At 34.9% G+C, this 144179-nt stretch overlaps 11 protein-coding genes across 11 annotated transcripts in view; 1 reads left to right on the top strand and 10 right to left on the bottom strand.

Annotated features, from left to right (window-relative positions):
• LOC123640673 (olfactory receptor 4K14-like) overlaps positions 1-275 on the bottom strand; it is a 939-nt gene extending 664 nt beyond the window's left edge. Inside the window, exon 1 of the mRNA XM_045555251.1 lies at positions 1-275. This exon is cut by the window's left edge and continues 664 nt beyond it. Within this exon, the coding sequence (XP_045411207.1) occupies positions 1-275 (275 nt within the window).
• A 15943-nt stretch (positions 276-16218) lies between these two features.
• Positions 16219-17154, bottom strand: LOC123640663 (olfactory receptor 4N5). Its single transcript, XM_045555244.1, has one exon. It carries the CDS (start codon positions 17152-17154, stop codon positions 16219-16221), a length of 936 nt encoding a protein of 311 aa, XP_045411200.1.
• Positions 17155-23807: 6653 nt separating this feature from the next.
• On the bottom strand, positions 23808-24746 carry LOC123632334 (olfactory receptor 4K14-like). Its single transcript, XM_045542525.1, has one exon. The coding sequence runs from the start codon at positions 24744-24746 to the stop codon at positions 23808-23810; it is 939 nt and encodes a 312-aa protein (XP_045398481.1).
• A 17116-nt stretch (positions 24747-41862) lies between these two features.
• On the bottom strand, positions 41863-42813 carry LOC123632276 (olfactory receptor 4K13-like). Its single transcript, XM_045542394.1, has one exon. It carries the CDS (start codon positions 42811-42813, stop codon positions 41863-41865), a length of 951 nt encoding a protein of 316 aa, XP_045398350.1.
• A 9780-nt stretch (positions 42814-52593) lies between these two features.
• On the bottom strand, positions 52594-53532 carry LOC123640651 (olfactory receptor 4L1). The gene has a single exon (XM_045555236.1). The coding sequence runs from the start codon at positions 53530-53532 to the stop codon at positions 52594-52596; it is 939 nt and encodes a 312-aa protein (XP_045411192.1).
• A 19861-nt stretch (positions 53533-73393) lies between these two features.
• LOC123632179 (olfactory receptor 4K13-like) lies at positions 73394-74344 on the bottom strand. The gene has a single exon (XM_045542290.1). The coding sequence runs from the start codon at positions 74342-74344 to the stop codon at positions 73394-73396; it is 951 nt and encodes a 316-aa protein (XP_045398246.1).
• Positions 74345-83871: 9527 nt separating this feature from the next.
• On the bottom strand, positions 83872-84810 carry LOC123640644 (olfactory receptor 4L1-like). The gene has a single exon (XM_045555227.1). It carries the CDS (start codon positions 84808-84810, stop codon positions 83872-83874), a length of 939 nt encoding a protein of 312 aa, XP_045411183.1.
• A 12751-nt stretch (positions 84811-97561) lies between these two features.
• Positions 97562-100884, bottom strand: LOC123632079 (olfactory receptor 4K13-like). Its single transcript, XM_045542230.1, has 2 exons — positions 100307-100884; positions 97562-97922 (listed from the first exon to the last, which is right to left on the bottom strand). The coding sequence occupies exons 1-2, from the start codon at positions 100882-100884 to the stop codon at positions 97562-97564; spliced, it is 939 nt and encodes a 312-aa protein (XP_045398186.1).
• Positions 100885-113174: 12290 nt separating this feature from the next.
• On the top strand, positions 113175-118349 carry LOC123640631 (olfactory receptor 4K14). The gene is made up of 3 exons (XM_045555220.1): positions 113175-113344; positions 116738-116739; positions 117278-118349. The coding sequence occupies exon 3, from the start codon at positions 117301-117303 to the stop codon at positions 118231-118233; it is 933 nt and encodes a 310-aa protein (XP_045411176.1). The 5' UTR covers positions 113175-113344; positions 116738-116739; positions 117278-117300; the 3' UTR covers positions 118234-118349.
• Positions 118350-123465: 5116 nt separating this feature from the next.
• LOC123640620 (olfactory receptor 4Q2) lies at positions 123466-124593 on the bottom strand. Its single transcript, XM_045555212.1, has one exon. The coding sequence runs from the start codon at positions 124537-124539 to the stop codon at positions 123553-123555; it is 987 nt and encodes a 328-aa protein (XP_045411168.1). The 5' UTR covers positions 124540-124593; the 3' UTR covers positions 123466-123552.
• A 13852-nt stretch (positions 124594-138445) lies between these two features.
• On the bottom strand, positions 138446-139641 carry LOC123640609 (olfactory receptor 4K15). Its single transcript, XM_045555203.1, has one exon. It carries the CDS (start codon positions 139624-139626, stop codon positions 138532-138534), a length of 1095 nt encoding a protein of 364 aa, XP_045411159.1. The 5' UTR covers positions 139627-139641; the 3' UTR covers positions 138446-138531.
• Between the last annotated feature and the right edge of the window lie 4538 nt (positions 139642-144179).

The raw sequence follows: 144179 nt of genomic DNA, 5'->3' as shown, positions 1-144179 counted from the left end.
ATGGTCTTTTTCTCCCTGAGAAGGTCTGTGATCATTTTCGGAGTGGTAACTGATGAAAGCAACATATCAACAAAGGACAGGTTGGCCAAAAAGAAGTACATGGGAGAATGGAGATTGGAATCAGTGATGATTAAGATCACAATGACGATATTTCCAGATACAATCATCAGGTAAAGCATACAGAATATTATGAAGAGTAAGATTTGAATATTCCAAGAGTGGCAAAGTCCCAGAAGCACAAATTCAGACAGTACAGACTGATTTCCTCCATCCATTTTTATTCAGTGTGTCCTCTAAAATAACCTAGAGAGATTAGATTATTAGTTACCGGGATGAGGAAGGATACCTAAGTTTTAGAATTTTGTGTTCATATTCAAATTTAGCATTTATATTTGAGAGTAAAATGTATAATAGTGAAGAAAAATCTTGGCTCTATATACATGATACTATGCCCAATAGACAGGCTAACTGCCTATTTAGCTTGAAGGAGAGCCTGAGATGGGATTGTTATGAAAATGATTTGTTAACAGGGTACTCTCACAAGAAGGGAGTGAGGAAAACAGTACGGCAAGGAGTAAGATTAATAACGATTGTGGTATCACTTGGAAAGTAGGTGCAGTTCACTAATCCTGTAAAAAGACTTTGAGTGGGGCACCACCACCAGCCATTATACTAAATAACTATAATTACGCCATCTACTTAGGAAGGTGAATGTGAACTGATATTAAAATCCAGTATAAATTATAGGGTATACAATACAGTTTCTCTGTCCAGACATACCTCCTTTTATTGCAGCTGGCTTTATTGTGCTCACAGATACTGCATTTTTCACAAATGGAACGTTAGTGGCAAACTTGTGTTAATTCAACAGGCACCAGTTTTCCAACAGCATGGTTTCACTTCATGGCACTGTGCCACATTTTGGTAATTCTCACAAAATTTCAAACTTATTAATTATCATTATATTTGTTGTGGTGATCTGTAATCAATGATCTTTGATGTTACTATTGTAATTGTTTCAGGGCACCATAATCCATGCCCATATAAGACTTAATAGAGAAGTGCTGTGTGTTCTGACTGCTCATCTGACTGGCCGATCCAGGTCTCTCTCACTCCCCTCAGACTTCCCTATTCCCTAAGACACTACAATATTTAAATTAGGCCAATTAATAATCCTAAAATGGCCTCTAAGCATTCAAGTGAAAGAAAGAGTCATGTCTCTCCCTTTAAATCTAAAGCTAGAAATGATTAAGCTTATTGAAAAAGAAATGGTGAGAGCCAAGACAGGCCAAAAGCTGGGCCTCTGGCACCAGTTAGCCAAGTGGCAAATGCAAAGGAAAAGTTCTTGAAGGAAATTAAAACGTACCACTCCAGTGAACACACAAATGATAAAAAGCAAAACTGCATTATTGCTGATGTGGGGAAAGTTTTAGTGGTCCAGGTAGAAGATCAGTCCACTCACAACATTCCCTAAGTGAAACCCTCATCCAGAGAAGGGCCCTAACTCTCTTCAATTCTATGAAGAATGAGAAAGCGGATGAAACTGCAGAAGAAAAGTTTTGCAGCTAGCTGAGGCTGGCTCATGAGGGTTACGGAAAGAAGCCATCTCTGTAACATGTAAGTGCAATGTGAAGCATCAAGTGCTAGTGTAGAAGCTACAGCAAGTTATCCAGAAGATCTAGCTAAGATAATTAATGGAGACTGCTACAGCAAAAACCAGATTTTCAATGTAGACAAAACTGCCTTCTGTTGGAAGTAGATGTCATCTAGGACTTTCATAGCTAAAGAGAAGTCAATGCCTGGCTTCAAATCATCAAAAGACAGGCTGATACTCGTGGCTGTTGTAGCTGGTGACTTTGAGGCAAATGTTTATGTGCCATTCCAGAAATCCTAGGGTTTATAAGCATCATACTAAATCTCCACTTCCTGTGCTCTATATATGGAACAACAAAGCCTGGATAACAGCACATCTGTTTTTAGCATAGTTCACTGACTACTTTAAGCCCACTGTTAATGTGTACTGCTCAGAAAAAAACATTCCTTTAAAAATTTTACTGCTCATTGGCAATGCACCAAGAGCTCTCATGAAGATGAGCAAGATTAATGTTATTTTCGTGTCTGCTGACACAACATCTGTTCTGCAGCCTGTGAATCCAGGAGTAATTTTGACTTTCAAGTCTAATTATTTAAGAAATATATTTTGTAAGTCTATAGGTAATCCCTACCATTCATAGTTATTCCTCTGATGGATCTGGGCAAAGTAAAACTTTCTGGAAAGGATCCACCATTCTAAATGCCATTAACAACATTTGTGATTCATGGGAGAAGGTCGAAATATCAACATTAATGGGAGTTTGGATGTATTTGATTCCAACTCTCATGAATGATTTTTAGTGGTCCAAGACTTCATTGGAAGAAGTTCCTGCAGATATGGTAGAAAGAGCAAGAGAGCTAGAATTAGAAGTGGAGCCTGAAGATGTTACTGAATTGCTGTAATCTGATGATAAAACTAATGGATGAGGAGTTGCTTCTTGTGGACGAGCAAAGTAAATGTCTTCTTGAGATGGAATTGTCTCCTGTGGAGGTGCTGTGAATGTTGACATGACAACAAAGGATTTGGAATATTACATAAACTTAGTTTATAAAGCAGTAACAGGGTTTGAGAGGATTGATTCCAATTTTGAAAGAAGTTTTCCTATAGGTAAAATGCTATCAAACAGCACTGCATGCTACAGAAAAATCTTTTGTGAAAGAAAGAGTCAATTAATGTGGCAAAATTCATTGTTGTCTTCTTTTAAGAAATTGCCACAGTCACCTCAGCCTTCTGCAACCGCCACCCTGATCAGTCAGCAGCCACCAACATGGAGGGAAGAACCTCCACCAGCAACAAGCTTGTGACTCTCTGGAGGCTCAGATGATGGTTAGCATTTTTAGCAATAAAGTCTTTTTAAATTAATGTATATACATTTTTTAGACATAATGTTATTGCACACATACTAGACTACAGTATAGTCTAAGCATAACTTTTATATGCACTGGGAAACCAAAAGATTCATGTGACTTGGTTTATTGAGATATTTGCTGTCTATGGCCATACTAACTTGAACACGCCTGATCCCATCTGATCTCTGGTCAGGCCTGGTTAGTACTTGGATGGGAGATATTTGCTTAATTACAGTGGTCTGGAATTGAACCCACAACATCTCAGAGGTTTGCCTGTACTATGTGTAATGATTTCTTAAATCCTCAGTTGAACCTCTTCTATAAGAGGTCATAAAAGTAATTTTTAGCTACTCTCTCTAAAGTATAATCTCTTTAGAAGAGAAGCTATAAAGAAGACCATGTAATAAATACCTTGGCTTAATAATTTGCATGCAAAACCGGGCACAAAATTTATTCTTAATTTTAAGCTACAATATAATGGAATTCATTTAGTAAACTAAATGGATTTTTAAAAACCTCAGTACAGTGCCATGTAGAAAGAGATAAACCAAACTGGAAGACAACTCTGCCTCAGATTCTTACTTGATGAACTCTGTCTGGAACCCCCTTATAACTCAAGTCTGTCAGTAGAAAATATATGCCTTCAGTTATATGAATGGATGCCGGGCAATCCCTAGGCTTTGAAATATTAACATTTCCTGACTACTAAAAATGCAAATATTATCTACGCATCATCTATCTATAGCTTGTAAGAGGAGAATAAATTGCATGCATGTGTAAACAAAGTACATCTTTCAGTGTTAGTGCTGAGAGCACAAGAGTTTAAACTTCAGTGATCACTGATTATTTATTCTTAATTTTAATAATAATATTGGTTACATTGGACTGTAAGGAAATTGCTAATATTTCTCACATTATACAGTGGAAAGATAATTGCCCATTTTCCTTCTTCCTTTATTATTTCTCTCTCTTGGGATTATTTCAGTTTTTGTGTGTCTCATCTTCTTTTATCCTTTGAAATCTCCAGGGTGGTTCCAATGAGCACAGATGAACAATGAAAACCATTACTGCATCATGTGCACTAGTTTTCCCTTCCCTTTTGGAAAGGATGCAAAAGCATGAATTAAGACTAGGAGGAAAGAAAATTCTCCTAAAGGAGAATCACATACGTTTGCTGTGGATAAGGGGACATATGATAATAATCTCACTGTTTACAGATAAACACATTTCCATAACAGAGGAGATTTCCCTAACGTATAAATAAAATATCCTGATATTACTCCTAACAGATACATGCCACCTAAGAAACTTGAACAATGTGACCTTTTATTGAAACTGCTTTCCTTATCAACAAAGTTTTTCACAATAAATTTTCAATAACTAGTTCTGTACCCGTTGAACAGGTGACAGAGAAGATAGCCAATAGCAAAACCAGGACTACCACTGTGTTCAAGAGAGGAGTTTGTTAAAAGGAGAACATGTACATTCCAAAGGAACAACAATTCATCGATAAGAAATCATAGTGCTTTCTTTATCAGTTTTGAAATTGTTAATATTTTATATTAGTGAACTAATTATATTGCTCTGTTAATATTAACCAAAATTTAGTAGAATCCATTGAATAACCACAGACTTTTTAGTCACACCTAATCTGAAATCATACTCTATACTTGTTGATTTTGTGACCTCAAGTTAAATCTGTTTCTGTTTCCATTTCCTCACATAGGAAAAGAGGACACTCCAAATAACAGATTATTGTGAAGATGAATCAGAAAATAAACAAAATATTAGAACTCTTTTAGTACTCAGTGATTTTTAGTAAATATTATTTCTCTTATCCATTAAAGTTGATCGTAAAGGAATACAGTTTACAAAGCTTATTAGCAATAATTTTATTGTGCAGATGAGCACTTTCCGTAAGCAAAATATACATGATACACTTTCTTTAAAATATCTACTACTTACACTCTCTCTAAATTAACACGGACATACTCAGCAACGCTATAAGAGGTACAGATACAAAGGCCATATCGGACATTGCTCTTGCTTTCCAAAAATGTAACAATGTTTTCACCCTTCATCTCCCCATCCAAGGAGGGGTTATTAATAGTATCAAAGGACCTAAAAGAGGCCAAAGGATATTCTATTAAAGCACCTTTGGAATTCTTACCGATAACAGAGGGTGAATGCTCATAAAAGGGTAATGTTAATTCTGAGATTGATGAAATTGAAAAATTAGGGAAAGGAGACAAATTGAGTTGCTATTTTAGGAGTACGAGAATAAAGAACACTTTTTTATCACCTTAAAGATGCAATGTCCTTCCATAAATATTTTTTCTGTGATAATCTTAAAACTCTGTGAGATTCTCAATATTTATATTTTTACAAAGAGAAACGTGTCCTCAGAGACATGAATAGATTGCCTGAAACATACTGGTGAGGTACACAGTGAAAAAGTCCAGTACCTTCCACTAGCTCATGCTGCCTTCTTCTCCCTCAGGTATGAGTTTTAATCCTTTGTCTGTAGTAATATCCCTTCTCACTCAATATGTAACCCTTTTTATTTCTCTCTGCTAAAAGTTAACTTATTTACATACGATGCTGTTTCTGTTAAGACAGAACATTATCTTTTTAAATGGGATAAACCACTTGAACAAGGATAGCTGGAAGCTGACCATGTTGAGTAACTAACAAAGAACTGTGATCTCCCAAACAGACCTGAGTGCGTCTCTGAGGTAGTGCGTTATAGTGGTGTGTGCATTGTTATTAAAGAAACCATAGAAATTCTAGCTAGGATGTGATAGGAGGAGAAAAACTGTGAATTATTTCTGAATATGTCAAAAGCTAAAAAAGCCATTCCCAACTCCAAGCATAGTGGCATGCATTAAGCAAAGACATAGAAATATTTTAAGAATTATCTTGAAGAAGAGAATGATAAAAATGACAGGACTTACTGAACAAAATTTTTTGTATTAGATCAGATTCTCTTTTAATCTTCTCTTCAGGTGTGTGTTTGAGATAACATCCATTGTATCTGTGGAAGTTCTTTCCTTCAGCCTACAATATATTTACCAACTGAAGTGGTCCCTTGGGTGTAGTTTTCCTATGCTACATTTAAACAGAGCAAGAATCTTAGAAACAATTTACTTTGGACATCTCTTGGGAATTTCTTTTTTAAGAGTGATAGGAACTGCTGCATACTCTGCAGATCAGAACAGGGAGACAAGAAAATCCTTATAAATCAGCCAAGCATTAAAAATTAGTTATCACTTGACTATAAGTACTAAGGAGATATTTTCTGCAATTTGTTTTTTATTTATTATTTTTTATTTTTTTATTTAAGGATATTATGGGGGTACAAACATTTTGGTTGCGTGTTATTTTTGCCATACCCAAACCATGATTTGAGGTGTGCCCATTTCCCCCTACATGCTCACCACATCCCTTAGTTGTGAGTTTACCCACACCCCACCCCACAACCCCTAAAGAATATTACTACCATGTGAGCACCTTAGTGTTGATCAGTTAGTACCAATTTAATGGCAAGTACATGTGGTGCTTATTCTTCAATTCTTGTGATACCTAACTTTGGAGGATGGGCTCAAGCTTTATCCATGAAAATATGAGGTGCTAGATCACCGTCGTTTTTTGTAATTGAGTACCTGCTGTCCCCCGCCCCCTAGCAGTCACCTCCTTTGCAATGTTGATTGGTAAATTGACATTGATCTACATAATCAGATTCAACTGATGTTTTAATTCTGGTTGCAAGAGAAATCATATCTTGTTTGGTGTGATATATGATCACCAACAAACACCCCTGATATGGATGGAGTATCCTAACTCATATCAATGTTGTCCACATAGGCAGGTAATCTTGGTCAGCTGACTGATTTGTTTCAATGTTCGCAATTAATTGAGGTCCTGAGCGGTTATTCATTGAATGTTAGATTATTGAGATATCCTTAGAATTTTTCATAAGGCCATTGATGTTAGTTTAAGAGACATTTATTTTGACCTCTTATATTTTAAAATGATTTATTATGGTCAAATGAATATGTGATAAACTGCCCACATCAGGTGTACAATTTGATATATGAAAACATCATTACAGTCAAGATCATGAACATATGTCTCAGCCCCCAAGTTCACTTGTCCCTTAATAATCACTCTTTCCCTTCTCTCCACACATCTACCATCCCCAGAAAATGAGAAATCTGTGACTATTATCATTTATCAGATGGAATTTTCTAGAGTTTTATATAGATGGAATAAATTCATATGTATTCTTTTCTTTGGTGGCTTTCTTTCACTCATCATGCTTACATTCATATTTATTATGGTGCTATGTATCAATAGTGCATTTGTATTTATTGCTGAGTGGTATTCCATTGTATGTCTATACCATAATTAGGTTATCAGTTCATCTGTTGAGGGTCATTTGAGTTGTTTTCAGTTTTTAGCTAGTATAAAGCTGATATGTGCATTTGTGTACAAATCTTTGTGTGACTTGAATAGTATTAAATTCATGGAGAATTGTTTTGTGATTACAAATATGGTCCATTTTGGTAAATGTGCAGTGGAAAATAAAAAGTAATTTGATATTTTGGTCAAAGTGTTCTACAAATGTCAATCACATCAAATTGGTTCATAGCATTCTTCAGCTGTCCTACATCTCTGGCGAATCTTTGAATATTGAGAGAGAATTACGGAAGTCTTTGATTAGAATTTTGTTTGGTCTTTTTCTCCTTGTAGTTATATTGGTTTTTGTTTTACCTATTTTAAGGCTTTGTTATTAGAGAAACACATAATTAAAATTATTATATCCTCCTGATTAATCAACCACTCTCTTATTATGAAATACCTTTCAAAAATCTCTGGTAGTATTCTTGTCTTTGAATCACATTTTGCTTGTTATTAAAATAGCTACTAATATTTTCTTTTGATTTGCGTCAGCATCATTAACCTATTTGATTTTAGCTTTTTATCCACTGAAATATAAATATCAGGTATAGCTTATTTGAAAAATTCTTATCTAAAGGTTTCTCTGTGAAGGACATTTAACCTCATTTTATAAGTAGTGTTTTCCTTCTTGAGCATTACGTTTTATTTACTCTAGGTGCCTATTGTACTTTTTGATCCCAAGTCCTCGTATCGCTTGGTCACCTCTTTTGGCTTATCCTTCCCTAAAAGTATCTGAGGCTCTGAAATGTTTATCCATTGTCTGTGTTTCAAAAACTTTTAAATGTGCAGAATCTGTGAGACAGATCTTCCACTTCTCACAATTATCATGAGGAAATTATTACATATGTGCTATAAAATCTTCATGGTAACATTACTGTGTATGTAAAAATGGATAAAGAAAATGTTGTGTATATATACAATGGAATATTATGCAGCCACAAAAGGAATGAAATCCTGTCATTTCCAGCCACATGGATGAAACTGGAGGTCATCGTGTTAAGTGATATAAGCCAGGCACAAAAAGAAATATATCACGTGTTCTCACTTATATGTGGGAGCTAAAACAGCTGATCTCATGGAGGTAGAGAGTGGAATGGTGGTTACCAGAGGTTGGAAATGGTGGGGCTGGGGAGTATGAAGAGATGTTAGTTAATGGGTACAGAAATAAAGTTAGACAGAAGGAATAAGTTCTAGAGTTCGAAGGCACAATAGGGCGACTATAATTAACAAGGATTTATAGTGCATTTCAAAATAGCTATAAGAGAAGATTTGGGATATTCCTAACACTAAGAAATAACTGTTTGAGGTGAAGGATATCACAACTGCCCTGATTTAATCATTACACATTGCGTGCATATATCAAAATATCATGTTTATCCCATAAGTGTGTACTATTATGTATCAAAAAAATTTTTAAAACTAAAAGGTAAAAGAGTTTTTAAAATGCAAGCAGCTTAAATATCCTGCAATCTGGGGTTACTTTCTTAAAGGGATTATAGGAAATTATAGGGGGGAATATTGCACCTTCAATGAAATGATGTTTGAGAAAACTATTTAGGAACATGGAAAATATTCATATTCTTTTGAGTGAAAAAAGATAACTTACAGTACACTTTGCACAATATGATTTCATAAGACTACGATGTAGTGAAATTGATCACTGTAGTCTTTTCAAGTTTTCTGCCTCGAAGAGGAGTAAGGAATGAGTTGAATCATTAAACTTTGCTAACCTAAACTAAAAAACAGACAGAGAAAAATGTATGATGTATTGTTTGATCAGTGTAGGGTAGTGTTTCATCAGTGTAATGTTAGTTACTTGTCCTCTTTAAACCTAGTCCTTGAAATAATTTTATTTAATGTTAGTTAACTTTAACATTTTCCAGGACTGATATAATTAAAAATATTGTGCTATTGACTGAGGTGGACTCAGTTAAGCTAAATAAAATTTAAAAAAATATGGATGCTTACATATCAAGGGAATAGGTCAGTTCATGATCTACATAAATGTACTTTGAATCGTCCAGGGTGTCTGGTATAGAAAGATATAACAGGTGGTTCGTAGTTTTAATCTTCAGTATAGCAGTTGATGTTGACTTAGAAAAGTATATAGTAAAAAGTATATTATGTTTGAAATGTTTATTCTTAAGTATGGTTTTACATTTTACTAAAGATGATTAACCTACTGAGTCCATACAGTAAAAACAATATTCTTCAAATCCAAATTCCATTCCCAAATACTCAATGAAGTTGTCATAAGTTTGACATATATTGATGCTTTTAGCATCCCATTTGTCATAGCATGGTAGAACAGCACCCTAAAAGTTATGGGTAAATATTACACCTTGTATCTCAATCAATAAACAGGTAAGCAGAATGCATAACATCTGGTGATGCTCCTCCATTTCTGGAAGCATTATATTTCACATTTGGAAATATTGTTTTGCCTCATTTTTTGATTGGTATGTAGGTTTCTAGCTTTTAGTGGGCCCAATGCAAGAAAGTATTCTCAGCAGATCTAGCATGCAGCAAAAGTGGCCATACCAATTGGGCTATATACTCAAATAAAATTTATGCTTATCTGTGATGGGAAAATACATCGTTTGTAAATTTTGACAAATTCTAATAGGAAAATCACAATGTAGATCCACAGGATTAGTAGCATGACAATGTCATCTACAGCAGAGAACTATACTTGAGTTGGTAATCAGCTGCTTGATTTCTATCATGCCCTATTAGGGATGGACCATCTGACTATGACATTTTAGTTAACTATATGAAAAAAGATGTCCACCATGAACTTCATTATGGGATATTAACACTCACTAAAGAGCATCACAACAGAAGTACTAAACAACCAAGAAGACATAATGGCTTAGCCAGTTGATATAAGCTACCCCCTATCATTGGTGTAGCCATAGTGGCAGAAAGGGAGGCTGTGCATGGCCCCACTACAAGGCCTCCTACTCACCATGGCTGATCTGGCTATGGTGCAATAAATGTCCAACCTGTCACCAATTAAATCAGCTTGAACCCCCAATCTAGTATCATCTCTTTAGGAGATTAATGAGCCTCTCATAGCAAGTTGGTTATATTGACCCATTCCATTCTCAGAGAGACCATGATTTGTTGTTACAGGAATCAAAATATGTGATAGGTATAGGTTTCCTTTCCATGTCCACAGGATGTTGACCATTACCACTATGTAAGGGCATATAAATTGTTTAATCAAAGAAGAGTTTGTCATAACTTAGTCAAATAACCCTACTTTTCAGCAAAAGAGATGTAAGAGTTGATTAATTATGGATCTTCTGGCTCTATCACTTACTGCATAACAGAAAAAACAGAGAAGCTGCTGTGCTAATAGAACATTGGAACAGTCATTTGAAATGATAGCTGAAACATCAATTTTTAGATAATATATAATGGATAATATCCTGATATTATATAAGTAAATTATACTAATATTGGGATGGCTTCTTCCAGGATGTAGCAAATATTTAAATAAATTAATATTATATTCTATTTTGTCCATAATATAAATAGTCTTTAAGGTTGGGAACAAGGATATTTCCCATGCGTCATCACACCCTGTAACCCACTTTAGAATTTGTGCTTTTTATTCTCACAACTTTAGGTATTGCAGTTCTAGTAGTTCTGGAACACGCTTTCACCAGGAGATGCAATAAGATATCTATTAACTTCAAGCATTTTTGCTACCATTCAGTCACTTTACATTTTTTTTCCCAGTAAATTTGATGGTATGGAAGGGCACCACCATTCTGGATAATGTAATTTACCTTGATCATTATGAAAAGCTGAACTATTAGTATACAATGGTTAAGTAGAGTCATGGATGATATAAACAACATCCAAGTTGAAATATGGAATTGGACAATTCTATTGGAGAAGTGAAAAATGTATTGGATGGTATTCATGAAAGAGATGACATTTTAGCAGAAAAGATTAGTGACCTTGAAGATAGCAATAGAATTGTACAATGAAACATGAAGAGAAAAAAAACAATTTTTATCAGCATATAAATATTTCTAAAAGGTAAATGATAGTGCAAAGCAAAAGTAATAACAATATATTCTGGTATATATTATCTCAATAGACATTACATATAAAACAAATAAACACAAAGGCTGAGATGAAGGAAATAGAAGTATACTTGCTTTATTTTTTTTATGTGATACCTGGAAAGATATAATGTTGCTTGAAGTTAGACTGTGATAATTTAAAATGTATAGTAGAAAAACTAAAGCAACCACTAAAAACTATAAGAAAAAGAGATATCTAAGAAGCAAATATTATAAATATGAATAAATTTAAGTAATAATAAATGTAAATAAATAATTATATAAAATAAAACTTAAGTATCCAAAAGAAGGCAAAAGAATATTAGAAAAAATTCAAATGTTCTAAAATATAAAGTCTATTAAAACAACAAAGCACCCAATTATGTGCTGTCAGAAACATACTGAAAGACATAGATAAAAGTACTAATCAAAAGAAAGTTGAGTGGTAATATTTACATTAGAACTATTAAAATTACTAGGGCTAACAAAGGGACATTACACAACAGGGGTCAATTCTCTGTAAGATATAACAACACTGCACATATTTGTTCCTAATAGCAGCTTCAAAATACATAAAATAAAACCTGATAGAACTAAAAGAAGAAATAAAAAAATCCCAAAGTATAGCTGGGACTTCAACACTCTACTCTCTATAGAGAGAAAATTAGTAAAAGTATAAACAAGTTGAACAACATGATCAACCAATATTCCTAACTGATAGTTATAAAATACTCTATACAACAGAATAATATATATTCTTCTTAAATGCAAATGTAACTTTTAATAAATAGTATTTTGGGTCATAAAACACACTTTAACATATTTAAGAGAATAGAAATCATATAAAGCATGTTTCCTAACCATAATGAAATTAAACTGAAAGATATAACTGAAATATATCTGTAAAATTGGAAATAATCAGAAACTTTAAAACTTAGTGCTAAATAACTTATTTTTCAAAGAGAAAGTCTGAAAAAAGGTTTTTAAAAAATATTTTTGAGCAGAAAAAAATGGAAATATGACTTCTGTAGTTTGGGTAGATGTATCTAAATAAGTGCTTACAGGAAATGTTATAGGATTGAATTGAAACATTAGAAATAAAGGGGTCAAACCATTAATCTAGGCATCTGTCTTAAGGAAAAAAAACTGGAAAAAAAGAGCAAATTAAATTGAAAATAAGCAGAGTGAAGGAAATAATACAGATGAGAGCAGAAATAATAAAATTAAAGAGAGAAAAATAGACAAAATAAATGAAATCAAAAGCTCATTCTTTGAGAAGATCAACAAAAATCCATAAACTTCTTAGTAGATTGACCAAATAAGACATACACATGTAAAACACAGACACACACTCACACACACACACACACACACACACACACACACACACACGGGGTGAGGGGAGAGCGAGAGATCGAATAAACCAAATTATCAGAATCAGGAATGAAAGAAGATTATTAACAACCTCACAGATAAGATAAAGGTTGGTAGGGTGGGGACTTACAGCAGGGGCTGAGAATTCTGACACAAAAATAAGGATAGATTAAAGAAAGAAATTTATTTTACTTTCCAAGAGAGAAAAATGCACTGCACGTAAGAGAGAAAGAATTGCTGTCCGAGGATAAGGGGTTTGGGTTTTATTGGGGTTGTAAAGGGTTAAAATAAAGCTGCAAACTGCTAACAGCTGTGTTTGTTTCTTTTCTCTGCTAGGCTGGCTTTATCAGTCCTTGTATGTATTCTGGTGGATGTGGGGGAGGGACTCTCCCCTGCTGTCTGCTCAGTTCTCTTTAAGTGCTGTTAAAACAAACTCCTTTTTTTTTTTTTTTTTTTTTACGAAAATTAATTTATGTGTTTATTTTTGCTGGGATTTGTTTTGGGAGAAATAAGAGACATCAAACATTGTTACTAATTTTTCAGAATATCTAAATCTAGAAATTAGAAATACTGAAATTTTATATAAGTAAATGTCTCATACTAATATACCATAAATATCAGAAATAAGCCATGGGTGGTTAAACAAATAAAGGAGCAATTATGTGCTGTGATTTTCTCCCTTTTTCTCTGTTAGATAGTTTATCAACAAGGTCGTCCTTTCATACCCCGCTTTCTTTGGTTAGAATTGATATTCTTAATAATGGACTCAGAAACTGGGGTGTTTGCATGATAGTCTGTTCTGTAACTGCTTCCTGCTGACTTAGGGTCATAGAGTTGTCCCTCTCTGAGAGTCCAGTTGAGGGCTGTGGTTGTTAGGGAAGAACAGCCGAAAATGGACAGTCTTAAAAGTTAAAGTAGAGGTGGGAGAGGAATCATGTTGGAAAGAAACAGTAAGGGCTCAAATTTGGTTTTGTATGAATGTTATTAAATAGTGGAGAATGTAGGATCTGAAAGTGAGTGTTAAAAGCAGAGTCATTAGGGGTCCTAAGAGAGGTGTTAACCAAGAGAACCATGGCCACACATGGAGTTTAAATCCCACCAGTATTTTCATTGTATCTCACATATCTTTAATATTCTTTCCTGCGTCTTCCTTTTTTCTTGTTTGCATTTTTAGTATTTTCTATTGATTCAATTTCCAATTCATTCTATAGTATTTTTCTGTGTTTAATCTGATTTTAAACTCATCTAACAAATTTTTAATTTCAGAATCGTTTAAATCTAAATTTTTCATTTAGTTCTTGTTATGGATTTCAGTTGTCTGGTGAAATTCACTATCATTTTTATCTATTTACTTTTTCTTTTTCTACCTGGAACATACTAGACATTGTTATTGTAATGCTATTGCTATTTACTTTCATACTCTGGATAATCTCTGTTCATATTTCAGTTATCTTTTTTCTTTCATATTTGTATAATATCTTTCAGTCTTCTGATGTTTCTAATGATTTCTTAAATTTAATTTGGATATTTATTGTTTAAAATTATAAGTTATATAGGCTCCAGTTCATGTTACCTTCCCTAAAGAAAGTTCACCATTTCACTGTAAGATCAATGTAGTGGAAATAAATGCCGTTAATGCTGTTTCTCACTGGGGAAAATTTGCCCTTTAGAGTACATTTGACAATATGTAGAGATATTTTTGGTTGTTACAACTGAGGAGATACTACTGGCACCTAGTGTGTAGAATGAGAAACGCTACTGAACAACCCACAATGCATAGGACAGCTCTCCACAACAAAGAATTAGGTGGTCCAAAATGCCAGTAGTGCCAAAGTTGAGTAACCGTGTCTTAAGATAATCTTAACTGGAATTTTGTAGAACTGAAGCTGATTTGCAGCCTTCATAAGACTCAGTTTATCTCTGGCTCATCCATAGACCTCAACGATAGTTTAAAATAGTTTAAAATCAGATCTTGACATATTCTCAGAACTTCTGACTCACTTATGTAAGATTTAAATTTAGAAATGAGGGAAGTAGGCACAGAAAATGTAAGGTTTCCATTTTGTGTGGGGATTTATCTAAGAGCACTAGAACAACTATGGAGTATTTTCTTGATCATTGGTCATGGTTCAAATGCTGTGATCCTGCAGTTGGCAGTAAAAAATTGATTTCTATATCTGCCACATTCATAATTGCTATATTAACATTATCTCCTTATACAGACCAATTTATTACTAATGTTTTAAGACTTATTTTAGGATGCCAAGTCTACAGCCTGGTCTTAAAGCACTTCCAATAATTTATAAGCATCTAATGCCTTATATATTTATTTAAAAAATAACCAATGTGGTTTAGTTATCTGCACCCAAATAATGATTGATACCTTATAGCTATCATCATTGCATTCAAGGTGAAGTCATTTGTAAATGATTTCCTTACAAATTCCTCTGTATAATTTTTTAAAAAGGAATATTCTATTAGTAATAACCACAAAACTTAGGTTAATTTTTTTCATGACAGTTTTTGATAAAACATGAAAGTTTTCTTTTCCTCTTCCTAACAAATTATACAAAAACAACTAGGTCTTTAAGTGTCCACAAAATAAAATATTTAAGAGCATGATAGTTTCCACTTAATGATATTTTACTACTCATAGTCCTTCATCCAGAATCTTGAGGATCTTGCTTTAAGTCAAATAGAAAACATTAGATAGTTACTCTCCTGCTTAATGTCTTTTAGTGGTCTCTTTTTGAAATTTGAATAAATTGAACTTTTTATCATTGCCTAAGATATTTTATATGATTTTGTCCCTGCCAACATCTCTAACTTTAATTCTTACCATTCTCACACTCACTAATTACACTACAGCTATTCTATTCCTCTTTATGGTCTTCAGATGTACTAAGCTCATAATATTTGTAGATCCTTGTACTAGTCATCCTCTCTGCCTAGAATTTTTGTCCCCAGAAAATTGCATGGTTGTTTCTTTCAAATCATCTTGGTATCAGCTACATACCATTCAACAAGACCTTACTTGACAACAAAAAAATAACGTAATTAACACTTCCCCAGATAATCTCTAGCATAGTACTATTTTTTACTTGCTACAGAACACTATCTCTTTCTGGTACTATGATTTTTATAAAATTTAATAGCTCAACTCCTCTTTATTCACTTGAATGTAACCCTAGAAGACTTGGAATCTTACCGGTCTCATTCATATGCCTAGAATAGTGCCTGAAAATGGGAAGTACTTAATAAATGAAGTATTTGCTACGTGACTGACTGAATCAATGCATGAATGAAGAAAATATTTAACTAATTTCAACTGGATTTTTCCTTTCTTGTTTTTCTAATTCTTCTATTCCATTTGGCAAACCATATGCTGACTTAACAACTTCCTCATGGAAGCTTTCACTTCCTGATTGCGAAGTGTATAAATCACAGGGTTCATCAAAGGAAAGATGACTGTATGGAAGAGAGAAACCACTTTGTCAGCTGGGAAAGCCTGGAAGGGGCGAGTGTAGATGAAAATAGCAGGTCCAAACATGAGAAACACAATGATAATGTGGGTGGTGCATGTGGAGATAGCCTTGTTCTTCCCTTCAGAGGAGCGCCCCCTTACACGGCAGAGGATGACTGCATAGGAGGCCAGAAGCCCCAGGAAACACAGGAGGCTGAGTAAGCCACTGTTGGAGACCATCAGGAGCTCCACCACGAAGATGTCAGTGCAGGCCAGCTTGATGACCTGTGGGACATCACAAAAGAAGTTATCCAGCTGGTTTGGGCCACAGAAAGGCAAGTGCAGGATAAGGGCCACTTGCACAATGGAATGGGCAAAGCCTCCAAGCCAAAGAGTCAACAATAATGCATAGCAGGTTCTAGGGTTCATGAGGGTTGAATAGTGTAAAGGCCGACAGATAGCAATATAGCGGTCAAAGGCCATCACGGCAAGAAGGAACATCTCCCCTGCTCCAAGAAAATGCAAGAAAAAGAGCTGCGTGATGCAGCCTCTGTAGGAGATTACCTTCTTCTCAGAGAGAAAGTCCACCAGCATCCTGGGAACCACAATGAAGGAGTAGGATGCATCCAGGAAGGCCAAGTTGCCCAGGAAGAAGTAGAGGGGAGCTGTGAGGCTGGGGTCTGATCTTATGGTGAGGATGATGAGAAAATTTCCAGGGAGGATGATGAGATAGAAAATCAAGACTAGCACAAAGACCAGGAGTTGAGCATCTTGAGACTGTGTCAGACCAAGGAGGATGAATTCTGTCACCACTGTGCCATTTTCTGTCTCCATCACTTCTTACTCTGCAGAATAAAGTAGAGGAAAATGTTAATGTTACAAGCAACTTTTCCTCTGTTTCATAGTTCCTCGTCAGATAAAAACATTATTTGCCACAACCAACATGCTATAGTTGAAAACAACTTATGTTCCATAACTTCTGTACCCTATTTAATCCCTCTGTCCTTCATTCTCCTGATTTTTCACTAAGACACTGTTCTACCCACACTCTCCACTCCCATTTAACCACGCACTTCTAAGTAACTGCACTTCTGTGAGATTTTGGGCGACATTGCTTGAGGTATATTACAAATCTCCTGGTTAAAGCAGAACTTAACATTCTCCATTTTGTTTGTTTGTTTGATTGCCATTAGTGGTGATTTACCTTCTCTAATTTACATTAGTTGCTGAGTTATAGTCCCTTCTCTTCATTGTCACAGAACAAATTGCTTTTGTGGTTGCTTCCCTCCTTCAGTTCCTATAGAATCCCTAGTTCCTGATTGTTACCTATCTGCCTGGTTTCTGAATTTGTGCCTTGCTAGTTCCATCACATTGTTCTGCTTTGGTGCCCTTGTGCATTCTTGCTCCAATCTCATTACCAGGCTCTCATACTAGATCTATACATTTCTCCTAACTTAAAGGAATTCCCCTAGTTACACCCTGGGCTGGGTACCAACTTTGCATCTTCTTCACATCCTGTTGTTAAACTCTAATATTAATTCAGGCTCATTTTCTCACCATATATCCATAATCTACTTCTTCCTCAGATCCCAGAATGATAGCCAAATGATATCCTTCCCACAAATATTTCTGCATCATAAAAAACTTATCAGAACATATGAAAATATTTTGACTATCTCAACCAATAAAATTAAAATACAGTAGCTCTGAAATTGGCTGTATAGAACATATAATCTAATATATTCATTTGAGAGATGAGACTAATAATGCAATTGCAGTTAAGTTTTAAATTTGCAATGAGTTTTCTTATTTTCTCTCACTAGCAGGTGATAGGAAAAAAAGGTGTGTATTCATGGTTTAAACTTTTTAGGAAATTGTTAATTAGTGTCTCATCAATTGGTGATATTTTTCTTAGGCCCTAAATAGTATAACTATGATGTTGCTTGTCTAAATATTTCCTCTTTTCTGGCTGTAACATTGTCTAAATAAGAATTCTATTCATGTTGGAGATATCCAGAATTAAGATTTAGGATGTATACTAATCTCCAAAATAAGATGTGCTCACCCCAGGAGGTGCACAAGATAATCCATTGGGATGCATAAAAATAATGATACTTCTCTCCATTTTATTGTAAGGTATATTTTAAAACAATTTATATTTGTGATTATTTTCTAATTTTTATGTTAATGTAGTTATACAAACATTTAATACATAAATGCTCATACTATGATACTGCACATGTTTACTGTTGAAATAAATGATTCGAAAGATGAAATATTGTTAATTATAACAAATGCTATAATGTGACATATAAATGCTACTATTGATTTTTGATTACATGCAGTACTTATTTTTCAGAAGTGCTATGGATACAGCAGAATGCAATTTGGTAATAAAAAGGAATGATGTATTGATACATGCTGCAATGTAGATGAACCTCAGAAACACTATATTATATGAAAGGAGCCAGTTGGAAAAGACTGCATATTGTTTGATTCAATTTATGAAAATATCCAGAAAGATAAATCTACAGAGGCAGAAAGCAGAATAATGGCTGCGTAGGCCTAGAGGTGGGATGGAGATTGACAGAATGAGTATGAGGTATCTTTTTGGTGTGATGAAATATTCTAGAATTATATAATGTTGATGCTTCCACAATTCTAAATACACTTAAAACCAGTAAACTGTACACTTTAAATGGTGAATTTTATGATGTGCTGATTATATTTCAACATATCATTAAAAAACAGTGCTATTGAATGTGGTGGGGGGAGAATGGATGGGGATAAATTCCTAACTGAAATTTGACAGACATTATTAATGGCATCTCCAGAAAGAGGAGCTAGAAAGAGGGATAGGAGGGAAAGAACAAAGAAAAACCAGCCTTAAAAGTCTGGAGGGAGAACTCATGGAAAATTTACTCAATACGTTGGCATTTTACAGCATAGCTATTAGGAAATATCAGAACATTTGTTTTATGTGATTAGTAGCATTTGTAATTAGCAGCCAAATGCTGTGGAACAAGTACTTACAACACCTGGGCACATACTTTACAAATACATATTCACATCTGTATAAACACACACATAGTGAGTCTGTGCAAATTGAAATAGGAAAAAAATCTTTGGTGCCCTTCAAATTAGCTTAGGAACTCCCTTTTGTCTTTTATCCACTTAGACACCTGTTGGCCTCCACATTCCTACCTCACTCTGCCTACAGAAACCTGTGCTTAGAACAGTAAAGCAAAAACTTTCTCTCCTATTTTCACATTTTGTGTGCTCCAGGTACTTGCTTATGGTTGTCTCATGCTTCTTCAGTTTGACAATTCCAAGACACAGGAAGCACCTGAGAGTTACAGTGTTTCCCAATCTTCCTTTGCTTTTATTTTCTACTATCTACTTCTCTTCCCTGTTACCTAACATGGGTAAGCTTCTTATTCCAGTCAGATAAGGCAAAGAAGCATGGTCATTGTAGGCTGACATAGAAAACTAAATGATTTTCACTATCTCTAACCTTCCTTGTTATCTCACCTGATACAAAAACTCATCTGGTGCTGAAGATGCATGGGTTGAGAGGGCGCCCATACCTCTCCCTGCTTTCTCAGAGTGCAGACAGGCACGCATCTGTAGGTAACACTGTGCATGTGTAGACTGAAGACTGCTCTCAGACCAGCTCCCAAAGCCAAGTGTTTGGGAGCCTGATCACCATCGTAACAGCTCACTCTCTTATCTTTCTCCATTCATTTCCTCTTGCTTCTTTCTTATTTCTCATCTTTCCTTATTCTCTTCTTACTAATTCTATCTTCATGCACTCATTTTTAAATCTTATTCTTTTACATTTGCTTTTAGCTTTTTTGTTTCCTGTGACTTTCTTTTTTCTTGCATTTTTCTCTTCCTTATCCCTTACATTTCCTCTCTCTTTTCTCTCTTCCCTCTCATTCTCTTTCTTTTTTCTCTCATTTTCCCACATTCTTTCAGTCTCAAGTATGTTTCACTTAGTTCTCTACCTATGCCCTATTCAATATATTCAATGCTTATCTTTCCATTGGTTATGAGATGGTGGATTGCTTTACCCACTCCAAGGTACAGTGAGCATAGTAGGTAGGTGCTTCCCATGTAATCCATTTCAATGCCTTTTTCTACAGGTTGAAAATACTTTCCTCTTTCTCTCATGCTAAATTTTTCTTCCTAAATATTATCCTTTTTGAAATGTACTCAATCTGAATCACTCATCAATTACATCACATTTTCTCACATACCTTTTCTGTTTTTAACTCATCTTGATAAAAACGAAGTGATTTATCTTTGTGCTCTAAAGTAGATCTCTGGTTTGGGAATCATTCTACCTTGATGAATTACTATTATATATCTGCATTTAGGGAACTGTATAACCTTAGGCAAGTCACTTAGTCTCTTAATGCTGGTATTTTGCATCTATAAAAGAGAAGTAATATATCTATGCTTTTTATCCCACAGGGTAGAGAGACTATGAAGACCAAATGAGATGATTAGGACCTAATCCATGTCTACTTAAACTGAACTAAGGAAGAAAACATTCAGTTATTAAATGAATTCTAATAAAAATTATAAATAGATACTATGTCAGTAGGTCTCTTGTCACTGCCCTGGGATTAATCCCAGGGAAGATGATTACTACTTAAGTCTGAGTGGATTTCAGGTTAAGATCTTGTAGAGGTTCTAGGAAGGGTCTAGGTCAAGTTTTTAATCTAATTCAGCCACGGTTTGAGAATCACGTCTTTCTTGTTTTAGGATCCCTAACTTAGAGCCTCACATTGCTGGATGCTAGGATCATGTACAGGAGAAGAAATGTTGTCAATGGAGTGTGGGAACCAAGAGATTTACAAACTTGTCAGTCAATGAAGTTTGCTTCTGAGACTCAGTCTACCATTATTGACTGACTATGATGCTTGATTTCTTCCTCCTTTTACCTTTGGTTTTTATGAGAGGAAAATCAGTCATTTTTATGATGTTCAAATCAAAATCCACATGGTGAATCTACCTAAGCCATTGGTATTTTCATTTTTTATAATGGTGAAATTTAGAGTTCTAGCACCTTTAAAATAATACTAAGCATCAGACAAGGCATGAAGTTTATTTGAGAAGTAGGGTAGAAAGAGCCATACATCTGAATTTAGAACTCACCCTCACTCTGTTTCTGCAGCATTATTCTGTTCTCATAAATTTCCAGGCAGCAACTGTCCCAGACAAATAGTATGACTTTTTCCCCAATTTCTTCCTTTTCTCTATTTTATTCAGATATGAATAAGGACTAAAAATTTCACCTCTCCGGGAGCCCAATGCTACTCTAACACTAGTAGCTTTCCTTTTCTGTTTGATAAAAGAGAGATTAGCTGATGATTCCAGAATTTGTCCTTAAATATATGTTCTCATGTTGGAATATTATAGATTCTGAATTCTCCTTTGTTAATATATGATGCAATAGAGAATGTGCTTTGGGGTTTTACAGCTACCTGAAGTCTGCAGAGTTCTACCAATGGGAATTATTAGGCTGTCAACTAGAATCAGAAAAAAAAGAGACAGGCATATTTTAAGAACTAAATATTCAAAAGATATACCAGTGAAGGCCCCATTGAATCATGTTAGGATTTTGAATTTGGCATTTTATCATTGACAGTGATGATGGAATAGCGTGTATGTTTATTAGGCATAATGAAAGTAGTAAGCCTGGAGAGGCTATTTTAGATCTTATTATACAATTCATGTAAGTGATGAGAAGCCATTGACATTTAATAAGTTAACTAGTGAGACTAAGTCAATGGTAAATATGTTAGTATCTGTATATTTTTGATGCATAAGAGTTAGATGGAAAATATATTATGCTCAAAAATATTTTTGAGGAATAATCGTCCTTAAATAAGAGAATTTTTTTTTCTGTCTTGTAGACCAGTTTCTCTAATGGTGTGCCTTCTCAAATAAAAAAAGAAATACTCTATTGTGCTCTTAGTTTTTTGAATATGTGGTTTCTGAGTTCTGCTATAGCAAAATGAAGACCTTTCTGGTTTTTAACTAAAGAATATGACATAAAATATTTAATCATACAAAAAATCCACATAATTTAGTTTTTTGTAATACATTAAAAAATCACATCACTCTGAGTCACATTAAATGTAAAATACCAAACAAATTTTATAAAATAAATATACTAGACAGTCAGGTATACTTTCATTCAAATTTATGCTCCAGTCAGCCACAGATGCACTGGGAAATGTTGAAAAGTGGAAGAAAGAGGTAAAGCGAAGGAGATAAAGTTTTCAGCAGTTTTTTTTTTTTTCTATTACAATCTGTGCTGCAACTCTGAACATATGTTGTTTTCCTTTGGTGAAAGTATATGTGTAGAATAAATTCCCAGAAAGACAGAAAGTTAGAAATAAAATATAACTGAAAAAGAGAGAACAGAGGAAATAAATACAAAGACACACATACAAAAATAGAAAAAACGAAGAGAAAGAGAAACCGTAGTCACAGAGATGCAGGCACCACAAAGCCATATACACAGGTACAGCAAAAAGAGGGGAGGCGGAGGAGTGCTAGCGCTCAGGTTGTCTCCAACCCTCTCTCTGGGAGGCAGGCCGTAAGACAATTTTTAAACGCTAAAAAACCGTGTTTATATACAGCTTGACAAATAAATGTTAGACATTTGAATGACAAAAAAAATTGGCTTCTATTGATTTATTAAAACACTGTGTTTATTATATATTAACCAGTATACCATGTATTACAATTTTAAGAAATAACGAGGAAAATCAGGGTCTCTACCATACATTTTTAAACTTTTACAAAAATAGTTAATAACTTAAAGTATAAATAATAGTCTTTAATTCTGAGATGACTAAAGAATATATCATTAGGATTTATTTTATTTTATTTTTAACTTTTATTAGGTTAATGAAAACCAAGCAGAGAATTACCTCCTCCGATATTCGTTATGTACTTTACCACTTTTATATCATCCTTTCTTTACTTTTTCTCCATTAGTATTTGGGTAGGAAGCTATGTTAAGAAAAAGTGATAATGTTCTGCCTTTGGACAAAAGGCAAGTGCATATTAAAAGAAAGTGTCAATGCTACAGAAACACTATTTTTCCCAATGGGGTTCCGAGAAAAATTCAAAATGAAAGTTCATTAAGATGCAATCCATCAGAATGGATATATGGCTTTGTTGACTGAATTACAGGAATTTGTTTAATGTAGTTATAGGCATAGGAAGAATGATTAGATAATTTTCTCATAATGAAGGATTGTTAGTGTTTGTATTTTAGAAAAATATTTCATGGTGTTCTGCTAGTTGATTAGGAAATGTTGAAATTCCCTGAATTTTATTAACCCTATTCTTGTATCTGGAGCCAAGGAAAACATGCAGACATAAATTAAATGCCCTGAATTCCCAATCTATTTTACAAGGACAATATAGTCAGTCTCAAGTACTCACATTGAAGCTTCTGAGCATTAAATATTAACATTGGAATCTGTGTAATAGCTTCTAAATCTCTTCAAAGCATTTTTCATCTCTTTATTTCTCAGGGTATAAATGGCTGGATTTAGGAGAGGTGTAATAACAGAGTAGAACACAGCAAGAAATTTGTCTATCCAGGTGGTGCTGAGTGGCCACACATAGATGAAGATGCAGGGTCCAAAGAAGAGCACCACCACTGTGACGTGGGCAGTGCAGGTAGAGAGTGCCTTAGATGCCCCAGTTTTAGAGCTTTGGTGGACAGTGAGAAGAATATATGTGTAGGATATTAGCAACAGAATAAAGCAGGTTATAGCCACAAACCCACAGTGAACATTCATTAAAATTTCCAAATTATAGGAATCCATGCAAGCAAGCTTGATTACCAGTGGTGCATCACAGAAGAAGCTGTCTATGTCCCTGGGACCACAGAATGGCAGCTGAACAATTACAACCACTTGACTCATGGAATGCACAAAGCCAATGATCCAGGCAGTCACCACCAGTGCAATACACTTTTGGAGACTCATAATGGTAGAGTAGTGGAGTGGTTTGCAGATTGCCACATAGCGGTCATAGGCCATTATTACCAGTAGCACCATCTCATACGCTGCAATAAAATGAGAAAAGAAGATCTGGGACATGCAGCCTCCAAAATGAATGGTCTTGTTCTCCCTGAGAAAGTCTGTGATCATCTTAGGAGTGGTGACTGAAGAAAGCCACATATCAACAAAGGACAGGTTGGCCAAAAAGAAGTACATAGGAAAATGGAGATGGGAATCAGTGATGATTAAGATCAGAATGCCAATATTTCCAGATACAATGATCAGGTAAAGCATACAAAATACTAGGAAGAGTAAGAGCTGAATATTCCAAGAGTGGCAAAGTCCCAGAAGAACAAATTCGGACACTACAGACTGATTTCTTCCATCCATTTTTATTCAGAGTATCTTCTGAAATAACCTAGAGAGAAGGTTAGATTGTTAGTTATTGGGATGAGGAAGGATACTTAATTTTTAGAATTTTGTGTTCATATTGGAATTAAGCATTTATGTCTGAGAGTAAAATATAATATATGAAGAAAAATCTTGGCCCTATATGCATGGTACTATGTCCAACAGAGAACCTAACTGCCTACAATTGGCTTTCCAAGAAGCAGAGCCTGAGATGGGATTGTCATGCAAATTGTTTATTTACTTTATTGAGAAGGTACTCTTACAAGAAGAGAATAAGGAAGTCAGGATGACAAGGTGAAAGGCTAAAAAGACTGTTGTGTCACCAAGAAACTAGCCATTCTACTAGTCCTGTAAAAAAAATCTGAGTGGAGAACCACCACCAACTGGTACACTAAATAACTAAAAATTAAGTAATACACTTAAAAAGATGATGATGTAGTGATATTGAAATTCGGTACTAATGACATTATGCAACATTATAATTTCTCTATATTTCTTCTATTAGGCATCATAAAACCAATGTTTTAGTTTATTACTCTAAAATATATGTTGGGACAATCTTTTAGACAGAAACTACATAGAAAGTAATATAATAAATATCTGCCATGATGATTTTCATATAAAACTAGGCACATAACATATAATTAATATCTGTAATTAAATGAAATTCATTTAGCAAACTTAATTGATTAGGGAACAAATCTGAAATATAAAGGAAATTCTTCTATCTGAAAGAAAAGGGCTCTAGAGTGTAACAAAATTATCTGAATGCATTAAAACTCACTGATAAAAATAAATATACAGAAAAATTTAGAATACGCTAATAACGTAATTGTGTGTAAACTACTCATATCTTTAGTATAAGGACCAAAAGGCAATACTATTAAACAGGTGCTGGACAGGTGGGGTGGGAGTGGAGGGTATGGGTAAATTCACCACTAATGGGTGCGGAGTGTACTGCCTATGGGATGGGCATGCTTGTAGCTATGGCTTGGGTGGTGCAAAGGCAATATATGTAACCAAAATGTTTGTACCCCCATAATATTCTGAAATTAAAAAATATAGTGCTGGGAAAACTGGATATCCACATGCAGAAGAGTGGAACTAAACGCCTCTCTCATTATGCACAAAAATCAACTCTAAATGGAATAAAAATTAAATGTAAGACCCCAAACTATAAAATTACTGGAAGAGAACACCAGGGAATACTCCAGGAAGTTGGACTGGGCAAGAATTTTTTGAATTAGACCCCGAAACACAGCCAACAAAAGCAAAAATAGACAATTTTTACATCAAAGTAAAATTCTTCAGCAGCAAGGAAACAAACAACCAGTAGAGTGAAGGGACAACCTACAGAATGGGAGAAAGTACTTGCAAACTATGCATTTGACAGGAGATTAATATTCAGAATTTATTAATATAAGGAACACAAATAACTCAATAGAAAATAAATGAGTGATCTGATTTAAAAGTGGTAAAAAGACCTCAACAGCCATTTCTCAAAAGAAGACAGACAAATGGCCAACAGATATATGAAAATATGCTTGCCATCTCTAATTATCGGGGAAATTCAAATCAAAGCCATGATGAAATATCACCTCACTCCAGTTAGAATAGCTATTAATATTATCAAAAAGACAAAAAATATCAAATGCTGATGAGGATGTGGAGAACACTTGGACTGTTGGTGGGTATATAAATCACTATAGCGATTATGACAAACAGGATGGAGGTTTCTCAAGAAATTAAAAATAGAATTACTATATGACCTAGCAATTTTATTATGGGTTATACACCCAAAGATAATGAAATCAGTATGTTGAAGAGATATCTGCACTCCCATGTATATTGCAGTACTATTCACAATAGCCAAGAAGTGAAATCAACCTAAATGCCCATCTACAGATAAATGGATAAAGAAAACGTGGTGTATAGATGCATTGAAATAGTATTCAGCCACAAACGAGAATAAAATTTTGTACTTTGCAGCTACGTCAATGAACCTGGAGGACGTTATATTAAGTGAAATAAGCCAGTCACAGAAAGACAATACCACATTGTGTCACTCATGTGGGATTTACAAAGCTGATTTTATAGAGGTGGAGAGTAGAATAGTGGTTACCAGAGGATAGGGAGGGTCAAGGGATGGGAGGAACAGCAGAGGTTAATCAAGGGGTACATAGTTACAGTTGACAGGAAGAATAAGTTCTGGTGTTCTATTACACAGGAGGATGACTGTAGAAAGTGACAATGTAGCGTATAGTTCAAGATAGCTAGAAGAGAAGATTTTGAATGTTATCACCACAAAGAAATGATAAATATTTAAAGTGATGGATATGGTAATTATTCTGATTTGATTATTATATAATGTAGACATGCATTGACACTTTACAGTTTACCCCATAAATATGCACAACTATGATGTGTCAATTATAAATAAAAAATTGATTAATACAAAAAATACAAGCACTGAGTTCTGTTTATAAACATTTCGCCTCCAGTTATATGAACGAATGCTGAGAAATCTCTAGGCTTTGAAATATTGCCATCTCCTCATCATCAAAATTACAAAAGATATCTATTATTGATTTATCTATCTCATTGATTTCATCTATCTATCTATCTTTACCGGGTAAGAATAAATTACAGATGTGTAGAAAAGTCCATCTGTTATTGTTAGTGCTTAGTGTACATAAAGAAAAAATCAGTGACTACCAATCATTTACCTCTAAATATAATAATAATATTGCTTATAATGTTGTTTCTTAAGTAAATTGAGAATTCTTCTCAAACTGTATATTGGAAAGACAATTGCTTATATTCCTTTCCCCTTTATTAATTATCTTCCTTGGCATTGTTTCACTTTTTAAATATCTTGTCTTTTATCCATTGAAATCTCCAGGGTGGCACCAATGAGAACAAATGAAACATGAAAACGATTACCACATCATGAGCATTACTTTCCCCTTCCCTTATGCTGAGACTGGATATCCTTACCCATAGATTAAGGATAGAATGAAATAAATGCCCATAAAGAAATTAGGTGAAGCACACATTTGCTGTGGAAAGGGAGATTTATTATAATAGTCTTAAATTACAAATAAATATATCCTCCATAATAGAAATTACCTAATTTATAAAGATAATGTTCTGATATGTTACCCAATAGACATATGCTCCCTGAGAAATTTGAACAATCTCACCTTTATTTGAAAGATAATTTCCTATCAAGACAAACCTTTCCAGGATAAATTTTCAATAACTAGTTCTATAACTGTTGAAATAAGTGACACAGAAGATATCAATAGCAAAATAATAGCAATAACAGGAAAAGTAGTATCAACTGTGTTAGAGAAATTTGTTAAAAGGTAAACATGTACTTTCCTAGGGAACAATTTGCCAAAAAAAAAAAAAAAAATCATTTTGCTTTTTTCCCACTTTAAAAAATTGTTAATATTTTATAATATTTGTGGAGTAATTATTTTACTCAATATTAATTCTATATTTATGAGAATTAGTTGGTTAGCCATAGACTTTTTAAAATATTCAGACCTGATATAAAATCTTACTCTATTGTTGCTGATCTTGTGACTTTGATATAAACATATTTCTGTTTTCATTTTCTCATTTGTACAAGAGAGGATATGACATTTAATAAACATGTTGTGAATATGAATCAGAAAATATATAGAAAACATTACACTTTTGTGGTACTCAGTGGATGTTAATAAATATTAATTATTTCCCCTGTCTATTTTTTAAGGTGAATCTTGAAGGTGTATAGTTTCCAAAACTTTTTTCAAAAATTTAATTTATAGGCAAGTACTTTCTGTAAGTAAAATATATATGATCTCCTTTAAAAAAATAACTATTTACATTTTCTCTAAATTAACATACACATACTTAGACCCTATAGGATATACAGGTACAAAGGACGTATCAGTCATGACTCTTACTTTCCAGGAACATAAGCACTTTTTCACCATTCACCAACTTTTTCACCAACCTCCTCTTGCCTGGGAGGGGCTGTATATTTTTTAAGAAGAGCTACAAGAGGCCCGGCGCGGTGGCTCACGCTTGTAATCCTAACACTCTGGGAGGCCAAGGCGGGTGGATCGCTTGAGGTCAGGAGTTCGGGAGTTCGAGACCAGCCTGAGCAAGAGCCAGACTCCCATCTCTACTAAAAATAGAAAGAAATTATCTGGCCAACTAAAAATATATATAGAAAAAATTAGCTGGGCATGGTGGCACATGCCTGTAATCCCAGCTACCCGGGAGGCTGAGGCAGTAGGATCGCTTAAGTCCAGGAGTTTGAGATTGCTGGGAGCTAGGCTGACGCCACGGCACTCACTGTAGCAGGGACAACAAAGCGAGACTCTGTCTCAAAAAAAAAAAAAAAGAGCTACAGGAGAATATAGGACATTCTATCAAAGCACCATTGCAATTCTTGACTTTACCTCAGAGAGAATAATTTTCACAAACTGGAGTAACGATAATTTTGGGATTGATTAAATTGAAAAGTTAGGCAAAGGAGACAAATTGAATTGCTCTTTTAAGAATTGTAAAATATTTTATGTTTATTGATCTATTGCACAGCATAGTGACTATGTTACAAAAACATATGTATATTTAAAAATTGCTAAGAGTGCAAATATCTCACAACAGATAATGATGCACATGTCATTGTATGCATATATCAAAACACCAGATCGTACTCATAAATATATATGTTATTTGTCAATTAAAAATAAATATAATACAACACATTTTCATCTCTTTCATCTCTTTCTATATTCTTCTGTAAAGATTCTTCTCTCTAATAATACCTCTAAAACTGTTGTTTCTCAATATTTGTGCTTTTACAAGGAGAATTTTGCCCTTAGAGAATTTAATAGATTGCCTGAGATATACATCAGTGAGGTACAAAGGGAGAAACCCCAGTTCGTTCCATAGTGTCATGCTTTTCCTCAGGTATGAGTTTTAATCCTAGGGCTGTAGTAATAGTACTTCTCAATGATATATGGCCATTTTTTACTTCTATCTGTATACTAAAAGTTATTCTTCCCCCCCATCTATGAGGTTTAATCCTATGTCTATAGTAATATCACTTCTCATTAATAATGTGACCCATTTTACTTCTACCTCTATGTTAAAAGTTATCTTCCATACAATGTTCTCTCTGATATGAAAAATGGTACTCTTTTATATGGAATTAATCATTTGAAAAAGGATAACTGGAAACTATTCACATCAACTAGACATCAAAGAACTGTGATTTCCCTAAGCAGACCTGAAAATGTCTCTAAGACAGTGCATTTTGGTGGTGTGTGCACTGTTGTTAAAGAGACCAGTAAGAATAGGACTGGAGAAAAAAACTTCTGTGTTGTCTTATGAAAATACCAGAAGCTAAACAAGCCGTTCTCAAATCCAAGCATGGTGGTCATGTAGGAAACAGATACACAGAAATATTTTGAAAATTATCTTTAAAAGTAGAGATGAGATGACTTACTAAAAACACAGTGTCTCTAAAATCAGATTCTCTTTTCATCTTTTCTTCTGATGTGTGCTTGAGAAGACATCCATTGCTGGGCAGAGAATGTATCTGTGGAAGTGGTTTCCCTCAACCTGACATATATTCTTTATCTGAAGGAGTCCCTTGTGTGATATTTCCCTATTCTATGTTCTGGACAGAATAACAGTCATGGAGATAATTATCTTGGACATCTCTTGGGGCCTTCTTTGTTAAGAGTGATAGTCAAGTGTTGCATACTCTGGGAATCATTACAGGGAGACAAGTAAAACCTCATATAAATCAGCCCAGCATTAAAAATTTGTGAAACCATCCTCTTATTGCCACATGATCTTTGGCAAAGCAGACAAAAACATACACTTTAATACTTTGTGTTTCTTTACTTCCATTGATTTGAAGTCTATGTTATCTGATATGAGAATGGATACCCCAGCTTTCTTTTGGTTTCCATTTGCATGGAATATTGTTTTCCATCCCTTCACCTTGAGTCTGAATGTGTCTTTGAGCATTAGATGTGTTTCCTGGAGACAGCAGACACTTGGCTTTTGTTTTTTATTCATTCATCACCCTTTTATGATAGGAACTCTTGGCAAAATAGGCATACATGGAACATACCTCAAAAGTAGAAGAGCCATCTATGACAAATCCGCAGTCAACATCATACTGAATGGAGATAAATTCAAAGCATTCCATCTTAGAACTGGAACCAGACAAGCTTGCCAACTGTCACCACTTCTATTCAACATAGTGCTGGAAGTTCTTCCCAGAGCAATCAGGCAAGAAAAGGAAATCAATTGTATCCAAATAGGAAAAGAAGAAGACAAATTATCACTCTTTGCTGATGATATGATCATATATCTAGAAAACCCCAAAGATTCTGCTAAGAGACTCCTGGAATTGATAAATTCAGCAAAGTTTCAGATTACAAAATCAGTGTACATAGCATTCCTATATACCAACAGCAGTCAAACTGAGAATCAAATAAAAGACTGAATGCCATTCACAATAGCAACAAAGAAAATAAAATATCTAGGAATATATTTAAGCAAGGAGGTTAAAGATCTCTGCAGGGAGAACTATGAAACACTGAGGAAGGAAATTGCAGAGGATGTGAACAAATGGAATAACATATTATGCTTATGGATTGGCAGAATCAACATTGTTAAAATGTCTATACCACTCAAAGTGAATACAGATTCAATGTGATCCCCATTAAAATACCAACATCATTTTTCACAAATCTAAAAAAAATAACTATATGCTTCATATGGAACCAGAAAAGACCCCGAATAGCCAAAGCAACCTCAAGCAAAAAGAATAAATTGGGAAATTGGGAGGCATCACTTTACCAGACTTCAAGCTTTATTATGAGTGTATAGTAACCCAAACAGCAGGGTACTGGCACAAGAACAGAAACACAGACCAATGGATCAGAACAGAGAACCCAGATATGAAATCATCCTCATATTGCTATCTGATCTTTGAAAAGCATACAAAAACATATACTGGAGAAAACAATCCCTGTTGAATAAATGGTGCTGAGAATATTGGATAGCCACATGTAGAATAGTGAAACAGGATCCACATCTCTCATTACTCACAAAAATTAATTCACAATGGATAATGGACTTAAACTTAAGTCATGAAACTATAAGAATTCTAAAAGAAAAGGTTGGAAAAATTCTTTTAGACATCAGCCTAGGCAAAGAATTTATGATGAAGACTCCAAAGGCAATCACAGCAACATCAAAAATAAATAAATGGGTCCTAATTAAATTTAAAAGCTTCTGCACAGCCAAGGAAACAATTAGTACAGTGACTAGACAACCTACAGAATGGGAGAAAATGTTTGCATGCTATATGTCTGATAAAGGGATTGTTAGAATCTATAAAGAACTCAAGCAAATGCACAACAAAAAATCAAACAACCCTTCTAAAAAAGTGGGCAAAAGACATGAGAGAAGCTTTTCAAAAGAAGATAGACTAATAGCCAATAAACAAATGAAAAAATTCTCAACATCTCTACTCATCAAGGAAATGCAAATTAAAACCACAATGAGATGTCACCTAACTCCAGTTAGAATGGCTTTTATCAAAAAGTCCCAGAAGAACAGATGCTGGCACAGATGGGGAGAAGAAAGAACACTTATACCGGTTGATGAGACTGCAAGCTAGTACAACCTTTATGGAAAGTAGCATGGAGATACCTCAAAGAACTTAACGTAGACTTACTATTTGATCCAGCAATCCCACTACTGGGTATTTACCCAAAGTAAAAAAAAAATGTCATTTTATCGAAAAGACACTTGCTCTCGAATGTTTATTGCAGCACAATTCACAATCACAAAGATACAAAATCAACCCAAGTGCCCATCAATACATGACTGGATTAATAAACCATGGAGTACTATTACTCAGCCATAAAAAAATTGTGGACTAATACCTTTTTAATAACCTGTGTGGATGTGGCAACCATTCTTCTAAGTGCAGTATTGCAAGCATGGAAAAACAAACACCACATGTACTCACCACTAAATTGGAATGAATTGATTAAATATTTATGCACACTTTTGGAAATAACACTCATCAGAAATCAAGCAAGTGGGAGGGGTGAGGAAGGCATGGGTAAATTCACACCTAACAGGTACAATGCACACAATCTGGGTGATAGGCACCCTTATGACTTTTACTCAAACTTTACAAAAGCAATTCATGTAACCAAAACATTTGTACCCCCATAATATTCTGAAACTTTAAAAAAATGAGGTTAAAAAAAAAACGTGCCATCTTGGAAGCAGAGCCTGGGCCCTCATCAGACACTGCTGGTACCTTAATCTTGGGCTTGTAGCCTCTAGAACTGTAAGAAATGAATTTATATTACTTATAAGTTAAAAATAAAATAAAATGAAAATTTAGTGTAAACATAAAATTCACATATTGTTAGGACTACATCTTTAAAGTACTCTTCAACTCCAGTCACTATAGCATACATATTGCTTAGGAGGAATGAAGGGGAATTATCAGGTACAAGCCTATGAGGGATCACTAGGTGTTTGGGTAAAAGCATATAATTTTGAATTTGGTATCAAAGAGGTCACAGAATGTCAATTTATTCTAATGCCCATAGACCACTAAATGGTCTATGGGCATTAGAATAAATTTATAATTTAGGACATGTTAAGGCTTTCTTTATGCAACTTAGTCACTTTGAATACTTTGTTTTGTTGTGACATGAATGCTTGGAATACATACAGAGGCTTTTTAATTTATTCTTTATCCATGTGGATTAACACAATAATAATGCACTTACTTGTTTCTAGAGAGATATATGGGAGCAAATATGAACACAAACATGAACAAAAGAATAAGGCAAAATGTGCTGTGTGTAACTTAGCACATTCTTTACTAGGTGGAATTTCTGTTTTCTTAAGAAAGAAAGACATGTATGCCTCGTGCCAGTGCAGGACAGTTACTGTATGCATCTATCCACTCATAAAACTAACCTGTCTGCCTTGTTAAAAAAGAATAATTTTTTCATATATTAGAAGCCACAAAAATGTGTCAATGTGTGTGCTTGTGTGTTTAGAAGAGTCCACACAATTTTGTTTACATTTGGTTATCTAAAGCAATGGCCCCCAGCCTTTTTGGCACCAGGGACCAGTTTCATGGAAGACAATCTTTTATGGATGGCAGGGAGGTGGAGCTCAGGCGCTGTTGCTAGCGATGGGGAACAGCTGAAAATACAGATGAAGCTTCACTCTCCCACCCGCCACTCACCTCCTGCTGTGCAACACCCTAACCCTGTTCCTAAATTTCAAGGAGACAATTTTTCCACAGATGAGGGTGGAGGTGGGGTATTCTGCAGTGGTCCCTAACAGGCCGTGGACCAATATCAGTCCACTCCCTGGGGGTTGGGGACCACAGATCCAGAGAATTTAGCTGAAAGATCCCTAATTGAAAGTAGACAAATTTACATTTTTGATTTCTCTTTATTTAAGGAAAGTTAGTCTTGGATATAGATGAGTTTCTAAGTATAGTTAACAAGTCAGTGTTTCTATTTAATTCTTTATTATATTTTAAAAATAATTTATTAACACAAATCTAAACTCAATTTTAATGAAAAAATTATACTTTCAATAAAACCAAACATGTCATAGAAATATAATGTTGGAACACTATATTGGATAAGTTAAATGTATAATATGATTATTTAAAAAAAAATCAACAAATAAAGCAAATCATTACCAACTTATTTTGAAATGTAATTCATATGGGTCTTGCACTAAAACCCTGTCATTATGATTGCTATGTAGAAGGTCTGTCTGGAGGTGACATTTTGTGTCCTCAGTCTACTTATGGCTGCTCTCATTTCCTGATTCCTGAGTGTAAATAATGGGTTTCAGTAAGGGTGTAATAACTGAATAAAACAGAAAGAAATTTATCCACTTAAAAGCTACTAAATGGCCAAGTGTAAATGACGATACATGGCCCAAAGGACAGAGTGAACACAGACCAGAGTGACCATACTGATATCAACAGACAGTGTGGACAGAGCCTGGGAGAGTCCACTAGAGGACCGATGTCACACAGTTACCAGAATAATAGTGTAGGAAATGAGCAAGAGTATGAAACAGATGAAAGGCAACAGTCCACTGTCAGCAATTACCAGCAACTCCAGAACACAGGTCTTGGTGTAGGCAAGCTTTAGAACTAGAGGAAGGTTACAAAATATATTTATTGTCCACCACATTGGGGCCACAGAAGGGTAAGGTGACAGTAAAAACCATTTGGCTCATAGTATGCACAAGACCAATAGCCCATGATAGCAGCCCAGAGCCCATGAGTACCTGGCAGTTCATGATGGTTGTGTAGTGAAGAGGTTTGTGTACTGCAATGTACCAATCAACAACTATAACTATGAGAACAGTCATCTCACTGTCCCCTAAGAAGTGGAAGAAGAACATTTGAGCTATACATCCCCACAGGGAAATAGTTGCGTTCTCCCTGAGGAAATCTGTGACTATCTTAGGGGTTGTGATTGTCAACATAATCATATCAAGAAAGGAGAGATTTCCAAGAAGGAAGTACATTGGTGTTGAGCACAGGTGAGAATCAAAGGTTACAGTGACCACAATGAGAAGGTTTCCTATGGTGATTGCTGCATAGGACAACAAAAATATATTTTTTAAAAAAAGGAAAATTTCAAGTTCCCAAGTGATGGGGAATCCTAACAAAACAAATTCAGATATCATTGAGTTGTTTCTTATATCCATCTGGTAGGAGTTTTCAGAAAGTCTTTAAAATGAAGATAGTCTGGAAAAAGTGACACTTTAACCTGTGATTGTTTGAAGTTATGAATATATAGAAAGCAATTATGTGACTCCTATAGAGAGATCAACATTTATGAAAAATACATTTTAATTGATTAATACAAACAACATTGGCACTATTTTATTTTTTTCAGCCAGAAAGGCACAAAAGAGAAATTTATTATAAAGTTCTGTACATACGGTTTGCAGGCGTAGATTTTTATGTTTACATGCATTTACTGCATCCATTGTGAGTTCATGAGTTCATGACTCATGAGTTCAATAGGTCAATGAGAAAAATGAGTCAAATGACACAATTAGGAAAATGAGTTAGTTCAAGTGGATAAGAACATAGTCATTTAACTTTTTGATGCCTAGCATTCATTTTTTCACCCTAATTTGAAGCACTCAGATATGTGCAAGTGAGTTGAATTATATACCCAACTCAGCAAATTATTTTAGGGTACTTTCCCCCATCAGCTATACTATATTCTCACCCCTCTCTTTTATGCCCAAATTATATGCTAATAATTTCACTTATTTCTGAATCTTTAAACTGGCTACAGTCTGTCCTATGTTCTTACCATCCATCCCCACCATTATTAAAAAAATTAGCCAACTTTCTAGGAAGTTTCTAGACAAAGACATAAATGTTCCCCCCCCTTTTTTTGGAAGTGTTTCCCCTACCTTCCTGCCTTCCTTCCTTTTCTTCCTTTCTTTTCTTTTTTCTGTTTTCTTTTCTTTTCTCTCTTTTCTTTCTTCTTTTTCTTTCTTAGTAGTGTTCTGTGTCATACTTTGCTTACTGAACAAAATTCCTGACATCTACTGTCCAGTCTTCATGCTTATTTTCCTGGCGGGAGTTTTTTCATTCTTCTCTCTTTGCATTCTGTGTGTAGATGATCTCTGAACAACACCATACTGTGTACAAGTTTATGTTTCCTAGATTTCTAAATGCTTATCTTCTTGTTCCCAGAGCTTTCCTCTGACATTCCACACTTGTGCAGACTTCCTCTTGACTATTTTCCTGGCGCATATATCCTTGACATTTGTACTTCACATGTTTTCCCACATTGAGCTGACACCATTGGTTCACTTCTATCTTACTTTTTAGTTTTGATTTAGATAGCTTAGTCCCAGATGTCTTTATCTTTTTTAGCATTTTTTAAATAACTGTTACTGGTACATATCACATACATAGACAAAAAAAAGACAGACACATACACACATATACAAAGGAACATACCAATACCACATTCTATTTCTGGAGTACCAGAAGAGCAGGTAGAAAATCTACTCTGAAATTCAATTTCTTTCCTTAATAGATCATTATTCAGAAGACATTGTTCACCCCAAATACAACAATAATTTTAAAAAAAACCTAAAGAATCAACATTTAAATTCTACCCCTGGCCGAAATATACTCCTAACTTTTTAAACATCGAGAAATTTTTTCTGTAAAAATAAAATGCCTACTTTTTAACCTCACAGATTCTTAGGAGGCTCTAAAAGGTAACATATATGAAATGTATTTTTATATTTCATTGTATACATATAGGTGCTATGTATTCTCATTAATGAAATTATATTCTTCAGATTTATCTAATTTTCTGGTGAGTAAGGATACTCAAACCAATATGGACCACAGAATAATTTAACTTTGGAATATTGGTAAAGAAGACAGTGTTGGTATCAGTATTTTGCCCTATTAACATAATTGTTATAACTGTTTATTTGTCTGCTTTATAAAGGATTATCATCATCATCCTTAGTATCCTCTTTCATGCAGTAATTGAGTCTGCATACTAGTTATGATATTGCTTTTCAAAACCATGCACTCCTCAATCTCAAAATTCTAACAGGAGAAAATCTTGAGGAGACTCACCAAAGTAAACTTTTTAGTTTAATATGTAAACTTGGTAAATTAAGAGAGCTTAAAACTATATTTGTTACTTCCAGGCTTTTTTGAATATTTATAAGTGATTTGTAAAACTATGATACCTAACTAAGTCTACATATAGATGGCTTCAAATCAGTTATTATAGACAAAATCATTCACAATGATAGTTCATATACATGATCAAAGATTAAATATTTTTAAAATATGAGTTTTTTTTAAACTTAGACATTACTAAAAAATAAGAAAAAGAAGAGGATCTTCCTAACTAAAGCCATAGTTAAGGCTCAAATGGAAAATTTAAAATTTGGAATAGTATATATTACGCAAACAACAGTGAAGTAAAAAGAAATGAAAAAATAATTGAATAAACTTGGATCAAATAGTATTTGATTTCTGTCTAGCAATAACTGTGTCTGAGAATGGGCTGCATGGCCTGTGATTGGGGGTGGGGAGGATAGCTATCTGAATGCCTTTCATGAGGGTAAAGATGAAGAATTACTACACTCCTTTTAACTGTCTCTGTTTGGTTAGGAATAAAAAGCATAGGAGGCATAATACTGTGGGTGTATATTCAGTAACAAATGCATTTCCACAACAGCATTAAAATAGCATAGTTATTACATGTGGAAAGGTGTAACAGAGTTCTTTTGATCAGAATAAGGGCTGCACAGTTTCTGTTGGTCATGAGTTTTTGCTATGTTTCCTTTTCACGAAAGTGTTAAACCATGTATAGATGAGATAACCCACAGGTAATGTTCACTTACTACCAAGAAAATGTTTGGAAAGCAAAAAATCAGCTTTTCTGCCAAAACAGCCATTGTAAATATTTTCCTAATAAAAATAATACATGCGTACACTTAATAGAAAAAGTCTCAACATTATAAATGTGAAAGGTTTTGTTCTTATATATTGATCAAGTTAATAAAATTGGAAAAGAACAGCTTCGGATGTAGGTAGAAAAGTACCAGTGGATTTAGGAAAATAGGTACTCGGGTGGCAAAATTGTCAAAAATGAATATATTAGCAGTACAATTAGACGACTGTATTGACTAAAAAGTTGTATGTCTTCAATCAAGAAAATAAGTGTAGGGTTAAGGGGAAATAAAAAGAAATCAATTTAAACTAATAATTTCATTCAATATTCCATAAATGTTCTCTAAATTAAAATAAACAAACTATGTAAATTAAAATATATATAAACAAATTGAATATTAAAATAAAATAAGTCAAGGGTTCTATTTTCTTTAACTGAGATTTTGTTAGATTAAGTGTCAGATATCACAGATGCTAAATTTAGCCACAGAAGAGCTTCATTTTCATTATTTTACCATATCATAAATTATTTTATCTTTTATCCCCTGTGGATTAAATCAATCCAAGTTTATATGCCAAAAACTCAAGCTTAACTTGTAAAAGTGACCCTTGGATGAGGAAAGTGAATTGAATTTATTCAACAGTGACAAGTGGTTCTCCTGATTCTTACTATAATACAGTTAGATACATTTTGCAGACAGTAGTGGACAAAAATTACATTTTACAGGGCCCTCATGATCAGAATAATATGGTTTTCATTCAGTTATAAGTTTTATGTAAATGTCTCATCTTTTATTAAAGCGTACAATTATAATATGTTGTCAGCACTGCTGTTTAAACCTACCAGTTCTAGATGAGGAGTGGTCTCTTCAAAGACATGTAGACAGTGATTCTGAAAATATATTGGTTCTCTTTTTTACCTCCAGTAAAATACATGGTAATCATTTGCATATTAGAAAATTAGAGGGAGACAGGAAACATACATAAGAGACAGACTTGTAGTCAATACTCAGAGAGAATTATTAAAATAAACTTGTTGGTTTGCCCTAGAGTTCAGACCAAAGACTTACCCTGTTATCATTTAAGTGGATTGTGAATTCACTAAGTATATTAGCCATGTGAAATTTCTCTAGAATGTGCTTCCCCTGGAAGCCCTAACTCAAGTAGTTTGGGTGATGGTAGGTGAACACATTCATAGAAAATGAAACTATCATAGATGATACTTGAAGAAATTTTAATTCTCTTCATTTGATTACATGGATATGAATATTTTTAAGAATTGTGATAATTCAATTTTTTATACATCTAAAATTAAGATAAAAAACATTTATACTGAGCAAGGCTTATAAGAAAATTCATAGACCATTGACCCGTTCCTAACATAGATAAAAATCTTTTACTTATATATGTGACTGTAGAGAGAGGGAGGGTGGTGGCGGAGCTTTTATTATTCTTAATGACCTTTATTGATTAATGGCAATCAATAAATTAGTGGAGTTTAGCAATTCACTGTTCAGAAAAGTTAGAATTTCACTAAGTCCTTTACAATTATGTAGAACTTCAAAATAATTCAACAGTACTAGTGAAAGATCATGGAAGATGACTCTAGTATAATTTTATGGTACAATAATGTAATTAAGTAAGCAAAATTATAAAGGTGAACTAAAGATACATTAGAGATGAGTTCATTTTCTAGAAGAATTTTTCTGTTTGTTTTTATATGTAACCCCTCCGTGATTTTCCAACAGTTATAACTTTCTTGAAAAGATTACAAAGAAGTGAGGGTGGTAAATTTGCTAGTAGATTTTTTCTCACTCTGACTGAGCCTCTGAATGTTTTTTAATTTAGTACTCCACCTAGCCATTAGCAATCAGTCATAATTGCCATGAAAACAAAACCTTTTAAAATTTCTCTTATGAAGATCTATATGCCACAGTTTAGTGTTGCATTACTATTTGAAGAGGTATATAAGAAAGGAAAGGATTCTTAAATACAAAAATTAAAAAGAATGTGCACAAATTGGATACCCAGACACTGCTACTCAAGTCATATGGTGAGCATACCATACATAGGATATTTCAGAATAAAGCTGCAATTTTTCAAAGATATATTCTAGGGCCAAATTTAAGTAGAGGAAAAGGAAGAAAGGGATAAGAAGGAAATATAGTTTGATTTTCAAGGTGCATTATTCTATTAAATAAAAGACATGAGGAGATGGTTTGGTGTGTTTTTGCATAAATTTAGCTTTTGTATTTGACTTCAGACAGCCTCATTGTAGTTTCAATAAACTCACTGTTAGTATCATTTAATAAATTCAGGCTGACTAAGTGGAAGAACCAAGAAACTATTCTCTCTGCTTTTACTTTTGCTATGATTTATCTCCACTTAACGAGAATAGAGCTCTATCAAACTTTAATAGTATTTGGAATCTCATCTTTCCCATTCTACAAACCCTTTAATAATTTTACATTTCTGACAAAAAAAAAAGGATCCACTAGACTTTCGTTTTCTAGTCTTCTTCCATCTATAAAATCTCAGTATCAAATTTGTTCCCGTAATTCATCAACCTCCTTCATAAAATTTTACTTTCAGGACCTACAAGCTCTTCCTCACTCTGCAATATCTGCATAGTTGGCCTTTCTTCCAAGAATGCTACTTTCCCTCTCTAACGTCTAACTATGTAGCTTTCTCAATGCTTGGCTTAACTGTCCCCTCTCTAGAATGGTCTTCTAAGACCACTGTGACTAACATAGATACCTCCCTGCACCTTGTTATTCTCTTCAAGGCAGGGACACGATATGTATCATTATCAATGTAGCTCTATTGCTTGGAAAAGCGTCTGGTACTCAGTAAATGTAAAGAAGACTGTTTTATGAATGACTGAATTCACTTGAAAGATCCTTGACAAATCCATATTGTTTGGCATACAAAGATAAAATAAAAAGTACAAAGTTTTAATTTTTAATATTTCAATAGATATTGAATTCTTACAAAATTAATTGGGTCTCAAAGAAATGTTTGAAAGGTTTATTTCGAAATAAATTTTTATACTCTACTAAGATGATTAGCCCTTTGAGGCCACAGTAAAAACAAATGCTCTACAAATCCTAATTCAACTCCCAATTCCACTGAGATGCTTTTGTACATTTACATATATTGATAGATATTTTTAACAATCATTAGGTTAAAAAACATAACTTTACAAATAAAAATACATACTAAACACCATCTTGTGTGTTATCTTACTATAGTTTCATATTTTATATCTTAATTCACTGGATTATAAAATTTTTATAAGGAGATATGTTTATATATTTTAAAATTCTAAGACAATGCAGTGTATAATAAATGCATGCTCTTCAAGACATTATATCAGTGTTATAAACATTTTCTATTAAAAATATTAAATCAAAAATATCTTAATAATTCCAGGAATTTGGAGGAATAAAATTGATATTATTTAATATCTTCATTTTAATTATTTGACTAAGTAGTTAAGACTCAAGCCCTAAAACAGCAGAAAACACACACACAAAAAATGAGATATTACAAACAGAATTTAAGGAACCAGCCAAGAATATGTTGGCTGCTCAGTCTCTTAATGGCTGCCTTCATTTCTTGATTTCTCAAAGTATAAATAATTGGATTAAGGAGGGGGGTGATTACAGAATAAAATATAGAAAGAAACTTATCTACAGAATAACTGTTGAATGGAAAAGCATAGATGAAGATAGCTGGGCCGAAGAAGAGAGTTACCACAGTGATATGAGCAGACAGTGTGGACACAGCCTTGGAGGATGCACTGGAGGAATGCTGCCAGATGGTGACCAACATGATGATGTAGGACGTGAGCAACAGAATGAAGCAGACCAGGGACAGCAGTCCACTGTCTGCAATCACCAAGAGCTCCAGGATATAGGTCTCAGTGCAGGCAAGCTTGATGACCAGGGGCAGGTCACAGAAAATGCTATCCACAACATTGGGACCACAGAAAGGCAACCCTATTGTGAAAACCATTTGGCTTGTGCTATGTATTAACCCAGTTGTCCATGAGAGCAGTAGAAGCACAATGAGCACTCTGTGGTTCATTATGGTCTGGTAGTGCAAAGGTTTGCATATGGCAACATACCTGTCGATGGCCATAGCTATCAGGAGAGACATCTCGCCGCCCCCAAAGAAGTGCATAAAAAACATCTGAGTCATGCAGCCCCACATGGAAATGGTCTTGCGTTTTCTAAGGAAGTCTGCAATCACTTTGGGAGTTGCCACAGAGGAAAGACATAAATCAAAGAATGATAAATTTGCCAGAAGGAAATACATGGGGGAGTGAAGATGGTTATCAAATATCACAGAGATCACAATGAGAAGGTTTCCCACTACGATGGCTACATAGACAAGAAAGAAGATGGCAAAGAAGAGAATCTGGATTTCTCGAGAACTAGAGAGTCCCTGTAGGATGAACTCAGAAACACTTGATCTGTTATTCAGGGTATCCATCCTTCCATGTGCAGGAGTTTGTCACAAGTTTTCTAAAAGAAGGGAACACACAGAAAACCACAGAGATTAACAAGACAATGAACCTAATCATTTTATTTATTGTATTACTTATTCAGGGGACCAATCCTTTTGACAATGTGACTGCTTTGTAGCTATTCCTTGGTATTTTTCAGTTCCAGATATTTCACAGAATCACAAAGCCATTAGAAACTGTGGTGGATATAGAGTGATTAGATGAAAATTTGCCTCTTGGTTAATACAAGGTAGGGTCAGTAAGATACTTGAGTAAACTTAGTAATCCTTCATTCTCAGCTCCAGAACAGACTGTGAATGAACACTTAGTTTATTAGAGTGATAGGGAATCCTTTTGAGAAGCATCATGGGAGTAGATTTTTATCTTTTTGTAGCTCTCAGGAAAAACAGTAACGGACACATTTTTGTCATATCCTCATTATGCGCTAAAAAGTCTGAGAACAATGTCACATTAAAAAGTATTGCTTGTATAACAAAATGTGCATTATGCATTCCTCTAGAAAACTAGAAAATACTAATTAGAGTCCATGCCCATATTTTTGATGTACAGTTGACTGTTTAGACAGGTGTATTGTTAATTGAAATTAAAGCCAATCATTAAGAAAAGATTAAGGTTTTAGACGTGAATAACCCAGATTGATTCTCAAAACTATAGATGCTCATTGCACGTATTGCCTAACTCTTCAGTTTGTGCAGTTAATGAACTAAGTGTATTCCATTGTCTGTTCTTATGCAATTGCTGCAAAATTGGATGAAAAGACCACTTGTAGCTGATATCCGTGTTTAATGCATATATTTTCACCTGTAATGTGTGCATACAAATCCCAAAATCACCACCATCAAGGCTAGGGTGTAGTGAAGTTGACCACTTTAGTCTTGTTCAACTTGTCTCCCTCAAAGAGGTGTAAAGAGTGAGGTGAATCATTAACCTCTGCTTACTTAAAGTAAACAAAAATGACAACAAACAAATGTGGATGTGTTGCTTAAATATTTGTTTGCTCACAATTCTTTTCTCTAAGTTTCATTTAACCTTCACTTTCTCCCAGATGGATATGAGGTGAACTCAGCTAACCTAAGTGAATTTTAAAAAGTAAGTACTTACATTTAAAGATGTCAGGGCACAACCTACACCAATCAATTTGTTCATAGCCTCCACTTTTGACTTCATGTAAGTCTATTATCCAATTCTTTATTATAGACTTGTTGCTCATATCCAGTACTATTCTTGTTTTTTGTCAGAGTCCTACACCCAGACCCAATAATGATTATGAGGGAAGAAAATCAGATAATATGTGCTTTTTCTTTGTACATTTTAGTCTTTAATCACACAGTTAAATATTTAAAATGCAGTTTTTTTGGCTAACAATAATGAACATCTTTATTTGTTCATTGTGCTTGTTCTCATACAGTAAGAGATCATGTTCAGCTACTGCCTGTGGATCTTCTGTGTTTCTACAAAGTATCATATGAGTAGATTTGCAAGAGCACATGGACCTGCAAAGATAGAGTATCACATTACTCAATTTCTCCATGATCCTTCTAGCTAAAGGAGTGCTTAAATATTTCATCATTTTTAGGCTGTTTGTGTGGAAATATTAAATTTCTTCATAAGTTTCTCCTTATAAGTTTAACAAGTGTAATGATAGCATCATTTATGCTATATTATGAGTGGTATTATGCTATGATTTTTTATCATAGAAAGAATGAAGCTATAGATCAGGCATTTTATCCTTGTAGTCCTATTATTTATCCCTCTCTAAAAATAATTGCATACATAAAAGCAACTGAATGACTTTCTTTACGTGATGCAATAATTCAAAGAATAAAATAATTCAATCTGATCAGTGTGTAGCTTAACAATTTAAACATACATAGATGCCTGCTCTCTAAGAATGTCTTATTTCGTTTGGATTGCTGGAATATTTTCTTAACAACAACAACAAATACAAAAAAACAAATTTTTGTTTTTATTCTTTCCAATCGTAACAAAATCTAATGCTTTCCAGTTTAATTTCCCCCTTTCCAGCCCTCTCCTCCGTTGAGATTTTGGCATTTGCATTTAATTACTTATGGTCATACATAACACTGGAAATTCAAATACTGTGGCAGATGTAGTATATTGATAGCATAATATATCAGGGTTGTGTAACCTACCAGCTTGCACTTGGACTTAGGCAGTAACATCATTATGAAATCCTGTATGCTGAATCTTCATCATCCAGTGATTTTTTTTTCCCTGCTCTGGATTCAAAAGGCAACAGTATTTAAATAGATCCATTAATAAGAGGTATAAAAAAAACCTAATTTGATTGTTACTTATTTCCTCAGAGACTGGCAGTAAAAAAGCCATGGGGATTGTAAAAATAGCTCTTCTGCCATTGCAGAAAGTGACACCAGTTTTCATCTGTCAAATTGGTGACATTTTAAAGGCAACAGTCAGTACTCGGGAGGGTGTAGAAAGAGAACCAAAGATGAATTATGAGATTGTTGTGTGGCAGTCATACTTTAGCTGTAATTATTTTCTATAATAAACATTGATAACTATTGTCTTCATGCAAAATATTTACAGTAATTTTATATTACTATATTAGATTAGTAATTAGTAATTTTATTCTAGATTTTAGATGAGTAATTTTATTTTATATTGACAAATAAAAATGTATGTATTTATGGTGCATAACATGGTATTTTTATATATGTATACATTGCAGAAAAGCTAAATCAAGCTAATTAACATATGCATTACCTCACATAATTTTTTTTTGTGGTGAGAACACTTAACATCTACTCACTTAGAAATTTTCAAGAACACAATATATTGTTTTTAACTATAGTCATTGTATTGTACAATATATCTCTTGAACTGATTCCTCCTAACTGCAATTTTGTGTTCTTTGACTAAAATCTTCCTAATACCCTCATAACCCCACCTCTGGTAACCACTACTTTATTCTGTTTCTATGAGTTTAATTTTTTTTTTTTTTTTTTTTAGATTCCACAGGTAAGTGAGATCATCTGGCATTTGTCTTCCTGTGTCTGGCTTGTTTCACTTAACATATTTTAATTTGCTTCAAGTTCATCCATGTCATAAATGGCAGCATTGCCTTCTTTTTATAAGACTGAGTAGTGCTCCATTGTGCATATATACCACATTTTCTTTATGTGTTCATCCCTTCATAGACATTTAGGTTGTTTCCATGTCTTGGCTACTGTGAATAATGTTGCAATGAACATGGGAGTGCAGATACATCTTTGACATACTAATTCCATATCCCTTGGATATATGGCCAGTAATAGGATTCCTGGGTCACATGGTAGAATAGAATTTTTCATTTTTGAGGAACTTCCATATTGTTTTCCATAATAACTGTACCAATTTATATTTCCACCAACAGTGTACAAAGATTCCCTTCTTTCTACATCCTAGACCTAGTCAATACGTGTTAACTTTCATCTTTTTGATAGTAGACATTCTATCAAGTATGACGTAGTATGTGTTTGTCATTTAATTTGCATTTTTCTGATGATTAATGATGTGGAGCATTTTTCATACACTTTTTGGCTATTTGTACGTCTTCTTTTAAGAAATGTCTATTCAAGTCCTTTACTAAATTTTTTTTTATTTCAGGATATTATGGGGGTACAAGCATTTTAGTTACATGTTATGACTTTGCCTCACCCAAGCCAGGGTTGAAGGTGTGCCCTTCCCCCATACAATGCTCACTGAGTCCATTAGTTGTGAGTTTACCCACCTCCACCTCCCAACCCCCAGTGAATATTACTACCGTGTGATCACCTTAGTGTTGATCAGTTAGTGCCAATTTGATGGTGAGTACAAATGGTGCTTATTCTTCCATTCTTGTGATACTTCACTTCAGAGGTTGGGCTCAAGCTCTATGCAGGAAAATATAAGAGGTGCTAGATCACCATTGTTTTTTGTAATTGAGTAGTATTCCATTGCATACATATGCCATATTTTATTAATCCACTCATGGATTGACAGGCACTTGGGTTGTTTCCACATCTTTGCAATAGTGAATTGTGCTGCCATAAACATTCGATTGCAGATGTCTTTACTAATTTTTTAACCAAGTTATTTGTTTTCTTACTATTTAATTGTTTTGAGATCCTTACATATTTTGGATATTAACCCCTTATTATTTTATAATTGTGTCAATATTTTGTCACTTTTTAAAGTTGCTGAATGTGTATTCATTATCCTTGGGCCTCATCTTTTAAATAACCCCTTGTTATATATATACTTTGTAAATATTTTCTCCTATTCTATAGGTTCTTTACTTTGTCAATTGTTTCTTTTGCTGTTCAGAAGCTTTTTAGTTTGATGCAATCCAATTTGTCTATTTTTTGCTTTTGTTGCCTGTGCTTTTTTAGGGTCATATCCAAGAAACTATTGCCCAGAACAATATCATGAAGGTTTTATTCTAGAAATTATACTTCTTCAGATTTTACATTTAAGTGTTTAATCCATTTTGAGTTGATTTTGTATATGGTATGAAATGAGTGTGGAATTTTCTTTTTCTGCATGTGGATATCCAGTTATCTCAACACCATTTACTGAAGAGAATGTCTTTTCCCCATTGTGTGTTCTTGTCATCTTTGTAAAAAATCAATTTACCATGAATACGTGGATTTATTTCTGGCTCTTTATTCTGTTCCATTGGTTTGTGTATTTGTTTTTATGCCAGTACTATACTCTTTTGATTACTATTGGTTCGTGTATTTGCTTTTATGCCAGTACTATACTCTTTTGATTACTATAGCTTTGCAGTATATTTAAAATCAGGTACTGTGATACCTCCAGCTTTGTTCTATTAGTTTAGGATTGCTTTGGCTCTTCAAGGTTGTTTGTAGTATCATATGAATTTTAGGATGAATATGAATCTTCTATTTCTATGAAACATGTCATTTAAATTTTTTCTTTTTTATTTCAAAATATTAAGGGGGTACAAATGTTTCTGTTACATGGACACACCATACAATGCTGAAATCAGGGCTTTCAGTGTGTCTGTTACCTAGACAGTGTTCATTGTACCTTATAGGTAAGTTTTTACCCCTTACTTCGCTCCCATCATCCCCCCTTCTTATCTTACAATGTCCTTTACATCTCTTTGTTCCCATGAGTACCCACCCTTTACCAATCATTTCAATTTTGATAAGGATTGCATTGAATCTATAGATTTCTTTGAATAGTAGAAATATTTTAACATATTAATTCTTCCAACCCATGACCACAAGATATCTTTCCATTTATTTGTGTCTTCTTCAATTTATTTCATCAATGTTTATAATGTTCAGAATATGGATACTTCACGTCCGTGGCTAAATTTATATCTAGTATTTTTTGTAGCTATTGTAAATAGAATTGTTTTCCTGATTTCTTTTTGGAATAGTGCATTATTAGTAGGTAGAAAAGCCACTGATTTTTGTACATTGATTTTGTATGCTGTAAATTTAATGAACTCATTTATTAGGTAAAACAGTTTTGTAGAGTAGTCCTTAGGACTATGTAAAAGATACACACCCATAGATACCCATATATAAGGATATTTATATCCTTTAGGGGGTGTATAAGATCATGTCATCTGCAAACAGAGATAATTCAACTTCTTTTCTGATTTGGATGTCTTTCCTTTATTTTTCTTGGCTAATTTCTCTGGATCAGACTTCCAGTATTAGGTGGCTAGAGTGGGCATCCTTGTGTTGTTCCTTTTCTTAAAGAAAAAACTTTCAACTGTTCAGCATTTATTATGATGTTAACTGTAGACTTGTCACGTATGGCCTTTCTTATGTTAAATACATTTTTTCTATACCTAATTTGTTGAGAGATAGTTTTTAAAGTTTTAAAATTGTATTTTTATTTGACAAATAACAATTATATATATGTATGAGTCATAATGTGATGTTGTGACTTATGTTTACAATATGAATTGATTAAATCAGGCTGATAAAGCTAATACCTCACATACTTATCATCATATAAAATTTACTCAGCAATTTTAAGATAAAAAATGCCTTATTATTTATTACAGTCAGGGAGATGTTGAGAGGTTTTTTTAACCATACAAGGATGTTAATTTTGTCAAATGCCTTTTCTGCATCTATTGAGAAGATCATATAGTTTTTGTCTTTCAGTCTGTTAATGTGGTGTATCACATATATTATTTGTGTATGTTGGACCATTGTTGCATTACTGGGATAAATTCCACTTGATCATGGTGAATGGTACTTTTTATGTGCTATTGAATTCAATTTTTTGATAATTTGTTGAGAATTTTTGTATCTGTATTTATCAGGAATAATGACATGTAATTTCCTTTTCTTTCAGTGTCCTTGTCTGGCATTAATATCAGGGTAACACTAGCTTTGTACAGTGAGTTTGGAAGTATTCCCTCCTCTTTAATTTTTGGAAAGGTTTGAGAAGGATTGGTGTTAGTTCTTCTGTAAATATTTGGTAGAATTCAGCAGTGCAGCCTTCAGATTCTGGGATTTTCTCTAATCAGAAACTTGTTATTACTAATTCAATCTCCTTACGTCTAATTGGTCTGTTTATATTTTCTATTTCTTCATGATTTGATAATGATAGGTTCTAGTGTCCGGGAATTTTTCCATTTTATCTAGGTTATCCAATTTGGTAGGGAATAATTGTTCATAAGAGACTCATGATCATTTGTACCTATGTGGTATCAGATGTAATGGTTCCTGTTTTATTTCTGATTTTATTTATTTGAGTCTTTCTTCTATTGTTCTTATTTAGCCTAGCTAAATGCTTGTCAATTTTGTTTATATTGTCAAAAAATAAGCTTTTAGTTTTGTTGAACTTTTCTATTGTTTCCTACTCTCTCTTTCATTTATTGCTGCTTTGCTTTTTTTATATCCTTCCTTCTACTAGCTTTGGACTTATTTTGTTATTCTTACTCTAGTTCCTAAAGGTATTACATTAGGTTGTTTATTTGAGGTCTTTTTTCTTTTTTGATGTAGGTATGTATTGTACCAAATACATACATATATATATGTATATATATATATGTGTGTGTGTGCGTGTGTGTATAGGGAGAGAGAGAGAGAGAAGGAGAGAATGTGTGTGTATACATATATATATACATATATATATATATTTCCATTTCTTTAGGGTCAACTCCAGGAAAATTATTATTTTTTTGATGGTTATACATCTCATTGTTTTTAAGTTTTTTTAAGCATTGATGTCTGCACATTAGTTTTTCAGAGTTTGCAGGCTTATTTTTATGCAGCCTATGAGGAATAGAGCACAAGAGCACTGGCTGGGTGAAGTTCAATGGTTCTGACATGAGTGAGGATGTGGCTGTGTAGTCTCAGTGCATCTCCATTAGCTGAGGTCAGTGTTGACAAAGATTGCAAGGATTCTTGGCAGGCAGTACTGTAGATGTTCACAGTGGAAGTGAGAGTTGATGGGATCTTCATTGGCAATGGCTGATAACATCCTCCTAATCTCTTTCTCCCACTGGAGAAGCTGTGGCTGACAGGATCCCCCGTGGCACTGTATTGGGTTTGTGAGTCCATTCCAAGTGACAGTGGCACTGGTGTCTGATGAGTGGTGTTCCTGGAGTGGCCATGAAGCTGAGGCCTGAAATATGTGCACACATAAAGGAACTATGGCTCTGAGTCCAGGGTGGTAATGGCACTGGTACCCAGGGTGCAGGCACCCTCACTGTCATGTTGGTAACAGTATGTAAGACAAAGTTCTTGTGAAGCAGACAATGAGCTAAGACCAGGAACATAGTATGCACAGAATTATAATGTCTCCAGTGTTGGGTCAAGGTCTGTATCTCTGGGTGAGTGGGTGCCCAGAGAATGGACACACTCTGAGAGATTTTAGCTATAAGGCCCAGAGTGTGAGGTAACTCACTGTGGTGACGGATCAGGTTTCTGAGACACGAGTGGGTACAGTTCAGCAATAGAGCCTAGGTCTAGAGTGTGAGCACTCATGGAAAAGCTGTGGCTCAGGGGTCAGGGCATGTGCTATATTGGGAGACGAGGTGGCTACAGTCTGAATGGGCCCAGCAGCAGCTACTACTTGAGAGGTTCTGGGGTGTGCAGCTGCATCTCCTTCTCTGAGGTTTCCCAACAGGAATGGCTATTGGTTACCTCAGTGGCAGAAGATGCCAGTGTCCTCTTATTACCAGATTCTATTAACTTGAAAATTTTGAACAATATTGAATAATGGTGGTGATAACTGGCCATGGTAGACACATTAGTTTCCCAGTCATGATTCTTTTTTTATTCATAATTAAAATTGCATATTCTTTGGGATAAGTCAGCCATGTCCTCCCATAGAGGCTCAAACTCTGCCCAAAAAGCACTAGTCTAGGCCAATCAAAGATCTTTCATTTCACTCATTAGGTACTGGGTTATCAGTGGGCATATGCTTTGTGCCAGAGACTTGTAGTGTCTTCTGAAAACCTGTTCTCTCATTCTTCCTTAGTAATAGACACTTAATTCAGTCAGGGCACACTGTACAGCCTACCTTACAATTAGAAGAAGCAAATAATAAAAAAGCCATATTATCTGGTAGCTCTTTGGTGAAAATTCTTTATTGGAGCTGAGTCAGTGGAGATTTATTCCCTCTGGCATGGAATATTATACAAAATAAGCAAATATGCTTTTGTTTATTATGTTTATTTATTCCAGTTTGAAAGTCAGCCTTGTGTACTTATATTCCTCAAACTATTTGGTTTCAAAGATTGCTCTTTGAATTTGTATTATAATTATAAATTCTTTATTGGAGGTGAGTCAGTGGCAAGCTATGCCCTTTGCCTCTCCCCAACCCCATGTTTTCTGGGGTCTAATTTGGAAAAAAGAAATAACTTAAGTATTTAACACAGAAATAATTTAACTAGTTACTCAAGTGACAGAATGTCTGAGATTTTAAACAGGGTGTGTTCAGAGGAACCAAAGATTACCATCAATTGGAAGTCACCATCACATCTAAGCTAGAGGGGCAGGAGAAGAGGTAGTCTTACCAAAGCCCAAGGGAGGGGGTGTCGGGTATTACTTTTCTATTAATATTTCTTCCCCAAAAAATTAACACAAATTAAAAGACTTTTATGTAAATCCCTTGGGAGGGTAAAGCTACATGGAATATTATAGAAAATAAGGAAACATGTTTTTGTTTTTATGTTTTTTTATTCCAGTTTGAAAGTCAGCCTTGCATACTTACAGTCCTCAAACTGTTTGGTATCAAAGACTGCTCTTTGCAGTTGTATTGAAATTGTTTTTCCATTGGCTTTTCTCTCTGGCATCTTATATTTGTATTCACTATACTGTTGAATTTACAGATTCATTCTTATTTTTTGCCTTATTGAGTCAAAAAATTAGAATTCTGTTTTTCTGTTCATGGTACCTGGCTTTAATAATAGTGTATATTTATGAATTCCATGAATTATCAATGCCTATTAAAATCATATCTAATAGTAGTCATATAATTTTATACTTTTTTAATAATGAATATGTATATTGAATGTCTATGAAAAAATACTCAGTGATTTTATGTCTATTTTGCTGTAGATCTCTAATTATCCTCATATGTTACAATAACTTTAAGTGTGAATTTAAAGTAATTTAGTATTAATCTCGTCAGAATAGGTTATGATTCTAACATTAAATAGTGAAATGCAGCATTCTACATAATCTATTCAAATTATCATATCATAGGATTTGAAAGTTGTGATAATCATGTAGTGCTAAAGCCTAGAAGTTCTGTGCAGAGCTAACATGATGGAACAGTAATTTTCTCATGGCCCCTTGCATTTTCTGATTTCTCAGGGTGTAAATAATAGGATTCAGTAAGGGTGTGATAACAGTGTAAAATACAGCAAGTGTTTTATTACTTGCCAAAGTACTGAATGGCCAAGCATAGATAAAGATACAAGGTCCAAAGAACAGAGTGACCACAATGATGTGGGCAGACAATGTGGATAGAGCCTTGCAGAGCCCTCCCGATGATTTCTGTCGTACAGTGAGCAGAATGACAGTGTAGGAGACAAGCAGGAGGATGAAACAGATAAAAGAGAGCAGCCCGCTGTCAGCAATGACAAATAATTCCGGGGCATATGTTTCAACACAAGCAAGCTTGATCACAAGGGGAAGGTCACAAAATATGCTGTTTATGACATTGTGGCCACAGAAAGGCAAGTTCACTGTTAATACCATCTGGCTCATGGTGTGTATAAAACCAATGACCCATGAAAGTATCACAGACCCCTTCAGCAACCTGTGGTCCATGATTGTCCTGTAGTGCAGGGGTTTACATATGGCTACATATCTGTCAAAGGCCATGACTAGCAAAAGAGTCATCTCAGCACCCCCAAAGAAATGCATAAAGAACATCTGGGCCATGCAGCCCCATACAGAGATGGTCTTGTGTTCACTGAGCAAGTCTGCGATCATCTTGGGTGTAGTGGCTGTGGAGAGACACATGTCCAAGAAAGAGAGGTTTCCAAGGAGGAAGTACATGGGAGAATGAAGAGTCGAACTAAATATCACGGTGACCATAATGAGAATGTTTCCCACCACAGTGGCACCATAGATTAAGGAAAATGTCACAAAGAAGAAAATTTGAAGTTCCCATCGTTCAGAAAATCCTAGTAAAATAAACTCGGTCACTACAGATCCATTTTTAGCATCCATGTACCCAACTCAGAGAGGTTCCAGAAGTTCTTATATATGCAAAAAGAATAAAAAAATAAGCCACAGTTATTTTTCAAGCACCAATATTTTCTTATTTCTGTTAGTTGGTGATAATAATAGTTAATGCTATGAGAACATATAATTTCAAATATACCAACACGTCAAAGTTTATAATTTCAGATTAGTTTGTGTATCACATCTCTTAGAAACAACATTCTTATAGATAGAGCAACTATAAAGCATTTGAAGGAGTAGAAATTCCATTTTCTATTGTCTGATTCTATGAAATGATACTCTCAGCAACTGATCTTGACTTGGTCACTAACTGATTCACATATAAAGATTAAATAGTAATTAATTACTATTTATGTTGACTTTTGTTAGTATACTACTCTGTACCTACACTCCTTGAGATTATGTTATCCCAATATATAAGGAATATAGGATTTATGTAATGTAATGAGGAATTACATTGTCCTATATCCCTGAAGTAGTTTACAAAGGGCATCCTATGGTCCTAAGACAGACAAACAAATAAAAACCAAGCACACACACAATTTAGGGGCTAATTTATATATAAAAGAAAGTCTTTGAATTCATTAAAAATAATTTTTCTTTTTAATTTCTCTTGTGTATTTTACCTGCATACTTTGTTTTATTGTGTTTCACTTTATTGCTCTTCACAAATATTGCCTTTGTTTTTACCTACCTTCCTTCCTTCTTTCCTTCCTTCCTTCCTCAAATTGAAGATTTGTGGTAACTGTGTGTACAGCAAGTCTATTGGCACCATTTTTCCAACAGCATGTGCTCACTTCATGTCTCTGTGTCACATTTTGGTAATTCGCACAATCTTTCAAAATTTTTCATCATCATTATATCTGTTATGGTCATCTACGATCACTGAACTTTGATGTTATTATTTTAATTATTTGGGGGCATCACAAACTATGCCCACAAAAGATGGAGAACTTAAGCAATAAATGTTCTGTGTGTTCTGACTGCTCCACCCACCAATAATTCCTTCAACTGTCTCCTTCTCCTTGAGCCTCTCTATTCCCTGAGACACAACGATATTGAAATTAGGCCCATTAATAGCTTTACAATAGCCTCGAAGTGTTCAAGTGAAAGGAAGTGTTGTGTATCTCTTACTTTAAATCAAAAGCTAGAAATGATTGAGTTTAGTGAAAAAGAAATGTCAAAAGCTGAGATAGGCCAAAAGCTAGATCACTTAGGCTAATTAGCCAAGTTGTAAATACAATGGAAAAAAAGTTCTTGAAGGAAATGAAGAGTGCTACTCCAGTGAACACATGAGTGTTAAGAAATTGAAATGTCTTTCTGCTGATAGGGAGAAAGTTTTAGTGGTCTGGATAGAAGATCAAATCAACCACAACATTCCCTTATGCCGAAGCCTAACCCAGGAGCAAGGCCCTAACTCTCTTTAAATCTATGAAGGCTGAGAGAGGGGAGGAAGCTTCAGAAGAGAAATGGGTTCATGAGATGTAAGGAAAAAGCTACCTCTATAACATAAAAGTGCAAGGTGAAGCAGTAAGTGCTGAGGTAGAAGGTACAGCAAGTTATCCAGAAGATCTAGCTAAGATAATTGATGAAGGTGGGTACACTAAATCAGCAGTCCCCAACCTTTTTGGCACCAGGGACTGGTTTAATGGAAGAAAATTTTCTCACAGACTGGAGTGGGGGTTGGGGGCTCAGGTAATAGTGAGTGATGGGGAGAGACTGATAATACAGATGAAGCTTCACTCATTCATCTGCCACTAACCTCCTGTGAGTGGCTCCATTTCTTAAGTTTCATGAAAGACAAATTTTCCACAGACCTGAGGATGTGGTAGTGGGAGTTCAGGTGGTGAGCAGACATGATAAACACAAGAAACGTTTTAGACATATGAACCTATGGTTGTTGAAATTGAAATGGTCTCTCACCTTCTTTTTCCCTAAGGTGGAAGAAGGGTCCAAGTATCTGTCCCATGGGCACAGACTTTACATTTGGGCCTATGAGTTTGGTATATTGGGAGATACAGTGCTCAGAGAGAATAATGAATGTTTGCTGCTGACTTCCTACTACCTCACTGAACTTACTTTCTCTAACAAGTAGTTGAATGTCCAATCAGATTTCTTAAACCATTCACATAATTTATATGGATATTATAAATGCAGAACTCTTATAAACACGGGGGGATCTACAGGGAACATCTCCGTGGTGTTCTAGATGGGTAAAGCATACCCATGTGTAATGCCAAGTCTTCATGGAGTCTAGCTTTATGTCTAGAATATTTTTTATCACTCTATTATGTTAAAACAGAGTAATTAACTAGCAATAGGCAGAGGAGGGGATCACATCCTAACCTCACTTCTCATAAGAAAATAAATTTCAGAGATGTAAAAGATTTACATCTGTAAAGATAAAACTATGATATTAGTAAAAGCAAACATGGTTAAATATTGTTTTAACATAATAGAGTGATAAGAAATATTCTAGACATAAAACTAGAATCCGTGAAGATAAAGACTCATATATTTGACTATGGAAATGAAAAAATAAGAAACACTGAGCACAAGAAAAAGATGAGACTATATTTTCGACACATCAAGCAAAGAGATGGTAACCTTGATTTATAAATAACATTTAGCACTAAGTAAGAAAAGGTTAAAGAAACAATGGAAAAGTGTGGAAGTCCTATGGATTGTCAATTCACAGAAGTAGAAGTGAAAATATCTGTAAAGACAGAAGTGCTCAACGTTATTTACAATTAAAAAAATAAAATTAAAATAACAAAATATACAACTTTATCACATTAAAATATAAATTCAACTTTGGTGAGGATGTGAGATAGGGGTATAAGAAGTCTCATAGACTACTTTTTGAACATTGGCCCAGTATTAGGGGGGAAATTAAGCACTTCATCCAATATTTAAAAGTTTTGCAACAGTTGAACAAAGAACTTCCACTTCTAAAATGAAGTTTCACGTAAAAATGAACAATAATGCTCATTGTTCAAATAACCAAATATTAGAAAGCATCCCAGAAGTCCATCATTAAGTAAATGATTTAAAAATAGAAACCTCTATTGCCAATATAAAAATGTATGATATAATATGCATTTTAGATTTTAGATTATAACATTTAATGAAAAATTATGCACATATGCATATAAATTTCATAAAAATCTAGGAGAACCATAAAGTCATCAAACTGTTAGCAGTGCTTATCTCTGGTATTAATAGGGTTTAAGACAGATTGTAATTTTTATAAATTTAATATCTATAACATTTAATTTGGTTAAATTAGATTCTACCCCTGGATAAATGCCTCTAAATATGTAGTTGGCATTTAGCTACCAAGAACTTCAAATCAGAGAATCACTTACTTTACATATAGCAGTAAAAGAATTTTAAAAATGATCTGTAAATAACTTGAGGTTTGTCATGGTAACTAGCTGTGCTGGTTCATCATCTACTACCTAAAATATTTAGTGTTGCAGCAGCTCTAAAAACTCAGGTTCATGATTATTGATTTGGAAATCTACTACAGATAGTCTTGATTGAAATATATTCTAAGTCATGTATTGATTTAAAAATTTTGTTTATTTATAATTGACATATAATAATTATACATGTTTATAGGGTACACTGTGATATTTCATTACATGTATACATTGCATAATATTCAAATCAGGGTAGTTAATATGTTCATCATCTCAAACCTTTGTCATTTCTTTGTGGTGATAACTTTCAAGATCCACTTTTCTAGCTATCTTGAAATATATAATATGTTGTTAAGAGCTACAGTCATCCTAGTATGTAATAAGACACCAGAACTTATTTTGCCTAACTGTAACTTTGTACCTGTTGACCAACCTCTACCCATCCCTCTCCTCCATTCCCTCTGCAGCCTCTGGTACCATTGTACTCTCTACTTCTACAGGGTCAACTTTTTAAGATTGCACATGTAAGTAACATCATGTGGTATTTGTCTTTCTGTGCCTGGCTTATTTCACTTAATATTATGTCCTCCAGGTTCATCCATATTACCACAAATAACAGGATTTTATTAATTTTTATAGCTGAATAGTATTTCATTGTGTATATATACCACATTTTCTTTATCCATTCATCCACTGATGGACACTTACGTTGATTCCATCTCTTGGCTATTATGTATGGAGCTGCAATACTTATAAGAGCACAGATATCTCTTCAACATATATCAGCTTTTGGCAAAGCACTTTTACCAGGAAGGCAGGAAGATGTTTTTCTCCCCATCCCTTCTAAAATATCATCTGAGAATTACTGAGAAAATTACTGGAAAGAACAACAATAAAGGAGACAGAGCTGATATTAAGATGTTCTATAAAAAAAGAGTAATTGACATGATCCCTGACTTTCATAAGAATAGACAGAATGACAAATAGAAATCTGAGGGTTTAGAAACAAAGTCACATATTAAAAATGTGATGTTTATAATAAAGGTGACTTTCAAATCATTGGGAATTTGTTTTGAAATATGACTGGTTAGCTTTTGGAGAGTTAAAAATGCTTTGAATATTTAAATGATAATTCAAAAGCTAAAAGAACTAGAAATATATACGTGAATATAAATAGTTTGTTGTATTTTATAATGTTGGGTTAGTGAAACTTTTTAAAGAATCATAGGCCGGGCGTGGTGGGTCACACCTGTAATCCTAGCACTCTGGGAGGCCGAGGTGGGTGGATCGCTTGAGGTCAGGAGTTCGAGACTAGCCTGAGCAAGAGCGAGACCCCCATCTCTACTAAAAATAGAAAGAAATTATCCAGCCAATTAAAAAATATATATAGAAAACATTAGCTGGGCATGGTGGCACATGCCTGTAATCCCAGCTACTCGGGAGGCTGAGGCAGTAGGCAGTAGGATCGCTTCAGCCCAGGAGTGTGAGTTAGGCTGACGCCACGACACTCACTCTAACCCAGGCAACAAAGCGAGACTCTTGTCTCAAAAAAAAAAAAAAAAAAAGACTCATGATAAGTCTGGAAATCATGAAATTAAGATTAATAGATTTTATTCAGTAAAAATGAGCAACATCTCCATTATCTCAAAAACAAACAAAATTGCAAGGGGCAAAAGCTGAATGGGCGAAAACAGCCACATATATTATGTCCTTAACATCAAATTCTTATACAACAATAATGAAAATTTCAAGAGCCTTATATAAAAATAATCAGCTAAAAGATAAAAATGCATAAGAAAATATACAAATGATATTTGAACAAGTGAAAATAATGGTTTAATTTCAAGAGAAAAATAGCTTGAGGTCATGCACATCACAGTATTTTAGTTATTTATTTTGGATGGTAAAATTACATCTCATTACATTTTTCTATATCTCTTGATATCTCACAAATATTCTGCAATAAACACATTTTACTTTTGAAATGAGAAAAAATTTAAAATATTTAAGTTAATAAATTACAAACATAAAAATATTTCAGTTTTTTTCCCTCCATACCTCTTGCTTGCTTTGGAAGTCACTGAGATTGTTTTAGGATTTTTTCACTAGGGTCCACTTTCTTTGGTCTTCTTTATGTTCCAATTCTAGTAATGGAGCAATCCCTTTCATTATGAAGCTGTATAAGACATGAGGAAAAAGTCAATTAATGACCCTGGGAAAACCTTGCATCTTGCAAATTAATTCCCTCAGCAATCAAAGGCAGCTGGCAAGTTAGAGTTTTTGGAATCTCTCATTAGCTTTCTACCATAAAGAAGAAACAAAAATAAGGTATTACCAACTAAACAAAATACCCATGTTTCCATGCATAGACATGGATATAAAAGCTGAATGTCTGTTTAAAAAGTAGATGACATTGAATTTTCAAGTGTCCAAGGCAAGAATTTAGAAGCATAATATAGAGATTAGATTGATTGTATTATATTTCACTTTATTATAGAAAATTTCTTAGGAAATGTTTGTGGTCATAAGCATCTCTTTCTTTAATCATATCACCTAAATAAAGACCAAGCATACCAATTTAATTGAAAATTTGGAAACAACTAACTCCTAAGAGTCACATCCATGAGATATTTGACTTTGCCTTTGTAATTTTCTTCCGTAATTAATCCTCTTGGATTTGGGAGCTCTGTTGGAACTGCATTGTGCCAGAATAGTTCATGGTTAAAATGAAAGAAATTTGCTATTCTTAATTGTTTGGTCTCTCCTATGGGAAAGAATAGGTGACTAAATTCTTGTTTCTCACAGTTGACTGCCTATATTTATTATGTCAACAAATGACCTATGCAACCAACTATTTTGTCTGATTATGTTGTTATTTCAGTGGAAAACATGGTCAATAGGGTTCAAAATTACTTCATTGTTGTCTCTGAATTGGTAACTTTATTCATCGATTACTTACACACTCATAATTTAGACCCTTTTAAGATAATAGTATACCTGTGAAAGGGGTTGATGCAATGGAATCATCTTCCATTTCCTGGCTCTATTTTTTCTCCTACAGTGGCTGACCACAAATATGTATTTTCATCTGGCAATACCTCTGGTTATATTTCTTTGTCTCCTCATATTAGGAGATAAAATCATCTCAATTCCCAATACAAATTTGTTTTTATTAAATATTAAAAAGATACAAAATTTTATTCTTTATGAAATATATAGAAGGTAAAAGATAAATGATATCAACATGCATTAACCCATAATTCATACAAAAGAAAAAATTATTTCATTTCTTTTTCCTTTGATTTATGTTTTTGAAAATAAATTACTGAATTTTTGATATAATTCCAATGTATGCTTATTTATATTGTATGAGGAGATATTTGAAAGATTTGTTATAGACTATGATATCAATATGATTAAAGTTGCATTTATAAGCAAATTTCACTCTTTTCAACATAGCCAGTTAAATCCTCAATCCCTTTTTATGTCACCCAAATGAACTTTCTTCTGAGAGACCCTTTGGGTATCTCCAATATACTTATCAGTCAAGGTTTTCATTCTGCTTCATTATTCCAGACACAAAGTGCCTTCTTGTTTTGTCAAGCATCATAATCTTCACAGCAGATTCTTTGTCAAAGAATACTGTAGAAAAATGGTGTTTAATTTATTCCTATTAACCGTTTATATGTTTATGTTTTAAGAGGTATGACATACAATAAGTTGTGCAAAATGATTTTGTGCAAAGTATGCAAAGATCCAAAATCTTATGTGTACAGTTAAATGATTTTTATATATGTATCCATTAGTGTAAACACAACCCAGATCAAAATATAGGAGTCCAACTAACTTTACATATGTGGGGGAAACAGAACCTGGAAAGAGGCCTGAGACAACGGGGTAGCTATGATTGTTCTATCATCATTTATTAGTTTTGCCTGTTCTTGAACTTCATGTAAATCAAATTAAGTAATATTCACTATTTTATGACTGTATTTTTCCCTTATAATATCTGTGAGATTCCTCCATAAGTCATCCTTTTTAAATGTGGATATTCATTGTATGATATTCCACATTTTTTCAATCCATTCTCTGCTTAAACACTTGCATTATTTCCAAAGTTGCTATAAACATTTTTGTACATTTCTTATGGATATAATCACTCTTTTCTCTTAGGTATATACCTTGGAGTGGAATTGCTAGATGATGGCTAAGCACATCTATTAGAAACTGCTGAAGGGTTTTCCTCTCCCACTGGCAATGTAAAAGTTCCAGTTGTTCCACATCCTTTCAGACTTTGATATTCTCAAGCCTTTTTAATTTTGGCTATTTTGTTTGATACATAGCAATACTGATTGTGAATATAATTTGCATTTTCCTGATTTTTAATGGTACAACACCTTTTTATATTGTTACTAACCATTTGAATATTTCCTTTTGTGAGGTACCTATTTAACTTTTTTGCCCAAATCTCACAAATAGTTGAAAGTTTAGATGAAATAATTAAATTCCTTGAAAGCACAATTATATTAGTAACAAAAGAAGAAACAATGTGGATATTGTGTATTTACAAAAGAAATTAAAACTATAAATGTCCCATTAAAAAATGCAAAAATCAGTTGGCTTCATTGATGAACTTTTCCAAATGTTAAAAAATGAAGTACTGCAAATTCAGAAAAAGAAGGAATACTTCACAAATAATTATATTGGTCTAGATTAAAACTGATATTAAATCTAACAAGGATATGACAACCTAACAAGATATGAGAAACCCACGAACATAAAGCAAAATGTTATAAAGAAAATCTTAACAAGTCAAATATATAAAATGTGTAAGATTCAAGTTGATTGAACATTTGGAAAATCAGTCACTATAATTCATCACATTAACAGAGTAATGGATAACTGCATATAATCATAACAATTGATGCTCAAAAACCATTTGACAAATTTCAACCACCCATTTATAATTCAAAACTAAAATGCTTAATAAGCTAGAGGTGCAGTAAAACTTCCACAATTTATTTAAGGAGGGAAAAAAATGTTGTCAGCCAATATTATATTTAGGATTGAAAATGATTAAGATCAGAAAAACAATTTCCTCTATTACTGCTTCTATTCATATTTTGCTGGAGGTCTTAGCAAGCATATAAGACAAAAATGAGAAACAAAAGGCGCACAAAAACAGGGGGAAGGGCAAGATGGTGGATGAGAAAAACCACCAGCCAGAGTGTTTCTGCAAGAAAGACAGATTTTAGAAGAAAGTGAAAAAAAATAAAGAGGCAGACAAACATAGATCAGATGAGGGTCAGAAGGAAGGGTGCCTGAAACTACAGGAGACTCCACAGGAAGAAGCTGCGGAGGAGAACTGGAAGGAGAAAGGCCCCCGAGAGGCTTGGAGACCAGCAACAAGGATAAGTGGAGCAGTTACATTTCCCCTCCCTTGCATTTTGGACTGCGGGTGGGCTCCTGAGAAGAGAGACCTGCCCAAATGAAGACCAGAGACGGCTGCCGCCAATGAACCGTGAGCCTCTTGCGGACAGAGCACCAGGGTCCCAGCTCCCTCAGGTCACCTCCCAGTCCCCAGACTGGAGCTGATCAGCAGGTGCCATGTTGCTTCATTCTCCCCTCCCCTTTCCCTACCGGCAGCTGCTGAGAGAGACAATTTAGCCACGATCCGGAGGCATCTGGAGGGAACAGGATGTTTCCTTTTGGGGACCTACAGCAGACTGAAGGGTACTCAAACTGTGAGCTCCCTACCCGCCAGCCCTCCCAGATGCTGCTTGCCTGGTGACTCCAGGAGAGTGGGGCAAATCCCGAGGCGGGGAGACATCGATCCAGCTTGGGCACCCCATGGGTGACTTGAGACCAGCACTCCTCTCCCTGGAAGGGTAGGGATTGATCTCCAGGACCCAGGGGACAGGCCTGCAGAGCAGATCCCATACACCCAGGTCTTGATCACATTGCCCTCGGGGACAGAAGGGATATTTGTGATTGCCCCTACTGAGTGTGTGTGCCTTCAGGGGCAGATCAGCATGCTTGAGGGGCAACTCTCTTCTCACAGGATGGCCGTGCACCCAGTCCAGACTGCGATCCTGGGTAGGGAACCTACTGGCCTGCATGACAGCCAGGGTAGATCCACTGGCTTGAGGTCCTGCCTGCTGGCAGAGGCCTGGGAGAAACTGCAGAATAGGGGAGGGTGGAAAGGAGCCAGTCCTGCTCTAGACTGGAGGTCTCAGACAGCCCCACTCCGACACACAGACTTCCCTGCTGGGTGGGACCATTCCAGCCCCTCCCTGGCAGCTTTTCCTAGAGGGAAAGAACAGACCTTTGACCACTGCTAACAGCATTTGTGGAGCTTGAGGGCAGGCTCACCCAACCCATCTCTGCCCAGGCTCTCTCCCTGACCTTCTCTCACTGAGGTGCAGCATAAGGACACACCTAGAAGTCTCACGGCCTCATCCACCATGTGAGGCACTAGAGTGCCTCTCCAGAGGAACAAGAGCTGATTACAGGACTCCAAAAGAACACTGCAGCCTGCTCCTCCCAGCAAGAGCCACCTACTGACAGGGAGGTCATTCTGCACCCACTTTTATGCACCTACTGACTCATCATATAGGGTGTGGTTGAATCTCACCCACAAACACCACCTATTGGGTCAGAGACTAAACAGAGTGTGTCATTATCCAAACAAAAATCTAAAGGTAAGAAGCAACAGCTGATCCAGATGGGAAGGAATCAGCGAAAGAAGTCTGGAAGTATAAAGAATCAAATGCAAAGCACACCCCCAAAGGGGAACACCAGCTCTCTAGCAATGGACATTAACCAAATTCAGAACACTAAAATGACAGAAGAATTTCAAACATGGATTGTAAGAAAATTCAATGATATGCAAGAAAAAAATGGATAACCAACACAAAGAAACCACAAAAGAAGTCCAGGACTTGGAAGAAAAATTCACTAAAGAAATTGAAATGTTAAAGAAAAATCAAACAGAACTCCCGGAAATGAAGAATTTATTCAGGGAACTACAAAACACAGTGGAAAGCCTCAAGAGCAGGGTAGATCAAACAGAGAAAGAATCTCAGAGATTGAAAATGACACCTTCCACTTAAATAAGTCAGTCATAGAGATAGAGCAAAGAAATAAGAGAAAATACCAAAGTCTGCAAGAAATGTGGGATTATATGAAGAAGCATAATGTGAGAGTTATGGGCATTCCTGAGGGTGAAGAACATAATATGCAAGGGTTGGATAAGCTATGAAGATATAATGGAGGAAAATTTCCTAGGCCTTGCTAAAAATCTAGATATACAGGTACAAGAAACCCAAAGGACCCTTGGGAGATTCATTGCAAATAGGAAGACACCACGTCATGCAGTCATCAGACTGACCAAAATATGCACTAAAGAGGCCCTTCTTTAAGCTGTAAGGAGAAAGAAACAAGTAACATACAAATGAAAGCCCATCTGAGTAACGCCAGATTTCTCAACTGAAACCTTACAAGCAAGAAGAGACTGGGGCCCCATTCTCACTCTTCTGAAACAGAATAATGCCCAGCCTAGAATCTTGACCCAGAAAAGCTAAATTTTATATATGAAGGAGAAATTAAGACATTCTCACATAAACAAAGACTGAGGGAATTCACGAAGACAAGACCAACCCTCCAAGAAGTACTCAAAACAGAGTTGCACATGGACCAGCACAAGAAATACTCACAAAGTAAAACCACTCAAAAGCTAAAGATCAAAGGCCAGATACCACAATGGCTCAAGAGAGAAAATATAGCAATGAAGTTATACCCAACAAGATGAACAGAAATCTGCCCCACCTATCAGTTCTCTCAATGAATGTGAATGGCTTGAACTCCCCACTCAAGAGACATAGGCTAGCCCAATGGATAAAAAAATACAATCCAAGTATCTGCTGTCTCCAGGAAACTCATCTAATCTGCAAATATGCATTTAGAGTGAAAATAAAGGGGTGGAAATCTATATTTCAAGCAAACAGAAGCCAAAAGAAGGATGACATGGTGGTTTTAATTTCAGAGAACTTAGTTTTTAAATCAACAAAAGTAATGAAAGGTAAAGATGGTCACTATATACTGGTGAAGGGTACAGTTCAACAAGAAGACATAACTATACTTAATATGTATACACCCAACTTAGGTGCACCCAGATTCGTAAAGCAAACCCTACTTGATCTAAACCAAATGATAAACAGCAACACCATAATAGTTGGAGACTTCAACACCCCGCAGATGGCACAGGAAAGATGCTCCAAACAGAAAATAAATGAAGAAATAATGAACTTAAACAGAATGCTAGAACAAATGGTCCTGACTGACATTTATAGGACATTGAATGTATGTTCTTCTCATCAGCTCATGGGACATTCTCTAAGATTGACCATACCCCAGGACAAAAAACATGTCTTAAAAAATTAAAAAAAAAAAAATAGAAATTATGCCATGCATCATCTCAGATCACAGTGGAATAAAAGTAGAAATCAATCCTAACAGAAATTCTCATTTCTACTTAAAGTTGTGGAAGCTAAATAACCTTCTCCTGAATGATTATTTTATAAACAAGGAAATCAAGATGGAAATTAAAAGATTCTTTGAATTAAATGACAAAGCAGACATAAGTTATTAAAATGTGGGACACAGCTAAACCAGTCCTGAGAGGAAAGTTTATTTCCATAAATGTCTATATCTAAAAGACAGAAAATTTACAAATAGACAACCTAATGAATAGACTCAAAGAGCTAGAGAAAGAAGAACAGACCGACGAAAGAAGGAGTGAAATTAATAAGATCAAATCAGAACTAAATGAAATGGACAACAGGAAAACTATATGGGAGATTAATAAAACAAAAAGTTGGTTCTTTGAAAAGATAAAACAAAATTGACACACCTTTGGCTAGACTAACTAAGAGTAGAAAAGAAAAATTTCTAATAAGCTCCATCAGGAACATGAAAGGGGAAATTACAACTGACGCCATGGAGATACAAGATAGCATCTATGAATTCTACAAAAACCTTTGTTCACACAAATTGGAAAATGTGGAGGAAATGGACAAATTTTTAGAAACACACAGCTTCCCTAGGCTCAACCAGGAAGAAATAGAATTCCTGAACGGACCAATATCAACAACTGAAATCGAAACAGCAATAAAAAAACCTTCCCCAAAAGAAAAGCCCCGGACCAGATGATTTCACACCTGAATTTTACCACACCTACAAAGAACTGGTGCCTATCCTGTAAAAGTTATTTCACAACAGCAAGAAGGACATAATCCTCCCAAGCACATTTTATGAAGCCAACATAACCCTGATACCAAAACCAGGAAAGGATGCAACAAAAAGGGAAAACTACAGACCAATCTTATGAATATAGATGCAAAAATTCTCAATAAAATCCTAGCAAATCGAATCCAGGTGTTTATCAAGAAAATAATCCATCATGACCAAGTGGGCTTCTTCCCAGAGATGCAGGGATGGTTCAACATATGCAAATCTATAAATGTAATTCACCACATAAATAGCAAAAACAAAGACCATATGATCCTTTCAATAGATGCAGAGAAAGCATTTGACAAAATTCAATACCCTTTTATGATAAGAATGCTTAACAAAATAGACATAGACAGGGCCTATCTAAAAATGATGAAGCCATATATGACAAACCCACATCCAACATCATACTGAATGGGGAAAAATTGAAAGCATTCCCACTTAGAAATGGAACCACACAAGGTTGCCCACTATCCGCATTGCTACTAAACATAGTGCTGGAAGTCCTTGTGGGAGCAATCAGGCAAGAGAACAGAATCAAGGGTGTCCAAATGGGGACAGAAGAGATTAAACTCTCACTCTTTGCTAATGAAATGATATTATATCTAGAAAACCCCAAGTATTCAACCATGAGACTCCTGGAACTGATAAATAAATACAATAAAGTCTCAGGATACAAAACCAATACACACAAATCAGAGGCATTCATATATGCCAATGACAGTCAAACAGAGAACCAAATCAAAGACTCAATACCCTCCACAATAGCAACAAAGAAAATAAACTACCTAGGAATATATTAACTAAGGGGGTAAAAGACCTCTACAGGGAGAACTATGAAACACTGAGGAAGGAAATTGCAGAGCATGTAAACAGGTGGAAAACCATACCATGCTTGTGGATCAGAAGAATCAACATTGTTAAAATGTCTACACTACCCAAAGTGATCTACAGATTCAACACAATCCCTATTAAATTACCAACATCATTTTTCACAAATATAGAAAAAATAATTTTATGCTTTGTATGGAACCAGAGGAGACCCCATTTAGCAAAAGCAATTTTAGGCAGGAAGAACAAAATGGGAGGTATTAATATACCAGACTTCAAACTATACTATAAGGCTGTGGTTATTAAATCAGCCTGGTATTGGCATGAGAACAGAGACACAGACCAGTGAAATAGAACTGAGAATCCAGATATAAAACCATCCTCATATAGCCATCTAATCTTTGACAAAGCAGACAAAAACATACAATGGGGAAAAGATTCCTTATTCAATAAATGGTGCTGGGGAAACTGGATAGCCACATATAGAAGACTGAAACAAGACCCGCACCTTTAACCTCTCACAAAAATCAACTCATGGTGGATAACAGACTTAAACCTAAGGTGTGAAACTATTAGAACTCTAGAAAAAAATGTAGGAAAAACTCTTGTAGACATTGGCCTAAGCAAAGAATTTATGAAGAAGACCCCGAAGGCAACCACAGCAACAACAAAAATAAATAAATGGGACCTGATTAAATTAAAAAGCTTTTGCATAGCCAAAGAAACTGTCATGAGAGCAAACAGAGAACCTAAAGAATGGGAAAAAATTTTCACAAGCTACACATCCATTAAGGGGCTGATAACTAGAATCTATTTGGAACTCAGGAAAATCAGCAAGAAAAAATCAAACAATCCTATCAAAAAGTGGGCAAAGGACGTGAATAGAAATTTTTCAAAAGAAGACAGAAGTATGGCCAAAAACATATGAAAAAATGCTCAACATCTCTAATCATCAGGGAAATGAAAATCAAAACCACAATGAGATATCACTTATCTCCAGTGAAAATGGCCTTTATCAAAAAATCCCAAAACATTAAATATTGGCATGGATGCGGAAAGATAGGAACACTCATACACTGCTCCTGGGCCTGCAAACTAGTGCAACCTCTGTGGAAAGCAATATTGAGATACCTTAAACAGATACAAGGAGACCTACCATTTGATCCAGCAATCCCATTATTGGGCATCTACCCGAAAGAACAAAAGACATTCTATAAAAAAGACACCTGCGCTCGAATGTTTATAGCAGCACAATTCACAGTTGCAAAGATGTGGAAACAACCCAAGTGCTCATCAATACATGAGTGGATTAATAAAATGTGGTATATGTATACCACGGAGTACTACTCAGCTATAAAAAACAATGGTGATATAACACCTCTTGTATTTTCCTGGATAGAGCTGCAACCCATTCTACTAAGTGAAGTATCCCAAGAATGGAAAAATAAGCACCACATGTACTCACCGTCAAATTGGTTTCACTGATCATCACCTAAGAAAACATTTAGGAATAACATTAATCGGGTGTCAGGCAGATGTTGGAGGGGAGAGGGAATGGGTGTATACATACATAATGAGTGCGATGTGCACCATCTGGGGGATGGACACGCTTGAAGCTCTGATTCAGGGTGGGAGGAATGAGGCAAGGGCAATATACATAAACTTTTCTACCCCCATAATATGCTAATATGCAATCCTCAATCTCAAAATTCTAACAGGAGAAAATCTTGAGCAGACTCACAAAAGTAAACTTTTTAGTTTAATATGTAAACTTGGTAAATCAAGAGAGTTTAAAACTATATTTGTTACTTCCAGCCTTCTTTGAATTTTTATAAGTGTATTTGTAAAACTATAATACCTAGCTAAGTCTACATAGGGATGGCTTCAAATAAGTTATTATAGATAAAATCATTCCTTATGACAGTTCATATATATAGTCAAAGATTAAATATTTTTAAAATATGAGTTTTTTTAAACTTAGACATTGCTAAAAAAAATAAGCAAAAGAAGAGGATCTTTGTAACTAAAGCCATATACATAGTTAAGGCTCAAATGGAAAATCTAAAATTTGGAATAGTGTATATTATATGAAAAACAGTGAAGTAAGAAGAAATGAAAAAATAATTGAATAAACTTGGATCAAATAGTATTTGATTTCTGTCTAGCAATAACTGTGTCTGAGAATGGGCTGCATGGCCTGTGATTGGGGGTGGGGAGGATAGCTATCTGAATGCCTTTCATGAGGGTAAAGATGAAGAATTACTACACTCCTTTTAACTGTCTCTGTTTGCTTAGGAATAAAAAGCATAGGAGGCATAATACTTTGGCGTATATTCAGTAACAAATGCATTTCCACAACAGCATTAAAATAGCATAGATATTACAAGTGGAAAGGTGTAACAGAGTTTTTTGATCAGAATAAGGGCTGCACAGTTTCTATTGGTCATGAGTTTTTGCTATGTTTCCTTTTCATGAAAGTGTTAAACCATATATAGATTAGACAATCCACAGGTAATGCTCACTTACTACCAAGAAAATCTTTGGAAAGCAAAAATCAGATTTTATGCCAAAACAGCCATTATAAATATTTTCCTAATAAAAATAATATGTATGTACACTTAGTAGAAAAAGTCTCAACATTATAAATGTGAAAGGTCTTTGTTCTTATGTATCGATCAAGTTAACAAAATCAGAAAAGAACAGCTTTGGATGTAGGTAGAAAAGTACCAGTGGATTTAGGAGAATAGGTACTCCTTGGGTGGCAAAATTGTCAAAAATTAATATATTAGCAGTACAATTAGACAATTGTATTGACTAAAAAGTTGTATGTCTTCAATCAAGAAAATAAGTGTAGGGTTAAGGGGAAATAAAAAGAAATCAATTTAAATTAATAATTTCACTCAATATTCCATAAATGTTCTCTAAATTAAAATAAATAAACTATGAAAATTAAAATATAAATAAGCAAACTGAATATTAAATAAAATAAGTCAAGGGTTCCCATGTTCTTTAACTGAGATTTTATTAGATTAAATGTCAGACATCACAGATGCTAAATTTAGCCACAGAAGAGCTTCATTTTCATTAATTTACCATATCATAAATTATTTTATTTTTTGTCTCCTTTGGATTAAATCAATCCAGGTTTATATGCCAAAAACTCAAGCTTAACTTGTAAAACTGACCCTTGGATGAGGAATGTGAATTGAATTTATTTAATAGTCACAGAGTGGTTCTTCTGCTTCTTACTATAATACAGTTAGATACATTTCCCAGACAGTAGTGGACAAAAATTATATTTTACAGGGCCCTCATGATCAGAATAATATGGTTTTCATTCAATTATAAGTTTTATGTAAATGTCTCACCTTTTATTAAAGCATACAATTGTAATATGTTGTCAGCACTGCTGTTTAAAGCTACCAGTTATAGATGAGAAGTGGTCTCTTCAAAGACATGTAGACAGTGATTCTGAATTTATGTTGGTTCTTTCTTACCTCCAGTAAAATACATGTCAATCATTTGCGTATTAGAAAATTAGAGGGAGACAGGAAACATACATAAAATATGTACTTGTAATTGATACCCAGAGGGAATTATTAAAATAAACATGCTTGTTTCCCCTAGAGTTCAGATCAAGGACTTACTCTCTCATCATTTAAGTTGGTTGTGAATTCACCAAGTATATCAGCCATGTGAACTTTTTCTAGAATGTGCTTCCCCAGGAAGCCCTAATTCAAGTAGTTTGGGTGATGGTAGGTGAACACATTCATAGAAAATGAAACTATCATAGATGATACTTGAAGAAATTTTAATTCTCTTCATTTGATTACATGGATATGAATATTTTTAAGAATTGTGATAATTCAATTTTTTATACATCTAAAATTAAGATAAAAAACATTTATACTGAGCAAGGCTTATAAGAAAATTCATAGACCATTGACCCATTCCTAACATAGATAAAAATCTTTTACTTATATATGTGACTGTAGAGAGAGGGAGGGTGGTGGCAGAGCTTTTATTATTCTTAATGACCTTTATTGATTAATGGCAATCAATAAATTAGTGGAGTTTAGCAATTCACCGTTCAGAAAAGTTAGAATTTCACTAAGTCCTTTACAATTATGTAGAACTTCATAATAACTCAACAGTACTAGTGAAAGATCATGGAAGATGACTCTAGTATAATTTTATGGTACAATAATGTAATTAAGTAAGCAAAATTATAAAGGTGAACTAAAGATACATTAGAGATGAGTTCATTTTCTAGAAGAATTTTTCTGTTTATTTTTATATGTAACCCCTCCGTGATTTTCCAACAGTCATAACTTTCTTGAAAAGATTACAAAGAAGTGAGGGTGGTAAATTTGCTAGTAGATTTTTTCTCACTCTGACTGAGCCTCCGAATATTTTTTAATTTAGTACTCCACCTAGCCATTAGCAATCAGTCATAATTGCCATGAAAAATAAAACCTTTTAAAATTTCTCTTATGAAGATCTATATGCCATAGTTTAGTGTTGCATTACTATTTGAAGAGGTATATAAGAAAAAAAAGGATTCTTAAATACAAAAATTAAAAAGAATGTGCACAAATTGGATACCCAGACACTGCTACTCAAGTCATATGGTGAGCATACCATACATAGAATATTTCAGAATAAAGCTGCAACTTTTCAAAGATATATTCTAGGGCCAAATTTAAGTAGAGGAAAAGGAAGAAAGGGATAAGAAGGAAATATAGTTTGATTTTCAAGGTACATTATTCTATTAAATAAAAGACATGAGGAGATGGTTTGGTGTGTTTTTGCATAAATTTAGCTTTTGTATTTGACTTCAGACAGCCTCATTGTAAAGTTTCAATAAATTCACTGTTAGTATCATTTAATAAATTCAGGCTGACTAAGTGGAAGAACCAAGAAACTATTCTCTCTGCTTTTACTTTTGCTATGATTTATCTCCACTTAACGAGAATAGAGCTCTATCAAACTTTAATAGTATTTGGAATCTCATCTTTCCCATTCTACAAACCCTTTAATAATTTTACATTTCTGACAAAAAAAAAAAAAGATCCACTAGACTTTCGTTTTCTAGTCTGCTGCCTTCTATAAGCAACCTTCATTCATCAACCTCCTTCATAAAATTTTACCTTCAGGACCTACAAGCTCTTCGTCACTCTGCAACATCTGCATAGACTGGCCCTTCTGCCAGGAATGCTCCTTTCCCTCTCTAACGTCTGTGTAGCTTTCTCAATGCTTGGCTTAACTGTCCCCTCCCTAGAATGGTCTTCTAAGACCGCCGTGACTAACATAGATACCTCCCTGCACCTTGTTATTCTCTCCAAGGCAGGGACAAGATATGTATCATTATCAATGTAGCTCTGTTGCTTGGAAAAGTGTCTGGTACTTAGTAAATGTAAAGAAGACCATTTTATGAATGATTGAATTCGCTTAAAAGATCCTTGACAAATCCCTATTGTTTGGCATAGGAAGATAGAATAAAAAGTGCATAGTTTTAACTTTTAATATTTCCATTGATATTGAATTCTTACAAAATTATTTAGGTTCTCAAAGAAATGTTTGATAGTCTGGTACTTAGTAAATGTAAAAAAGACTGTTTTATGAATGACTGAAATCGCTTAAAAGATCCTTGACAAATCCCTATTGTTTGGCATAGGAAGAATAAAAAGTGCATAGTTTTAACTTTTAATATTTCCATTGATATTGAATTCTTACAAAATTAATTGGGTTCTCAAAGAAATGTTTGAAGGGTTTATTTCTAAACAAATTTTTATACTCTACTAAGGATGATTAGCCCTTTGAGGCCACAGAGTAAAAACAAATGCTCCACAAATCCTAATTCAACTCCCAATTCCACTGAGATGCCTTTGTAAGGTTTACATATATTGATAGATATTTTTAACAAACAGTAGGTTAAAAACATAACTTTATAAATCAAAATGCATAGTAAACACCATCTCGTGTTTTATCTTACTCAAGTTTCCTATTTTATATCTTACTTCACTGGATTATAATATTTCTGTAAGGAGACATTATGTTTATGTATTTAAAAAATTCTAAGAGAGTGAAGTGAATAATAAATGCATGCTATTCAAGGCATTATATCAGTGTTATAAACATTTTCTATTAAAAATATTAAATCAAAAATATCTTAATAATTCCAGGAATTTAGAGGATTAAAATTGATATTATTTAACAACTTCTTTTTAATTATTTAAATAAATAGTTAAGACTCAGATGCTAAAATAGCAGAAAACATACACACACAAAATCAGATATTACAAACAGAATTTAAGGAACCAGCCAAGAATATGTTGGCTGCTCAGTCTCTTAATGGCTGCCTTCATTTCCTGGTTTCTCAGAGTATAAATAATTGGATTAAAGAGGGGGGTGATTACAGAATAAAATATAGAAAGAAACTTATCTACAGAATAACTGTTGAATGGAAATGCATAGATGAAGATAGCTGGGCCAAAGAAGAGAGTTACCACAGTGATATGAGCAGACAGTGTGGACACAGCCTTGGAGGATGCACTGGAGGAATGCTGCCAGATGGTGACCAACATGATGATGTAGGACGTGAGCAACAGAATGAAGCAGACCAGGGACAGGAGCCCACTGTCTGCAATCACCAAGAGCTCCAGGTTATAGGTCTCAGTGCAGGCAAGCTTAATGACCAGGGGCAGGTCACAGAAAATGCTATCCACAACATTGGGACCACAGAAAGGTAAACCCACTGTGAAAACCATTTGGCTTGTGCTATGTATGAACCCAGTTGTCCACGAGAGCAGTAGAAGCACAATGAGCACTCTGTGGTTCATTATGGTCTGGTAGTGCAAAGGTTTGCATATGGCAACATACCTGTCGATGGCCATAGCTATCAGGAGAGACATCTCACCACCCCCAAAGAAGTGCATAAAAAACATCTGAGTCATGCAGCCCCACATGGAAATGGTCTTGCATTTTCTAAGGAAGTCTGCAATCATTTTGGGAGTTGCCACAGAGGAAAGACATAAATCAAAGAATGATAAATTTGCCAGAAGGAAATACATGGGGGAGTGAAGATGGTTATCAAATATCACAGAGATCACAATGAGAAAGTTTCCCACTACGATGGCTACATAGACAAGAAAGAAGATGGCAAAGAAGAGAATCTGGATTTCTCGAGAACTAGAGAGTCCCAGTAGGATGAACTCAGAAACACTTGATCTGTTATTCAGGGTATCCATCTTTCCATCTGCAGGAGTTTGTCACAAGTTTTCTAAAAGAAAGGAACACAAAGAAAATCACAGAGATTAACAAGACACTGAACCTGATCATTTTATGTATTGTATTACTTATTCAGGGGACCAATCCTTTTGGCAATGTGACTGCTTTGTAGCTATTCCTTGGTATTTTTCAGTTCCAGATATTTCACAGAATCACAAAGCCATTAGAAACTGTGGTGGATATAGAGTGATTAGATGAAAATTTGCCTCTTGGTTAATACAAGGTAGGGTCAGTAAGATACTTGAGTAAACTTAGTAATCCTTCATTCTCAGCTCCAGAACAGACTGTGAATGAACACTTAGTTTATTAGAGTGATAGGGAATCCTTTTGAGAAGCATCATGGGAGTAGATTTTCATCTTTTTGTAGCTCTCAGGAAAAACAGTGACAGACACATTTTTGTCATATCCTCATTATGCGCTAAAAAGTCTGAGAACAATGTCATATTAAAAAGTATTGCTTGTATAACAAAATGTGCATTATGCATTCCTCTAGAAAACTAGAAAATACTAATTAGAGTCCATGCCCATATTTTTGATGTACAGTTGACTGTTTAGACAGGTATGTTGTTAATTGAAATTAAAGCCAATCATTAAGAAAAGATTAAGGTTTTAGACGTGAATAACCCAGATTGATTCTCAAAACTATAGATGCTCATTGCACGTATTGCCTAACTCTTCAGTTTGTGCGGTTAACGAACTAAGTGTATTCCATTGTCTGTTCTTATGCAATTGCTGCAAAATTGGATGAAAAGACCACTTGTAGCTGATATCCGTGTTTAATGCATGTATTTTCACCTGTAATGTGTGCATACAAATCCCAAAATCACCACCATCAAGGCTAGGGTGTAGTGAAGTTGACCACTTTAGTCTTGTTCAACTTGTCTTCCTCAAAGAGGTGTAAAGAGTGAGGTGAATCATTGACCTCTGCTTACTTAAAGTAAACAAAAATGACAACACAAAAAATGTGGATGTGTTGCTTAAATATTTGCTTCCTCACAATTTTTTTCTCTAAGGTTCATTTAACCTTCACTTTCTCCCAGATGGATATGAGGTGAACTCACCTAACCTAAGCGAATTTTAAAAAGTAAATACATTTAAAGATGTCAGGGCACAACCTACACCAATCAATTTAGTTCAGAGCCTCTACTTTTGACTTCATGTAGGTCTATTATCCAATTCTTTATTACGGACTTGTTGGTCATATCCAGTACTATTCTTATTTTTATCAGAGTCGTAGACCCAGATCCAATGATGATTATGAGGGAAGAAAATCAGATATATATACTTTTTTGCTGTACATTTATTTTAGTCTTTTAATCACACAGTTAAATTTTTAAAATGCAGTTTCTTTAGCTAACAATAATAAACATCTTTATTTGTTCACTGTGCTTGTTCTCATACAGTAAGACAATCATGTTCAGCTACTGCCTGTGGATCCTCTGTGTCTCTACAAAGTATCACATGAGTAGATTTGCAAGAGCACACAGACCTGCAAAGATAGAGTATCACATTACTCAATTTCTCCAAAATACGTCTAGCTAAAGGAGTGCTGAAATATTTGGTCATTTTTAGGCTGTTTGCATAGACATATTAAATTTCTTCATATGTTTCTCCTTATAAGTTTAACAAGTGTAATGATAGCATCATTTATGCTATATTATGAGTGGTATTATGCTATGATTTTTTATCATAGAAAGAATGAAGCTATAGATCAGGCGTTTTATCCTTGCAGTCCTATTATTTATCCCTCTCTAAAAATAATTGCATACATAAAAGCAACTGAATGACTTTCTTTATGTTATGCAATAATTCAAAGAATAAAATAATTCAATCTGATCAGTGTGTAGCTTAACAATTTAAACATACATAGATGCCTGCTCTCTAAGAATGTCTCATTTGGTTTGGATTCTTGGACTATTTTCTTAACAACAAATACAAAAATACAAATTTTTTTTTCCAAGCATAATAAAATCTAATGCTTTCCAGTTTAATTTCCCCCTTTCCAGCCCTCTCCTCCATTGAGATTTTGGCATTTGCATTTAATTACTTATGGTCATACATAACACTGGAAATACGAATACTGTGACAGATGTAGTATACTGATAGAGTAATATATCAGGGTTGTGTAACCTACCAGCTTGCACCTGGACTTAGGCAGTAACATCATTATGAAATCCTGTATACTGAATATTCATCATCCAGTGATTTTTTTTCTGCTCTGGATTCAAAAGACAACAACATTTAAATATATCCATTAATAAGAGGTATAAAAGAGAAAACTAATTTGATTGTTATTTATTTCCTCAGAGACTGTCAGTAAAAAAGCCATGGGGATTGTAAAAATAGCCCTTCTGCCATTACAGAAAGTGAGACACCATTTTTCAGCTATCAAATTGGTGACATTTTAAAGGCAACAGTCAGTACTCAGGAGGGTGTAGAAAGAGAACCAGAGATGAATTGAGATTGTTGTGTGGCAGTCATACTTTAGCTGCAATTATTTTGTATAATAAACATTGATAACTATTCTATTCTGGCAAAATACTTAGAGTAATTTTAGATTACTATATTAGATTAGTAATTAGTAATTTTATTCTAGATTCTAGAAGAGTAAATTTATTTTATATTGAGAAATAAAAATATATATATTTATGGTGCACAACATGATATTTTGATATATGTATACATTGTGGAAAAGCTAAATCAGGCTAATTAACATATTCATTATCTCACATAATTTTTTTGTGGTGAGAATACTTAATCTACTCACTTAGAAATTTTCGAAAGAACAATATATTGTTTTTAACTATTGTCATCACAATGTACATACAACATATCTCTTGAACTGATTCCCTCTATCTAATTGAAATTTTATGTTCTTTGACTAAAATCTCCCTAATGCCCTCTTAACCCCACCTCTGGTAACTACTACTCTATTTTGTTTCTATGAGTTTGATTTTCCTTTTTAGATTCTACAGATAAGTGAGATCATCTGGCATTTGTCTTCCTGTGACCTGATTGTTTCACTTAACATATTTTATTTTGCTCCAGGTTCATCCATGTCATAAAATGACAGTATTTCCTTCTTTTTTTAAGGCTGAGTAGTGTTCCATTGTGCATATATAACACATTTTCTCTGTGTATGCCTCCCTTCATAGACATTTAGGTTGTTTCCATATCTTGGCTACTGTGAATAATGTTGCAATGAACATGGGAGTGCAGCTACATCTTTGACATAGTAATTCCATATCCCTTGGATATATGCACAGTAATAGGATTCCAGGGTCACACAGTAAATTAGAATTTTTCATTTTTGAGGAATTTCCATAATGACTATACCAATTTATATTTCCACCAACAGTTTGCAAGGGTTCCCTTTTTGTACATCCTAGACTTAGTCAACACTTGTTAACTTTCATCTTTTTGATAAGACATTCTATCAGTATGAGGTGGAATGTGCTTGTGGTTTTAATTTGCATTTTTCTGATGATTAATGATGTGGAGCATTTTTCATACACTTTTTGGTCATTTGTATGTCTTCTTTTAAGAAAGGTCTATTCAAGTACTCTACTAATGTTTTAACCAAGTTAATTCTTTTCTTACTATTGAATTGTTTTGAGATCCTTATATATTTTGGATATTAACCCCTTATTATCTTATAAATTGTGTCAATATTTTGTCTGCTTTTTAAAATTGCTGAATGTGTATTCATCATCCTTAGACCTCATCTTGTTGTAAATAACCCCTTATTAGATATATGCTTTGCAAATATTTTCTCCTATTCTGTAGGTTGTTTCTTTACTCTGTCTATTGTTTCTTTTGCTGTTCAGAAGCTTTTTTGTTTGATGCAATCCCATTTGTGTATTTTTGCTTTTGTTGCCAGTGCTTTTTTAGGATCATATCCAAGAAACTATTGCCCAGAACAATATCATGAAGGTTTTCTTCTAGAAATTATACTACTTCAGATTTTACATTTAAGTGTTTAATCCATTTTAAATTGATTTTTGTATATGATATGAAATGAGTATAGAATTTTGTTTTTCTGCATGTGGATATCCAGTTACTCCAACACCATTTATTGAAGAGAATATCTTTTCCGCATTGTGTGTTCTTGTCATCCTTGTAAAAAATCAATTTACCATGAATGCATGGATTTACTTCTGGCTCTTTATTCTGTTCCATTGGTTTATGTGTTTGTTTTTATGCCAGTACTATACTCTTTTGATTACTATAGTTTTGCAGTATATTTTAAAATCAGGTACTGTGATTCTTCCAGCTTTGTTCTATTTGTTTAAGATTGCTTTGGGTCTTCAAGGTTGTTTGTGGTATCATATGAATTTTAGGATGAATATGAATTTTCTGTTTCTGTGAAAAATGTCATTTAAATTGTTTCTTTTCTTTTTTGTTTCAAAATATTAAGGAGGTACAAATGTTTTTTTTACAAGGATACACTGTACAATGCTTTCAGTGCGTTTGTTACCTAGCCGGTGTTCATCGTACCTTATAGGTAAGATTTTACTCCTTACTTCCCTCCCATCATCTCACTTCTTATCTTACAATGTCCTTTACCTCTCTTTGTGCCCATGAGTACCCACCCTTTACCAATCATTTCAATTTTGATAGGGATTGCATTGAAGCTATAGATCTCTTTGGATAGTAGGAAAATTTTAACATATTAATTCTTCCAATCCATGACCACAAGATAACTTTCTGTTTATTTGTGTCTTCTTCAATTTATTTCATCAATGTTTATAATGTTCAGAATATGGATACTTCACATCCTTGGTTAAATTTATCCCTAGTATTTTTTGTAGCTATTATAAATAGAATTGTTTTCTTGATTTCTCTTTTGAATAGTGCATTATTAGTATATAGAAAGGCTACTGATTTTTGTACGTTGATTTTGTATGATGTAAATTTAATGAACTTATTTATTAGATATAACTACATACACATATATATCCATATATAAGTATATTTATATCCTTTAGGGTATATATAAGATCATGTCATCTGTAAACAGAGATAATTTAACTTCTTTTCTGATTTGGATGTCTTTCCTTCATTTTTCTTGCCTAATTTTTCTGGATCAGACTTCTAGTACTAAGTGGCTAGAGTGGACATCCTCGTGTTCTTCCTTTTTTTAAAGAAAAGACTTTCAACTGTTTAGCATTGATTATGATGTTAACTGTAGACTTGTCACGTGTGGCCTTTCTTATGGTTAAGTACATTTCTTCTATACCTAATTTGTTGAGTGATATTTTTTAAAGTTTTAAAATTGTATTTTTATTTGACAAATAACAATTATATATATGTATGAGTCATAATGTGATGTTGTGTTTTATATTTAAAATATGAATTGATTAATTCAGGCTGATTAACAAATCTATCACCTCACATACTAACATCATTTAAAATTTACTCAGCAATTTTGAGATATAAAATGCATTATTATTTATTATAGTCAGGGAGATGCTGAGAGGTTTTTTTTTTAACCATACAAAGATGTTAAATTTTGTCAAATGCCTTTTCTGCATTTATTGAGAAGATCGTATGGTTTTTATCTTTCGGTCTGTTAATGTGGTGTATCACATTTATTTATTTGTGTATGTTGGACCATCCTTGCGTTACTGGGGTAAATTCCACTTGATCATGGTAAATGATCCTTTTAATGTACTTTTGCATTCAATTTATGGATATTTTATTGAGAATTTTTGCATCTATATTTATCAGGGATAATGACATGTAATTTTCTTTTCTTTCAGTGTCCTTGTCTGGCTTTAGCATCTGGTGCTACACAATGAGATTGGGAGTATTCCCTCCTCTTTAATTTTTGGAAGGGTTTGAGAAGGATTGGTGTTAGTTCTTCTGTAAATGTGTGATAGAATCCAGCAGTGCAGCCTTCAGATTCTGGGCTTTTCTCTGATCAGAAAATTTTATTACAAATTCAATCTCCTTACTTGTAATTGGTCTGTTGATATTTTCTATTTCTTCATGATTTGGTAATGATAGGTTGTAGTGTACAGGAATTTTTCCATTGTATCTAGTTTATCCAGTTTGGTGGGGAATAATTGTTCATAAGAGATTTATGATCATTTGTACCTATGTGGTATCAGATGTAATGGTTTCTGTTTTATTTCTGATTTTATTTATTTGAGTCTTCCTTTTATTATTCTTTTAGCCTAGTAAATGCTTGTCAATTTTGTTTATATTGTCAAAAAATAAGCTTTTAGTTTTGTTGAACTTTTCTATTGTTTTCTACTCTTTCATTTATTGCTGCTTTTATTTTTTTATATCCTTCTTTCTACTAACTTTGGACTTAGTTTGTTATTCTTACTCTAGTCCATAAAGACATTACATTAGGTTGTTTATTTGAGGTCTTTTTTCATGTAGGTATGTATTTCTCCATATATATATATACATTGAGAATATACATATATATAAAACAATATATATATAAAGCAATATATATAGAGAGAGAGAAAGAGAGAGTGTGTATATATACACACACACACACATACATATATACATTTCTTTAGGGTCAATTCCAGGGAAATTACTGTGTTCTTTTGATAGTTATATATCTCATTGTGTTTGTTTTTTTAAGCATTGATGTCTGCACATTAGTTTTTCAGAATTTGCAGGCTTATTTTGGTACAGCCTATAAGGAATAGAGCACAAGAGCACTGGCTGGGTGAAGTTCAATGGTTCTGACACAAGAGAGGATGTGTCTGTGTAGTCTCAGTGGAGCTCCATTAGCTGAAGTCATTGTTGACAGATTGCAAGGATTCTTGGCAGGCAATACTGTAGATGTTCACAGTGGAAGTGACAGTTGATAGTATCTTCATTGGCAATAGCTGATAAGGTCCTCCTAATCTTTTTCTCCCACTGGAGAAGCTGTGGCTGATGGGATACCCTTTGGCCCATTCCAAGTGACAATGGCACTGGTGTCTGATGAGTGGTGTTCCTGGAGTGGCCATGAAACTGAGGCCTGAAACATGCATACATAGAGGAACTATGGCTCTGGAGTCCAGGGTGGTAATGGCACTGGTACCCAGGGTGCAGGCACCCTCACTGTCATGTTGGTAACAGTATGTAAGACACAAGTTCTTGTGAATCAGACAGGGAATCAAGACCAGGAACATAGTATGCACAGAATTATAATGTCTCCAGTGTTGGGTCAAGGTCTGTATCTCTGGGTGAGTGGGTGCCCAGAGAATGGACACACTCTGAGAGATTTTAGCTATAAGGCCCAGAGTGTGAGGTAACTCACTGTGGTGACGGATCAGGTTTCTGAGACACGAGTGGGTACAGTTCAGCAATAGAGCCTAGGTCTAGAGTGTGGGCACTCATGGAAAAGCTGTGGCTCAGGGGTCAGGGCATGTGCTATATTGGGAGACGAGGTGGCTACAGTCTGAATGGGCCCAGCAGCAGCTACTACTTGAGGAGTTCTGGGGTGTGCAGCTGCATCTCCTTCTCTGAGGTTTCCCAACAGGAATGGCTATTGGTTACCTCAGTGGCAGAAGATGCCAGTGTCCTCTTATTACCAGATTCTAATAACTTGAAAATTTTGAACAATATTGAATAATGGTGGTGATAACTGGCCATGGCAGACACATTAGTTTCCCAGTCATGATTCTTTTTTTTATTCATAATTAAAATTGCATATTCTTTGGGATAAGTCAGCTATGTCCTCCCATAGAGGTTCAAACTCTGTCAAAAAGCACTAGTCTAGGCCGGGCGCGGTGGCTCACGCCTGTAATCCTAGCACTCTGGGAGGCCGAGGCGGGTGGATCGCTCGAGGTCAGGAGTTCGAGACCAGCCTGAGCAAGAGCGAGACCCCGTCTCTACTAAAAATAGAAAGAAATTATCTGGCCAACTAAAAATATATATAGAAAAAATTAGCCGGGCATGGTGGCGCATGCCTGTAGTCCCAGCTACTCGGGAGGCTGAGGCAGTAGGATCACTTGAGCCCAGGAGTTTGAGGTTGCAGTGAGCTAGGCTGACGCCACGGCACTCACTCTAGCCCGGGCAACAAAGTGAGACTCTGTCTCAAAAAAAAAAAAAAAGCACTAGTCTAGGCCAATCAAAGATCTTTCATTTCACTCATTAGGTACTAGGTTATCAGTGGGCATATGCTTTGTGCCAGAGATTTGTAGTGTCTTCTGAAAACCTGTTCTCTCATTCTTCCTTAGTAATAGACACTTAATTCAGTCAGGGCACACTATACGGCTGACCTTACTATTAGAAGAACCAAATAATAAAAAAGCCATATTATTGGGTAGCTCTTTGGTAAGGATTCTTTATTGGAGCTGAGTCAGTGGAGATTTATTCCCTCTGGCATAGAATATTACACAAAATAAGTAAATATGCTTTTGTTTATTATGTTTATTTATCCCAGTTTGAAAGTCAGCCTTGTGTACTTATATTCCTCAAACTATTTGGTTTTAAAGACTACTCTTCGAATTTGTATTAAAATCATAAATTCTTTATTGGAGCTGAGTCAGTGGCAAGCTATGCCCTTTGCCTCTCCCCGACCCCATATTTTCTGGGGTCTAATTTGGAAAAGAGAAATAACTTAAGTATTTAACACAGAAATAATTTAACTAGTTACTCAAGTGACAGAATGTCTGAGATTTTAAACAGGGTGTGTTCAGAGGAACCAAAGATTACCATCAATTGGAAGTCACCATCACATCTAAGCTAGAGGGGCAGGAGAAGAGGTAGTCTTACCAAAGCCCAAGGGATGGGGTGTTGGGTATTACTTTTCTATTAATATTTCTTCCCCAAAAAATTAACACAAATTAACAGACTTTTATGTAAATCCCTTGGGAGGGTAAAGCTAAAAGGAATATTATACAAAATAAGGAAACATGTTTTTGCTTTTGTTTTTTTATTCCAGTTTGAAAGTCAGCCTTGCATACTTACAGTCCTCAAACTATTTGGTGTCAAAGACTGCTCTTTACAGTTGTATTGAAATTGTTTTTCCATTGGCTTTTCCCTCTGGCATCTTATATTTGTATTCATTATGCTATTGAATTTACTGGTTCATTCTTATTTTTTGCCTTATCGAGTCAAAAAATTAGAACTCTATTTTTCTAATTATTAACATTACTTAAACTATGATGTGTTCATGGTACCTGGCTTTAATAATAGTATAAATTTATGAATTCCATGAATTATCAATGCCTATTAAAATCATATCTAATAGTAGTCATATGATTTTATACTTTTTTTAATAATGAATATGTATATTGAATGTCTATGAAAAAATACTCAGTGATTTTATATGTCTATTTTGCTGTAGATCTCTAATTATCCTCACATGTTACAATAACTTTAACTGTGAATTTAAAGTAATTTAGTATTAATTTTGTCAGAATAGGTTATGATTCTAACATTAAATAGTGAAATGCGGCATTCTACATAATCTATTCAAATTATCATATCATGGTATTTGAAAGTTGTGCTACTTATGTAGTGCTAAAGCCTAGAAGTTCTGTGCAGAGCTAACATGATGGAACAGTAATTTTCTCATGGCCCCTTGCATTTTCTGATTTCTCAGGGTGTAAATAATAGGATTCAGTAAGGGTGTGATAACAGTGTAAAATACAGGAAGCGTTTTATTGCTTGCCAAAGTACTGAATGGCCAGGCATAGATAAAGATACAAGGTCCAAAGAACAGAGTGACCACAATGATGTGGGCAGACAATGTGGATAGAGCCTTGGAGAGCCCTCCCGATGATTTCTGTCGTACAGTGAGCAGAATGACAGTGTAGGAGACAAGCAAGAAGATGAAACAGATAAAAGAGAGCAGCCCGCTGTCAGCAATGACAAATAATTCCAGGGCATATGTTTCAACACAAGCAAGCTTGATCACAAGGGGAAGGTCACAAAATACGCTGTTTATGACATTGTGGCCACAGAAAGGCAAGTTCACTGTTAATACCATCTGGCTCATGGTGTGTATAAAACCAATGACCCATGAAAGCATCACAGACCCCTTCAGCAACCTGTGGTTCATGATTGTCCTGTAGTGCAGGGGTTTACATATGGCTACATATCTGTCAAAGGCCATAACTAGCAAAAGAGTCATCTCAGTGCCCCCAAAGAAGTGCATAAAGAACATCTGGGCCATGCAACCCCATACAGAGATGGTCTTGTGTTCACTGAGCAAGTCTGTGATCATCTTGGGTGTAGTGGTGGTGGAGACACACATGTCCAAGAAAGAGAGGTTTCCAAGGAGGAAGTACATGGGAGAATGAAGAGTCGAACTAAATATCACGGTGACCATAATGAGAATGTTTCCCACCACAGTGGCACCATAGATTAAGGAAAATGTCACAAAGAAGAAAATTTGAAGTTCCCATCGTTCAGAAAATCCTAGTAAAATAAACTCGGTCACTACAGATCCATTTTTAGCATCCATGTACCCAACTCAGAGAGGTTCCAGAAGTTCTTATATATGCAAAAAGAATAAAAAAATAAGCCACAGTTAGCACCAATATTTTCTTATTTCTGTTAGTTGGAGATAATAATAGTTGATGCTATGAGAGCATATAATTTTAAGTATATCAACATCAATGTTTATAATTTGAGATTAGTTTATGTATCTCATCTCGTTGAAACAGTCTTATAGACAAAGCAACTAAAAAGCATTTCAAGGAGTGTAAACTCCATTTTCTAATGTCTGATTCTATCAAATGATACTCTCAGCAACTGATCTTGACTTGTTCACTAATTTGTTCACATATAAAGATTAAATAGTAATTAATTACTATTTATGTTGATTTGTATTATTATACTATTCTGTACCTACATTCCTTGAGATTATGTTATCCCAATATATAAGGAATATAGGATTTATGTAATGTAATGAGGGATTACATTGTCCTATATCTCTGAAGTAGTTTACAAAGGGCATTCTATGGTCCTAAGACAAACAAATAAAAACCAAGCACACACACAATTTAGGGGCTAATTTATACATGAAAGAAAGTCTTCAAATTCATTAAAAATAATTTTTCTTTTTAATTTCTCTTATCTATTATACAGGCATACTTTGTTTTATTGTGTTTCACTTTATTGCTCTTCACAGATATTGCCTTTGTTTTTACCTACCTTCCTTCCTTCTTTCCTTCCTTCCTTCCTTCCTCAAACTGAAGATTTGTGGTGACTGTGTGTACAGCAAGTCTATTGGCACCATTTTTCCAACACCATGTGCTCACTTCATGTCTCTGTGTCACATTTTGGTAATTCTCACAATCTTTCAAAATTTTTCATCAATATATCTGTTATGGTCATCTACGATCCCTGACCTTTGATGTTATTATTTTAATTATTTGGGGGCATCACAAACTGTGCCCACAGAAGATGCAGAACTTAAGCAATAAATGTTCTGTGTATTCTGACTGCTCCACCCGCCAACTATTCCTTCAATTCTCTCTTCCTTGAGCCTCCCTATTCCCTGAGACACAATGATATTGAAATTAGGCCAATTAATAGCCTTACAATAGCCTCTAAATGTTCAAGTGAAAGGAAGTGTTGTGTATCTCTTACTTTAAATCAAAAACTAGAAGTGATTGAGTTTAGTGAAAAAGAAATGTCAAAAGCTGAGATTGGCCAAAAGCTAGGTCACTTAGGCCAGTTAGCCAAGTTGTAAATACAATGGAAAAAAAGTTCTTGCAGGAAATGAAAAGTGCTACTCCAGTGAACACATGAGTGATAAGAAAGTGAAACGTCTTTGCTGCTGATAGGAAGAAAGTTTTAGTGGTCTGGATAGAAGATAAAATCAGCCACAACATTCCCTTAAGCTGAAGCCTAACCCAGAGCAAGGCCCTAGGTCTCTTTAAATCTATGAAGGCTGAGAGAGGGGAGGAAGCTTCACAAGAGAAGTTGGTTCATAAGATGTAAGGAAAAAGCTACCTCTATAACATAAAAGTGCAAGGTGAAGCAGTAAGTGCTGAGGTAGAAGGTGTAGCAAGTTATCCAGAAGATCTAGCTAAGATAATTGATGAAGGTGGGTACACTAAATCAGCAGTCCCCAACCTTTTGGCACCAGGGACTGGTTTCATGGAAGACAATTTTTCCACAGATTGGGGTGGAGTAGGGGGTTCAGGTCATGATGTGGGTGATGGGGAGAGGTTGTTAATACAGATGAAGCTTCACTCACTCACCCGCCACTCACCTCCTATGAGTGGCCCCACTTCTTAAGTTTCATGAAAGACAAATTTCCCACACGGCTGGGGGTGGGGTGAGGGGAGTTCAGGTAGTGATGCATGGCCCAGTTCCCAACAGGCCGAGGATTGGTACCAGGCCGCAGCCCAGGAATTGGGGACTGCAGCACTAAATGATAGATTTTCAGTGTAGACAAAACAGCCTGCTATTGGACAAAGATCCATCTAAGACTCTCATAGCTAGAGAGGAGACATCAATGCCTGGATTCAAAGCTTCAAAGGACAGGCTGACTCTCTAGTTAGGAACTAATGCAGCTGGTGATTTTAAGCTGAAGTCATTGCTCATTTACCATTCCAAAAATACGAGGACCATTAAGAATTATGCTAAATCTACTCTGCCTGTGCTCTATAATTGGAACAACAAAGCCCCAGGAAACAGCACATTTGTTTACAACATGGTTTACTGAATATTTTAAGCCCACAGTCAAGAATTACTGCTCAGAAAAAAAGATTTCTCTCAAAATATCACTGCTTATTGGCAATGCACCTAGTCACCTAAGAGCTCTGATGGAGATGTACAAAAAATTAATGTTGTTTTCATGTTTAAAACACAGCATCCATCCTTCAGCCTATCCATCAAGAATTTTGACTTTCACATCTAAATATTTAAGAAATTTTGTAAGGACATAGCCACCATAGACAGTGATTCCTTTGACAGATCTGGGCAAAATAAATTGAAAACTTTCTGGAAAGGATTCACCATTCTAGATGCCATTAAGAACATTTGTGATTCATGGGAGGGAGTCAAAATATCAACATTAACAGGAGTTTGGAAGAAATTGATTCCAACCCTCATGAATGATCTTGAGGGGTTCAAGACTTCAGTGGAGGAAGTAACTGCAGCTGTGGTGGAAACAGCAAGAGATGTAGAATTGGAAGTGGAGCCCAAAAATTTGACTGAACTGCTCCAATCTCATGATAAAACTTTAATTCATGAGGAGTTCTTTCTTATGAACGAGCAAATAAAGTAGTTTCTTGAGATGGAATATACTACTGGTGAAGATGCTGTGAATATTATCAAAATGACAAGAAAATATTTAGAATATTATATAAACTTAGTTGATAAAGCAGTGGCATATTTAGGGAAGATTGACTCCAATTTTGAATGAAGTTCTACTGTAGATAAACACTATAAGACAGCATCACATAGTACAGAGAAATCTTTTGTGAAAGAAATTGATACGACAAACTTCATTGCTGTTTTATGTTAGGAAATTGCCACAGACACCTAACTTTCAGCAACCACCACCTTGATCACTTGGCAGTTGTCAACACTGAGACAAGACCCTCCACCAGCAAAAAGGCTCAGATGATCTCTAGTATTTTTTAGAAAGTATTTCTTAAAAAAGGTATGTATGCTTTTAATCATAATGCTATTGCACATTTAACAAGTCTATAGTATGGTGTAAACATAACTTTTACATGCACTGTGAAACCAAAAAATTTGTGTGACTTGCTTTATTGTGATATTTGCTTTGTTGTGATGGTCTGGAACTGAACCTGAAATATGTCCCAGGAAGGCCTGCACTGAGAATTTCAGGGGAAATGGACTCAGCCTCAGATATTTTTGAGCTTGTTTTGTCAAATCCTCTGTGTTACCATTGTTCACAGTGAGGAACTTGTGTGGTGTGTATATGTGTTTGTAAATGGTGGTTTTATTAATAAAAGTAAAGAGTAAAGTGATTCAGTCCTAATGTACAGGTTCTGCTTGGGTTGTGATGTATAAACTAAATTTTCTTTAATCAGTTTTTTAGACATTGGCATAGAATATAGGGTGATCAAAAGTGGGCAAATAACAATTAAGTGATTACTACGTGCTGGGCTCCATTCTAAGTGTTTCACATATATTAATGCATTTAATGCTCACAACAATACCATGATGTAAGTACTATTATTGTCACATATAAGGAAACTATGGTATAGAACTGTTTAATGGCGTTCATGGTTACACAGCTAACAAGGATGAGAACTAGCATTTAAGTTGAGTCAGTTTGACACCAGAATGTGACCTTATATCAATATATCAAATTGCCTCCAAAAATAAAAGGATATATGTTTACAGCCAAGTTATTAAGTACTGATTGAATCTATATGTTTGATATGAATTCCTTAAGGGGTATGATTCGTCAAGTATGTTGAGATCCCTCTGTGTTACAATTAACTGCACTGTTTTTCTTCTACAGAATGAATCAATGCCCTATATCTAGACAGTTTACAATTTAAAGAGACATGATTATCAAACAAAAATAGCAAATAAACCGTGTGAGAAAAAATTTAATTTAGTACGGGGTATACGCAAAATGTTGTAAGAGTTTTAGAAGAATGGAGATCAGTTACAAGTGACACTTTTAGATATGACTTCAATATTGGTTGTTATTATTTTCAAAACACTTAAAAAATTTCACAGTCAGCAAACAAAATGAGATGAGGCATGGAGAATATGTGAGAATCTATAAAAAAAAGAATTAAGAGCAGTGAATAGGAAGAGTGGTGTATTTAAAAGGTACTGAATTAGGATGTCTAGATGAATAGGAAGTGTCTGTTCTCTTTTCTCCAATGAACTGTACTTCTCTCCCTGTTTTCATTTCTCCTCAGTTCCTCATCAAAATATCCTATCATTGTCCAAACTTAACTTCCTCAATTGTTTTCCTGTCTTTGATATTTTTAAGAAATGGCTAATGCTTACAAATTAGAGAAAAGAAAGATAAAAATGATGCTATTCCTGTAGGTCAACATGAGGGACAGACTGAGTGGGTGCTCAATGTAGGTTTTGTCCCAAAAAGGCATGGAAGGATGGCCATCGCAGCACACCTTCTTTGCAGGATTATGTTACATGCTTACTATGTAACTGAAAAAGCATTTTGCTTTTGAGGCTTTTGCGACAGTGATTGTAATAACTAGATATTTTATGCTTTGGACAAATGAAAAGGGTTGACAATTGCTAGATGAAATGAATATGCCAGCTATAAATTGGATATGAATAACTTTGCTATGTGGAATTTTATGCCCTGCGATACAATGACAACAGAAAAAATTGCATAAGAAATCAACATAATTAAGCATAAACTGATTAAAAAAGCTTTATTTTGGCCTTTTATTTTATTTGAGAGCAAAAGCTGGCATTTATTTATGCTGATGGCTTTCCCAGCATTTGCTTCTCTTATTACTCTCTTCCATTTCTAAGCAAGCTTTCTAAAAATATTTCTTCAGGTCTACACATAATACAGTACACCTGTTATATTATTAGTGTGCAAAGACAATGTAAATGAAAGGAAATAAATTATATAGTTTAGATAGACATTCTATTAGGGAGGAAAATTTTCTTCCCTTTGAATAATCGGTTACACATTTTACTATAACTACTTTTACTCAACAATTTATGATAAGTTCTGGGGGAAATTGAAGGTAGAATAATAATATTAGAGCTAGGGGGAAACTTGGTAATCTATTATTCTTCACATCTTATTTAATAAGTAAAAAATAAAGACCTACACAATTAAGTAAATCTTCCCAAGTCTTACAGGCAGGACGACTCCAAAAGGATGTGGTATTAGGTGAGATGGTGTGGGTACAGGCTCCTGGCCAGCCGCAGGATAAGCACTAAGGGGGTACGTGCTGAATCTGAGCCATTCGTGTAAATCCAAGATTACACTCCCAGGAGATTTACACATAAATTTCTACTAAGAAAGCAAGAAGGCAAGACTTGTTTATTAAGTAGTTGGATATGAACATTTCTGCTCTTGCCCATGTGTATACAATACATATTACTTAATATAAAAATAATTTATTCAAGCAAATATTTGCTTCTTTTTTAATTATAGCCGTTTGAAGAAAATAATTTCAATCTTGACTGATTTTATGCTTTGCAAAAATTATCATAATTATGCTAAAACAGGGATGGATTTCAAAAACATTATGCTTGGTAAAAGAAGCCTGATATACAAAAGACCACATGTATAATTCCATTTATATGAAATGTCCAGGAAAGGCACATCTATAAAGACAGAAAATATATTAGTGGTCACCTTGGGCTGAAGAAGCCCTGCAAATGAGCATAGGGTTTCTTTTTGTAGTGGTGAAAATGATTTAAGAAAAGATTGTTGTGATCGTTGCACAACTCTGTAAATATAATAATAATCATTGAAATGTGTACTTAATGAAAATCAGTGAATTTTATAGTGTATGAATTATATCAATAAAACTTAAACCATTGTACTTTTCTTTGCTGTTTTCCACAAGTTAAAATTCTTTTAATAAATTAATTTAGTAATTTTAAATGCAGTTTTCTAGTACTATCCAGCTGCTTGAACTCAGATATATTTCACTCCAAAACAGTCAAGGACATACTGCAAACCCAACTCAATCTTGTTTTAAAGTTTCTTTAAGTGTCCTATTTTAATTTATATTTTTAGCTGCCTTGTATATTTAGAAACTTGCTATTATGCTTTTCTTACTATTTAGAATACTCATAAGGAAATTCCTGAATTATTCACATATTCTATGTTGTCTTAGATATGAACATCTTCTAAGCACTTCTCCCTCTTTACTTATCTAAGATTTATTTGTATTTATGGTGAGTTTTACGTGGTGATTTTGTAAACGTATGGTGATGGTCACAAACTCTCTCTCTTCAGTTCTTTCTACAATTGCCAATATGATAGATATGCTTATTTACATGTTCACTCAACACCTGAAAGTTGATGAAAAAATCCCCATTCTGCAAAAATTATGAGTTGCTCACTTTTCCATTATTTTCAATGATAGTATGAATTTTTTGAATTATCAGGATTTATCTTTCTTAATTGTATTCATCATACTTAATTACTTATTATTTACTGCCAATTTTACTCTGCAATATCATTTGATGACATATTTCCTTTCAATTTTCATAGAAATTGTTGATTCCAACTCTCTATGAAATATTGTTATGTGTTCTCCCAGTTAGAGAGGACAAATCCTCTCTCAGCCTTATCTTAGAAGCCAAAGACTTTTCTTTCCTGTCCAAACAAAATTGATTAAAATACCATCCTCAATATATTAAATTTCTAATGAATTAGAGCTCTACAATATTTTCACTTACTTGTTTTAAAGGCACAGTATAAGGAACAACATGTTCAAGAGATTGTTCAAAATTTAAAATGTGCTGTTTATTTTCTGTGATGCTCTGCATATGTTTCTGCATACTACGTTCTGCCTCTTTTAAAAAGATATGAACCACTTTGGGTGCAGATTTGATGGAGCTTTGGGAATCCAGATTTCACTGGGAGTTGTTAAAGCACTGAGGCATCAGCCTTCATATGACCAGAGAGATGTTTGCACCTAATTTATGGCCTTCAGTGTGCTGTGGTTCTTTCTGAGTGATGGCTTGATTAAAATAGCCATAAGAGTGTTGGGTGATTGGCTGTGAAATACTGACTGTAGACAGCTTTGATTTAATGGACCTTCCTTTCCCTCACCTTACTCTCAAGTTATCCTCTTATCTTCTATCTAGCAACTTTGTGGGTAACTTTTAAGAATAATTTCCAAACTTCTCTGAGCCCAATTACTTAATATAAATAATTTAATGTGTATATGTTATAAATTTACAATTAAAATTCCATATTATATGCAATATAAAACATTAAGAAAGTAGAAATTTTAAAGGCAAATTACATTAAATAACTTAAAATTTGATATTATAAATGATACAACTATTTTGTGTTCACTAAAATATGAGTGTTTTTTTTTTATTTAGGTACTTTGCTTGAGATATTCAGAGAATATCTATATATGGTACAAACTAGTGTCATAATAATTGCCCATTTTATCATAACACATTATAATAAATACTTGTTTCATAAGGTATTATGTTTACAAAATTAATCATATTGATAATTCTGGTATATTTTGTACCAGGTCCTGTATTGCCCAGATTAATAGTTCTTTATTTCCTGTTTAAATATTTACCCTAAGACACTGGCTAGGCTAAAAAGCTGTGATTGTTGAAATATTCTTTCCCTGTCCCACATGTTTAATACTCTCAATTCATATTCCTTTTTCTATATATTCATTAGTAGCAGGGATTGTGTTTATCATGCACTTTACCTCTAGTTTAATATCTTATTTTTGGTAGATTTGATGAATTTTCTTCCTATTCTCTAATGTCCTTCAACTTTCTGGTGTTGAATATACTCTCCCTTGATTTCCTCTAAATTTACTGGGGGACAAATGTAACTGTTTTAACTTCAAATTTGTTTTCTGGCAGCAGGAGTACTTATAGTGTAGATATTGTTCTAAGAAATAAAGAAACTATTCATAAGTCATTTACAAAGGGGCTAAAATGTGGCCTTGAAGATAAATTTGGATTCAGAAAGTCTCAAACCTTTATTGAACTCATACTGTATGTCAGGAACCTGTCCCGAGGGAGCCCGAAGTCTTGTCATTGAAGACTGACCCCAAATAATGCAATGCTGAATGTAATGATGTAAGTTTGACATCAGTCAAACTCTGTTTTGTGGAGTTTGCAAATTTCTTGTAAAAGAAACCACCTCTCCCAAAAGAGGCAGTTGCACCTTTAATGATAAGTATAGACTTTAATAATAAGCACAGAGAAGCTAGAAGAAAATTCTAGGCAGAGATAATGATATCTAGGAAGGCATGGAAGCCTAAAATATTTTGACATATTATGTCAACAAAAAATATCTAGTATATTTTTGAAGTATACCATAGAATGGTGGGGTGGTGAAGAAGGGAAAGTTTTTGATGAGGACAGAAAGGTTAGGATAATAACTTTGAAGGGTCTGAAATATCAATCAAAGCAAATTGGAATATATTCTATAGGTAGCGGGCAACTGTTGAAGTGATAAAATAGAGCCTATGAAGAAATTGAGTTTGCCTAAGGTCATGTTAATTTCACTAAGGAAAAATTACTATATTGTTCCAACAATGTAGATCAGGAATAATGAAAGATTAGCCTAAGGCCATGGAGGGTGATGGAGAGGAGGGCATGGTTAAATTATCAGGTAGAATAGTGAAAATTTGGAAACAAAGTTGCATCACTGATGACAGTGCATACAGAGTAGAGTGGTGAGCTCCAAGATACTGTCTGAAGATTTTCTGCATCAGAATTAGATGCTTTTTTTTTTTTTTTTTTGAGACAGAGTCTCATTTTGTTGCCTGGGCTAGAGTGAGTGCCGTGGTGTCAGCCTAGCTCACAGCAACCTCAGACTCCTGGGCTGAAGCAATCCTACTGCCTCAGCCTCCTGAGTAGCTGGGACTACAGGCATGCGCCACCATGCCCAGCTAATTTTTTCTATATATACTTTTAGTTGTCCAGATAATTTATTTCTATTTTTATTAGAGATGGGGTCTCCCTCAGGCTGTTCTCGAACTCCTGACCTCAAGTGATCCACCCGCCTCAGCCTCCCAGAGGGCTAGGATTACAGGCGTGGGCCACCGCGCCCGGCCAGAATTAGATGCTTTTGAGATAAAAAGTGGGGACTTTTGGAATGGCAGAGTGAGGAGCCTGGTGGAACCTCTTCCCCCACCAAAAAAATCTGACTAGAGAAACTTCTAAAAAAAATGTTTTATAGTCTCAGGAAATTGTCCTAGGGCATACAGAAAATGGAGAAGCATTCATTCAAGAAAATCTATTAAATCTCGATAAGAACAGCAGGCTTGTGGTTTTAAGCCAAGACCATTACCTCCCCTCGCACTTCTCTCCTAGTCTCATAATATGGAAGCTCTACTCCAACCAGGTGTAGGCAAGAAGACAGGACTCCTCCCCACAGCTCTCAGTCTAGGGCTTTGATTTTATACCACAAGGGGTAAGTGTTGCAGAAGCTTCATTTCTTGTAGACTCCAAGGAGAGGACTGAGACTGTCTCTCCCTACCCAGCACCTAGAGCAGAAGCTCTACTTCAGAGAGGCCAGGCTGAGAATAGTAGGACTCTCTCATCACCTCTATCCTCTAGCTTCCTTGTGGAGCAGAAGTTTATGCCAGAAAGAGCCAACTGAGATGACCAGAGGCTCTGCTCTGCAGGGCTATGACTTTGGGAGCAGTGGGCTACTGCAAGAAGCAGAGGCAGAAAAATGTAAGGTTTCTCCCTTTTTTCCACCTTCCAATATCACATGAATGTCTTTCACTGGTAGAAACTCATAGGAATAAGTTTGCAAGAGTTTAGAAAATGTGATTTATGAGCTTGTAGTTCTCTATCATAGAGAGGAGACTATAGAAGAACTAATATGGGGCTGAAAGTCAATGGACAAAGATTCAGAATATTCCCCTTCCAGCTACTCAGCATCCATACACACCATCTACCTTTATTTAAACTTGAAAAAAATGACAATACCTTCAGTCTAAAGATGCATCTACCCTGCATACATGTTAAGAGACTCTTCATCCTTTCCTCCAAATGGAAAGACAAAAATTCCCATTGGCTATAAGAGTTTTTCCAACATTTTCTTCTAGAATTCTAATAGTTTCACACCTTAGGTTTAAGTATGTTACCCTCTGTTAGTTGATTTTTATGATAGGTGAAAGGTGTGGGTCCTGTTTCAGTCTTCTACATGTGGCTATCCAGTTTTCCCAGCATCATTTATTGAATAAGGATTCTTTTCCCCAGTGTCTGTTTTTGTCTGCTTTGTCAAAGATTAGATGGCTATATGAGGATGGTTTTATGTCTGGGTTCTCAGTTCTGTTCCACAGGTCAATGTCATTGGCCTAGGCAAAGAATTTATGAACAAGACCCCAAAGGCAATCACAGAAACAACAAAAATAAATAAATGGGACCTGATCAAATTAAAAAGCTTCTGCACAGCCAAAGAAATTATCACGAGAGCAAACAGACAACCTACAGAATGGGATAAAATTTTCACATGCTACACATCCGATAAAGGGCTGACAACTAGAATCTATTTAGAACTCAGGAAAATTAGCAAGAAAAAATCAAACAACCCTATCAAAAAGTGGGCAAATGACATGAACAGAAACTTTTCAAAAGAAGGCCGAACAATGGCCAACAAACATATGAAAAAATGCTCAACATCTCTAATCATCAGGGAAATGCAAATTAAAACCACAATGAGATATCACTTATCTCCAGTGAGAATGGCCTTTATCAAAAAGTCCCAAAACAATAAATATTGGCATGGATGCAGAGAGATAGGAGCACTCATACACTGCTAGTGGGATGGCAAACTAGTGCAACCTCTGTGGAAAGCAATATGGAGATACCTTCAACAGATACAAGTAGACCTACCATTTGATCTAGCAATCCCATTATTGGGCATCTACTCGAAAGAACAAAAGACATTCTATAAAAAAGACATCTGCACTCGAATGTTTATAGCAGCACAATTCACAGTTGCAAAGATGTGGAAACAATCCAAGTGCTCATCAATACATGTGTGGATTAATAAAATGTGGTATATGCATACCATGGAGTACTACTCAACTATAAGAAACTATGGTGATAAAGCACCTCTTGTATTTTCCTGGATAGAGCTGCAACCCATTCTACTAAGTGAAGTATCCCAAGAACGGAAAAATAAGCACCACATGTACTCACCATCAAATTGGTTTCACTGATCAACACCTAAGTGCACAAGTAGGGATAACATTAATTGGGTGTCCAGGAGATGGGAGGGGGGAGGAGGAGATGGGTGTATACATACATAATGAGTGCGATGTGCACCATCTGGGGGATGGACACGCTTGAAGCACTGACTCGGGGCTTGGGGGAGGGAGGACAAGGGCAATATACGTAACCTAAACTTTTGTACCCCCATAATATGCTGAAATAAAAAAAAATTCCCATTGGTTACTATATCCATTTCTGTGTGGCACTGATATCGTTTCTAATTGGGTCATAATTTCACATAAATATTCTGTAACTTAGAGACTAAACTGTAAAGTTATTAATCACCATCTCCTTGAAAAGGAAAAACAAAAGAAAAAAAGAAACTGGAAATTTGTGAACGAATATAGCTTAGGAAAAGACATTCTTAGTTTTATAATCATCATTTTACTAATGGATTGTGAAACTCAATATTCACGGCTGCCTTCTTTTAGTGGTTATTGTGTTCTTCTTTATCTTCATTCAGATCTCTGATGATAGTGATTCTTTACTTAGTGGAATGAATCAAATTTTTATTTTTCCTGAGTTATGTAATTTTCACTTACTTTTATTACTTGATATGCAAATACTATGAGGTACGACAGCATATCACTTGGGTTTTAGACATGATCTTCACTACCCTATTGTATAACAACAATCCTAGTACACTTTGATAATTGGCATCAATTATTTTAGCTCATTTAATAAGTTCTTTTCTGTTAAATCAGAGGCAAAAAGAAACTGAAAGTCTTAATAACTGTTTTTACTTTCAGAGTAATGGAAAACTATCTCATTCTCTACTCGGAAAGATTTACTCATTGGAAACTATGATCTGTAAGAAGAATACAGAAAATAAAAATTTATAAATGTTATTAAAATGTACATAGAAAAATATTTTTAGTTTGAAAAGCATATATTTTGTAGTTAGGTATATGATCTGATTCTGGGTCTAGTACTTAAAACTTCTGTGGCAAGTCTGTAAAATTTCCTAATGCTCAGTTTTGTTTCCTGTTGATAATATAGAAGTAACATCCTCTATTTTCATTGTTGTGAAGATAGAAGAAAATTCATGCAAAGTGCCTTATATGTGAATAGAACTCAATAAATGATATTTAAAATATAATTTATAGACAAACATAAAATTACAACATACGAAAATGTTATATTGGGATAGTTTGTACTTAGAGGAAAAGTCAGGATGTTTTATTGCACATATGCTTATGTACGGAAGGATTGTCATTTCCCAAAATGTGGCCTATGTTTGGTACAAAATCATACACCTCGATGTCTTGATGATGTTGATGGTGATAATAAAAATTATGATGCTTTTAATGATTATAATATTTCAGTTAAAAGGTTGATCTGGAGCTCACATGCTTGATCTTTATTTTTCTTAATGCTTTCTTCATGTCTTTATTCCTGAATGCGTAGATGATTGGATTTAAAAGAGGAGTAAAAATTGTGTAAAACACAGAGAGCAGTTTATCAGTGGAGACACTGCTGAATGGCCATATGTAGATAAAGATGCAAGGTCCAAAGAACAGTACCACCACTGTAATGTGGGCTGAAAGAGTAGACAATGCCTTGGAAGACCCCCTGGAGGAGTGACGCTGGACAGTAATCAGAATGACGCCATAGGATATGAACAGAAAGATGAAACAGAACAGAGAGAGTATTCCACTGTTTGCAATGACTAATAGTTCCAGGATGCTGCCGTACGGGAAGAGAAAAGCAAAAAAGTCCCGCTTTAATATTTCACGCTCGCGGCCCCTCGCCTCGGTGCAGGTCCGCGTCTGTCCCTTTAAGAGATAGGGCTCCGGCACCGCGGAGGCCTGCCAGAGTTCAAGGTCCTTTCCGCTTAGCTGTGGGAACCGAAATGGCCACCGCGCGTCCGTCGGTCGCAGGCGCCAGGGGAAAGCGTTCAGAGCTCGGCAAGAGACTCCTGGAATTAATTAACGAATTCAGTAATGTCTCAGGTTACAAAGTCAATACACACAAATCAGAGGCATTCATATATGCCAATACCATTCAATCGGAGAACCAAATTAAGGACTCAATACCTTTCAAAATAGCAACAAAGAAAATAAAATATCTAGGAATATATTTAACTAAAGAGGTAAAGGACCTCTATAAAGAGAACTATGAAACGCTAAGGAAGGAAATTGCAGAACACGTAAATAAGTGGAAATCCATACCATGCTCATGGATTGGAAGAATTAACATCGTTAAAATGTCTATACTACCCAAAGTAATCTATAGATTCAATGCAATTCCTATTAAAATACCAACATCATTTTTCACAGATTTAGAAAAAATAATTATACACTTTGTATGGAATCAGAGAAGACCCCGTATAGCAAAAGCAATCTTAAGCAATAAAAACAAAATGGGAGGTATTGATTTGCCAGACTTCAAACTATACTACAAAGCTGTGGTTCTTAAAACTGCTTGGTATTGGCACAAGGGCAGGGACACAGACCAGTGGAACAGAACAGAAAACCCAAATATAAAACCATCCTCATATAACTATCTAATCTTTGACAAAATAGACAAAAACATACTCTGGGGACAAGAGTCCCTATTCAATAAATGGTGCTGGGAAAACTGGATAGCCACATGTAGAAGACTGAAACAGGACCCACAGATTTCACCTCTCACAAAAATCAAATCACGGTGGATAACAGATTTAAACCTTAAATGGGAAAAAATTAGAATTCTAGAAGAAAATGTAGGAAAGACTCTTACAGACATTGGTCTAGGCAAAGAATTTATGAAGAAAACCCCTAAGGCAATCGCAGCAACAACAAAAATAAACGACTGGGACCTGATTAAATTAAAAAGCTTCTGCACAGCCAAAGAAACAGTCATGAAAATAAACAGACAGCCTACAGAATGGGAAAAAATTTTCGCATACTACACATCAGATAAAAGACTGATAACAAGAATCTATTTAGAACTCAGGAAAATCAGCAAGAAAAAATCAAACAATCCTATCAAAAAATGGGCAAAGGACATGAATAGAAATTTTTCAAAAGAAGACATAAGAATGGCCAAAAAACATATCAAAAAATGCTCAACATCCCTAATCATCAGGGAAATGCAAATCAAAACCACAATGAGATACCACTTAACTCCGGTGAGAATGGCCTTTATCAAAAAATCCCAAAACAACACATGTTGGCGTGGATGCGGAGAGACAGGAACACTCATACACTGCTGGTGGGAATGCAAACTAGTGCAACCCCTATGGAAAGCAATATGGAGATACCTTCAACAGATTCAAGTAGACCTACCATTTGATCCAGCAATCCCATTATTGGGCATATACCCAGAAGAACAAAAGTCATTCTTTAACAAAGACACCTGTACCCGAATGTTTATAGCAGCACAATTTACAATCGCAAGGATGTGGAAACAACCCAAGTGCCCATCAATCCACGAATGGATTAGTAAACTGTGGTATATGTATACCATGGAGTACTACTCAGCTATAAGAAATAACAATGATACGACATCTCTTTGGTTCTCCTGGAGAGAGCTGGAACCCATTATACTAAGTGAAGTATCCAAAGAATGGAAAAACAAGCATCACATGTACTCACCAGAAAACTGGTTTCCCTGATCATCACCTAAATGTACATCAGGGAAGGATACCAATTGGATATCAGACTGGGATAGGGGGTGGGGGGAGGGGATGGGTGTATGCCTACATGATGAGTGCGTTGCACACCCTCTGGGGAATGGTCATGCTTGAAGGTGCAGACCCTGGGAGGTGGGGGGGGAGGGGATGGAGGTATGACTACATGATGAGTGCCAGGTGCACTGTCTGGAGAATGAGAACGGACGTGCTTGGGACTCTGACTAGGGGGGATGGGTGGGACATGGAAAATGTATATAACCTAAACTTATGTACCCCCATGATGAGCTGAAATAAAAAAAAAATATATATATAATGCTTATAAGGATAAGAAAAGAATGTGTATGGTAGAACAATAGGAAAATACCAATTCCCTTAGGAAGCCAACTAAAAACATGAAGAAAATTAAATCCAGGTTCTTCTTCAGAGAAAAAAAAAAAAAAATAGTTCCAGGATGTAAGTGTCGGTGCAGGCAAGTTTGATCACTCGAGGCAGATCACAAAAAAAGCTATCCACAACATTGGGACCACAGAATGGCAAAGTCACTGTGAAAACCATTTGACTCATAGTGTGCACAAATCCAGTGGTCCAGGAGAGAAGTGCAAGTCTGATGCAAACACGGTGGCCCATAATGTGTTGGTAACGGAGGGGTTTGCATATAGCAAAGTATCTATCAATTGCCATAGCTACAAGCAACATCATCTCACTTCCACCTAAAAGGTGAAGGAAAAACATCTGAGTCATGCAGCCCTCATAGGAGATGGTCTTATATTCACTAATTAAGTCATAAATCATCTTAGGAGTAGCAAAGGAGGCCAGGGACATATCAATAAAGGAGAGATTGGCTAGTAGGAAGTACATGGGAGAATGCAATTGAAGGTCCAATTTCACTACAAAGATAATGATGAGGTTACCTAACATGATGGATATGTAGATAATGGAAAAAAATAAGAAAAATAAAATTTGTAACTCGTGAGACTCCGTGAGTCCCAATAAAATAAACTCAGACACCATGGAGTGATTTCGTTTTTCCATTTGTTTGGCTGTTGACATATATTACCTAAAACAAAATAAAAATAGATTAAATTCTGTAAGACAAAATTGAGAGATGAAATACATTTTTGCTCAACTCTGCTTCCTAATAGCCACTGAAATATGCAAAAAGTATCAAAAATATTAAACAACAATAAATCCAAAAAAATTTAAAAAGTAGGCATACTTTCTCAGTAAAGATTATGAAGAATATCTGCCATAAATCAATGTGTTTGAAGTAAATTGAAGCCATCAGTATATAACTCATATCTATGCTAATCTTGGAAAAGATAAATATCTCAGTTGGTAACAGGATGTGGAACTTCCCTGCCACCTTTTTAGAATTTGAGAAACAAATGTACTGGTCCTCTATAAGCAAGAAGAGGGCCCTTCCATCTTGAAATCTATGTCTAGACTCCAAAATAGTAAAGGACATGTAATTGAAGGAGAAGCCAAATGGTTTTCTAATTGAGAAGGACTAAGAAAAATGAAATTAATTACATGGAATATGGAACACTGACAATCTAGGAGTCGCTTATGTAGTTACTGCTGAAAGTCAGATAAGCAGAGATGATAAACACAAGAAATCTTTTAGATACATGAACCTATGGTTGTTGAAGTTGAAATGGTCTCTCACCTTCTTTTTCCCTAAGGTGGAAGAAGGGTCCAAATATCTGTCCCATAGGCACAGACTTTACATTTGGGCCTATGCATTTAGTATATTGGGAGATACAGTGCTCAGAGATAATAATGAATGTTTGCTGCTGGCTTCCTACTACCTCACTGAACTTACTTTCTCTAACAAGTAGCCGAGCGTCCAATCAGATTTCTAAAACCATTCACATAATTTATATGGATATTATAAACACAGAACTCTCATAGACACACAGGGATCTACAGGGAACATCTCCGTGTTGTTCTAGATGGGTAAAGCATACCCATGTGTAATGCCTAGTCTTCATGGATTCTAGTTTTATGCCTAGAATATTTTTTATCACTCTATTATGTTAAAACAGAGAAATTAACTAGCAATTGGTGGAGGAGGGAATCACATCCCAACCTCACTTCTCATAAGAAAATAAATTTCAGAGACATAAAAGATTTACATCTGCAAAGACAAAACTATGATATTAGTAAAAGCAAACATGGTTAAATATTGTTTTAACATAATACAGTGATAAAAAAATATACTAGACATAAAACTAGAATCCATGAAGATAAAGACTCATATATTTGGCTATGGAAATGAAAAAATAAGAAACAGTAAACACAAGAAAAAGATGAGACTATATTTTCCACACATGAAGCAAAGAGATGGTAACCTTGATTTATAAATAACATTTAGCACTAAGTAAGAAAAGGTTAAAGAAACAATGGGGATATAGAATCTCTTATGTTCTCCTGGATAGAGTTGCAACCCATTCTACTAAGTGAAGTATCCCAAGAATGGAAAAATAAGCACCACATGTACTCACCATCAAATTGGTTTCACTGATCATCACCTAAGAGCGCATTCAGGAATAACATTAATTGGGTGTCGGGCATATGGGGGGGGAGGCGATGGGTGTATACATGCATAATGAGTGCAGTGTGCACTGTCTAGGGGATGGACACGTTTGAAGCTCTGACTTGGGCAGGGGGCAAGGGCAATATACATAACCTAAGCTTTTGTACCCCCACAATATGCTGAAATAATAATAAAATAAATAAAGAAAGAAAGAAAAGAAAATAAAGTCATAAAGCCAGTTCATGAAATAAAAAAGAATATGAATGATATGCCTCACCTTTTAAAATAGTAATAACAAATAAATATACTTAATTTTCATAAAAAAGAAACAATGGAAAAGTGTGGAAGTCCTATGGATTGTCAATTCACAGAAGTAGAAATGAAAATATCTGTAAAGATAGAAGTGCTTAACCTTATTTACAATTAAAAAAATAAAGTTAAAATAACAAAATACACAACTTTATCACCTTAAAATATAAATTCAGTTTTGGTGAGGATGTGAGATACGGGTATAAGAAGTCTCATAGACTACTTTTTGAACAATGGCACAATATTTGGAGGGGAAATAAAGCACTTCATCCAATATTTAAAAGTTTTGCAACAGTTGAACAAAGAACTTCCACTTCTAAAATGAAGTTTCAAATAAAAATGAACAATAATGCTCATTGTTCAAATAACCAAATATTAGAAAGCATCCCAGAAGTCCATCATTAAGTAAATGATTTAAAAATAGAAACCTCTATTGCTGATATAAAAATGTATGATATAATATGCATTTTAGATTTTAGATTATAACATTTAATGAAAAATTATGCACATATGCATATAAATTTCATAAAAATCTAGGAGAACCATAAAGTCATCAAACTGTTAGCAGTGCTTATCTCTGGTATTAATAGGGTTTAAGACAGATTCTAATTTTTATAAATTTAATATCTATAACATTTAATTTGGTTAAATTAGATTCTAGCCCTGGATAAATGCCTCTAAATATGTAGTTGGCATTTAGCTACCAAGAACTTCAAATCAGAGAATCACTTACTTTACATATAGCAGTAAAAGAATTTTAAAAATGATGTGTAAATAACTTGAGGTTTGTCATGGTAACTAGCTGTGCTGGTTCATCATCTACTCCCTAAAATATTTAGTGTTGCAGCAGCTCTAAAAACTCAGGTTCATGACTATTGATTTGGAAATCTACTACAGATAGTCTTGATTCAAATATATTCTAAGTCATGTACTGATTTAAAAATTTTGTTTATTTATAATTGACATATAATAATTATACATGTTTATAGGGTACACTGTGATATTTCATTACATGTATACATTGCATAATATTCAAATCAGGATAGTTAATATGTTCATCATCTCAAACCTTTGTCATTTCTTTGTGATGATAACTTTCAAGATCCACTTTTCTAGCTATCTTGAAATATATAATATGTTGTTAAGAGCTACAGTCATCCTAGTATGTAATAAGACACCAGAACTTATTTTGCCTAACTGTACCTTTGTACCTGTTGACCAACCTCTACCCATCCCTCTCCTCCATTCCCTCCGCAGCCTCTGGTACCATTGTACTCTCTACTTCTACAGGGTCAACGTTTTTAGATTGCACATGTAAGTAAGATCATGTGATATTTGTCTTTCTGTGCCTGGCTTATTTCACTTAAGATTATGTCCTCCAGGTTCATCCATATTACCACAAATAACAGGATTTTATTAATTTTTATAGCTGAATAGTATTCCATTGTGTATATATACCACATTTTCTTTATCCATTCATCCACTGATGGACACTTATGTTGATTCCATCTCTTGGCTATTATGTATGGAGCTGCAATACTTACAAGAGCACAGATATCTCTTCAACATATATCAGCTTTGGCAAAGCACTTTTACCAGGAAGGCAGGAAGATGTTTTTCTCTCCATCCCTTCTAAAATATCATCTGAGAATTACTAAGAAAATTACTGGAAAGAACAACAATAAAGGAGACAGAGCTGATATTAAGATGTTCTATAAAAAAGGAGTAATTGACATGATCCCTGACTTTCATAAGAATAGATAGAATGACAAATAGAAATCTGAGGGTTCAGAAACAAAGTCACATATTAAAAATGTGATGTTTAGAATAAAGGTAACTTTCAAATCATTGGGAAGTTATTTCAAAACATGACTGCTTAGCTTTTGGAGAGTTAAAAATGCTTTGAATATTTAAATGATAATTCAAAAGCTAAAAGAACTAGAAATATATAGGTGAATATAAATAGTTTGTTGTATTTTATAATATTGGGTTAGTGAAACTTTTTAAAGAATCATGATATGTCTGGAAATCATGAAATTAAGATTAATAGATTTTATTCAGTAAAAATGAGCAACATCTCCATTATCTCAAAAACAAACAAAATTGCAAAGAGCAAAAGCTGAAGAGGTGAAAACAGCCACATATATTATGTCCTTAGCATCAAATTCTTATACAACAATAATGAAAATTTCAAGAGCCTTATATAAAAATAATCAGCTAAAGAAAGATAAAAATGCTTAAGAAAATATACAAATGATGTTTGAATAAGTGAAAATAATGGTTTGGTTTCAGGAGAAAACTAGCTTGAGGTCGTGCACATCACAGTATTTTAGTTATTTGTTTTGGATGGTAAAATTACATCTCATATTGTTCTATACCTCTTGGTATCTCACAAATATTCTGCAATAAACACGTTTTATTTTTGAAATCAGAAAAAATGTAAAATATTTTATTTAATAAAATACTAACATAAAAATATTTCAGGTTTTTTTCCTCCATACCTCTTGCTTGCTTTGGAAGTCACTGAGATTGTTTTAGGATTTTTTCACTTGGGTCCACTTTCTTCGGTCTTCTTTATGTTCCAGTTCTAGTAATGGAGCAATCCCTTTCATTACGAAGCTGGATAAGAAATGAGGAAAAAGTCAGTTAATGACCCTGGGAAAACTTTGCATCTTGCAAATTAATTCCCTCAGCAATTAAAGGCAGCTGGCAAGTTAGAGTTTTTGGAATCTCTCATTAGCTTTCCATCATAAAGAAGAAACAAAAATAAGGTATTACCAACCAAACAAAATACCCGTGTTTCCATGCATAGACGTGGATATAAAAGCTGAATGTCTGTTTAAAAAGTAGATGACATTGAATTTTCAAGTGTCCAAGGCAAGAATTTAGAAGCATAATATAGAGATAAGATTGATTGTATTATATTTCACTTTATTATAGAAAATTCCTTAGGAATGTTTGTGGTCATAAGCATCTCTTTCTTTAACCATATCACCTAAATAAAGACCAAGCATACCAATTTAATTGAAAATATTGGAAACAACTAACTCCTAAGAGTCACATCCGTCTGATATTTGACTTTCCCTTTGTAATTTTCCTCTGTAATTAATCCTCTTGGATTTGGGAGCTCTGTTGGAACTGCATCGTGCCAGAATAGTTCATGGTTAAAATGAAAGAAATTTGCTATTCTTAATTGTTTGATCTCTCCTATGGCAAAGAATAGGAGACTAAATTCTTGTTTCTCACAATTGACTGCCTATATTTATTATGTCAACAAATGACCTATGCAACCAACTATTTTGTCCAATTGTGTTGTTATTTCAGTGGAAAACATGGTCTATAGGGTCCAAAATTACTTTGTTGTTGTCTCTGAATTGGTAACTTTATTCATTGATTACTTACACACTCATAATGTAGACTCTTTTAAGAAAATAGCATACCTGTTAAAGGGGGTTGTGAAATGGAATCATCTTCCATTTCCTAGTTCTATTTTTCTCTCCTACAGTGGCTGACCACAAATACGTATTTTCATCTGGGAATACCTCTGGTTATATTTCTTTCTCTCCTTATATCAGGAGATAAAATCATCTCAATTCCCAACACAAATTTGTTTTTATTAAATATTAAAAAGATACAATATTTTATTGTTTACAAAATATGTAGAAGGTAAAAGATAAATGATAATATCAACATGCATTAACCCACCATTCATACACAGGAAAAGATTATTTCATTTCTTTTTTTTTCTTTGATTTATTTTATGTTTTTGAAAATAAATTACTGAATTTTTGATATAATTCCAATGTATGCTTATTTATATTGTATGAGGAGATATTTGAAAGATTTCTTATAGATTATGATATCAATATGATTAAAGTGGCATTTATAAGCAAATTTCACTCTTTTCAACACAGCCAGTTACAGACTGAATCCCTGTTTATGTCCCCCAAATAAAATTTATTTCTGAGAGAGCCTTTGGGTATCTCCAATATACTTATCAGTCAAGATTTTCATTCTGCTTCATTATTCTAGAAACAGACTGCCTTCTTGTTTTGTCAAGCATTATAATCTTCACAGCAGATTCTTTGTCAAAGAATACTGTAAAAAAATGATATTTAATTTATTCCTATTAACCATTTATATGTTTCTGTTTTAAGAGGTATGACATACAAGTTGTGCAAAATGATTTTGTGCAAAGTATGCAAAGATTCCAAATCTTATGTGTACAGTTAAATGATTTTTTATATATGTATCTACTAGCATAAACACAACCCAGATCAAAATATAGAAGTCCAACTAACATTACGTATATGGGGGAAATAGACTCTGGAAAGAGGGCTGAGACAACTGGGCAGCTATGATTGTTCTATCATCATTTATTAGTTTTGCCTGTTCTTGAACTCTATGTAAATCAAATTATGTAGTATTCACTATTTTAACTGTATTTTTCACTTATAATATCTGTGAGATTCCTCCATAAGTCGTCCTTTTTAAATGTGGGTATTCATTGTATGATATTCCACATATTTTTCAATCCACAGGCACAGTGCATCCAACCATTCTTCACATGTTTTGTGAGCCTACAGAGCACCAGAATATATAGCCAGGGCTTCAGGAAACTAAGTCTATGGATGGAGAGACCAGACTAAATTTTCTATTGTGTTGTGCACCAACAGCTTTGTCACATGATGCAAGGGTGCTATGGCAGGGCAGAGGGCATCTAGAGAAGTACAAGGTGTGAAGGTTTTCAGGAGGAGGCGCTTAGAGTGAGCATCAGCTAGATGAAGGAGAAAGGCATTCCAAATAAAGGAATGTATGTGGGAATGCATGAAAGCATGAAAACGACACATTGGAGAAACTATACATAATTTCATTGAGCTGGGCATGGGATTTGATGGTAAGAGGTAAAGTAGAGAGGTAGCTCACATGCAGTCTGATCATTTAACAGAAGACATAGGACACTCCTGGGTATTCAAAACTATGTGATACTAAAGTTGAAAAGATAGGAAGAAAAACAAAAGTAAGCATAGACCACGCCTGCCCAGACTTGTACATTGTACTGCTTCTGTTCCAAGTTTACCTCCACCTTTTCAGCTCTGTTAGGGATATTTCTCTTTACAATCAGGCAGCTAGGCCTGGAATTGAATAAAAGGCAAAAGGACATTTATAGTAACTAGTTATGGGAGGAGATGCCCACTGTCTTTCAACTTCAGCACAAATCCAAAACATAATCATATGACCTTTATTGGCTGTGTTGTAGCTGGGATCCGGAAGAGCCATTCCTGAGACAGATGATAAAGCGTTGAGCACTAGGACACTAGCATGCCACTAGATACTTTTCTACACTAAGGCCATCTCCTAGTAGCCTTAGCTTTTTCTATACTGAGCAACCAATTTTATGGATAAAACATTGTATATGCAGGTTGAATTATGTCTGACTAGAGTTATCTCTTCTCTGAGCATATATCATGAAAATGCTTTGTATGTTCAGAATAATCTAGAGTCTTGTTTTTACAATAGTATTACCGATTGGCTAACATGACTGAAAGTTTATTGAACAAATTGTCACAAATTTGTGATATAAACTATTTACAAATTATTTCTATATACTCTTATGCCAACTCAGAAAAGATCTTCTAACTACTCGATGTTTTTCCTCAAAGTGTTAGCTAATTTTCTCAATACGATTATTTTTAAAACAATCTATCCTGCTCCCATTGTCATGTGAAATTTGTGAACTGTTGTTATTAAAGGAAATAATTTTTTCCCTCTTCCAACATGCTGCCTACCATCAGCGTATAATACGGAAACTCTTACCCTAGTAACAAGTACAAACTCTGCCCTCCTTCCACCCTTCACTTGCTCTGCGTCTTGATTTATAGATTATCGAGATTTGGAAAAGAAACTGACCACGAGGTCCTCGCTATTTTATGGTGTTGCTCTTTCAGAGTAGCCTAGAGGCCCACAGCTCCAAACCTCTGCCTTCTAGGGGCAGATTTAGAAACATACCTCAAACTCTTCTGCTGTCACGGTTCTCTGCTCTAGAGGCACGTGAACTTTAGAGTTACCCTCGTCTGTGCCCAACTAAGTGTTCCAATAGGTGGGCGTACATCTTTGGTTGATACAGGAAAACTAAGAAAGTGAATCGCCATTTGAAGTTACGATTTAGCTGGGACTGAAACAAGTAGTTTACAAGGAGCTTTGGCGCCACCTAGTGACTATTAATACAATTTCCCTGTGTTTCTCTTCCTTGGTTTAGACAAGAAACCAAGAGTTAGGAAGTTGGAAAATTTACTAGAACTGGCTAGAGTCTTTCCAATCTCCCCATAGGCAAACTATAGGCAGATCTAAATTCTATACCTTCCAAAGAGACCGCTAAGCTGATAATTCAAAGCCAAATTTTAACATTACTTTGAAAGATTTCCTTCTACCAGTTGCATCAGCTAATTTCAGAATTCCAGTGGCCAGCACAACCCATTAAATCACCACTATGAATTAAACTGTTCTGAAAAAGTGAAGCAGATAGAAAGTAACAGGAATTGATCTGGATGTCAAAATCATTGTTTATGGTTTTAAATCTATGGCCTAACCATCGGTTCAAAATGCTAAGTCCTTAACTTCCCTAATAGTATGAATGATACTTTCAAATTTCAGAAGGAACTAAAAATATGTAATGCCTCTTATCATTTTAATTTGCAAGAGCTTAAGTAACCTTTTACTCACAGTTATTCTCCCAAAAGATTTTACATTGAGCATAATTGGTCAGATAGCTGGATATGTCTAGAGAAAAATAGAAATTATTTGAGGCTACTAAAGAAGGGGCAGGCAAAAACAATTCTTCAGTCTGCTTCCAAAATACAGTATTCAAAAATTAAGAGTCTGATGAGAAATTAAGCGAATAATTAGACTGTCTATTAAAGTCTTTGAGTGTTATAATCTTATGACCTTAAACTATTCTTAATCCCATTTTACATATAAGGGAATTTAGGCAGAGAGGATTTGTAACCTACCCAAGTTTCCACAGCTACCAAGCAAAAGAACTGAAATTCAAACTCAGTCTGTTTTCAGAATCCATGGACCTCTTCACACCTCTTCACAGCACTATGCTACATCTAACAGTATTACCCAAATTCCGGACACCACATTTGTAAATAACTTCTTCCCCCAAATCCGGAAACAGTTTATAATATAACAGAAGGCTGTGTAAAAGAATCTCTAGGAAAATATGCAAAGGCTAATTTATTGCTCTTAGACACTCAAGACAAAGAAAAGGAATGTAGACTTCTCCAACTCTAAAATTCACGGGCTCACAGCTAGTGGGGTTTTGAAAATGACTACATGCAGTAATGTGATGAAATGTACAAATAGTGTTGAATGATAAAAACCAGACACAAAATAATGCATAATATATAACTACACCCATAGAAAGTCTAAATAAAAATGTAGTGGGTAGAATAGTGTCCCCCAAAGTTCATGTCCATCCAGAACCTCAGAATGTGACCTAATTTGGAAATAGGGTATTTACAGAAATAAAGTAAGGATAAAAATGAAATTACACTGAATTACGGTGGGCCCTAAATACAATGAGAGTGTCTACAAGAGACAGACAAGGACACACAGAGAAAAAGGCCACATGAAGATGCAGGTAGGTAGTGACTGGAGTTACACCAGCACAAGCCAAGGAACTCCTGGGGCTTTCAGAAGCTGGAAGAGGCAGGGAAAGTTTCTTCCCTAAAGACTTCAGAGGGAACATGGCCCTGTGGACACCTTAACTTCAGACTTCTATTCTGTAGAACTGTGAAAGAATAAATTTGTTGTTTTAACCCTCATTGTTTGTGGTAATTTGTTATGACAGTCTAGCAAACTAATACAACAGATTTGGGGAGGGGGTTCTATTTGATAGTTATCCATTTTTTCTTGCATATCATTGAGTTTTCTTACAATCCATTTTTGAAATTCTTCTTTTGTCATTTTAGTGTTCTGTATTTGGTTGATACTGATTGCTAAAGAGATGGTGTTCCCCTTTGGGGGTGTGCTTTCATTTGATTCTTCACATTTCCAGAGTTCTTTTGCTGATTTCTTCCCATCTAGAGCAGCTGTTGCTTCTTACCTTTAGATTTTCATTTAGATAATGATATGCCGAGTTTAGTCTCAGAGCCAATAGGTGGTGCTTGTGGGTGAGAGTCGACCACACCGCATACGATGAGTCAATAAATGCAGTAAAAGGGTGTGCCAAATTGACCTCCCTGTTAGTAGGTGGCGCTTGCTGTGAGGAGCAAGCTGCAGTGTTGTTTTTGGGTCTGGCACCCAGCTCTTGTTCCTCTGGGAGGCACTCTAGTGCCTCAAGTGGTGGGTGGGGCCCTGGGACTTCCAGGTGTGTCCTTATTCTCCACCTCAGTTGGGGACAGGTGGAGGAATGAGGCTGGGCAGAGCTGGGTTGGGTGAGCCTGCCCTGTACCTTCACAAATGCTGTTAGCAGGGGTCAAATATCTGTTCTCTATTTCTGGGAAAAGCTGCCAGGGAGGGGCTAAAATGGCCCCACTCAGCTGAAAAGTCTTTGTGGGGAGGTGGGGCTGTCTGAGACCTGCAGTCTGGAGCAGGCCTTGCTCCTTTCCACCCTTCCCTATTCCGCAGTTTCTCCCAGGCCTCTGCCAGCAGGCAGGATCTCAAACCAGCCAATCTCCCCTGACTGTGATGCCAGTGGGGAGGTTCCCTGCCCAGGATCGCAGCCTGAGCTGGGAGCACAGACCTCCTGTAGGAGGAAGGTTACCCCTCAAGCACGCTGATCTGCCCCTGAAGGCACACACACTCAGTAGGCTCTTTCACAAATATCCTTTCTGTGCCCCTGGGCAATGCGATCCAGACCTGAGTGTATGGAACCTGGTCAGCAGGCCTGTCCCCTGGGCCCCAGAGATCAATCCCTGACCCTACCAGGGAAAAGAGTGCTGGTCTCAAGTCACCCATGGGGTGCCCAAGCTGGATCGATGTCTCTTTGACTCTGGATTTGCCCTGCTCTCCTGGAGTCACCAGGCAAGCAGCACCTGGGAGGGCTGGCGGGTAGGGAGCTCACAATCTGAGTACCCCTCAGTAAGCTCTAGGGCCCCAAAAGGAAAGGTCCCGTTCCTTGTGAGTGCCTCTGGGTGGTGGCTAAATTGTCTCTCTTGGCAGCGGCGGGGAGGGGAGGGGTGGGGAGAATGAAGCATATGGCACCTGCCAATTGGCTCAGGTCTGTGGGCAGGAGGTATGGTATTCTGGGGGAGCTGGGAGCCAGGTACCCTGTCTGCAAGAGGCTCACTGCTTACTTGCCGCAGCCATCTCTGGGCTGGCATTAGCAGGTCTCTCCAGCGGCTCAGGAGCCCACCAGCAGACTGAGATGCAAGGGAGGGGAAATTTAACCGCGCCATTTACCCTTGTTGCTGATCTCCAAGCCTCTTGGGGTTTAGACCCTGCCAATGCCTTTCTCCTTCCACTTCTGCTCCGCAACTTCTTCCCGTGGAGTCTCCTGTAGTTTCAGGCGCCCTTCCTTCTGATCCTCATCCAATCTATGTTTGTCTGCCTGTTTATTTTTTTCCCTTTCATCTAAAATCTATCTTTCTTGCAGAGACACTCTGGCTGGTGGTTTTTCTCATCTGCCATCTTCCAGAAGTCTTATCTGTGTGTTTTAAATAGAGAAACAGAGCTTAGAATGATTTTGTGACTCATTTTAAATGAAACACAATTATCTAATGCCAATATAGTACTTGAGACTTTTTACTACATTCAAATACTGTCTTCGTGGTGAAATTCCTTATAAATTTGGTTATGCTCATACATCTATTATGGAAGTGAATGTCATGTGAATAGTTGCAAGTGTGATGATCATTCATCTGAATGTTCTGGGATATTTTTCATCAGTATGACCCGTTTGCAGAAGAATCCTGTGATAACTGAATGATTTTGAGAAGTGGGCTATCAATTATAAATGATGTACAAAGTAACCCAGGCACCAGATTTCATCATACCTGATCATATAAATCTGAAGAAGGCAAATATTTTGATGAGTGTAGATCTTATGCTTCTAGCAGGAATAAGTCTTCTCCAAAGCATTATGCTCAAAGTTACATAAACTAATGTGCAGGGTTGACACATTTTTAGTATATTTTTAGTATGTAACTTGTTAATTTGATTAAAGGAAAAACATTTTATACTCTATTAACTGGATTATGGTATATATTATTCTGCTTGAATTAGTAAAATAATTGTAGCTATGTTTATATAATCTGGAAGATATTTAAAATTTTCTTCTTTTGTCACCTGGAGAAATGAACATGATTTATTACCACAAATTTCCACCCTTTAATAATTTATTCCCCAGCCTCCATTATGGCAGTTGGTCATGAATAGCCCATCATTAGGGATTCTTAATTGATAGGAGACAGGATATAGATATTTAGATCTTAACTCCAAGGAAGGCTCAGATCTGAAATTCTCTAGCTTCTTAAAATGATCCTTTTCTTGAGTTATTTTTAAGAGGTAGGAGAAAGAAATGATTAAGTCATCTCTGGAATAAAAATATGTGTTTTCAAAAGTTCCATTCAAGTATAGCAGATGTGAAATACAAATTGGGTGATCTTCAGTGTCAGCACTGAGCATCTTAACTACAGGTTAGTAAAGAGCTTTTGATATATATATAAACATGTGTAAGATATAAGTCAAATAGAGACTAATTTATTATATGATTTTGTACAATAAATCATTGAAGTACATCATAATAACTTGTCAGTTAAAATTAAATTTTGTCATTGTTAGTTGTATTTGCATTTTAATTTAAATATAGCATTAGTTTGTATACAATCAATCTCATTTTTCCTGATTACAAATTTACAGTCATTTAATAATTTTTAAAAGCCTCTGCAATCCATAAGTTCTCTGAAATCAGAATTCTGTTTGAATCTATTTTATTACATTTCTTTTAATATCCATTTTCAAAAGAGCATTATTGAAATATAATTTACATACCGTAAAGTTTACTCATTTTAAGTGCACAATTCAGTGGGTTGTAATATATTTACAGAGTGGTGCAACCATCACCAATTTTTAGAATATCTTTGACTCAATAGCAAATTAGAAGTTTCTTCATATTTGTTTCCTGAGTTTTCCATTTGATTATTTCAACTTTCCATTCACTTAATCTTTATAAAACACTAAATTAGATATAATTATGTTTTAGATTTACATGTGAAATTTTTCATGGGCACAAAGAGGAAAAGAATACCAAGGAAAGAACAACTATATGACCTGCAATATGCATGCTAGGATGGGCATCAGGGCACTCTAACTAAACTTATTGGGAGTTCTTGATTTGTGCTTGTGTCCATTGTGCCCATGAGGGCATTTGGTTTCAGATTTAAAATCCCAGTCTAAAGATAGATAGCATCTCATTGCCAAATCAGTGTTGCAATTGAATGTTTTAATATGATGGTCTTATTTTATAAGTTCAAGAGGAACAAAGGGGATTTTGAGTCTTCATTATCTTGACAAAAGCCTAGTGCGATCTGAGTGGCCTAAAACAGATACAATAACCATTAATTCCTCTAGACAGATTTTAAAATTCTACCACTATATCAAGTTCACATTATTAGAATATTTCACATCTATAATATGTTACTTTATTTCCCTGTAGGAGCCTTACAAAATTATTCTTTCACATTATATTCCTCAATTTTATAAAAGAGCAATATAAAAAAGCTCACACAAAGGACAGTTATGCGTCTTTTGTGAAATTGCTCATGAAGAATTCTGTTCTATGTTCTTTATAAAAAGGTTTATATAATATATTACTCTTAGTGAAAAACATGAGGCTCCAATTTATTTCTCATGAAGAACTAACCATGGGACCTATACATCCTATCCTACTTCATCTGGAAGCTCAGAGCTACATTTTTTAATAACATGCTGAATTTATCAATCACTCATTTATAACCATGAAAATACTTCCAAAAATTATTGCATAGATTTTATGCTCTGGTCTTTGCTGAGATGTCCTGAAAAATATCTCTTTCTTTGCAAGTCATCCTAAAACCCTCCCAGAGGTAGTCAGTTTATAAATAATACATCTATAAATGAATTTGATCACTGGCTTTTTAAACCCAAACACAACTAATTAGAAAAATGATAATAGCAATAGTAAAAATTTGTGGGGTTGAAGGAACTGTATAAAACTTATGTTAATTGTTGTATTTTCCTCTATGTTGATTGGGTTCTATAGTGAATTACAGAAGATGCAAAACTGTGTTAATGTTGTATAGATACAGTCTGAATGAGTGAGTGTGCATGTAAGCAAGTGAGTAAGGAAGAAGACAGCCTGACTACTGCTAAGGGACATCCTGGAAGGATTTGAGGTTGTCAAGATTCCAAAACAAGCATTATGGAGATAACCAAGTTGTATAACTTGGTAAAATAACTAAAAATCATTGAATAAACACTTCAAATCTGTGAATTTATGGCATGTAAATTATACCTTAATAAAATGGTTTCAAAAAAAAGAAAGATTCTAGGCAGGTTTAACATGGGAGAAATCTCAACCTATTGCTCTTTAGGAAGTGATATCATGAGTTGAACTTTAATTGGAGAATAGGATACAAATACCCTGAACCAGATCTTCCTTCTGGTTCATTTAATCAAAAGCATTACAACAAATTATATCGTACACTTCTGATCCTTTTTCTTGAGAAAAAAACTTTTTCTTGCTATTAAATCCTAAAAGTAAAAATATATTCTCATTATAAATACATGAAAAGCAAAATAATTATAAAGAAATATATTAATGAGATACTATTCTGTACCTCTGTTAGCCTGATAAGTATCAGTCTACGTTCCTCTTTTTCTTCTCTTTCTGTCTCTCCCTTTCTTTCTCTTTAATTTGCTGATTACTGCCCATATTTCTAGCTTATTGAATGAAGAATTCTATAGGTGAATCCTGTCAGATTTCTGTTATCTGTAAATTTGCTGATCAGGTATTACTCAGATTGTTTGTGAAGGCCTGGTTAAAGGAAAGGGTCCCACGGTGTACAATTACATGTTGTCCTCCCTGATGGCAGAGATTAACACTGTAAATTAAAAATTTTGTGGCTTTGTTTTTCTGGGCCTAGCTCCCACCCACCCACTGTCCAAGGGAGAGGAGTCTAAATTAAAACTTTATGTAACTGTGCTACTGCTTAGATCAAATTTTTCTGAAAGACATTATCTGAGAATATGAGAAATGCCTTTCTACAACATATAACACAATACTGATACCTTTTAAAAATTACTAAACAACATACATAACTTGAGTACGTGATTTGGGAACTATCCTGTATTTATACATCACCCCCAAATAGGTCTTTATATCCAGAATATGCTTTTTTAGTTTAAAGTGATTTTTCTTCTTTAAATTTTATCCTCAAGGAAGAAAATTTATTTATTTTCTTGGCTTCAGGAGAGAGACACAGTAATTGGTGTTTAGATACATAGATAGAGCCACCCACCAGCATGCCTTTGCTAGATTTTGTTTTGTATTTGTGTGGCTAAATGGAGAGAGAGAAAGAGAAAGAGAGACTTGATAAAATATATGTAGTTTTCTGTGTTTTACATGGTGCCATTGTTTTTTAAATTAAACTTTAATTTCAATTTTTTGGTCTGATGTTTAGGAACAATTAATTACGCATTGAGCAATGATATAAACACAGATGGGGAGAACATGATACCGTACAAAAAAATCTCCAAAAAATCTTCAAATTCTCAATCCTCTTGATTTTTGGTTCACATTCTGCACTTGATTAATTCCATGTTTTCACATGAACAAAAGCCATAGAAAGGAGGAAAAAAATGTTCCTACAACTGTCACCTATGCTGAAGTCTTCCAAAATGTCCAACTAACGGCCCCTAAGGAAACACTGAAGTCTGAAAAAGGCAAACATACATGATGGTGTGGACTTGTTTAGAATCTTCTATATTTTAGATTATCTCTTACAAGTTAAAAATTATACTGAGATAATTAGTTGATCATTTTCATGTGCTCAGCAGTTAATGAGCACTTTTGCTTACATTTCTTCCTTCCTCTCTCTCTTTCTAATTGACAAATAAAAATTATATATATTTATGGTTTACTGCATGATGTTTTGATATATATATATATATATATATATACACATTTGATGACGTATACATTATGGAATGGCTAAATCAAGCTGCTTAACACATGCATTACCTCACATACTTACCATTTTTTTGTGGTGAGAACATTTAAAATCTATTCTTATCAATTTTCAAGTATACAATGCATTACTATTAGCTGTAAGCACATACTATACAATAGATCTCTTGAATTTATCCCTCCTGTCTAACCCAAAACTTTGTCCTTTGACCAACTCCTCCCTAATCCCCCCATTCCCCAGCCTCTGGTAACCACCAATTTACTCTCTGTTCTGTAAGTTTGACTTTTTCAAATTCCACACATAAGTAAGATCCTTTGATCTGCCTGGCTTATTTCACTTAACATAATGTCCTCCAGGTGCATACACATTGTCACAAATGACAGAATTTTATTTTCTTTAGAGTCAGAGCAAAATTTGAAACCTGAGACAATGGTCCTACAGAATTATTCCTTGGTGTCAGAATTTGTGTTGCATGGTCTCTGCACTTCAAGACATCTCCAAAATATTTTCTTCGTACTTTTCTCTGGGATCTATGTCACCATCATGCTGGGTAACCTCCTCATTGTGGTCACTGTAATTTCTGACCCCCACTTGTACTCCTCCCCTATGTACTTCCTGCTGGGAAACCTATCTTTCCTGGACATGTGGTTGGCCTCATTTGCCACACCCAAGATGATCAGGGATTTTCTTAGTGATCGAAAACTCATCTCCTTTGGAGGATGTATGGCTCAGATCTTCTTCTTGCACTTTACTGGCGGGGCTGAGATGGTGCTGCTGGTTTCCATGGCCTATGACAGATATGTGGCCATACACAAACCCTTGCATTACGTGACTATAATGAGTCGGCAGACTTGCATCAGGCTGGTGTTGCTTTCATGGGTCATTGGATTTGTGCACTCAATCAGTCAAGTAGCTTTTACTGTGAATTTACCTTACTGTGGCCCCAATAAGGTGGACAGCTTCTTCTGTGACCTCCCTCTAGTGATCAGACTTGCCTGCATGGACACCTACGTCTTGGGTGTGCTTATGATCACAGACAGTGGGCTGCTTTCCATGAGCTGCTTTCTGCTCCTCCTGGTCTCCTACGGTGCCATCCTCCTCGCCGTCCGACAGCGTGCTGCTGGTGGCACATCCAGAGCACTCTCCACGTGCTCCGCACACATCACGGTAGTCACGCTGTTCTTTGGGCCTTGCATTTTTATTTATGTGTGGCCTTTCAGCAGATTCTCTATGGACAAGCTCCTGTCTGTGTTTTATACCATTTTTACTCCGCTCTTGAACCCCCTTATCTACACATTGAGAAATGAGGAGATGAAAGCAGCTATGAAGAAACTGCGAATCCGACAGGTGACTTTTCACTGAATTCCAGCTTTCCATGATGCTACATATTCCTACTCATTCAGGGGATATCATTTCTTTAATATGATTTTGCTGGAGTATTTCCTTCTGACATTATAATGATATAATTTGTAAGATGTATAGGGACAGAAACGCATACATTAAGATGATAATATAATTTTTCTTCTTCAGTCTGTTAATATAGTATTACACTAAGAAATTCTGTAAAGTTGCACCATTCTTGGATAAATCATCCTGGAATAAATTTCGTTTGGTCAAGAAACATTTTTAATATAATATTGGCTTAATTTTGTAAAAAAAAAAAATGATTACTCTTGCATCAGCCATAGTAATTAGTGACATTGTTTTATAATTTTATTTTATCATTCTTTTTTTCTTTTGATGATACAAAGCTTATATTAGTCCTATAAAATAAGTTTTAAAATCTTCTCTTTTTTATTTCTGTAACACTTTTATATAGAGAAAGAAACTTGTTTTCCAGAAAACTTGGCATGATCACTTATAAACATGTAACAGCCTGGCATATAGTGGGAGGGATTAAGTGGGAGAAAGTATTGCTACCAAAATAAAACTTATCTTGTCTTATTTTTGTTTTGGTCTTAGCAAAACTTATTTCATTATTATTCAAATAAGTAACAGTTTACTTATCATTTCTAACATTTATATGTCAAACTTTTCACTGAAGAATTACATATGTTTGGAGGAATGCACAATTAATAACTGTATAGCCCAATACAAATTTACTAGGTAAACACACCCTGTAACAAGCACTTAGATTGAGAAACATTGCCAGTACATCAAACGCTCCCTCACTGACCTTTCCATCTCTACCCACTAAGGATAGCCACTATCATCACTTTCAATGCATACATTATGCTTTTGTTGAACATATTTAAGTGAAATTCTATAGGATATACAGTAATCTTGTCATCTGCAAATGACAATTTTGCCTCTTTGTTTACAATATTTATAGCGTTTATTTCTTTCCCTTGTCCTATTGTCCAGATAGGAACTCTAGCAAAATTTTAAAAAGAAATGGCATAATTGGAATCCTTGGCTCATTCCTCATCTCATGGACAAACCTCTTAAAAATTCACACAAAGTATAATGTTGCCAGTAGATTTTTATCCTTAGTTCACTATTGAGTGTTTTATCACAAATGGCTGATGAATTTCATCCAGTGAATTTTCTATACTTATTGAATTGAAAAAAAGTACATTTATTTTTATTTTTGATTCATTATTTTTTGACACTATTACATACATCATAGTGTTAGTGCCTTTCTTTTAATTACATTTTAATTTTTTACATTTCTAGTGTGTAGAAATACAATTGACTTTTAAAAGCTTTTTATTTTAAAATATGTAGTTAGATGGTGTTGCAAAATATAGTGCAGAAGTCCCATGTGACTTTCATTCAGTCTTTCTAAATACTTGTATTTTATATAACTATATCCAGAATCAAAACTAGGAAATCAACATTGGAACAATGTATGTGTATGATTCTATGCCACTTTGTTACTTGCTAGATTCATGTAACTACCACCTGAATTAAGATATACAATGACTTCATCATGACAATGATCTCTCTCATGCCCCTCCTCACCATCCTTAACTCTGGCAACCACTAGTCTATTTTCCATCTCTGTAATGTTGCCATTTTTTAGGATGATATGTAAATGAAATCATAGAGTGTGGTCCTTTTTGACACTGACTTTTTTTCACTTAACATAATGCTCTTGAGACCCACCCACATTATTGCAATATCAACCATCCATTATTTTTTATTGCTGAGTAATATTTTACGGTATAGATATAGTACAATTTGTTTAATCTTGCTTTTATTGAGGAGTATTTTGGTTGTTTTTGTTTTCTGGCTGTTTAATAATACTCATAGATGAGGTTAACTTTATAGTTAATTTTCCTTTATTATAATATCTTTGTCAGATTTTAGAATTAAAAACATGCTGGTGACAAAAAAATAAAAATTGTTCTGTATTTCTTTATTCACAGGATGATATTGTAAAAAATTGGTGTTATATATGCTGAAAGAATTCACTAATATGAATTTTATTTATGGGAATGTTTTTAAGAATAGATTTAATATGTTTAGTAAATCCAAGCCCTTACTTGGATTTTCTAAGCTTTCTGCTGGCTACCTTGAATAATTGTATTTTTCAAGGAGGTTTTTCCATTTTATTCAAATTATTGAACTTATTGATATAATTCATTTGGTCAATGCAATATGAGAAGATTCAAGAGTCAGCGTGAAATTTACCATATGCCTTTTCCTCTACCCCAGCAATAATGGAATTCCATATTGAGGTGGAGGCTTTCTTAGCACGAATCTGTTAGTGACTACAATAGGCAGAGATCAACAGCTGACATGAATTCCATATTAGTATTGTGGTATGAATAGAAAATAAATATTTGTTGTGTTAAGTGAATTAAATTTTAGGGATTGTGGTTTTATTAAAAACTAATATTGTCAAAATTAGTGAGATTGTTTTTGAATCTGAGGGTTCATATTTTATTTGAACAGAAACATTAGATATTGGATATGAGATTTACATGTATCAATCATTAGATGTGTGGCCAGAGATAAATTCCTTAACTTTGTGCCTGAGTACTGCTAATATGAAGCAGCCTTTCTTTTCTCATAGCATTTAATGTTGCATTGTACATGAAAGCAGTCTTTGGAAAGGATTTTTTAAAAAGCAATTTAAATAGCTAATAATTTCTGAGTATTTATTTATATACGCAGAAACAATACTTTTTTTAATGTCTATTTTTCTGAGAATTTCCAGAGCACTGTATTTATATTTCTATTTAGACATGTATTCCAATATATCCTATAGGATTTATAGTTATATTTGTTCCTTTACATATTTTATTTTATGCTTTCTGATAATATATGATATAGAGATAAATAATAAATAACTTCAAAGAATAGTGATTTTTATCTTGTGTACTTTTTATCTTTTTCTACCCCAAAGTGTTGAATAGTGTTTTAATTCTAAATATCACTTTTTCCATATATCTTTGATTAGTGGGAAATGTCTAGCAGCAATAGAGAGCCTCTCTACATTAATCTCTAGTGAAAAATCAGCTGTACTATGTATTTATTATTAATTGCTTCAACTCTTCTGGAGTTTGATCTTCAATTACTTCTCTGTTGGTAGTATAGATATTAAAGTACAGACTAAATTCAAATATAGACCTTTCTGATTCCATATTCAAGTTTCTATAAATGAAGTCACACTATTTATAGTTGTTTCTAGTATGAATTGGACTGCTTTACTATCTGCTCAATATTGAGAGGTTTACCTGACTTCTATGACAATAGTGGTGGTATTTCCATAAGTGTTTTGATGTCTGTTATTGAGTGTAAGAGCTATAAAAAAAAGTTTGATCAATTCTTATTTCTGTAACATCTCTTAGTTTCCTATGTCTCAGTGAAAAATTTACAAGTTATCTTTCCAAGTATTAGAAAAGAAAATAGCTCTAAAATATTTATTTCATAGTCAATACTATATTCATCAGAGAAGGCATTAAATTATCTTGCATATATTCAACAAATTTTTTAGTCTCTATTTTATTTATTTTATGTATTTTCATAAATTATGGGAATATAAAGATAATATAATAATAATATAAAGATAATAAAGACAAAACCTCAGCCTTCAATGAATTGACCAAACATTCTTGGCTTCTGTCTCTGTCACACAGATTAGTTGTCAAAATTATTTCTATAATCCACTGACTATACAAGCTGTATAAATGAAAATTCACATTTCATTTATATTTTAGATTTATATTTTATTTGTGTCTACTTTGTTCTAAACTTGAATGTAAATTTAATTTTCCTATCTTTGGTTATAAAGATTCAGTAAGCAGTAAACAGGCCTAAGAATTAAGTCTTAATATAATTCTAAGGATACAAAAAATGTCAGTGAGGGATTCTTTGATGGTCATGGTTTCCAATAACTGACAAAGGTGAAAACATCATGAATTCATTTCTATATATTTTCTAATATTCTCCAAAAACTAGTGGTAGCACATAAAACTGTTACTGCATTAAGGTAAATCAACCAGTTTAGAATTTCATCATCTATACTTTAGGTTATTAAAAAAACAAAACTTTAATGAATAAATAGTTTTTGAACCATACTGTGAGGCAGGCACCAAGCTAGACATATTCGTATCTATTGTCAGTTTTCACCCTCAGAACAGCACTGAGTGGTAGACAGCATTTTATTCATACTACAGATGAGAAAATTAAGGCTCCAATACTTTAAATGATTTGTCCAGATCCACTTGGCTTGTAATTCAAAGACAAGTGTTTGAACCTACACTATTTGGCAACTGTTCTTGCAATTATACTACTAGATGATAGTCAGTGGTGTGATGAGGTGATGAAGATGACTTACCCCCTTAGCTTGTTATACATTCATATAAATCTAATTCACTCTAATACATCTAAATGATATCCTTTTTAATATTTAGAGAGAATAAGAAATGCATGTAATTCCTTACTCAGTTGACTGTAAACATCTGCAGACGTTCCTTGACTTACAGAGTTATGTCCAGATAAATCCATCATAAGTTGAAAATGTTGTAAGTCAAAAATGTATTTAATACATCTAACCTATTGAACATTATAGCTTAGCCTAGCCTCCCTTAAAAGTGCTCAGACACTTGACATTAGCCTACAGCTGGGAAAAATCACCTAACACAAAGCCTATCTTATAACAGTGTTGAATAACTCATGTAATTTATTGAATGTTATACTGAAAGTGAAAAACAGAATGATTGTATAGGTACTAGAAGTATAGTTTCTACTGAATGTGTACCACCTTCAAATTAAAAAACATAAGCTGCACCATGTAAATTGGGGACCATCTGTAGTTAGAATAAGTTCAAATTGAAAGGAAAATAAAACCTGTGGCAAGGGGAAAAGAAGGTGGTGAGAGCTTGGAAAGAGTGGTTTGCACCAGCTTTGTAATGACAAACTGGATGGAATAAAATTTGATCAGATGAATAGATAGAATGGAAGAATACAACTAACAGAAAAACAGAAAATAGATTTGGTCCAATTTAAAAAGAGAAATCAGATGACAGAACAACTCAGGATGAAATAATTTTTCTGATTTATAGTGAACAATTTAATTATAAAGCCAGAAATAAGGATATTATGACTTAATGAAAGAATAACTAAAAAAAAAAAGAAAAAAACCTAGGCCACTACCTCCTAACTCATCATTCAAAAAAAGGAATTAGTTTAACCTAGGAGTATCTGCTCTCAAAAACGTACTTCAATGTCTCACGTCTCCTGCTTTTTCCAAGGCAGTCCGATCCTGTCCCACAACTTCCATATGGCTGACTTGACCTCTTTGTTCCGAAGTGTGTAGATGAGGGGGTTTAACATGGGAGTAATGACATTGTAGAGTACAGACACCATCTTGTCCACAGAAAAAACAGAGAAGGGACGAGCATAGATGAAAATACAGGGTCCGAAAAAGAGTGTTACCACCATGAGGTGGGAGGCACAGGTGGAGAGCGCCTTTAGCCTTCCCTCCTTGGAGCGAATCTTGAGCAGGATAGTGGTGTAGGAAGAAACCAGCACAACAAAGGAGCTGGTAGAGATCAACCCACTGTTAGATACCATGAGCAATTCAATGACAAAGGTGTCTGCACAGGCAAGTTTGATGACAGGGGGAACATCGCAAAAGAAGTTGTCTACCTGGTTTGGCCCACAAAAGGGCAGACGGATAGTGAGAATAGTCTGGACGGTGGAGTGCACAAATCCTCCCATCCAGGAGGCAGCTACCAACACACAACATAATCCCCGGCTCATGACAGTGGTATAGTGCAGGGGGCGACAGATTGCAACATAGCGATCATAGGCCATCACTGTGAGCAGGAACATCTCAGCTGCCCCTACAAGGTGCAGGAAAAAAAGCTGCACAATACATTGGTCATAGGAAATAAGTTTTTCTTTATCAAGAAAGTCAGCTAGAAGCTTGGGGGTAGTTACTGTAGAATAACATAGGTCCAGAAATGAGAGGTTGCCAAGCAGGAAATACATGGGTGATGTATTCAAGTAGTTATTAGAGGCCACTGTGACCATGATGAGGACATTGCCAACCCAAGTGGACACATAGAAAAAAAGAAACAGTACAAATAGCCCTGCCTCAATGGACGGTGTCTGTGAGAAGCCTGCCAGGACAAATTCTCTCACTGCTTCTGTTTGGTTTTTATCCATTTGACCTGGCTCTACCTGGATGAAAGAAATTAAACAATGGGGCATTAGTAATATTAAAAATGTATGAGATATTTCACATAAAATACAAGACTGCTCATTTCAAAAGAGAGAATTTTCTCTGACATCCATCCTGATTGATTACCTTGGAGAAATTATATCCTCCTTGTCTGATGTAAACATAGTCTTCCACCAGCTGCAACCTCGAGACAATAATGAAGTAGCCAAGATTTACTGGAGCATGAAGTCATCTGGTCCTGGGCCTTTCATTTCAATGTGGTCCATTACTCTTTTCCATCAATTGTTATATTACTTCTCTCTCCTTTTCCACATGCAATTTCAAGAAATATGTTATGTTTTTCTGAGATATTACTTTTTTTGAAATAAAAAAAGTCTTTGGGAAAACATAAAACTTGAAGGTAGAATTTAAGATTCCAGTGAATGAGCATTAGATCTGTAGAGTTTTATTTGGGAAAAGGAAATCTCTATGCCCTTTGCCACCAAGGTCACTCTTGTAGGACTCTATCTAACCTGTGTAAATAGCTGGAGAAAGAATCACATTCCACTTTGGGCTTATTGCTAGTTTATTGACCTCTAACTATGTTTCCTGAATGCCTGTTTGGTTTACTGTATTCATATTTCTGTTCAGTTTATTATTTTCTGTAACATATTTCTCATCTTAAATCATATTAGTGGATATATGGGTACACATTATGCTTACAGAGAACTAAGTAGAAATATAAATTGGTTATTCATGCTTCAAATGACTTTCTTTTGACTATCCTATTAAAGTGATTAAAAAGTAAACTCTCTGAGGTTAAAAAAATGGCAACTGAGGGTGTGTGTGTATTTTATCTATTCATATGCGCAATGGCTGGAAGGTGCTACTGCATGAGATGAAATGAGTGATAGTCCACTGAGAACTGTGGGGCCCCATGATACCTGCTACTCACTTAAATCTTACAGCTCCATTCTTGGGTTACTTCACTTAGTAGAATGGGTTCCAGCTCTATCCAGGATAATACAAGAGGTGCTAGATCACCATTGTTTTTTTGTGGCTGAATAGAACTCCATGGTATACACATACCACATTTTATTAATCCACTCATGTATTAATAGGCACTTGGGTTGTTTGCACATCTTTGCAATTGTGAATTGTGTTGGAAAAATAAATAAATAAATAGATCCTACAGCTCACTTGTGCCACACACAGAGCAGCATTTTGAGGAATTAAGGCATAATAATAGGACATAATGATTTAAAATTTAGATATTAAATTTTCTTCATCTTATTATAGTTTATATCTCCTGTAAATCTATGAACTATATACTGTCATTTAGGCAAATCAATAAGAATAAAGTATTAAAATAATTTTAAACCAAATCAAAGTTAGCTTAAATAAAATAATAAATCTACATATTCTTTAACTAAGGCAATTATGTAAATATAAATAGTATATTAATTATATACTCTGTAAAAATTAAAATATCAAGAAACTATATAAAATAAAACCCACAAATTTAAATATTTTGTTAAAATGATATTTAAAAATAGGTTTATTTTCATGAGAAAATGGTTATATAATCAAAGAAAAAGACAGGACACAAACTATACATAAAATATGATACAATCTGTACACAGAAAATCTAAACTATGTAATAAATTAGACTAAATGTAAAGACAAAAATGTTTATATAAATGGACTTTGACAATTGGGACTTTTTTCTTATTTAGAGTTGCTAATTTTCTACAATGAACTTTATTATATTTATGAAAAATAAACTTTCTGTGAATTTGTGTGGGTATGCCTATCTATAGGTTTTATGACTTCTTATTTTATTTTTACATAAAAAATTAAAAAATTTGAAATTTTTTCTCTTTCTGCAATTTAATTATTACTTAACAGTTTACCTAAATTTCAGGTAACAATTCCATTTAATTACCATCCATGTAACTTATTTTGAGAGTAATAGTTATTGTCTAGGTATAACATCAAAATTCTCAGATTTTATTAAAAGCAAATTTTTAATGATGAATTGTTTTCAAGAAATATTTCACTAATTTTTCATATTCAGTTTGTTTATGACTACCAAAATTATTAATGCTATTGCTGAATTTTAGAAACCTGAAGAAAATTATTATCTTCCCAATACCAAGAAGCAAACACTATTAATTTAACTAGCCAGTTAAAAGCTTTTTAAAACATATTGTTTGATTTATATAATTGATATAATATTGTATAGACAATATAATATACTACTGAAAAAGACTATAATTAGTATTAAATACTCATCCTGAGGGTGGCTAGTGATGATAGGACCATGAAGGAAGATTTTCAGTGGAACAGCTTTTAACTGAAATTACATACCTTCTGCCTGCCAGAGAGTAAATTCTTAGGTCCTACAGTCGCAGATTCCTGGCACACTAACACTATAGAACCATCCTAGATGTTATAGGACCAAGAAAATAAATGAATTAGGATGGAAACTCCTGGTTACACTGGCCACTATTAGAAATTTTGATGTTTGGGGATTTAGGGATTCAGGTATTCACAGTCAAATCACAAAGGGAATCATTAGAAATTTTTAATCACAACCTTTGCCAGAAATTATCAAACACAAAAATATGCGTGTTGGGTGATATGGGATGTGAGGGTAAAAAGCAACGTATAGAGGAAAAAAAAACACATGACAGTTGCAATAACGTCAGCTGGATTTTTTTTGAGAGGTAAGTGTGGCCCTGGCCTATAGGACTGAGGGAAGAAGGATAATGGATCATTAAGGAAAATTTGGCTGCAAGTGCCTTGCATTTCTCCTACCAGGACACCTTTGCTTGTATTGCTTTCTTTACCTGGAGTATCTTTTCTAATAAGAATTTTTTACTTTGGATTATTTTCATTTAAAAAATATTACAGAAATATGTACAGTAAAAATAAAAATTTCCCCTTTCTTCCACACCTACACCACTGGGAGAAGGAGAGACAGAGAAGAGAAGAAGGGAAAGAGAGAGACACAAAGAGAGAGAAAGAAAAAAATGTTTTTCTCAATAAAGTAATATATTTTAGATATACTTTCACGTACTGTGTCCAGCTCTAATCATTTTAACTTACATTTATTTTTAAAAGCTATTCAATATGGGTATGCTATAATGAAATACTCTACTCATGGTTATGTAGGTCATCTATTATTTTATCACCATTATAAAGAGTACTACAATGAACAATTTGTTTATAGTTGCCTAGACTATTTTTAAGTATCTGTAAGGGATAGAACCAGAAAGTGAAATTTCTGAGGAAAATGTTGATAGATTTTTCTCCCTCCAAATTGTCCTAATTTATACTCCTATGAACCATGTATGTGACACTATTTTCCACATTCTTTCCAACACTAGATAATATCATTCTTTGGTTTTATTTTGCAAACATGACGAGGAAAGATGATAGCTTGTTATCTGAATTTGCATTTGCCTCAGCAGCAGTGTGAATAAACATCTTTTCAGGTTTTATCGGTCACACACTTTTTTCTTCTAAATGTTAAATATTCTTGTCATCACTTTACTTACTAGGTTATCATATTTTCTTTATTAATACATAGAAGTTATCTAGATTCAAGGATATCACATGATACAAATGTTTGAAATCACTACTCTGAGCCTAAATTTACAATTGATTAAATTTTTACTTATGGAAACCTTCAACCAGATGGAGACACAGAACATTAACAGTTCCTCAGATGACTGCCTTACTCTCCCCCACTTTGGTAACCCCTAGAGCTAACCTCTTTTGTAACCTCTAGCACCTTTGATTAATTTTGCCTGTGTTTGAACTTTACGTAAATCGGGTTATAAAATATATGCTTTTCTAAATGTGTTTGATTATTTTGATTCGACATTATTACCGTGAAATTTATTCTGGTTACTGTGTTTCACTGTTTATACATTTTTAATGCTAACAATCTTTATTATTTCTTCCATTTTACAAGCATAACGTAATTTGTTTATACTTCATACTGTTGTTGAACACTTGGGTGGTTTCTCATTTTGGCCTAATACAAATAAAATTTCTATGAATATTCCTATACAGTCTTTTTTTTTTTTGATGACATAACACTCATTTCTTATGGATGTATATTAAGAGGAGAACTTTTTGATCCTAAGGTAGATGTATATTTAATTTGATAATAAACTGCCATTCTTTAGATGTAGTTGTGCTGTAATAATTCACAATCCCACCAGTTATTATAACAGAGTTTGTATTGCTCCACATCCTTTTCAACATCCATCTTTTTTAAAAAAATTAATTTTAGTCATTCTCTTGGGTATGTGGTGTTATCCTTGTTAAGAAATAATGCTGGCCAGGCACAGTGGCTCACGCTTGTAATCCTAGCACTCTGGGAGGCCAAGGCGGGTGGATCGCTCGAGGTCAGCAGTTCGAGACCAGCCTGAGCAACAGCGAGACCCCGTCTCTACTAAAAATAGAAAGAAATTATCTGGCCAACTAAAATATATATAGAAAAAAAAATTAGCCGGGCATGGTGGCACATGCCTGTAGTCCCAGCTACTCGGGAGGCTGAGGCAGTAGGATCCCTTAAGCCCAGGAGTTTGAGGTTGCTGTGAGCTAGGCTGACGCCACGGCACTCACTCTAGCCCGGGCAACAGAGCGACACTCTGTCTCAAAAAAAAAAAAAAAGAAAGAAAGAAAGAAATAATGCTGAACACTTTTTCATATGTTTATTGGCTATTTGGACCCTTTTTCATGAAGTGCTCATTCATGTTATTTGCTCAATTGTTAATTGGGTCATTTGCATTTTTTATTGACTTACAGCAATTCTTTATATATTGTATAAACAACTCTTTTTTGAATATATGTATTGCAATCATCTAATACTATCTGTGGCTTACCTTTTTCCTTTCTTAGTGATATCTTTCAGTAAGTAGATGTTCTTAATTTTAATAAAGCCCAGTGTGATGGTTGACTTTGGGCGTCAACTTGACTGAATTAGGGATGCCCAAATATCTAGTAAAGCACTGTTTATTTTCAATCATTGCATTAATTATTTTTAATGCTGCAGTTGGCACTGAGCCTGTCCCTCTTCTGCCGAAAGGAAAACTCAGGTGGTTTGGCATTTGATTAGAATAATTGGGCTGCCCTAGGTGTGTCTGTGAGGGAATTTACATAGGAGCTTGGTGTCAGAGTCAGTGGGCTTAGTGGGAAAGGTCTGACCTCAATGTGGGTGAGCACCTTCTAATCAGCTAGGGGCCCAAATAGAGCAAAAAGGTAGAGGAATTCTCAGCCTTCATAATCAAGTGAGCAATTCCCCTACTAAATCCTTTCTCACCTCTCTCTCTCTCTCTCTCTCTCTCTCTCTCTCGTGTATATATATATATATATATATATATATATATATATATATATATATATATATATACACACACACACTATTAGTTCTGTCTTTCTACAGAACCCTGACTAAAACAACTAGTTTGTCAAGTTTTTTTTTTTTTTGGTTAAATATATTTCTGTCTTGTTAAAGAAATCTTTGTCTCTCTTAAAGTCATGAAAATATATCCCTTTTTAAAAATGAATGCTTAAATAATTTGGCATTCACATTTAGGTATATGATCCATTTTGAATTATTTTTGTGTGTATGGTGTGAGTTAGAGCACTAGGTTTATTTTCTTCCACATGGATATTCAATTGACCTAAAAATATTTACAGCTATTGAAAAGGCTATTGCTTTTCCACGGGATTGCAATGGAGGCTGTGTGAGAAATAAAGCAACTATATGTGTGGTCTTCTCTTTCAATACACTCGTCTACTTTTCTATTCTTTTTCTAATACAATACTACCTTAATTACTCTAGGCTTTATATTAAATCTTGATCTCTAGCAGTGTAAATCTTCCCCTTTTGTTCTGTAATATTGTTTTGTGTATTTCTAGATCCTTTGCATTTCTACATACATTTTAGAATCAGCTTCTCAATTTCTTTAAATGCACTCATAAGAATACTGACTGTCATTTTAATATATTGATATATTAATTTAGAAATAATTGCCATATACATTGAAACTCACGACATATGAACATTATGTCAATTTCTCTGTTATGTTTTTTAGTTTTCAGTGTTAAAGTCTTACATAAATTTTGTAATATTTTTAATTTAAAAATACATGACATTTTTGAACGATTATAATGTTTTCTTTCTCTTTAATTTCATTTTCTAGTTTGTTGTAAAATCCTTGCTAAATTCACTTACCATAGGTATTGTGTTAAATCTATAGATCACTACAGGTAGTATCAACATCTCAACAATATTGTCTTCCATCATAAACATGATATATATTCCCATTTATTTCTCTCTTCTTTAATTTCTTTCATCAATGTTTTCTGGTTTTCAGTGAAAAAATCTTTCATCTCATTGGCTAGGTTTATTTCTAATTTTTTTCTTTGTGATGTCCTTGTAAATAAAATTGTTTTCTTAATTTCCTTTTTAGACTGTTCACTGTTAGCGTATAGACATTCAATTTCATGTGTTGACTTTGTATCCTGCTACTTTGCTGAATTCTATTAGTTAAAACAGGTGTGTGTATGTGTAATCTTTAGAATTTTCTATACTTAAGATCATAACATCTGTATACAAAGACAGTTTTACTTCTTTCCTTCCAATTTAGATGATTTGATTTCCTTTTCTTGCCTAATTTCTCTGGTTAGAATTTCCAGTTCTTTGTTGAACAGAGTGGCAAAAGTGAGCATTCTTGCCTTGTTCCTGATCTTAGACAAAAGCTTTCAGTCTTTCACCATTGAGTATGTTTGCTGTAAGTTTTTCATATATGGCTGTTATCATGTTGAGATAGTTTCTTTCTATTCCTACTGTAAGTGGTTTTACCATGAAAAGATAAATTTTATCAAATGCTACTTCTGCATCAATCACTCTCCCACATTCTGTTAATATGGTGTATTACATTAATTTTTTTGTGCATTGAACCATCCTTGCCTCCTAGGAATACATATCACTTGGTCATGGTATATAATCCTTTTATTGTACAATGGAATTCCACTCAGCAATTAAAAAAGGAATTATTATTAGATGAAACAACATATATGAATTGAAAAATGATTAGGCAGACTGAAAAGACAGACAAAAAATAGTACTTATTGGATGATTCTATTTATATAAAATTCTACAAAATTCAAACTAATTGAAAGTGACAGAAAATAGAACAATGGTTGCCTGGGGAAGAATATGATAACATTAAAAGGAATCTCTTGGGGATTATTATATTATAGGTGGTGGCATTTTCTTGTTAGTGTAACATTTATGTATTGTTTGTTTACTTGTTTCCTTTCTTTCTGTATCCCCTACTAGAATTTAAGGTCTGTGGTAGGGGTTGGCAAACTATGGCCCCATGGGACAAATCTGGCTCATAGTCTGTTTATATGCAACTTGCAAGATAAGAAGAGTTTTTGTGTATTTTTAAACAGATGCAAAAAATAAATAAATAAATAAAATAAGGAATAATATGCAACAGAGACTACCTGTGCCTCATAAAATCTAAATATTTGATATCTGCCCTATTACAGAAAAAAGTTTGCCAATCCCTACTCTACATGATCAACTACCTATTCTATTGGAATAGACATGGTAGCCTGTATATTTCAAGGTAGCTATTAATAGAGAGGCTTCTATAGCACCTCTTGTATTTTCCTGGATAGAGCTGGAACCCATTCTACCAAGTAAAGTATCCCAAAAATGGAAAAATAAGCACCACATGTACTCACCATCAAATTGGTTTCACTGATCAACACCTAAGTGCACATATAGGAATAACATTCATCGGGCGTTGGGCAGATGGGAGGGGGGAGGAGGAGATGGGTGTATACATACATAATGAGTGCGATGCGTACCATCTGGGGGATGGACACGCTTGAAGCACTGACTGGGGGGGGAGGTAAGGGGAACATACATAACCTAAACATTTGTACCCTCATAATATGCAGAAATTTAAAAAATGAAGAAGAGAGGATTCTGAATGTTATCACCACTAAGAAATGATAAATGCATAAGGTGATGGTTATACTAACTACCTTGATTGGACCGTTATACAACATAGATGTGTATCAAAACATTAAGTGTACCCCATAAATATGAATAATCACAATGTACGAAAAAAATTTGACATGAAATAGGTGCTCAGTGAAATTTTCATGTATTTGTGTATGTGTGTGTAATGATTGAGAGTGAGAATAAGAGAAACTTTAAAACTGCATTGCTTAAAAATAAAAAAGTTAAACACTGAGCACACACGTTCAGAAGCTACAATGTCCCTTTCTAGGAAAAACAAATACATATTGGGGTTGGAAAAGTAAAACTTGTTTTCATGTTCCCAGTGATCTTCTCCTGATAAAAGTTCTTTCCATGAAGGAGAATGTTAGGACTATACTGAAATAGTTTCTTGCTTTTTCTGAGTCAAACTACAAAATGTAGAGGCAGAGGAGAATAGTGGTTGAGAGACTATCCATTGCAATCAGACTGCCTGGGTTTAAATTCTGCCTCTGCCACCACTAGCTGTTCTACCTTTGGCAAGTTGTTACATCTCTCTGTGCTTCCATCTCCTCCATCATAAAAACAGAATTAATTATATCTACCTCACAGTGAGAATATTAAATCAATTAATGTATATAAAAGACTTAGAACAGGACATAGAACAGTGCCATGATGCATGGTGTGGTAGTCTGAGCAACCTGAGAGAGAAGAGATTTTAAAAGTTTAATAATGCAGGGAGAGAAAAGGAGAGTAAGAATTACAATAATAATGGGCACAATAAAGGGTCCCAGCCAGGACCATAGCATTTATCTAAAAGCAGGACCACTAGGTTTGTGCCATATGTCAAAGCTTTGTCTGACTGTCTCTTTTGATTGTACTTGTGTAGCTATTCAGCCACTATATAAACTTCCTGTAAATTTATGAAGACTTGGCCAGTAGTATTAATTCAAGTGCAACAGGGGGAGTTTAATACAGTGCAAATCCCTCCTTCAGTGGCCAGTACATAATCTAACCTTGAACTAGGTGGTGTTCTCCATTAGGTTTTAGAACAGGTCAGATAGGAGTGCTGCACGGGGATTGGCAGGACATTAGCAGCCCATGGGTTAAAAATTTTTGTATTAAGGGCTTAAGTTTCCTTTGTACTTCCTTCTTTAGAGGATACTGTTTTTGTCTGAGGATAGAATGAGGGTTTTCTTAAGGTGACTTTGACCAGAGTTGTCAAAGTCTGGCCCAGGTTAGGTTTGGTCTGGCCCAAAGAGGCCAAGAAAAGGCCTCTGGTCTCCAGGAAGCTCATGGCAGCCCCCAAAGCCAAAAGCAAGTCTTTGCCTAATAAAGGAGTAGGGCATTTAGGTATAATCAAGAATTTGTGGTAATTAAATGGTTTCCCCTTGGCAAGAGATAAGTGGGGTAAAGGCCTTATATTTAGGAACTCCATTGATCCCCAAAACTGAACATTTTTTTTTTTTTTTTTGAGAGACAGGCCCAACATGAGAAGTTAAGATAGATAAGTAGCTCTTGTGTTTATTGAAAAGGTTACAGGCTTACCTGCCATGTCAAGGGTCACCCACGGTTCCTCCCCTGTGATAGTGGTGGTCTTTTGGGGAGCTGCTGGGAACTTCAGCCCCATCAGTCAGCTGTAGCCTTCAGTGGGGAAGGGGATGGTTTCTGCTTTCTGACCAGGGGACAGTCCGTCTTCCTATGTTCCTTCTTTATACACAGGGGACATAGACTGGTGGGAAGAGGATTAGGGTTTAGGCATTCCTTGTTCCAATGGCCTTTCTTACCACAGCAGAAGTACCTCTCATCGGATGATGGTCATCCAGAGTGGTTCGGGTGGCCCTGAAGTGGCCAGGGCTTGCCTGTGACAGCCCCCAAAAGATTGGCTTGCCTCTGGTCTCACCTCCGATCACACTGGTCCTGCCTCTTCTGCTCTGTCTTACCTTGGTAGTCGAACACACTGAAAGCAATGTCTAGGAGAGTGTTGTGGAGAGTCTGGGGCCTCAAGGCCAATTTTTGGAGTTTTCTTCTAATGTCTGGGGCTAACTGACTGAGGAAATGAGTCCCCAGTACTACACTTCCCTCAGGGGTTGCCGTGTCTACCTTGGTATTTTTACCAGTGGTTGATGTGAACACCTCGGTTCTTGTCTCCTCACAATGGAAGAATGAAAGTGAGGGACACGAAAGTTTAAATCAGGGAGCAAAGAAGTTGAGTAGTAAGCAATAGTACACTCCTAAGAGGGTACGAGTGGGCCCATGTTCAAACAAACAGTGGCCCCGGAGTTTCTGTGTCATTCCTTTTTCTCCCATCAGGCCTCCCCTCCTTCCTGACATTGTCTCTTCCCCCTTTTCCTTGACCAATGGGGATGTTGTCTCCTCCCTGCCATTGGGCAGGGGAGATTTTCACCTTATATGGTTAGGACTGGATGTGTCCTGGCCCCAAAGCCCTCTGGAGGGTGCAAACCATAATGTTCTGTAATGCGCCTTGTGTTGTTTCTGCTATATTTCTTGTGACGCTGCGGTTATCTTATCTTGTTATTGTTACAGTATTTTTTTTTAATCAGCATCCCATTTGTTTACATTGTCTGTTTCGTATTTTCTCTACTCATGTTTCACTTTCTTACCTATGCTAACGGTATGTTTGTGGATGACATTAACCAACTGAGCCTCAAAAAGAGCTGGATTTTTATCACGGCTCTGTGTCACCTCTCACCTTATTATAGTTTACAGGCTTCATCATGCACTTTTTCTTTCCCTTTATGAGACACGTGACCAGGTAGTCCCTGAGTCTTACTCCCTGCTGTCCCCATTGGTAGTTTTAGTTGGGATCCTGAAGCGGGACAGCTGTCATTCCTGCAGGATATTGGAGAGATTGGGCAGTATTTAAGGCATCTACAAAAGCTCGTGCTTGGGCCCAAATGCATATTTTTTCCTCTGGGGTGCAACAATGAGAGAGGATTACATTAAGGTCTCTCCATGTGACATCAAAGGAAAGAGTTAGGCTCTGAAATTTCTCAGTAAACTTTCCTGGGTCTTCAGAAAACTGGCCAAGGCTTGTCTGGCACTGTTTTAAGGTCTGACGTGGAAAAAGGAACACGTACTCTGGTGGTGCCCTCTTGGCCCAGGACTACCTCCTGCAAATAACACAGTAGTTCAGGGTCATGTTTAGGGCTGGGTAGTTGAGGATATATCAGTGGATAGGATAGAGATTCAGGGGCAGAAGCTGGAACTGCCTCAAGGGGTCCTTGTCCCTGTTTGGGAGGCTCCAAGGGGGCTGTGGAGTTTTCTGTGATGGGATGAAGAAAAAGCACAAGGTTTAGGTCAAGGGACCTAGGAACCTCTAGTTTTACATGGCAGTGCACTAGAGTATAATCTTCTCATGTCTCTGGGTTTTCCTGTAAGGCCATAAATGCCTGAATATAAGGGAAATAACCCCCTTTTTTTTCTTTCATTTGCAAAAGAGGTCTAATTAAAGGATAGTATTATAGTTTAGACTCTCATTGACCAGCCGGACCTCCTGTCAGTCAGCTTATGTTGGGGCCAGGCAGTGTTTCATAGAAATATGAGGGTTTTTTCTTTTTATGCTATCTAATTTAAAGGAGACCCAATTTTAGAGAATACAGCTGAGGGCAAGGCACTGGCTTTTAATAAGAATTTGGGTAGTAAGTACTAGAATTGGTTCCCTCCCATTTTCTTACTTTATATCTGTAGTTCCCAACCTCCAGGCAGTGGGCCAGCACCAGTCTGTGGCCTGTTAGGAACTGGGCCATGCAGCAGGAGGTGAGCAGTGGGCCACGAGCAAAGCTTCATTTGTATTTACAGCCACTCCCCATCACTCACATCACTGCCTGAGCTCCGCCTCCTGTCAGATCAGCAGCAGCATTAGATTCTCATAGGAGCATGAACCCTACTGTAAACTGTGCATGCGAGGGATCTAGGTTGTGCGCTCCTTATGAGAATCTAATGCCTGATAATCTGAGGAACTAAGGCAGTGATGCTAGTGCTGGGGAGCAGCTGCAAATGTAATAAATGCAATGCACTGAATCATCCCGAAACCATTACCCTAATCCCCCATCTGTGGAAACATTGTCTTCCGTGAAACTGGTCCCTGGTGCCAAAAAGGTTGGAGACCACTGCTTTCTATGGTTGTTTTGGAACTGTCGTGGTGATTTGAAGGGCGGAAAAATTTTAAAGCCACAGTGCCAATGATATTGTAATTAGCCAAAGTTCATGTAAAGTGGCAGAGAGAGCTGACGAGCCAATTGAAGCTGGTTCTTTCCTGTGGTTATCAGCCCCTCAAGTTAGCTTCTGCTTAATACTTATTTTAACACCTGTACCCAATTTCCAAGCCCCTGCATCTGGTTTCAGCCCTGTCTCCTACTCTAACAGTAGAACCTTAAAAAGTGTGCCACCTTGGCCAACTAGAAACCGAAAAACAAAACACAACAGAAACCTGGATAGGAAATCTGGGCTCTACCACTTTCTAACTGGATAATCTTGCACAATAGCCTTAACCTTTCTTAGCCCTTTTTTTTTTTTACTATATATAAAATGAGCAGAACTAATATCTCATAGACCTATTTTGAAGCTTAAAAGAGATGTAAAATTCATACTATTATTGTACGATGTTTATCACATTGTGATTAGTATTAGCACCACAATTATATATCAATTATGTTATACATAAAATTAGAACAGTGTGAAAAAATAATGTGGAAATCTAGGAGTGCTGTATTATTATAAAAAGTTTGAGTATATATACTTAGATGCTCATGTACATTTCTTTTTATTTTCATTTTGTTATGTCTTGAATAATTTGGAACACTTTGACTTATAAACATTTTTTTCTTTCGCTAATAAAAATCATAGAATCCCTTTAGGAGACTCTAAATATTAGAGTCTGGAAAACAGTCAGTTAACATCACACCAGATTGTAAGACTAGAACACAGTAGAATAATGTAAGAACAGCCTTGAATGCAATAAAAGAGGGAAAGCCTAAAATAGCCTGTCATGGGAAATCCCAGAACATCTTGGTCTTGTAAGTGACCATGGAAGGGCAACTTTATGATTATCCCTAAGATCTTATAGAAGGGTTCTGTCATTTTATGAGCCAATGTTAGGCAATTTAAAAATAAAATGTTAACTTAATTAAAAATCCACATAGAAAAATTACAATTTCCACCAAATATTGATATAAAAATACTCTGAGAAGATAATATAATAATATGAAAATCTAGGGAGAATGTTTTATACTTAGATAAGTGGTAGAGAATTGCAACTCATCTCTGATTCCCCAGGTTATTTTATCAGTATTAAACAGAATTAAAATAACCAGATACAAAACACACTGGTGAATAAATTTATTCAGATAGCTCTTTTCCATGAACAATATATATTAAGTAGTCACTTTGAAAAAGGATTTGTGAAAGTGTTGGATGTAATTGCCTTCTGCTGGATAGTCACCCCATTTTACATTTTACTATATCATTAACGCTAGTCATGGAATTGTCTTGAAGTGCTGTCAGTTACATAGTAAAGTGTGAAGTGCAGTCTTATTTGGGTATATTACATATCGTGTATAACATATCATATATCATACATGTAAATAGATCTATTAATTTTACTTCTATGGCATATGGATGAACACCTATTATTATTTTAAAGTTGGCATCTGATCAGTAATGTTTTCAGAGAGAGAGAGGAACAGTTTAGTTACCATTTATAAGTAAATGGCATTTTCCCAATGTCATCAAAGCCTATATATTAAAAACTTTTAAAAATAAAGAATGCAAAGTAGGAAATAACAAAAAAAAGGGAAAAAAAGCACACAATGGAGAAAGAGAATATTGAAATCACTAAGGTTTATTTTATGAGTTTTTATTATCATCATTACTGTTTAAGTTAATCAACTTTTCCCGCTGGCCAAAATAACTTAACACTACAGTGAGTCCATTTGTAAATGTCTAGAGACAGGGCTACAGTGGTAACAGGCCCATAAATTTACTTTGTTTCCAGGAAAAGAACAGTTCTTATGACCACAGAAACTTGGCCAGGTTTCAGATACCGATTCTTCAGTTTTGACATAGCTGCCTTCACTTCTTTGTTCCTTAAGGTGTAGATAACTGGATTTAAAATGGGAGTGAAGATGGTGTAGAACACAGCAAGGACTTTGTCAACTGAATAGCTACTGAAGGGCCACACGTAGATGAAAATGCATGGTCCAAAGAACAGTGTGACCACAGTGATGTGAGCAGTCAATGTGGAGCGGGCCTTCGCCATGCTGGCAGAGGAGCGATTCCTAACTGTAATAAGTATCACAGTGTAGGAAACAACCAAGATGAGGAAGGAGCTCATGGAGAGAAAGCCACTGTCTGCAACTATTAGCAGGCTGACGACATAAGTGTCTAAGCAGGCTAACTTGGTCACTAGAGGAAGGTCACAGAAAAAACTATCTACTTGATTAGGACCACAAAAAGGTAGGTTAACTGTAAATGCCAACTGACTAGTAGTATGGATGAAGCCCACACACCAGGAGATGAGGACGAGAATAATACATACCCGGCGGCTCATGATTGTCATGTAGTGGAGAGGTTTGCATATAGCAACATAACGGTCATAGGCCATGGATACTAACAGCACCATTTCACTGCCAGTGAAGAGGTGAACAAAGAAAATCTGGGCCAGGCAGGCATCAAAAGAAATAGTCTTGCGTTCAACCAGAAAGTCTGCAATCATTTTGGGGGTGGCAAAAGAAGCAACACATACATCTATAAATGAGAGGTTTGCAAGCAGAAAGTACATGGGTGTATGAAGGCGGGAATCTGAGGTCACAGTGAGGATGATGAGAAAGTTTCCCAGCAGAATTGCTAGATAAAGTAGTGAAAATATAAGAAACAAGAGAGGTTGGAGTTCCTTTGAATTAGAAAGTCCCAGCAACACAAATTCTGTCACCCGAGAATGATTTGTCTCATTCATTGATTTTGGAAGGGACTTATCTTCAGTTACCTGAATAGGAGAGAAAGAGTTATCAATCAACGAAGTGAGCATGAATTTGATTTCCCAATTACACTTCAAGTTTTGAGGATTCCTGTTCATATTTATGTGCCTGGGTTTTCATGAATCATTAGAAATTACATAGACAGTGCAACTCTGCAAATAATGGAAGACTGGGTTAGAGGGGAGAGTTGTCAAGGAGATGTTCAACCAGTTGGTATATCCAACTACATAAATTTAAGGAACAAAATCAGCAATTTAAAAATTGAAATTGGACATCTGAAAAGGTTGTTTTTTTTTTGACATCACAGAAATCCAGTCTGAGAATCTATAATACAAAGACAAAATCTAAACCATTTTTTCTAAAGTAAACAATATAAAAATGTTTTGAACAGCTCTCACAGAGAAAGATGATTTTACAAACTTAATATTGACTTAAAAAGTTAGTCACAAAACAGTACGTACTGTATTGGTCTATTTAAATAAAGTTCAAAATAGTCAAAACTAACCTTAGGTATAAAAAAGTCTGGTAGTGGTTGTCCTTGAAGTGGGAATGGGAACAAAAAGCTGTCATAGGAGGGGCTTCTGAAGTTCTAATCATATTCTGTTTCTTAGTGTGGCTGATTTAGTTAAATGGGAGCATTTACTTTATAAAAACTTTTCAAGATGAGCATTTCTTTTTGAACTTTTGTGTACGTAAGTCATATATTTATAAAAATTAAAACAAATGAGAAAGAGAGAGTATTAGATTTGTGTAAGAGAGCTCATAGAAGGAATCATTGCCTTGTTTGATTAGATCTTATTTCCTCTCTCCAGTTACAAATTACATAAACCAAAATATTAATACAAAACCCTGGCAAAACTGAAAGGACCGGAGCTTACTGGAACTCTTCTATGACTCAGCTCTTTTTTCTTCATGAAGTTCTACTTTATAATGAAATCTGTATTACTCCTTTTTAATTAATCCTTAAAGGTATTAAGCTTTTTAAAATTCAGCCATTGGTGTTACTAACCATAGACATTTTATCGAGCTATGATTGATATTTTATTTGATTTGGTGAGGCTTTTAAAATTGTAGTTATATAGCATAAGAGTATTTATAGTAAGGAATTCAGATTATGAGAAAAATAATTTTTCTTTTCTGCTGTTAGTCTATGTTTTTTGTTATCAGAACTTTCTCCCTTATATGTTATTTTTACTTATATAAGCTATGTAGAACTTAGAAAAGTTGTATGGTAAATAAGAAAAACAAAAAGTGAATTGTAAAGGAGCATTAGATTATCTGAAGAATCTTTCCTCATATTTAAATCAGGTCTTGGGAGAAGATATGTTTTATTTTACTGATTTCTAACTACTTGCAATTTTTGATATTAATGCTTTCTTAGACCATAACTACAAATTGCCTATTCTTTCTTTAAGTTGGACTGGAGGGTTTATGTATAAGGCAGGGCATGTGATAAATAACTTTAACTCCCAGAAACCAAATTTCAGAGACTCACCCCTATATTTCAATTCTCCAATTCTAAAAAAAAAAAAAAAAAAAAAGCCCATCAAAGAACTATTCATATACAGTAATTCCCCCTTATTTGCAGAGAATATGTCCCAGGACCCCCAAGTTATACCTGAAAGCATGGATATTACTGAACCCTATATAAACTATTATAAACTATATTTTTCCTATACATACATACTTATAATAAAGTTTAATTTATAAATCAGGCACAGTGAGAAATGAACAGCAATAACCAATAATAAAATAGAACAATTATATCAATGTGCTACAATAAAATTTATGTGAATGTGCTACCTCTTTTCCTCTCTCTCTCTCTTTCTTTCAAAATATTTTAGTATTTTCAGACTGTGGTTAACCTCAGGAAACTGAAACTAACGAAAATGAAGCCACAGATAAGAGGAACTAACCATGTTACCACATATTACATCAAAACTATGACTCTAAGATTTTACAAAGAGTTTAACAAATGGAGTTTGAAGGTGGAGCAGGCTACAAGAAAAATTATACAATGGAACAAGTTTGTCCTTGAGGAGCCACTACGTGTTCTTCAGTGCCTTTCTGTCCTCTGTCTTACTTCTCAGGATCCCTGACTCTTAGACCCCCTGACACAAATACCGCACTGAATCCCTAAAGACAGGAAAGGAAATACAATCCAATCATCCAAAAGGCGTTTGTGTGCATCCCATCAGAAACAGCAAAGCCCATAAGCACAGGGAATAAGTCTCCTAGGGAGACCTTCTGGTGCTACTGCAGAAAGGGGCGGCAGGAGGCACTTGCAAGCAGAGAAGACTTTCTGGTGCCTTTAGACTAGAACACATACTCCAACTGTGCGAAAATGACCATAAGAATCATCCTCCCAATAACTTTTCTGAGTTTTCTGCAAAGCTGTGTTCTTCCATTCTTCCCTTTTTAATGGGTTCTTGGGGTACTCAGAAAAAGACAAGACCCTGTTTCCCCTGGAGAAAAACACAGGGCAAATTGATTCAACTGAGAACTGAGTTTTTTAGAATATAAGATCAAAGTGTTAGACAACACGAACTTTAAATTTATTTTTTATATAAATCCATTCTTTTTTAATTCATTTACTTTGTATGTATTTAAATGCCTGCTTTTCCCAGGGCACTGTGCTATGCACTGGTGATAAAGCAGTTAAGTTTACAACTTGCCTCTCTAAAGATTATTTACTAATATTAACAATCCCTTGTTCATTTAGAGAAGTTGATGAATTCATTTCCCTTCACTCCCTAGCACATTCTTTATTGGATGAAATGGGCCCTCTTTTTGTATCTGACAAAATTACTGTACTGTAGTGAAAACAAAGCTGTTAGAGAAAAAAAGAATCTGTATTTAAAATCACAGTTGTGTCATTGGGTAGCTATCTGACACTGAGCAGTTGCTTTAGCCTTTCAGGGCTCATTAACTTCAAATATTAAATACTGAGAATATTAACCTCAAAGAGACACTACAAATGTTTCTTAAAAAGATTACATAGGTAAAAACTCTTTAGTGAACTGTAGTAGCTAAGTATATGTAAACATTCTTAATAACATATTATTTAAGATCAGAATAAGTAATTTATTTTTGGATAATTTTGCATGATGAGGTCTGACACAAACAAGAATGAGTCTCCAATTCGTAGATGTGTTCATGTAAAGACCAATTTTTCATTTCTTGTAATAGTTGAAGATGGATTAATATATGGATACAGAGTTGTGCTAGGTGACCCTTGAGTCCCTCCTACTTGTAATTCTATCAAATGAATCTTTCTTCAATATTCCTATTTCAGATATTATGACAGGCAGAAGAAGTAAAGTAAATAAAAGTATAGTTTACAGGGGCCACGGAACTCTACCAGTTCAACGATTCATCTTTCACAAACTTTCCAGTATTCCCACTCCCCTCGGCTTCCCACTCCAAACCCGATCAGTGATGTAGCAGTCACTGTTATGGACTGTACTGCAGACAAATGGTGGTGCATGGTCTTGAGAAGGATGCTGACAAAACATTTTCACTTACCTACAATGAAATGAAAAGTGTGGAGATGTCTTGTAATCTATAGTCATTAATGCTATAGAGAAGAGTTTGGTTGTTACTTCCACATCTCCTAAGAAAACAGACAAAGCCCTGAAGAGATAAGTCAGAAAGAAGTTACTTCTAAATAAAAAGGAAATGGATTCAGGTGTCTGTAGTTAAGATGAGCTGTCTTATCTTCAAAGGGGCAAAGCAGGACTGGATGATGTATCCTACTCTAAGTCCTAGGTAACTAGGGGAGAACTTGGAGCAGTCAGGGATCTGAAAGAGGGAAAAAATAGACTAAAAGGAAGTAATGCTGAAAACAAAATCTTCTGTTTCACAATTTCACAAAGGATTTAGCCTACTGTAGCTATATTGCTTCTGTTTACAATAGTATTAAACTATAATAGATGATCACAAATAACTTTCACAGACCTCTATAACTTTCACAGACCTCTAGAAATTAAAAACAATCATACTAAGCGTCACATGGAAAGGATTATTTCCTGGTCTCTATTGCAGATTTAAGTACAGAATATTTACTCATATATCCAAGGAAAATGCTATCTTCCAACTTAACCTAACTTAACCAATCTAACCGGTCTAGAAATATGGATGGAATTCTTCAGGGAGTTTAAACACTGTTTTCAAACGGAAGCCTCTGCAAATTTATCTAAAAAACATTCACATAAGATTTCTTTTTAAAATTAGCAAGAATATTTTTAAGAAGTATCATTGATAATAGTGATTATTGTGAGATTTGGGATCTGTAGAGACTTTAAGAATATTGCATCATTTTATCAAAAATTTCATCATTTTGAGGAACTATTTAGGCTTTTTCTTCCCTTTATCTCACTTTCCCTTGATTCAAAGTGTAGTGAACTTTTTACTTGCTTCTCCGAGATGTATTATGATTTTTATATAATTAAGTCAAACATCTTGTGCAGTAATACAATGACTATATCATAATATTAATAAGATTCTGAAAGATAGGAATCATATATGAGATGTACTTTTTTTCACAAATAGGCTATATATCCAACAGGATATTTTTACTTTTATGAGTCATTTATATTACTATTTTCTAGTCATGAATTAATAAGAACGATTCTAAACTATAAGCTTTAAA

This window comes from Lemur catta, chromosome 1 (genome assembly GCF_020740605.2).
Source record: "Lemur catta isolate mLemCat1 chromosome 1, mLemCat1.pri, whole genome shotgun sequence".
NCBI lineage: Eukaryota > Metazoa > Chordata > Mammalia > Primates > Lemuridae > Lemur > Lemur catta.
This window is presented reverse-complemented; position numbering and strand designations above follow the sequence as displayed.

What these genes read in the sequence shown, in the direction of transcription:
- LOC123632276 (XM_045542394.1), bottom strand. Translation starts at nt 42,813, where the DNA reads ATGGATACCCTGAATAACAGATCAAGTGTTTCTGAGTTCATCCTACAG.
- LOC123640644 (XM_045555227.1), bottom strand. Translation starts at nt 84,810, where the DNA reads ATGGATGCTAAAAATGGATCTGTAGTGACCGAGTTTATTTTACTAGGA.
- LOC123640663 (XM_045555244.1), bottom strand. Translation starts at nt 17,154, where the DNA reads ATGGAGACAGAAAATGGCACAGTGGTGACAGAATTCATCCTCCTTGGT.
- LOC123640631 (XM_045555220.1), top strand. Translation starts at nt 117,301, where the DNA reads ATGGTCCTACAGAATTATTCCTTGGTGTCAGAATTTGTGTTGCATGGT.
- LOC123640620 (XM_045555212.1), bottom strand. Translation starts at nt 124,539, where the DNA reads ATGCCCCATTGTTTAATTTCTTTCATCCAGGTAGAGCCAGGTCAAATG.
- LOC123640651 (XM_045555236.1), bottom strand. Translation starts at nt 53,532, where the DNA reads ATGGATGCTAAAAATGGATCTGTAGTGACCGAGTTTATTTTACTAGGA.
- LOC123632079 (XM_045542230.1), bottom strand. Translation starts at nt 100,884, where the DNA reads ATGGAAAAACGAAATCACTCCATGGTGTCTGAGTTTATTTTATTGGGA. An exon ending in CTTGCCTGCACCGACACTTA is followed by an intron (nt 97,923 to 100,306) that starts CATCCTGGAACT and finishes CCCGTACGGCAG; the next exon opens with CATCCTGGAACTATTAGTCA.
- LOC123640609 (XM_045555203.1), bottom strand. Translation starts at nt 139,626, where the DNA reads ATGAACAGGAATCCTCAAAACTTGAAGTGTAATTGGGAAATCAAATTC.
- LOC123632334 (XM_045542525.1), bottom strand. Translation starts at nt 24,746, where the DNA reads ATGGATGGAAGAAATCAGTCTGTAGTGTCCGAATTTGTTCTTCTGGGA.
- LOC123632179 (XM_045542290.1), bottom strand. Translation starts at nt 74,344, where the DNA reads ATGGATACCCTGAATAACAGATCAAGTGTTTCTGAGTTCATCCTACTG.